Below are 144,179 nucleotides of genomic sequence, written 5' to 3'. Positions count from 1 at the left end.
TAGTTCCACACTGGAAGTTTAAGACACTCCAGATAAAGCAGAGATTCTCAAAATCTTTGGTTCAAATCTGTATTGACTGCCCGAGCTCAGGCAAATGAATCGAAGCCAAAGCCAGTTTATCTGAAATGAGATCTTTCAGATCTTCCAGGCTTGAGGATAAGGGAAACATCTGCACGGGCCTCAGCAGTCCTTGGTACAAACAAAGGGCACAAAAAGGGCTCCATATCTGTTCACCGCTGCAAAGGCTTGGATCTGAAATGTCACCCAAAAGCCAACGTGTCTGCCCTGCATGAGCTGACTTGATTCCCCGATGGTGGATCCAATCATTGAGCAGGTCCAGGATGATGAAGCCTTTGGTAGAGCCATAGATCGCATTATTGGGACATTGTAGAAAGGAGTGGGTGAGGCCTGAGAGGAGCGGGTCCTTTGGGGGGGTGTCTTTAAAGAGTGTATTTGGTCCCCTCTCCCTTCCTTCTCTGTATCTCTGCCACCTGGTTATAGTGTTGTGAATCGCTTTTCCTAACCATGCCCTTCTACCATATTGTTTCTGCCTCTCCATTTGTTTAAGAATTTGGTCACCTAACCATGGACCAGGGCCTCTAAAAGCGTGAGCCAGAGTGAAATGTTTCCTGCCTTAAATTCATTTTCTCAGGTGTCTCGTCAAAGTGAGGAGAAGGGTGATTGACACCTGTGAAGTAAAGGAGGCCGGTGCTTCTGATGACCCTTCTCAGCGCTCCGTGTGACGTCAGCAGCCTCTCTGGGAAGCAGTTCTCCCTTCTAGCGCTCCGTGTGACGTCAGCAGCCTCTCTGGGAAGCAGTTCTCCCTTCTAGCGCTCCGTGTGACGTCAGCAGCCTCTCTGGGAAGCAGTTCTCCCTTCTCAGTGCTCCGTGTGACCTCAGCAGCCTCTCTGAGAAGCAGTTCTCCCTTCTAGCGCTCCGTGTGACGTCAGCAGCCTCTCTGGGAAGCAGTTCTCCCTTCTCAGTGCTCCGTGTGACGTCAGCAGCCTCTCTGGGAAGCAGTTCTCCCTTCTAGCGCTCCGTGTGACCTCAGCAGCCTCTCTGGGAAGCAGTTCTCCCTTCTCAGTGCTCTGTGTGACCTCAGCAGCCTCTCTGGGAAGCAGTTCTCTTCTCCATAAGCAGGTTGTCGGGCAGGATAGCCTGTCAGGCTTCTGTAAGCCATGCTGGTGCAACATACCAGAGAGCACAGAAGCCAATGAGGTCCTTAACAGTTACTGTTTCTTCTCATCTCTGGTCTTGTCTCTCCACAGTAATGGACAGCCACAGATCCCTACTGCCTATGGCTCTGTTGGCTGGAATGTCTAAAAAGGGATCAAGCCGTCATTTCCTCTTCCCCATGAATCCTTATAAGAACTACAGCTGGCAGAGTAAGAAAAGACCCAAGAAAAGATCCCGGATGCCACCTTCCACATCAGTAGGTCTTTAGCACTAGGGTGCTCCAGAGAATATTGAGGAAGCTATGTGGTAACAAGTCCAATATGCAAAGCCACACGCTCGTTATTTCATATGCAGTGACAGTCATGATACACGTTTACAGTTTACAGCCTAGGTAGGATCACAGATTTGATCAATAACTTTCTTCTGTGTGGCCTTGCACAGATTTCCTAGCCTACCATGTGAAATAAGTGCAAGAGAAATTGTCCCATGGGTCTGTTATAAATATCAGCCGCAGCTTTAATGCTTCTCAAGCGCTTCTACGAAAGTCTGGCATGTGGTGAGCATGCCCGTTGTTGTGGTCCTCATCGTTTCAATTGTGAATCATTCTTTTCTAAGGCAATTACATAAAACCATGGACCCTATTTTTGTATAAATTTTAGCCTCACAAGAGAAGGTCTGTGTGGAGATTACATTGTTACTAGATATACTAGTCTGCTCCAGAATCTACCAATGCCAGATTCTGTGTTGGGCACACAAAGATAGGCACATAAGGCCTCCTAGCTATTATGGAGTCAGGGTGTCAGGGGTAGCCCCACCTAGCTGGAAGTGCCTCCATTTGACTCTAAAGCACCATCTTCTGTATGACCTTGAGTAAGGAAATAGCACTACTCTTAGACAAATGGTACCCACCTTCTGGGCTGGTGTGGGCTTTGGGTGAGAGACTATGCACAAAGTTCCAGGAAAAAAAACACACACACACAAGTTGACGTGCTGGAAGCTCCTGCTTACTTACTTACATTCAAGTATAGCAAATGATACCAGAGCAAGAAGACCCAAGATGCCGTGGGAGCACAGTGGACAGGCATATAGTACATAGAGATGGCATCCAGGATGCTTTCTGGACAAAGACATGTAGATCACTGTTGAAGGACAGCTAGCTACAACACTCAAGAACATTAGCACCTTAACAGCATGGAATGTGCTGTGGTGGAGTTTTCTAGGAAATTTCACTCCTGGGAGTACCTGCAGGATAAAACCATTCTCCAGCCCAGGTCAAGTAAACAGAAGTTGAATCACCCTGGAGTACAATGGCCGGCTCTAGAGTTAATTGCCCACAAGAGAACAGGCTAACTGTTAACACGGAGCCAAAGGCTACGGGCTTATTTATAATACTGGAACTTCAGGGTGAGGGTGGGAGATTGTCCCTTGAGCATCATTCTTTCTTCCACATGTATGTGATATACAATTTGACAGGAACTAGTCCCCTACTTGGCAGAGTGGACTTGAATGATTTGAGCTACCCCATACCACCCTATGCTGCCTCTCAAAACAGAATTAGCTCGGCTAGGACACACAACAGAAAAGTTTCTACCTAAGAAATCAGCAGAGTTTTAAATTCTGGCAGCCTCTCCCCAAGCCAGGAAGATCATAAAATCAGACCACAATGCCAAAACAGTCCCACTTCTCAGAGACCCACTGCAGTAGAGAGACTGGCTCTTCAGCAATGCTTAGAGTGTCACTAAAGACGACATGAAGTTTTCTGTAGCTAATGACCCAGGAACAAAGTCGGTCCTCAGACTCCAGCCTCAGCAGCCTTAACCTAGGATCCACATACGTCTGAAAACATTTCCTATCTCCCTGGTAGGGACAGAGGGTGTCCAGACACAAGCCTGAGCCTCTCAAGAACAAATGCAAGAAACCACTGGGAGAAAGAGGAAACGGACCAGGGTGAATGTTCTTTACTATCTCTTAGCTCTGTGGGTGCCTCTGCTTACACAAAAGCATGCTGGGAATTTTTCCATCCACATAACACATTTACAGAGAATATTATGATGTGTACAGATTTCAATCAAAGGCTTGTCTCTATCATCGCGGCACCCTGCCCATCCTTTGTAAATTTGGGGTTACTCCAAACTCTTCCCTAATACCTTTTAACGTCTTTATTGGCATATATTAATTATGTATTATGATGGGTTTCACTGTGATATTTTCATACATGTATAACATATTTTAATCGTATTTGCCTCCCCTCTACTGTCTCTGGTTCCCCACTTCCTACTAATCTATTTCCTCTTCCCAAGTTCCCAGTTTAACTTTGTGTTCTTTTTCACCAGATGAGTTGTATTTGGATTGCTTACGGGAGCATGGTGAGAAGTTGTTTACAGGAGAAAATGACTTTCTTCTCCCAGAAACCATTAAGATTAAGTGCTTCGAGGCAGTGTAAGTCTCATGAGTTCTCCCATCCCACGGGTGCTGATGGGCCCAATCTTGTGCGGGTTTGTGCAAGCGATCACAGTTGCTGTGGGTTTGAGTGCCACAACCATGTCATGGTTCTTGGTGCTATGTTTAGGTAAAGTCATCCTTCTCCTGGGATGTAGACCCACACATAATTTTTGCTTGAATATGTGTCCGTGGGAGCTCAGATATGCTGCAGTAACAAATATCCCCACACCAAAATAAGAAAACACAGCATCTTGAAACAACAAAGGTTTTTTTTGTTGTTGTTTTGATTTGTTTTTTGTTTTGTTTTGTCTCTCCCCCCAACTGCACTAGGATACAGATGAGTGTCCAGGTTGGCTACCCTTCATGCAACTCAATATTTCCCATTTGTGTCAGGATGGACTTCCAACAATGCTGAGGTGGAAGAAAGAAAATGGATGAATTTCACAAGTTTTACTTGATTTGCCTAAAAGTGGTTTCCATCACCTCCGACCGGCCAAAATCCATGGTTCCACACACACTTGCCTTCCTAGCCTCATCTCTAGATCGCCCCTCCACCCCGACTCTTTTTGACAAGGATTTCCAGACTGACTTTGGGTGGCAATGTTCCGCTTCCAGGCCTGTCTTTCCCTCTCCTGTGAATGTCTATCTTACCCCAGCTCCCCGGATTGTATACCTGTACATGCAGCGTCTCCTGGTCAGCAATGCTCTCACCATCAGTTTCCACCTTGTCTTTTCTCCTTGTTCAGAGTCACAACACCAGGCCGAACCACTTGTGCAAGGGATGGGTACTCTAGAGGACAGGGTGTCACCGAAGGTGAGAACCACCCAGCAGAAGGGCCAGAAGCAGGTCGGAGGCAGAACTGGCTCCAGCAGGAATGTGTTCCTTGGGCTAGAGGCAACGGTTCCTGTTTGGGGAACTGTGAGTGGGAAGGCAAAGCTACAGTCACACAAAGAAGACCTCAAGGGACAGGCTGACAAGGTCAGATTCCTATTCTCAAGGGAACAGGAAAGCTCCATAGACTTTTCTTTTAAAAAAAAAAATTATTTTCTTCTTTGCCACTACTGCCTAGCTTGCTTTTTCTTTTTTTTAAAATATTTATTTATTTATTATGTACAGAGTAGTTTTTCTGTGTGTATGTCTGAAGGCCAGAAGAGGACACCAGTTCCCATTATAGATGGTTGTGAGCCACCATGTGGTTGCTGGGAATTAAACTCAGGACCTTTGGAAGAGCAGGCAATGCCCTTAACCTCTGAGCCATCCTCTCCAGCCCCCATCCATAGACTTTTCAAATGGTTCTGTGTGGTGCAATGTGGCGGGCAGAGGAGTCCGAAAAGGCATCGCTGCGTTCCCACCGCCTGGCCGTTCGGCCGCCCGGCTAGTTTACACCTGAAATAATTACACAAATTGTATTCATTTAAATACTGCCTGGCCCATTAGTTCTAGCCTCTTATTGGCTAACTCTCACATATTCGCTTAACCTATTTCTAATAAACTGTTTCGCCACTTGACTGTGGGAGGTCTGGCGTGCTTAGCCTCCCAGCTGTAGCTGCACATCAGGTGAATTCTATTTCCACATATTCTGTTTTCTCAATTTCACCCTTGGCCTCTATCATTAGTTTTCCATTTTAAAGTTTCCTTTGCCGAGGACTCCTCTCTTATTAACTTCAGTTAATATGATCTTCTCACTGGGGCCTCCCTGCACTTGGTGAAAGGGGAGGAACCCCTTTTCTTGAACAAATTCTATGAAATTCACATAATTAAACTACATAATTATGCCCCACATGAGATGCTTTCTTTCTCACACAACATTTTTCTCATTTCATTCTACCTGGTTTGTGATTCTGGTCCTCTTTGGCCCGTTTCCTCCATCTTGGAAAATCCAAAATCTTGCCCCCCTCCTGCTTAGCTTTTCTAACCACAGTAGTCAGTTATTAAAGACAGGTGTTTGGGGGTCCAGGAGAGGGAGGTGAGAGGGTCTCTACAGGGTTGAAGGGAAAGGGAACCAGATGCAGACAAGCACTAGAAACCTGGAAAACAAAGGGACCAGCTCCCCAAGTGCCTCCAGAAGAGAAAATAGCACTAGGGACACCCTGTTTTCATCCCGTAGAGGCCAGTGTAAAATGCTGACCTACAGATATATAGGAGCACAGGGTTTACATTGCTTAAGCCACCATGCTGAAGACAGCCTGTTCACAGCAGCTATTGAGAGGCACTTAAAGAGCTTATCAAATGATTGGCATATAACTCAACACATGTCGGCTGATAATTAGACGCTGACCCTTTCCTAATGTCCTGTGACCACTCGTTTCTTCTGAATCTAGAAAACCACTATGATCCCTCAGGACATAATTATTATACATTTTATTTTCCAACCTAAGTAAAAGGAAATTCAAACAAGCAAACAGAAAACATAGTGCAAGGTCTTTCCTGGTTACTGAAGGTTGACCATGGAAGGTGTGCTGAAATTCTTCTGGCTAGTTTCCTAAGGCAGGCTTCTTCTTTTCCACCTCTGTGTCCTGCAAGGTACTATGCATGCCCCTCACAGCTTTCCCGGCATCCACGAGCTCGTTGGAATAGGGAAGAGGCCTGTGCACTTGCAATCTGTGTGTTAATAAGGCCCACAGATGATTCTACTGCGCATTTCAGTCTGATGTGCCGTTCTACATCTAAAAGGGAGCCTAAAAACCCTCACAGTGATTGATTGCTTTCCAGCAGTCAGTCAGCATCACTTGCCTCTGGGAACAGAATTGCTCAAGCCCAGAGCTAGGTAACAACTTAAAATCATCTTGTCTGATGGCTTTCAAAGAGATTCACCAGAAGAATGTAATTTTAAATGGTATCTCAGACGCTCAGAATATGGAAAGATGGAAGTTGGGAGGGGTAGGTCCACAGGATAACACACCTGTCGCTTCTACCTACCACCAACCCATAAGAGTCTACCTTATATCCCAGTCCAGTTACTAAGAAAAGGTGGAACTAGAAGCTCAGCAGCTTCTCTTCATGAATGTGTTACTAGCTCACCAGGTACACACAAGCACAGTGTTTCCTCTTAAGAGACAGTTTCTGCAGGTCAGACGCTCCAGCCAAAACCCTGCGAGTGCTGCAGAGTCCCCTGAGAATGCTTCTGGAGCCACTAGTGGCCAGGGTCAACTTCATAGTTCTTCAAAATGCATTATCTAGCTAGGTGTTTGCAACAACAGTGGAAGCCAGTGAACTTCACAACCTGCTGAGTCTGAATATTCACAGAAGAGCTTGAATGTGCTGTGCCGGATTGGTGGGGGGGGGGGAGACACAACAATTGAACATTCACAGAAGAGCTTGAAGGTGGCAAAGGGAGGGGGGACTTATTGTCTTCGGAAGGAATGAAAATCACTCACTGCAAAACCTGGAGAATGCGGGCATCAGAATGTAACCCTCCAATGTACTAAACATTAAGGATGACTGCTGTCTCTAGGAATGAACTGCTTTGTGATGAGTTCACTAACAAGATGCAGGTAGGCAGCCTGTACAGGACATCTCTGACAGTGGTTCTCAGCCTGTGGGTCGCAATCAATCCCTTTGGGTGTTAAATGACATTTTCATAGAGGTTGCCTAATACTACCAGAAAACACAAATATTTACATTGCTACTCATAATAGTAGCAAAATTGCAGGTATGAAGTTGAAACAAAAATAACTTTATGGTTGGGGTAAGCACAACATGAAGAACTGTGTTAAGGGGTAACAGCACTGGGAAGGTTGAGAACCACTGGTCTATGAGGTAATGAATCTCTGCTCTTAAGCTTGACCCAGTCACAGTCTATTGAGGCCCAAGAACATTTAATGTAACTTTGGGTGTATAGATACATAAAATAAGCATGCAAACCAAACATTTACTAACAGTAAATCCTAAGTAAATGTATTATAAAACAATTCTTTGGCATATAACAATTTTGCCATTTATTAATGCAAATTTATATTTGCTAATCAGATTAAATGTAGTTGTTTATTTTTACATAAGGAGGTAAAACGAGAAGGGCTCAGTCATTAAGAGCAATTGCTGCTCTTGGAGAAGACTCAAGATCAGTTCCTAGTACCCATATTGGGTAGCTCACAACTTCCTATAATTCCAGCTCCAGGATGTCTGACTCCCTCTCCTGACCTTTGTGAGCATTGCACACACACATACCCTACACAGAAAACATACACATATACATATATTAAAAATACACTTTGAAGAATTAAATCTTGCATAAATATTTGATTCTTCAGAACATAAAATATCTTCAACATTTTCATACTTAATCTGCATCTTGATTTTAAATATATAGTACAAAATGTGTTTGGGGCCATTTCAGAAATAACTGAAAATTCTGTCTTAATCCCATTCCAAAATTAATTTAGTGATGTCTATGAAGTTCAAGTCAAACGGGAATCTTTAAACCAAACAATTTAATGCAATACAATCTAAAAATACGGTAATTTGATACTTTATTCTGAGGAATGATGGTAGAAAAATATTAACTTGGTTCTAATTAAACCGATATGTTCCTATTAGAGCAGAAACTTTGTGTGTACAGTAAAAATGCTGCAGTTAATAGCATCCAATAGACTTGAGTCTCAGCGGAGGTGGTCCAGGCACTATTCGATAGCGCTGAATGAGGTAAGAGCATGCACGGCGTGAGGGGCTCAGAACCAAAGCTGCAGATCGGCCCTATCACAACACAGGCACGCGCAGGCAGCAGCAGCTCGGGTCCGTTACACATTTGATTTTGAGTTCATTTTTGATCATTGCATCTGCAGAAACGTTTTTCTGTTGCCACATTTTTCACAACCCCAGCCACTCAGTTATGCGGCTGAAGATGAGTTCCCAGTCCACAGCTTAAGACGCTCTGTGTGAGGCTGTGTTTACGAGTTTCGTGCATTGGATCTTGACAGTATCCTAATGAAGGAGAGTCCAGTTCCATTCGTGTTGAGATACAACCTCCATTCCAGAGAACAAACAGAAACCAAAGATCACACGCACAATAAATGATAACAGGATCTTCCTGGCCCCAGACCCTGAGTCCTTTCCATTAAGGCTTCTTTCTTTGATCAAATTATTAAGGACAAACAAGCCTGCCATCTCCTGGAAGCAGCCAGGCCTTAGTTCTGAAGACGGCTCGTGAGGTAAAAGAGTTTCCTGTCACATTTACCATTGTGCTAGCAATAAGCTGATTGTCCATTTGCCTTCTTAGGCCTGGGAGCGTCTCTGCACCCCCAAGGACTTAGCACGGTTACCAGCAAGCACTTGATAAAGGTCAGTTGGATACTGTGGTCTGAGTGCTAGAAGCAGGCCAAAATTCCTATGGCAAAACTTAAATTTCAATCGGTTGGTGGGGGCAGGAGGAACAGCATTGGGGAAGGAATTTAAGCATAAGGGCTCCACTTCCCAGATACACTTAGGGTTCTCATGAAAGAGATTGAAGGGAGCATGGTCTCCTTCTGCTGGGGTATGGGGTAGGGGGGAGGATTGCCTCCTTGCACCTCCAAAGGCTGAAGTAACCTGTCCATGAAGAGGAAAGGAGCCTTGCCTGTAACAAGCCGGCCCTCATGTTACACTTGCCCAAGCACTGCATCTGTGGCTGGCGCCTTGATCCTGCACTTCGCCTCTCAATCCGTGAAAAATGTCTGTCATTTCTAAGCGACCAGGTACATGTTCTGACTGCAGTCTGAATTCACTAAGAATGGGAGACAATGGTTATGATAGGTCAGGCTTATTGTAGGCTGTGCCATTTCACCTTTTCCGGGCCCCATTGATAAAATAATCAATGAATGAATGCACGCAGAAATGGTAGAGAGGCTTGTGGACAGGTGGATGGACAGATGGATGGGCAAATGCTTGCATGGGTGCTTTTGAGAGAAGGCAGGGAACATAGTGGCATGGCTGTGAGGCTTTTGACAACTTGACCTCTTGAAAGTGCGAATACAGTTAGCAGGGTGAGGGTGGGAAACACCTATGGGTGGTTTTGATCTCACTTACCATTCTTGGACCTAATGGGTTCCCCCAAGATGTGCTTTAAAAGTACATAAAGTTTTATGAAGCGGGCACCCGAATTCCAGGGGCTGGAATCTACTGTGCTGTGTACAGGTCGCTCTTCTGTGGCTTTTGAAGATGTTTTTATTGCATGCTCATTTTTCTCAAGTCAGTTCCTTAGCTATTTCCCACAGTAGGCGCTAAACGTACACATCGCCAGGACAATACTCTAGCCATCTCTTTACTCCACTCTGGACCACAGGATCAGCGTCACAGACTGGTGGGGTGAATGCGGAGGAGGAGAGTGAACTTGATTGCCACCAGAATACATGAATACTGAAGACTTCGGAATCTGCCATCTCTCAGCAGACGCTAACGAAGACCTTGATGTCCCCATGCCTTATTCTCCTCATCCTGAAGAAAGCAGGAGGTGTAAAATAGACGCAAGTTCATCTCGGCCTTTGAACTGGGAGGTCGGAAGTCTATTCACTCAGCAGAGCTAACAGCCACTGACGAGGTGTCAGTGAGCGGTGGCTGCTGTGTGAAGATCCTTGAACTGCCGTGTATGACGGTTACTCTTCTCTGTCAGTGACACTGAGTTAGAGTCACTTAGGAAACATCCTCTGGGCGTGTCTATGAGGGTGTTTTAGAGAGGCTTACCTGAAGAAGGAAACCCTGTTCTGAGTATGAGCGGCACCATGCCCTGGGCTGGGGACCAAAGAAAAAGAAGAGATCGAGCAAAGCACCAGTATCCATCACTCTCTGCTTCCTGACTGTGGATGTGACAAGGTGCCTCTTGCTCTTGCCAACATGCCTTCCTCACCATGATGGATTGTTCCCTAAGACTGTAAGCCTAAATAAACCTCCCCCTCCTTATTTGTCAAACATTTTGTCACAGCAATGATAGAAACACCAAGTTATGGATTTTAGCTATTATTATAGAGGCTGGAATTATTTACTGAGGGAATTCACAAAAACTGGTGAAGTCAGAGGTCAGCTGACAAAAATAGTAACAGCTAGAAAAAAAGAAAGAAGAGGGTGAGCAAGTTGCTATTAGATTGAAAAATAACGATACCACCTTTTTCTTTTTTCTTTTTTTTCTTTTTTTTGATACCACCTTTTTCTAGAAATGTTTAGCTATGTTTGTGTTTGTTGAATTTTGTTTGGATTTAAATCTCAAATATAAGAGCATCCATTATTACAAGAAGAGGAACATAAATGTTGACACTATGCATATGTGACTTTAAGTGGATGATCTTGCATTACACAGGTAGGAATCTGTCTGGGCCTCTGTGTCCACATCCACAAAATCAGATTCCCCGTGATACCACTTACACAGAACTACAGTGAGAACTACGTAAATATACAACGTTCAGTTCTGTGTATGATGTGGTGTTACTACAGTGACTGCCCAAAAAGATGAATGTACGTGGCGTAGAAGTCATTGATGAAGCTAGCTAGTGATTTGCCATCTCATTTGAGACAGGTGTTTTATTGGATGTTAAAGCTTGCATTCATCCAATGACCTTTCTTAAGCCTTTATTAGAGACATACACTACTGTGAGGATTGATGTCTATCCTGGTATCGGTGAAGAAGACAGAGTATATTTAAAAAATCAAGCATTGAACAAAACAGAATACGAACAAAAATGTGTGCTCTCAGGGAAATATCATTCTAATAACACTACTTAATTCTCAAAGTGTGCCTCAGTCTTTTCCCCTGTAAGATAGTGATGAGAACTATACAGGGAATCTCAGGCAATAGCTCAGGCTTATTAATAACTAGCTTTTACATCTTAAATAACCCATTTCTATTAATCTATGTTCTGCCATGTGGCATCAGCTCTCTTTCATCTTATATCTCCTGCTTCTTCTCTATGTCTTGCTGGCTACTCCTCTGACTAACTATGAAACATGTCAAAGGCTATCAGGTACAAAGCATGGAATACATAGGACTTGTTAAAAAAATAGATGTCATTACTTTATTTTATTATTATTATTACTAATGTTGTTACTATTAATGTCACTGTAGGGTATGACCAACTTTCTGTTCTTGTGAACCCAACTATGGAACACTGTGGAAAAAACATGAGTTTCTTATAAAGAGCCTTAGGAGTTCCAATGAAATCACTTTAAAATGTGTGCTTACACTATAAAGGCAGAGCAGAATTTAAACAAAATTTGTGTCCCAAACTGACACTCTAACTCTCTCCACATGTTCCCCAGGTCTCTCACCACATACTCTAGAGAAAAATTTATTTTCAGGCACTGACTAGAATCAACAGTTATATGATAGGCTTGTTCTCACAGAGTCATCTAAGTTCTTAATAAATGGGATTTCCTATATCCACAATGATGAATGGGGTGAATTAGCAGTACCTCTGGAATTTCTACTCCCAGGATGACCTCATGAGCCTTGCATAAAGCCCAGGACAACGCTGAACAAAAAAAGGAAGATCTTCAAGGGTAGGCAGTGTGCTTTGGTTACCCATCTGGGATGGGAATCCTTAGCACTGAGTTTTACTGTGTGTTTTAATACCACATTCTGATGTTCTGAATGCAACAGGCATAGTTTTGTCTTGTTTCCTTAAAATGACTTTTGAAAGTCTACAAATTTGTTTTGCATACTTCCTGCCAGTAATGAATGTTCTAAGCCATGTCCCTAAAGACTGTTTGAAATCCCTTTTAATCTACAGATTAACACCTAGTAGGAAATCACATTCTTTCCCCCCAATAAAAGGGACAAGCAAGACAAAGATCAATATTATGTGTGGCAGAATTTCACAAAGAGCTAAGTTCAAAGTGAAGACTGAAAACTTCAGGGAGAAAATATGCAAAGTATACAAGAAGATTACAGAGAGGGAAAAAATGGATTAATAAAGTCTATGCCAAGGCAGGAAATCAACCTCGACATATTTTATTTAAGCCTCTTGACTCCCTTGTTCGAGTTGAATTTCAATGGCTTTGAACTTTTTGTCTTTACAACTTCTAAAGCTGTTTCTTACAGAAGGAGGAAGTGGGGTGGGTTTGGGGTGGGACTGCAGGAGATTCATTAGTTATTTCAGTTCTTAGCCTGTGTGAAGTTTCTAGATTCTTCTCATGGGTCTTTGCTTCACTTGGGAGTGCACTTGGGAAGTTTATTAAAACTTGAGGCACCTCCCCATCTTAGGTTCCTACTGAGTTAAAAGTCTGGGTACAGGTGGAAATGAAGGAGATAGCTCAGGTTTTCAAACAGACCACAGGAACTCTTAAGATAGCTAGATGCCATAATTCTACCTTTGCTTGCTGATCAGCCACATCAGCGAAAGCCTGTGTTCTTACTTGAGTGCGAAAACTGAAACAGAGAAAAAAGGGTAGAATTCAAGCTCGAATTTTGCATTTTTATGGTGAATATGTAACATAAGATGTTACTGCTTCAACTACTCTTAGATTAAAAGGGTCAGTGTAGTTTGGTGGATCATACCATTGTGTTGCCGTTCACCACCGTCCATCACCAGAACAGTTTGTTCTACCTACCAGATTCCATGTCTAGTCAACCATAACTGCATAGCCCCCCACGCCTTCTGGAAGCCGCCAATCTACTTTCTGTCTTTATAAATGTGAATATTTAAGTAGAAAAGAAAAGAAAAGAACTCATGCGATATTCATTCTTTTGTTTCAAGTTTACTCATTTAGCTTGTCTTTAAGGTCCATGCATGCTGTAACATTGTCAGAATGGCACTGTTTTTCAGATGGAATAATATTCTGATTGTGCATGACCTCACATGTCTGCATTTCATAACAGAAAGTCTGAAAGTGTATCTGGGTTTACTCCTGCCCTAGCATCAAGTTTTATTATTTCTCCATGTTTGTCTTTCGTCTTCTTCTCATACATTTTGTACATTTTCCACCTGAAATTTTCAGTTTTAACTTTGAACTTGGCCGCTTAAAAATATACACACGTGTGCACGTGTACAGAGGAAAAAAATACTATTTCCATATAAACAGGCTGGATCCAGTGTTTTAGATGCACACATACTGAAAGACATTGACTATCTGCTGTTCCTTTTCAACTTTTACCTGGTGTCTTGGATTTCATTGGGCAGCCCTAACACCCACAGTCAACCACAAGTGAGAAGATTTCTGTTTGGAACTCTGAGTTGCAAGGGTTTCTGCCTTTGCACCGTACCTTCCTGAGGATTAACATGCGGCAGGCAAAGGACAGAAAAGCACAGAGCCCTCTAGCTCAGGAACTTTGCCTGCTGCATCACATCCTCTCCTAGCCCCACAACCACCATCTCATCTTCTAGATATGGAAATGGGGGCTCTCAAAGACCTCAAAGAGTTCCCAACTTCCCATCAGTGGACGTAGGCAGTGACTGAGCTGGTCAAAATGGAAAATTTTAAAGAGGAGTGTGTAAGAGTTGGTGGGATGTGGTCTCGGTTCACTTCTCTCTTTGGCTTTGTCTTCTCTGTCCTCTGGAACATCCTCGGGTGGGAGGGAAGGAAGAGCAGAACCTCCCTTATTTCATGCCTCACTTCATCTACTGCCTAGAATAGAGTCTTCTCTTAAGTGCATGGGTAGTAACTTGCCAAATAGCAAGAAGACAAACAAACGACGGACCCCCTGGTTGAACCATTCCAAGGGGTTCCTGATTTATCAACTACATTTGAATGAGCAAAGCAAAGAATCCCAAACTTCTGGTGAAATCTGAGTTTCAGAGACTGCTCTCTGCAATGTGTAAACAGAACTCTGTGTGTGCTCAAATGTTAGACACACAGGCTGCCTTCTCCCCGCTTCCCTCCCCACCACCCTAGGCAGGCAAGTCCAGGGAGCTTATGAACCCTGCCAAATCCCCAGCTTCTAGAGCAATGTCTGGCTTACAGTGGCCTCTTGATTAATGAAGATGGGATTTCTCCTGGCAGAGGGAGAAACGGAGTCTTCTTGCCTCTTGGATCAGCACCCCACTCCACTCATCAACATCTACACACAGTCATCCCCCTTAATCGTCATCCACGTGACTTCAGGCAAATGGAACAACATTGTTTACAGAGGAAAAAAAAACAAGTTGAGAACCCAGTCAATAACACGGTGGGGTGAGGGTGATATTATTTATTAAGAGCAAAGTCTTCCGATTCTCTCTATAGAACAAAAGCTCAGTCCACTTCAATCCTTCCATCCCATCTCGCATTGGATGGACTTTTACAACAATAGGCATCTATAGAGTATTGTGGGCTTAGTTTATGTCTTAGCTAGGGTTTCCATTGCTTTGAAGTGACACCAAGACCACAACAGTGCTTATAAAGGCAGAACATTTAATTCGGGTGGCTTACAATTTCAGATGCTTAGTCCACTATTATCATGGTGCAACATGGTGTTATGCAGGCAGAAATGGTGTTGAAAAATAGCCGAGTGTGAGACCTCAAAGCCCACCTCCACAGTGACACACTTCCTCCAATGAGACCTCACCTACTCCAGCAAGGCCACACCTCCTAACAGTGCCACTCCCTTTGGGGGCCATGGTTTTACAAACCACCACAGTTTCCTTCTTCCAGATTCTAGCTTACAGCTTCCCTTTGCACAGGGAGCATAGACCCTTGTCTTCTGACCGAGGACATCACTGCTTTGTCCTAAATTAGGATGAAAGATGACTATCCTACTTGCAGATGCTTTGTTTGCCACCAACTCTCTAGCCTGGTATTGACTCTCCACTGATGTCTATGCAGCAAGTGGGCTGAGCTATCTTATTGTCCTGTCTCCTGTCCCAAACACTAGAATCTGATCTTCTCCTAAATGTGTTGTGTACCTCACCATAAAGAGAATGCATTTTATTATAAAAATTCTCCTTCGATCTATATTAAAATGCATAATCTTCCTCTTAATATAATTGACCTAATTTCCGAAACACTGTCTCTCTTAGAATGCACTTACCAGTCTCTGTCTTCTTCCAGTCAAACCCACCCCTTCCCTGCTCTCTTCAGAAACATCTGAAGACACTTCCACTTTCCCACGGGTGTCTATCTAATCTCTACATCTCTCCACTGACTCAGAGAGGAAGATGAAAGAAGAGTTTCTGATGCCCACAGGTGCTAGCAATTACAGCAGAGCCCTAGAATGCACCTATAGCAAGGCCAGATGGCCGTGGCAAAGAAGAAGAGGCTATTCCTAAGACTAGACAAGAGGGGGTTCAGTCTAGGGGCTGTGTCTGTCTTGCCGAGCAAACTAGTACAGAGAAGTCCAGTCTCAACACTTCCATGTACTCATGTGCAAATGGAGACAGCCCTGTTTTACTCAAGCAAGTTAGACGAGATGATGGAAATGAAATTATTTTTGTTTTGCAAAACCTATACAAATGCACAGGTTGCTGCATAGGTCTGGACACTTGCACCATGAAATGATTATCCCATCTTCAACCAGAACTGCCAAGCTACCCTTGGTCTCTTCAGTTTGTAAGCTGTTGAAAAGTACACTGGAAGGCAGGTGTGGACAATGGGAAATGAAGACTTCAAAAGCAGACCGGCACCATCCCCATCATGCTGTATGGCCTTATTTCAGAAAGAGTACTTCCTTCCTGCCTGGCCCCTCCAGCAATCTCCTTCAGGTTCCAGTACAGAATGAACCCTCGTCTGGCAGCTCGTACCAAAGATAATCATCTCCTCAATCTGTAGTTATTGAAACCTGATGAAACTCTACCACCACACACTCTTCAAATGTGAGAGGCTGGAGAAATGGCTCAGCGGTTATGAGCCCTTCCTTGCAGAGGAACTGGGTTCAGTTTGCAAAGCTTCCATGGTGACTAACAGCTATCTGTAACTCAAGTTCCAAGGAATATAACACTCTCTTTTGTACTCCTCAGGTACCAGGCATATAAATGATGCTCCTATATTTATGCAGCCAAATATTCATGCATATCAAAAATTAAAAAATCTTCAGAGTGAAAAAAAGAATAAAGCACATGAGGCCTGGGTTCAGTGTTAAGGCGCTGACTGTGAGAGAATTAGGACCTGAGCTCAGGGACCCAGACCCCACAGAAGAGCTGAGCATGGAAGAGTTCACCTAGAACCCCAGCACGGTGCGGGAGGAGTCAGATATACGCTCAGAGCTTGCTGGCCAAGACGTCTAGCCAACCATTCATTCCAGGTCGAATGATAGAATAAGGTGGAGAGTGATAAAGAAGGATGTCCAGTGTCAACCTCTGCACTCCACACACATCTTCAAATATGTCCTTGCACAAGCACACACACATTCACACACCCAACAAATGTACACACATTAAAGAAACCTGTTGCCAGCAGATATGATCACACAGGGGAATGAAAAACTAGACTCCAAAAGGAGATCTTCCTGTCATGTTTCCCTTGATCCGTTTTACTGTGACACAGAGCAACACCAACTAAAACAATAATGGCTATTTATTGACACAAGATGAGCATCCCTAATCCCAATATACAAAAGCCAAGATGCTCAAAAGCTGGAAACTTTTTGAGAGAGTCATGATGTTCCGAGTGGAAAATTCCATACTTGACCTCATATGATGGGGCACACTCAAATGCAAGTAAAAAATGTGGAATAGGAGCTAGAAAGATGGCTCTGTGGGTAAGAGGGCTGGCTGTGCACGCATGAAATGTGAGTTTGGATCCCAAGAAGGGCCCTGTGCATAACTTCAACCCCTATGTTGAGAACTGGAGCAACTGGGGAGAGGAGGCTAGCTAGATGCTGCTGGGCAGCCAGGCTAGACAAAATAGAGAGCTTTGGGTTCTGTAAGGAACCCTGTTTGGAGTAAATACAGTAGGGAATAATGAAGCAGTACACATTCTATTCTTCTTCTCAGGCCTCTGCATGAAGCAGGTGTAATATAAAATTACATTCAGGATGTGCCTACATAAGGTAGATGACATGTAATGAACTTATGTCAAGATGTGGATTTAATTCCAAGTTTTCTCATTATAGATATGCAAATATCCTCAAATTCAAGATACTTCTGGTTTTAATCATTTCAGGACACTTTGCCTACACCTCCTTTTAACTCTTGTGTTCTAATCAGAGTCCTCAAAAGAAACAGAGCTAAGTAATTGGAGATGATGAGGAAGAGACAGTCAAATACTTATTTTAAGAGACTAATGCATATAAATTCAAGCAAATGAGGTTAAATCTTGTTTGTCAGGCCCGTGGCTAGAGTTAGACATCTATAGTAATACCTGAGACAGAACTCCTTCTTTACTGAGGAGATCTGTTTCTCCACTCACGGCCATCAACTAATGAGTAGAGGCTGCTCACGAGGCTTACTGGCTTAGTCACCTCATATAAGTGTTGATTCTGTCTACAAAATACCTTCCCAGCATGTAGTGGCCAAACAAATGGCACCATATCCTAGACAGACTGATGAATAAAGGTTACTGCATCCTGTGTATAAAGTTCGCACAGACCTATCAATGTGCAAGTCAAGCCCTGATGAAGGGTACTGAACTTCTTGCTTTCATCATTCTTTCCCAGTATGCTATGGAAAGACAATATCTTCTGTTAAAATAAAACTACACACACACACACACATACACACACACAAAAAAAATTCCTAGGAAAAAATGCTCTCCGGACAAGCCTGGTTGAAGAGAGTTTCCTTATTATCTAAATGGAACATTATTGGTTGGGGGAAAAAGAACTTGACATGTTAGTTGGCCTCCATCACAATAGCAAAACAGTTGAGATGACTAATTTATAAAATAAAATGTTTCTTTGGCTCATGGCCTAAGAGGTTTCATCCCAGGATGCAATGGTTCTATTCTTTTGAAATTGTGGTAAGATAGGATACCATGGAGAGAGGTCTATAGGGGCAAAACAAAACAGCTCATCTTGTGTCCCAGGAAGCAAGAGAAAAGAAGAAGGCCAGGGACCCACAGTGACTGTTGAAGATATTCCTCCAATGATATCAATGAAAGGAAGTTCAGGAGACAGTCACATTGGTAAGCTTGAAACACCTTCTTCTACCAGGCCTTCAAACAAGAACCCTACCCTGGTTTCCTTTGTGTAAGACTCTGAATATGGAATCCAGCAGTCTCCCATCCAATCTTGCCTCCGACACTGACCTGGAGAGCCGTTAGCTCATGACTTGGAACCTCTCCACCCACACACACATCCTGGATTCCACCTCTTAAAGGTTCCATCATCTCCCAAGATTCCCACCCCCTTGGATCAAGCCTTTAACACATGGCCCTTAAATCAGAGCAACTGATTTCTTTGAATTGCATGTATTTGGTCTTACTACAGAAAATGGCCTGCAATATTGGCTTTACTTGGGGTTTTATTTGGGGTCCAGAGATTTCACCTACAAATTCTAAGTTGGAGCTATCCTAGCAGGAACTTCTAATGCATTTGTTTTCTAAATCTGTGGAATAAATTATCATAGCTACGCAAACCAAACCAAGTCATAAGCTCACAGCTCTGTGGGTCAGAAATGAAGGCAGGATGAGATAGAAGGCTGCTGAATTCTACATCCAGAGTCTAACAAAAATGAAACCAGTGTGGGCTCTATGTGAAGGCCTGGTAGAAGCTCACCAATGTGGCTGTCTCCTGCGCTCCTTTTCCTCGACATTGTTGAATTGAGATTCTTCTTCAGCAGTGGTGAGAAGATTTGCTCTATGCCCCTAAGGCTGCCCACATCCCCTCTCAAGATGCTGCCCCAGTCCCAAAATCACAATGCACATTTAGCAAACTACTTTCAACCTTCATCTGCCCTCAATCTCTGTCGTGTATTGCCAGCACCTGAAGGAAGTGCTCTGTGTTTAAAGACTTACATGATGAGATCACATCATGGATCATTTGCCTTCAGAAGCTGACTGTGCTGTGTTTGTAAGACACATACTGCCTTCATAGGCACCTGTGATTCAGGATAGATACATTGGGTGTTCCCCAAGGCCATTGTATGAAATAATTTATCCATTGCCGTGACAACAGAAAGAAGGCAATTTAAGGAAGGAAGAGTTTACTTCCGTTCATGGGATGAGGGTGCTGTCCATCACGGCAGAGAAGTGGGGTGCCAGGAGCTTGAAATGGTCATCACTTTTTACATCTGAAGTCAGGAAGTACAGTGGATGGATGCTAGTACCCAGCCAGCCTTCTCCCTTTATTCAATCCACTACTCCAGTCCATAGAATGGTATGGCCTACATTTAGGGAGGATGTGACACAATGTTAAATAACCCAATCTAGAAAATCCCTCACAGATGTGCCCAAGGGTTTGCTTCAATGGTGATTCTGTGAAGTTAGCAATCAAAATTAACCATTACAACCAACTGTAAATCCTAGGTGCCACCCCAGTGGTTCCATTAAGCACATGTTACAGTGCTCAGAATTGTGGGTTTGCACACAGTCAGCTCCTGAAACACGTGACAAAGAAGTCCTTCAAGTTTAGTTAATGTAGTTTATTTATATTGCACTTCTGTGTGCCTTGTCTCATTAAATTCTCCTTATTGTTTAGTCGTAGTTGGGAATGTATTTATCTAATTTTGGAAATGTTGGGTCTCAGAGAGTCTGTGTCCTGCTCAAGAGGTTAAACAGAAAATGTACACACACACGCACGCACACGCACATACATACACAGACACACAAAATCCAGTTTGGAACCCAAACTTCTGATTAAAAGCAAACATAACTTTCTCCCTCTCTTACTGTCAAATGGTGTGTCTAAGTATTTCTGAGAGATCGGTTTTGGTAGATTATTAGAAGAGCAATTCTGTCACTAAATTCATTTTTACTGAAGTGTAGGAGGCTAACAGAATGATTCATTAATTTGTTCGGTAATTATTCAAAGGGGGACTTGCTGCTGCTGGGTGACAGCCTTGTCCTTTGGTGGCTGAGACCAGCAAAATTGTTCCCTCTGCTGGAGTGGCATGTCAGTAGTCAGATGGCAGTGGCATCTGAGCCCTCCAGGAGCTGGCAGCACAGGGTAACCGTGACTGGTTTGGGACATCTCCGCAGAAATCTTTGCAATTTGCAGCATAAATATGACCAGGTGGCATTTAAATCACTTTTAGGGAGATAGTCTTAGATAAAGGTACTTTCCTCTGAAATGTCTCAAGTCCACCCTGGGAGCAATGGGGACATTCTCAATGGCAGGAAACACAGATGGTTGACCGAGTCACCACCAACATAGGGAACATCACACACTAGCCCTTAGTTTGGCTTTAGGAAGCCTCAGTTGGAGTAAGTTGGATGGTTTTGCTCAAGAGTTTTATCCTAGAAACATCAAGAAGTTCTAAGGATGACCTCAGGAAAGGAGCCACCAGATAGATACCTGCAAACCACTGTGTAAAAACCATCTTAAACTCTCTCTCATAGCCCCAGGCTCTGCTGTCAATCACGGAGCAAAACCTGGGAAAGCAGGTGGCCTTGGAGTGGGCCACAAAGACGAGGCCTGGAGGAACTCCCTGCAGCCAACGTTTTGCCATGTCCCACCTTATGCCCAGAGGCCAGTTGGGTTTGGTAATGGTGTGTGCCCATCCAAGCCACAGGACTTAGACACGGAGCCAGGTCTGTGTCTCTGGTGAGCCACTTTCTCTCAGACATTTTAACAGCTCAAATGGAAAACTCTTAGGGACCCAGTTCTCGAGACCCTGGCGGGACAAATCATCAAGCTAAGTGATGCCACCTACATGCTTTGTTGCATCTGGAAAGCTGTTCAAGTCTTTTTTTTCCCCTTTTCTAAGGAGTTTGAGCATCTGGCCACCAGATGCCAGCCTCCACTCTCTGGATTATGTTGGCAGTTTAGCCCGGGGGTAAATTAATGACCAATCCTCACTGAAGCTGGTGCCTTGCAACTTCTAGGCTGAACTTGGACACTTATGGGGCATTTCAATGTAGGACAATGGGAGCCTGAAGGAAGAGAAGGTAAAGGTGAACCCAGAAAACTGTCCCGGGAACAAAGTAATCTCAGCCAACAGAACCGCTATAATTTTTCATGTAAAACGCTCTTCCTGGAGTAAATAAATTAAAATAACTATATAGAATAAGACCATCTTACAAGGAATAATTTAAAACAACTACCAAATTGCAGTCCATTTCAAGACGTTTAACATTTTATCAGAAACATATTTCTGTGAAATGAACTGAACTCATCCCAGTTGATGCTTCAAACTCAATCAAGTCTTGATACTCGCCAAATATTGCAGCATTCACTGTTTTGAAAAGCATACGTAAGCTGAAGGAGAGAGTCCAAATTCTCAAAATAATTGCAGAAAATATTTTTGAGAACTTTTTCATCTGAAATCAATGTCCTTTCACGTGTGACAAAAAAACAAACCTGACATATGTACAGTTCAGCTTTGCAACAGCTCTCTACCGCTGTAACCCTGACAACGAGCAAGGTAGGAAGCGGTCCAACAACTGCACACTTTCCCTGGGGGCTCCCAGCTCTCAGCCTCTCCCTGCCCCAAGTTCAACCCACCCATGAGGCCTGAGGGATCAGTCTTTCCTTTCCTAGAGTGTCATGTTGTCAAGCTATTCTAACACATTCACTTCTGGATCTGACTTCTTAGTGTTCTCTTTTATCTGTGTAACGTATGGAAATGGCCTGATTTTTGTTTGGAATAGTATTAATGGTAGAGATTTAACACCATTTGTTTATCCATTTACCCATTACTGAAAATCTGGGCTGCTGACAGTGTTCTCGCTGAATAGATATACCATACATGTACATAATATCGTAAGTTGTAGATGAATATATTTATTTCCAGATTCTTTAAATCATTATCTGGGCTGCTATAAATATCTTTAATTAACTTCTTACAGTTGTTTCCTCTCAATTGTTTAGGGTAATGATATGGTTTGTATATGCAGGACTACCTTTTGTGATGGCACTAACCCTCCATGAGAGCTCATCCTTGCAGCTTCATCTAAACCTAGTTACTGCTAAGTTCTACCCCATTGAGAGTTAAGGCTTCAGCATCAGAGTTTGAGAAAAAATAATGATTCAGTCCATATGAGCATCATAATATTGCAAGTTAGTGTATGAATAAATACTCCTCTCTGGCAAAACCCTGAAGTGTTATGGAAAACAGCTTCAACTTCCTTTCAGGAGCAACCACTATTGAGCCAAAGCTCTGAAAGACTCGTCTCTTACATTTCAACCACCTCCAACGGCCATCAGCCTGGGGACAAAGAGTCTTTTGCATAGACTCACAAATGACACACAGTCCATATCCTGCCCATACTCTGTCTGTGACTGTTACCTCCATCGTCCCACCAAGCCTTTCAGGAAGCTACACTTCTCATCAGCGTTTGAGGCTGGGTTTATGTTGACAAGTCCCAAGAAAAGAAGCTATCCAAGAAGGCTTCACCACACTCTTGCTACCATTTTGTCAGTTTGACGACTTTCAAAATTATACACCACCATAGACCTCATGGTTTTGGACTGTTAGCTTTTATTCCAAATGCAGTCTAGTGTTTTGATTTGAAGAACCACAAAATATGATGTACACTTAAAGAGTCACTGTTATCAATGAAAATATATGATGTCAAGTTTTGGCTTATTCTAAAACAAATTTGAACACTTATCCTCTCGCAGGTTTGTATAACCTTATGCCTTGGCCCTTCTTGAACTAAAAGATTCACACTTCATAATCAGGAGTAATTTTGCTCATGAAGGCAAAATAAGAGTTGAGCCAAAAATCCTGTCCATCCCTAAAACTAAATCCAAGAAAAAATGTTTTCTTGACTTTCTTCCCATTCCCCCTTTCATTCTGGCAACAGGCGGCCATCAGAATGCAATCACTTCATTTTCTCATCATCTTTCTCTTGCCTCATCAGGATTCATAACCCATTAGCTACCTGTCCATAACATCATATCTGATAGCATTTAGCAATTGCTTGAAAATGTATAAACACAGGCACACATACCTAAAATTTGCCTCCTAAATTTGACCACATGTTTTTCACCTTCCAAACAGTCTTTTTGTTTTGGTACACATAATAAATAAATTCCAGATACTGTGTGAGGCATCATGGATATCAGAAAGTTACGAGAAAGCTTAAAACATGATCCTAGTCCTTGAAAAACATATGCTTCAGTACATAAAAAAGCATACAAGGAGAGCTATGACATGAAGCAGAAATTGGTAAGTACCCTTTGAGGGAGATAAATGACCACAGCTTGAAAGAATTGAGTGTCCTTGTAAGCAACTGCTTATTCTGCCAAGAGAGCTATGCAAGCAAGAGTTAGTATCCAAGTATGAAATAAAGCCAGACTTTTATTAATAGCTGAGATGGTGCCCATTAATACTACCTTTGTGCTAGGGGTGGAGGGTGGAGCAGCTCTGAAGATAGTGTTAAAGCCCAAGACCTGTGATTTGACTTAGAAATAAGCATTGTCTGTCCCTATTGCTCATCCCAAAATGTGTAAAGACACCAAGTCTTGTTCCTTGATAAACTAGAAACACTAAAGACCTAAAACAGAATGAAAGAATGTTGGGGTCATCTTCTGGGAAGATGGCTTTCTTGTACCTATAAGAAAACAGAGATTAAAAACCCACCTCATCTGGACTGAACATGAAACAAAGTCTGTCTCATGCCCCAAAAGATACACAGTTCCTTGGTGCACCCATAGAGAAAGATAATTCATTCAGAAGAGCTATGGGTCCCCTATTTGATCCACTCACAATTGTCCTCTGCTAGAGGACCACTGGACAAGGGCAAGAGAATAATGCAAAGAGAAGAAAGTGGCGTAGCTTCCTTTCGATGGGCTGAAATTGAGTCGTGAGAGAAAGGGGCAGAACTGCCCTCCCTTTTCCTTAAATGTTCTTTCCAATGTCTTTGCATAATGAAGCACTTCTCAAAACATGCGTTCTGTCAAGGAAGTGTTCGTTGAAAAACATGGAGAGCTCTACCTATTAGTAGATTGAACACAGTCCTCCTGTATCTGTGTCCTATAGTTTCAGTTCCCGAGAGGACTATGTGCTGGGAACTTGTTCCCAGTGTGGCAATGCTGCAGGTGCTGGAGCCTTTAAGAGGTGGGGCCAAGTAGAAGACAGCTTGCTATGTAACTGAGGCTGTCTCCATCTGGGGACAGGTGGGTGGTTCCCATGGGATCCCAGTGAAATCTCTTGAGGATGAGTTCTTAGAAAGCAAGCCTATCCAATAGAACGGATCCCTTTTTCATGAACCTGCCCTCCTTTGATTTTCTACCATGCTGTAGCAAGGAAAAGATACCAAAATTGTGCTAAATGAGCCCTCTAGCCACCAGAATCATAAGCCAGATGAACCTATTTATAGAGTACTTAAACTTATTCACTATGCTATAACAACAAAAACAAAATGTGTAGACCATATCTTCAGTAGACTTTTTCACACTGACTCTGGGCATGAGATTAACCTGAATCAGTCATCAGCAACTTACATAAGCAGTCATGAAGAGACATTTGTTTATTTCTACCTTGAAATCTTTTTAGATTTCTATAATTGCCTGAGGGGGATATGTAATTATCTGATGGAGGAGACAGAAGGGCAGAGCCAGCTGCCATAACCAATGAGACTGTAAATTCAGTACCAGCCAGAAAGCTTCTGGGTGTAAGTCGGCCTCAGCAAATTCCAGAACTGCCTAATCTAGGATGGACAAGATGAGCAAATAATCCATGGCCAGCACTTTCAGTGACTAAGGTTTTTGAAGACGTTAGTGTTGGAAAGAGTTAATTGATGTGTCCTCCTTGGAGAGATATCCATATTCATGTTACCATATGTGCCTTACCATAGAACATTTCAAAGTTTGGCTTCACAGATCATATCCCAGGAAAACACTAGGATAATACAAATTATAATAATTCAAGCAACCCAAGGACACTGGCTTTAGAGATACAGCAAAGAAAAGACATGGGAGGTCTGTGGTGGAGTGTTTTGCAAAGGAGAAAATGAAGCCAGTAGTACACGTTTACAGGCCTCAGCAGCTGGGAGGATAGTGCTGATAAGGACCTATCAATGCCACTCTGGAAGAGTGGATCGAAGGGAAAATGGTTCAGCTTGAAATATTAAACCCAAAGATTGCACTATTTCCAGGATGTGGAAGTCAATAGGTGTCAGAAGAGAGCCATGCCCCACAGAGGGTCGGGTGGCACTGTCTATTCTAAACAACAAAAATTGACTCGGGGAAGAGATTCTGCGTAAGGGTGCCACAGAGTGATGAATCTGTGAGACCACATACCCGGAGGCTAGAAACGAGAGGTCGCCTTCTCAAGGCTGAGAGCAAAGTTGAACTGTAACTCAAATGTTTATTCTTTGGTCACCTTACCATACTCCTCAAAAGCCATTTAGCCGTTAATTGGATATTGACTCACTGGAGGGCAGCCAAGCAAACTGGCAGCCTAAATGAAATCATGTTTCTTGAAGAACAGATGCAAAGCCAGATTCAGTAGACTTAAGGAAAGATGTAGTTGGTGGGGAGAGAAGGCAAAGAGTTGTTTTTGACTACTTGAGAGGTGTTTGTGTGTGGGTAAGAAGGCAGGAATATTTGTTGTTGCTGGGAGAAATGTACTGACACTCCATGACATGGAGGTCCCTTTCCCTGGGGAAAGTTGAATAGAGCTAGTGCAGACACCTGCCGAGACTATGTTGCTGACCTTGAGTAGAATGCAGGGATTAGCTAGAACATCCTCGAGCTTTCTCCCAAATATGTGATCTCACAGTCTACAAATCAATGTCTTTCTATTCTTGCTCTGTAGTTTTGACTTCTACAATAACATGGCCTGTTACCCTTAGTCACCAAGGCAGTGAAAAAAACACCTTCATATTAGTTCTTCCTGACAGCCAGGTTTCTGTTACCATAACAAAATATCTGAAATATTTAATAAACTAAAATAAAATATTTAATAAGCTAATAAACTTATAAAAAAGAATAGGTTATTTTAGGTAACAGTTTTAGAAGTTTCCCTCCATGTCCGCTTGGCACAATTTGGGGGAGGCCCTTGGCAAGATAGGAGGCACATGTGGCACAGCAAAACTGCTCAGTTTAGGGTTAAGAAGTGAAGTGAGAGACGAAGGCCTGGGTTCCACAGTTCCACGGGGAGGGGGACATGATGGGGACATGCCGTCAAAGCCCTAAAGCTCTCACATGAGGTCACACCCCATAAAGCTCCCCCCACCACCCCATAGTACTCTCTTGAGGACTAACATAGCAAATGAGTCTCGTGAGGTCATTCCAGATTTAAACCACAGTTCTCCCCAAGATCAGAATCCACAAAGGGAGGGTGACAGCCTGTTCCTTCAGGTGATGTGTAATTGATAGAACTCAGCAGAGATTTATTAGGACATCCAGGAAAAGTCACTGGGTTTCAAAATAACATTTGAAACTTGGCTGGCTTGCAGCATGCAAGCCAAGGATGATGAAAGTTAACCATCAAAACAGAGCACAAAGTTTAATGCAAGGAAATGATCTGAACATTAAAATTACATTCAGAGAGGAGCAGGTGTGCGTTCCACGTGAAAACAACCTGCTGTGTTTTAGAAAAGTTTTCAGGAGAAACCAGAACTTATCACAAATATCTACCCAGCAATCAGACTAAGGAAATGGATGGCCCAGGAAAGTTCTCTTCCCTTGCCCTGGAGAAAACTTCTCAACAACACACAAGAGTTTGAACGGACTGGTTAAAGCAGACACTCTCGGTGCAAATCCCTGGTCTGTGACCATGAGCTAGTCACCTGGCCTCTCTGTGCTTCCAGTTGTGCAAGCGTAGAAGGGTTATATTAGTGTTTCCCTTGCAGGACTATTAAGAGAATAAAATGAATTAGTGAAATTAAAGATAGATAGATAGATAGATAGATAGATAGATAGATAGATAGATAGATAGATAGATAACAGAGAAATAGATAGATGATAGACATAATAAATGGATATAAATAAATAGACATAATAGATAGCTAATATATTGATATATAATAGATGATAGATTATACAAGAAAAACTTGAAAATGACTATTTATCATTATTGTTTGTTACTAGATTATGGTAATGGTTTCATAGTTATATATTTTCCTCCAACCTCATATATATATATATATGTCTAGAATTTTGACTGATTACTATGTTTAGATCAAAGGTCTTACTTCCTGCTTATCAAATTCTCTATATATATTTTGTTTGGTTCATGTCTTAATCTCGAAATCTGGACACTTAAACAAAAGTTTATAAACAAAATCGGCAAATCCTTCCCCACCTTTTTCTCTCTCTCCATCTCTGTCTCTCTGTGCCTCTGTCTCTCTGTGTCTGTCTCTGTCTCTCTGTCTGTCTCTGTCTCTCTGTCTCTCTCTCTCTCTCTCTCTCACACACACACACACACACATCATACAAAAGTTACAGCAGCAATAGTATAACCACCATAAATTCTCATTCACAATAGGGTGAAATCAGAGGCAGCAATTACTGATACCTAGTTTATCCAAGCAGCTAGTATGGGCCCTGACCATTCATGGGCCAAAGAGAGTCTTGAATCTGCCCACTGGGACATTCTTATGTTCATGGCTCTCTGCTTCCTCCTGATAGCCCCCCCATTCCAGTTTTTCTCTTGACCAGAGAGGTGTGTATTGGGGTGCGTGCCTCCATGTAAGCCTACATTTCACATCTTGCCAGTAGAAGAGGTTGTTTCCACTTTTGAAAGACATTGCTGAGTATACAGCAATATAATTTTGTAACAGACATTTTAGCCCATCAAGATAATGGTAGACTCCTTCAAACTATAAAATACAGTACCAGTACACTCTTCCCTTCCCCTTTCATTGGGGTTTATAACTTGTACACGTCTTTCCCATGGTCTCATCCTCGAAACACCTTGTCAACTGCAGCCAGCAGGGGCTGGTCACATAACATGTGTCTTCTTCCCCCATCTCTTTCTTCTAGAACCATAAAGCTATTTAGTATACATTGCCTTCCAAGTTATGGTTGCTATCAAGATCACCAAAGGCTTTGCCACTGCAAGACATGGACCGCTGCCTTTCCAGCCCCTCACACTCATCTCTTCCCATCTAATGAGACTGGGTTAAAAGTTGTGATAGAGCATCATCCATGTCTATCAGCAATTTTGGCATTGATCAGGATGGTCATGTTGGCTTCTGTGGTAAACATCATAAGAGAACTAAATTCCTCACACACAGAAAGGCAGCTGACTAATATTTATCAGATAACTGCTTTATAGTAAACATATGTGCAAATACATTGTTTTGAAACATTTGTATTTACACTTTTACATTTACACTTTTTAAAAATAAGGTAGCATATTGAGGGCTACAGGGAGTGTGGCTCCAGCATGTGTGTTAAGTTCCCCACGTAGTGCACCATGCCTGGGGACCACTCCTCAGCAGGAACCCAAGCAAAGGAGACCCCACCATCCCTCTGATTCTCAGCAGAGAAAACGTAAAGCCTGCTCATTTCCTTGTAGGCTTTGGTCATTTCTGTTTGTACTTATGATTTGTGTACTATAAAATACTTTAAATGCTACCTATTGTGTATTACTTACTTGAATGAACTCTAAAATACAAGGGAAGGGTTGATAGCCTTTGTAATAATGATGTTCTATCCCAGGACTTTTTTGCCCATATCTGTGCAGTGAACATACTTAATGGAAAGTGTCCATGTCGATGTTTCTGGTCGTTCTTGAATGATTTATTTGTCTAAGTGATGTTTTCTATTCATTGAGGGGGTTTATTGCACAGCTATTCATTGTCAATCAAAGCCATACGTTGGCCTATTTTAATTTCTACACACTCTGACCTATTGATCATTTTGAAGGGGATTGTGCGTGTTGATCAAAGTTGACTCAACTGTTGATTGATATAAACATAAGCATTACCCCATTCAGTATTTGCTGAGCACAGGTTACTTAGCAGGCACTAAGCAAGAATTATTTTGATGTATACCATAAAATATTTTTAAATCAACACTTAAACAGTGCTTTAAAAATTGGCTATGATTTTAATTCTCGTGTGTGTGTGTGTGTGTGTGTGTGTGTGTGTGTGTGTTGACAGTGGGAAGAAATAGACAATAAAATGCACAACACATTCACCGATTAAAATGCCAGAAGATTTATTCTAATCACAGGCTAAAATGTCAGAAGATTTATTCAATTGCGTAGACATAATTTGCGAGGCACGTGTCCTTCCTAGATTTATGATACACACGTGGAATAATGCTTAAACAAGACCAATGTAAATAACATCATCTTAAGCATTTCCCTGTTTCATGAAAACACTGGGTGCGACAATTAAGAGCAAGTCACAGAGAAACAATCCTGTTAGTAAAAGTGGTGCGTGGCCGCGATCCCACTGCTTCAGTCCCCTTTACTAAGTTTGCTGCGTAGACTTTCCCGAGTGCTTTTGTTGCGTCAGGGGAGTGATGCCAGGCGGTCTCTAGATACCACTGTCAAGGCTACAGCGATATGAATCCACATGGTGCAAACAGCCATGGCTGCGGGATAGAAAAATCCTCGGGATACCTGAGACCTTCGCTCTGCATCTGCCTCCGTCTGGGGTTTGCAGAAGAACCTTGCCTGCTCCTCCTCATGACTAACGAGTGTATATAGCAAACTCTTTGAAATGTGAGTATTATGGGAAGGATCGCAGTTGCTTTAAATTATAGAAGTTGGCAAGTGCCTGGGAGAAGGAGTGGGAGGCAGTTTAAACTGAGAAAGACGGTTGCAGAACTTCATCCGACAGCATGAACGCCGCGCTTCCCACACATGCTCTGCTTTTCACCAACGTAACTTCTCTGCATTGTTGTGGAGCAGCTTCAGTAGTAAACGCATTTCTGTTCTGAGTACTTGTTAATGGTTTCTAAATTCATGGGAGAACCAAAGCACAGAAGTCTCATGTCTGGGGGAGAAGTCTGAACCCAGCAATGCCCAGGAAAGGTAAGCTACGGTTTTTATTACAGATTTTCTCTTTTCCTCTTCTGTTTGAACTTTATCAAAATATTTGCAGGAAGAACCACAGACAGCTACTTGTAAAGAGATGGGGGATGTGCGGATAGAGTGTCAACAAATGGTAAATCAGAGGCTGGAGAGTCTCAGCAGCAGTGTCTCTCTGACTCTCTACCCCGCTTGGTGTGGCTGGCGTCTTTGCATGGAAATGCTGTTTCTCTAAAAACGGTGGGAGGGGTTCTCTGAAACCCCCAGATTTTGAGCATTGATTGTCCAGTGGCCGGTGGGCTAATGAGAGCCAAGATCTCAATATCTGTTTCTGCACAACTCGCTTCCAGAGCTGAGAGTCTTAGAACTCGGGAGACCTCCTAGACTGTGGTAACATTCTAAAATGTCTCTCAGCTGTGGTTACTGTGACTTACTGCTTATGGAATACGTTCTGTACAGTTAAGAAAACCATTTGACCTAGGTTTCGTGTAAGAACCCAGGAATATATTACTAATATTAACTTTATCTCCCTGGAGGAGAAAAATAAACAAAACAAAAACAGTTGAACATGCCATGACATTTTGAGCTTAAGTCATAGTCGGCTGATGGTGTCGTTATCTGCACAGAGTAGCTGACTTGCCAGTTGTGTCTTCGGATAGCTCGCTTTGCTTTTGTTTTATAATTTTGGTTTTTTTTTTTCTATGCGTTGGTCTTTTGAGAAGCATCTTGGGGTGGAGGGTTGTGAACATTCTGTACATCTTTCTGTTTCCTGGAGAAACACTCTGTTATCAGCGAGCTCCTGTTTTTCCAAGGCAGAATTCCAGGTACAATCCCTGCCGCACCCTAGATAGTCACTGAGATCAGAAGATGGATCTTGCAGGCTAAGAGTTTTAGCAGAGACCCTGAACTTGTCGTTACATACACACACACACACACACACGTGTGTGTGTGTGTGTGTGTGTGTGTGTGTGTGTGTGATCTCGGGCAGAGGTTAGAAAACTGTGGGTTTGGTTGAGCTTACGTGGTTGGAACCCAAAGAGGTTAGGTAACCTCCGTGTGCAAGATCCTCTCCCCGTGTAGAAATCAGAGCAATCAAGGCAGTTAGGTTTGGGAGAGAATGGGAGCTATTGCCGCAGTCACCGTCTCCAGCTGAGAAAGCCTCTACCTTCTTGTTATTTTTTTTTCCCTTCTATGTCAAAGTCTAGTTACATAATGAGGATTGCTCTGGTTTCCCTTGCCTTGAGGTCTTGTTGATTAAGATCGGAGTAAAAGCATTACTGTATAAAAGCAAGGAGAAGCTTCTATTAGCTCCTGGCAAGGTGGTCAAGGAGCACTATTTGTTAGCTACGTCCCTCTACCCAAAACTGCTAATGGGGCACGTAGCCTGCGACTGCCAATCCATAGGTTTTTCTATTCCATAGCTTCCCTAATTTCTTTTTCTCCCTCTGTGCTACCCACACTAGCCTACAGACCACTACCAGGGAGCAGGGAGCAGGAGATCAGATAGGCAAACCTATCCCCCTCTTTCCCAGTCCTTCAGGCCCACCCCTGGACAGTAGAGGAAGCCCCCACCCTATCTGGAGGGGGTCTCCAGTACCCCACCCATGACCTCATCGCAGGCAGCGAGAGAACTGGATGGCCAGCGCTTGCATGGCGCCTGAGTGGGCCCTGGGGATGGGTGCGGCCTAAAACTGCGCAGTATGGCATGACGTGGTTTCCCATCACAGGCTCCCACAGAGGCTGGCGGCATCTCTGGAAGGCAAACTTGCCAGGCCCCACCCCAGAGCCCAAGGAGCATGCGTGTGCGCACACACAGACACACAGACACACACACACACTACACTCCCCTTTCCCCCTATACACACACACACAGTGAAGATGAAATCAAAGGCAATAAGGGTGGCTAACAAAAATCCCCAAGCCAGCTGACTCATCAGGGTTTAGTCACGTGAACTTAGTATTGAAATATGGACTTGCCTTGGAAGCAACCAGTCAGAGCTGTCTCCAAAACGGTCTTGATGAGAGATACCCAAGGTGGCCTAACTGTGTCCTTGCTATGGAATCTAGGAGAAAGCAACAGACTCTTCCAGGAATGGGAAAAAGAGAATGTTAACTATTGAACTGCCAGGAGACCGTGGCTACCTGTCTGACCTGATTCTGTGTGAGCCAGGCTTACCCAAGTTTGTAGGATGTAGAATGGGTCTCAGGTCAGTTTTCCAGACTTGACAAGTCATGCTTAGGGGTCAAGGATCCAAGGACTAGAAGAAGAACTCCATCTTGTTCAACAAGCCTTTCCAGAGGTCACACTGTGTGCCGGGCACTTTAGCAATGTGCTTTAAAGGCACATGTCCCCGTCAGCAGCAGTGCAGACAACACGAGACCACCAAGAAATGCCTTGTACCACAGTCGGCTTCAGTCAGAGAGAGATCCCTATGGAGTAGCCTTTGAAATGGACTTCAGAGGCTGAGCCCCTTACCACAAGAAACCAAAGGATGGGTACCCCAGCACAGAGGAATAAAGAATACCTCAGCTCTCCAACAGGGAAATATTTTGGTGGTAAAACTGCTTCCCAAAGCGAGTTCCAAGTAACTGGCTTCATGGCTATTAGTCAGAGGATAGTTCACTATATTGCTTGGTTAGGTGACTTGGGGAATGTGGAACAGGGTATTTGGTTCCAGCTTTGTAGATGGCTGACATCAATCTCAGCCCTCTCCCTGCTGTGTGAACTTGGACCCTTTCAAATGTCAGGGTTTTCACTGTTAGATGAGAATAGCAAGGTTTCTGTTTTCTGGGGGCATTCCGGGGGATTGCCTTAGAGGGTCTGTGTGAGGGCCTGTGTGAGGGCCTGTTTCAGAGCGCCTGACATGACCCCTTGATAATGTCAGCCGTCAGCAGCAGCTCAGAGCTCCTTTGGCTGGAGGACCTTTCCCTGGTTAGCGAGTCCTCTGGTTCTCCAGGAGTGGCTCCTCATGGGGCCCTAATGTTTTCCAAAGTCATTAGACCAAGTAGCTTTTTTAAGAAAAAAAGGGGGGATGCCGTTGAAAAACTAGTGAGCTGAGAACAAGTGTCCTTAAGCTGCATGAGGTTTCCCAAGACTTAATAGAAACGTACCAATTCCCGCTGGCCGCTTCACACACTGCCCGCTCTGGAAACCCAGCTGAGATTCTCAGGTCCAAGAAAATTGAGTTATAAAATCCATTTTCAACTTTTTTAGATGGAAAAGGGGCAGAAAACTAAAAATGCTGTCAGTGGTTAACACTGGAACAGTCCGTTTCTACCTATTGGCCAAGGACCCAACAGAGAAGAGTGTCGGTGCTAAGTCAGCAGAAACTGCTATTTCACTTCCAGGGGCCTCTCAAGAGAGGAAGTAAAATGTGTGCTACAGATTCGAAATGCAAAATTCAATCATTGTAATAGGAAATGTAAGAGAGACTCCATTTAAATGAAACTTCTAGAAAGAAGACCCCAATAGTCAGCATAGTGAGCCCCGTTCCTTAATGCTGAAGTTCACAGAGAATCCTGCTCCATCCTTCCCATTAGGGGCTAGCCCAGTCCTAACCTCCAGCCCACAGGTGGAAGCGGGAGACTCATTCCACACACGAGAAAACCGAGGCAGAGGAACTCAGAAAATCCCCTAATCTTTCGGAGTCCTAAGTGCTGGAGGAGGGAATTTCAAGCTGAAGTACATCTGATGCCCTGGCCTGGGCCAGAAAAAAGTCCTCAAATTCGGTGACATGTAACAGGATCCTTAAAGGATGAGAGAGGACTGGTGGGCGGGGCACTCCAGGCAGAGAGGACAGACTAATTGAATACAGGGGAGAACTGAGGAGGGGCAGTGAGGGCAGCCCTGACAGAACAAAGTGCAGCCACAGGGAACACCACCTAGGAACATGTAACCCCAAAAAGCCTTGAATGCCATGGAACGACGTTTGGTGTCTTTCACGAAATAACCATTAAATGATTGCAAACAAGGAAGTAATGACGTGATGAGAGCAGAGAGAGAACCATGCTGGAAGGGTAGATGGGTTCAGGCGAGCCACGAGGCGCTGATCCGCTTGCAGAAGGTATGGGGAGGAGTTCACATGGCCCCATCTACACAGTCCAGACCTGGTCTTTGAGATAGCAACCCTCAAACCTCACCAGATCCACATCCCATGTTGGCCTCCTGCTCAATTCCAGTGTGATGGACCAGGCTAAAGAAGGAGGAGTGTGGGAAGGGCTGGCTGACCCAGGAGAGCCCTCCCAGTCCGCATTCAGGAAGATACCATTCTAAGCACTTTTATGGAAATCATTAACTATACTGTTCCCTGTTCGATCACTGGGTTCCAGACTCTTAGCTCATATCAAGCAGGCACATTTCCAAAATAACCTTTGGATCTACAAAAGTTTTATGAGTTTACAGCTAAAGCAATTACACAATAGCGGTGTTGGCATGCAATGATGGGGGGAGCAGTTCATATATCCCTTCCGGAGGAACTTAAGTCCCTCTTCCTGGCTGTCAGCCTTTTGCAAAAATAAACTCCCCTGTGTCTGAGATCTCTGACCGCAGCTTGCACCACATTCTCAGAGTTTTTTGAATGGTATTACCCACGGGGGGGGGGGGGGGGGGGGCTTTACGAGCCTCTGCGACACCCCAGGTGATGGCATTCAGAGATCAGGAGTTAATTCCCCTTGATTCCCCAATGCCTTACAAATGGAGCAGGCCAAGATCTTAATTTGGGAGCAGGGGGCTGCAAGAAGTGTCGCACTCCTGTACTTTCTTTAATTCAACTGAAATCCGCTTCCAAGAATCCACTCCCGCATGGCTTGAGCTTCAGAAATTATTGGTGCTGCTGGCCCTCCCACCTACAGCAGCAGGATCAGACAGTGGTCTCAGGAGAACCGCGGTCACACCAGTTACCCCAGCTCTTCTTCGTTTGGATTACATGTCCAAACCCTCGCTATGTACTGGGGATCGTTGAAAAGACAGCAGAGGGCAGAGCCTAGTATCTGAGCCTTACTAGGCAGCTCTGGCCTCTGAGATATAACTCATGCTGGATAGACGCATTGATTTCTCGTAGATTCTTCTACCCAAGTCTGCCAGGTCTGGGAAAATGTCTCTCGAAAGCCCTTCATTTTCCCCTTCCACACAAAAACATTGAAGCTGGGAATCTCTTTTGAATGATTTTTTTTTGTCTTTTTTTATTTTGATATTGTGATTTTAATTACATTTTCCTTTCCCTTTCCTCCCTCCAAGTCCTCCCATCTGCTCCTCACTCTCCTTCAAATTCATGACCTTTTTCATTAACTGTTGTTGTATGCATATATGTATTTGTATGTACATACATATTCCTAAATCTAACCTGCTGTGTTTATATAATGTTACTCGTATGTATGTTTTCAAGGCTGACCATTTGGCACTGAACACTAGTTGGTGTGCCCTTCCCTGGGGAGGACCACCTCTCTTGCTCCCAGGCTCCCAGCTTTACTCAGTTGTCTGAGGTGTGGGGTTGGAGATGTATGGGCTTTTCCCTTTGCAGCTTGGAATATTGCTTGGTGTTGTCCTTGTGAAACTGGAACTCTCTAAAAAGAAAGGCAGAATTTTCTCTTTTCCTGAAAGAAGGCAGTACAAAGGGTCTGCCAACACCCTTGAAAGACCGGGTGGAGACAGAGAACAACACAGAAATGAACAGCTCAGGATGCTCCATTGTCTTCCTGTGAGGTAGTGAATAATCACCCAGGAAATGTGCACCCCACTAATTAACAAAGCAAATTCTTCGAAGTTACAAGCTTCTACCAAAGGAAGTATCCACTATGTTCATATTAACAGTCTCCTTTAGTTACGCTCCTGCTACATTGCCAGCACTGTGTATATACTGTGGCCACATCATCCTTGTTTTTATGCAAGAGAAGGTGAGAAACTTGCCTAAGGACCTTTCAGTAGCACATGTGTGCACGTGCATGTATGAGTGTGCGTGTTGTTTGCGTCCATGTGCATGATCATGTGCATGTGCACATGGAAGCCAGAGGACAATGTGGAAATTGTTCCTCAGGAGACACTCACCTTTTGTTTGTCCGTGAAAGTAGGCTAAACTAACTGGTCACTAAGCCCCAAGGATCCACTTCAGCCTCTTCAGCTTTGGGATTACAAGTTCATGCCACAATGCTCACTCAGCGCCATTTCCAGATGGAAATGATGATGAAAACATGGATGGGTACTGGATGTTGAACTCGAGTCCTAGTGTTTGCATGGCAGGCACATTGCCAAATGAGCCATCTCTCCAGCCCGTGGAGTGGGTGTTTGCATGCATGTTATAACTGTCTCAAAAAATACCTAGGTAACTACCTTCAATTAAGATGGAATGTTTATTATTTTGTTTTATATCTATAAATGTTTTTCCCGGTTGTATGTATGTGCACCAAGTGCGTGCCTAGGGCCTCAGGAACCAAAAGAGGTCATTGGGTCCCTTGGTACTGGAGTTTCAGATAGTTGTAAGCTGCTATGTGGGTGCTAGGAATGGAACCCCAATACTCCAGAAAGCAGTCAGTACTCCTAACCACTGAGCCATCTCTCCAGTCCTTAAAATGCATTTTCAGTGGAGATCTTCTGTTGTCACTCAGGAGCTTTTATTTTATTTGGTAAGATGCACCCAAAGCAACTTATTACCCAGTCTCGTCGTTCACCTGTGTGGTGGCAGATGGAGGATCCTATCCTGTTGAAAAGAAAGCAGCAAGGTAAAGGATATTGTCCAATGCAGAGTTAGTAAGGAGAGCAAACTCTCATTCATTCTTCTCTCGTCTGCCTCTGACTCAGGAGAAGAAAGTGACCACCCCCAACTCACAAACAACTAACTACAGAGCTACACCAAACCCATGCAGTTCCAAGCCTCCGCATCCTACCAACAACGCAAAGCCAGAGCCGATCCTGTCGTCCTGAAACACATTGCTGCCAGATGGTCTCAGACACAACTCAAGAGCAGTCATTAAAACACTATTTGCTCGCTAATGGCCGACATCCTCCAAACAGCTTATCCTCTTAAATTAGGGCACTTTTTTAAAAAGTGTTGTGGTTTTTCTACATTAATTTATTTATACAAGGCTTTAATGAAGTAATTTCTATTTCATTCCATTCTGAACTCTAGTTTAACATTAACCTGGCCTGGCAGGAACTTGTTTACCAAGGCATTAAGTAATCAGCTTCCAGAACCACTGCTCTTTCTTTGTTCCCTCTACAATAAAGAGCGTGTTTCTGGATATGGGTTTAGGGAATGCTATGGTCACAGTGTGCTTCCCAACAGTAGGGACTGGAAACTGAAATCCCATGCAAACAGTATTGGGACACAGAGCTTAATGGGAGGAATTAGGTCATGGGGACTCCAGGTCTTGAGTGTACCGATGCCCTCAGCACAGGGCTTCCTTGTGGTGAGTTCCATGGCATGGATGCACTCATGTTATGCTGATTTCTCAAATAAGACCAATCACCATCAAGGCCCTTCCTATATAAGGGCTTTTTGGTCTGAGACTCCCCAGGCTCCAGAAGTTAGTGTTCATTGCTTGTAAACTGCCCGTCTCCAGTATCCTGGCATAGCACAAAGGGTATTGCAGCGGGAGATTTAAGCATCTCTCTCTTGAGCACTCAATTTGTCACCCCGCTGCCTTCCAGTCTCCTCTAGAAATCCCAGACTCATGAGCAGCCAGCCCTCTGTCCCAAAAGCAGCCCTTGACTAACTGAGGTCCGAAGAATTCGAGTCCACTTCCGTTAACAAATCCTATCAACCCGTTTTATTACCTACAAAGAACTGCAGCATCATATGATCCCAATGTAGTCTGGAGCTAGAATGCAAAACCCTTGTTTCTAAAAGGAATTTACCTACGAGGTCCTGGAATACACAGTGCCCCTGTGGTCAAGAGTGAAGGCTGTCCAAATGCACTTTTAAACTCCACCCAAGACACAGACTTTACTTTCAGCTTTAATATCAGCAGGAACAAATCCTGATGCCTAATAAAAATCACCCCTTCCGTGAAACTGCACAAATCATTAGAAAGGTCGTCATTATACCAGAATCTGCCATTTTACCGAGGGCTTAAGATTGTCCTTATTCTGCCTTCTTACACAGCAAGGGAAAGCCCTCTCTCCTCTGCCTGCCTTCCCCACCTCTCCAGAGTCTCCATTTATGGAAAGAACGTTTTCCTGCTCTGTGTGGCTTGCTAAGGATGTATGTGTGTTCTCCCTTGACATAGGATGCAGGCCTGACCCCAGGTTCCAAATGACCTCCACTCTCCCGTCATAGTTCCTATTTTTCCTGTTACTATGATACCAGAATCCTGACGAAAGCAATTTAAGGAGGAGGAGTTTGTTTAGTCTTACAGGCAGTCACAGCTGGGAAGCCAAGACAGCCAGAGCTTGAGGCAGCAGCTCACGTCGTATCTGCATTCGGGAAGGGGAGAGTCATGATTGCTTATGCCCAGAGAGCGTCCTCTCTTTTGCTCAGTTCAGGACCCGAGTCCAGAGAATGGGGCCTACTTTAAGAGCGTGTCTTCTGAACTCAGTTATCCTAACCAAGATCATTCCTCCCAGGAGTTCCTGTATGCTTATCCCGAGGTGATCTCAGATCCTGTCAGGTTGATAATCAGTAAACATACCAAATCACACCCTCCATCTCTAACTCCGGAAGTACACAGGCTACCTGTACCTCCCCCCACCCTGGAGGGGGGAATCTTATCCCTGATTTTGAGCTAGTAAAAAAGAGCATGACAATCAATTCGTGGATTACATGGAAAGCCAGGTGTCCCTTGGGGTGGCCCTAACCACCACTTAGGCTATTGTCTGGCACCCACAGTCCAGAGGAGCGGTTAAGCTCTGCGACTCAAAGGTCCTCCTTCTATTAAAGCTAAATTTGCACCAACAAGCCCATCAGTAAAAAATTCAACTAAAACCTTCTGTTTCTTAAAGCTTGTTTTCATCCATATTAGAATTAGTTTTTCTTTTCTTCATTAACTAACATTAATCATCAATTAAGAATATGGGAATATGATCTTCTTATACGGCAGCCTCAGCGCTGACTTCTCCCTGGTCTGTGATGGTGTGTAAGTCATTTGACCCATCTGAGCCACTGTTCTTCCTTGAAAATGGGGCCAATATCGACCTATCCCCTGGCTCATTATGTAAGGAAAAGTGTGCAGACTGGAAGGTAAACCACAAATGAGCCACTGGGGGAGCCTCATTCTTTAGGCAAGCTTGATCATTTCACCTTGACCCCTTCGCGATGGTTGATATATTCTCTCTGGACAAATGAACACCTAATTTAATAAATACAATCAAACTACAAGCAAGAGGAAAGCAAGCACGCCAGGGATGCAGAAAAGAGACTTGTGTGAGAGTGTAACGATGTCAAGGAAGATAGGTTCAGCCAAGCTGACCACACTTCCATGCTGTCGTGAGGGTAAAATGACAAGCACATTGGAGGGGGGCTAGCCTTGCCTACCTGTCATCATGTCATATCGCCTTTATCCACTTTCTACAGCTTCATTGTAGACCAGCCCCATTCAGCAGTCATCTTTGGCTTAGGAAGATTAAAAAGAAACTTCCATACATGCATAATTCTTAGGTTTTAATTTATACCATTCAGAGGTAGTAAAACCTCACAGCATCCTGCACACTCCTTCCTGGAATGCCGCTTGGTCCTTGTCCAGAGTATCCACTCTCTATATACTACCCACCCTCTAGTCATTTAACAACCTTTTCAGCGCTCAAACTGAGTGTTCTCACTTCACAGTGTATGCCTTCAAGTAACCCTAGTTTACTTAATACTGATCCCAAAGTGCAAACTTTTATTACAGTTTAATTATTCTACATTGTCAATTGCTATAAATCCTCTTAACCTCTTACTGTACCTAATGCATGAATTAAACATTATTAAAAATATGTATGTATAGTTTTAAAAACCCATAATATACACAGGTCAGTGCTATGTGAGGTTTCGGAGAGGGTTTTAGGCTGTTAATCTCCATAAAGAATGGGGCATATGTACGTCTGATTTGGGATAATTCGTGCTTGCTATTTGCATGTACAATTCAACACACCTTCCATGATGCTTCTGTTTATGAAAGAAAATATAACCATTTCTCAAAAATACACTAGTAATAACACACTGGTGTATTTCTGGACAATACATTGAGTCAGCAGTCATAGGCATAGACCTACAATAGTAAACAAACGGTAACCACACACCACAAATGCAATGTACTGGGAAGACCTGAGAGAGTGAGGACTACGTGCTCTAACTGAAGCAGGCAGGTCCCACATGCTCTGGGGATGATGTCCAAGGAAAATATGGCCTAAGAGCCAGATGTTCAGGTCTTTTATTATTTTTTTAATTTACTTATTTATTTTATATCCCAACAACGTTTTTCCCTCCTTCCATCCCTCCCTCACCTCCTCTCTGCCTCCTCCTTCAATCAGCTCCTCTGTTTCTATTCAGAAAGGGGCAGGCCTCTCATGGGTGTCAATAAAGCATGGCATATCAAGTTGCCGGAAGACTAAACACCTTCCCTGGTGTTAAGGTTTAATGAAACCTTTATGTCTACATTCCTCAATAAAATTTTCCTGGGCAGGGGAGAAGGCTCATTCAGCAAAGTGCTTGATGAGCAAGCATGAGAACCTGAATCCAATTCCACAATGCACAGGAAAAAACAGACATGGTGGCATACGCTTGTGAACCCAGCCGGAAGAAGGTAACTCAAGCAGATCCTTGGGCACGTTGGCCTGTCAAGCTAGCCTAGGAGGTGAGTGAGTTTCAGACCAGAGGAACAATCTGTTTCAGAAAGCAAGGTGGGTAGCTCCTGCGGAACAACACTCATGGCCCCACACACATGCACAGAGACACCCTGATGAACAAATGCACATACACACAAGTAATTGTAGCATGTCTGACCTACAGAAACAGAACTTTCATATGGCTCAACTGGCAACCATATAGAAATATTTTAAAACTGTCTTCCTGCTATGTGGGAAATCCCAGGAGTGTTTGCCACTCAGCAGCATGCCCTGATTTACCATATCACATATGCGGATGTTCCCAGCTACAGAAGATGGCGCAGTGTACACTCATGCAACAGGAAAGCGCCAGTAGCCTGCAAACTCCCTTTCTATTCCGCAACACCGTTATAAGGCTCACACTGCACATCTGCCCCTGTGAGACCTGAAGCCTTACATCAGTCGGAAGCAGCAACTACACAAATGAATGTATAATCTGTTGGCCGATGGAGCTGTATTTTCACACCCTTTGTCGTGAGACTCAACAGGATACATGTGAATTCTTTGCCCATTCCCGCAGAGGCAGACAGTGGAGCAAACAGTGAGGATCATCCACTCATGGCAATTTCAGTCCCCTTGCCCATTCATTCTCCTGCAGTGACTAAATCTCACCTTCATCTCCCTCTTTTCTTATATCCTGGCCAGCAGGATACGAACGGTGGTCCCTGATAAACCTAGAGGAGGAAGAAAAATGGAAAGGCACAAGAGACACAAGAAATGACCACAGGACAGTATTTCTGATCAAACCGCAGTTTATTATTTCTCAGAAGCTGTTATACAGCAACCGGGCAAGGGGGAAGGGAGAGGAGTGTCAGGTCTGCTGGAAATCAGGCCTGGAGACGTCTCTAGCTGATAGGTCAATACTGAAAGTCTGTGACTGTTGACTAACAAAGGAAATGCTAATTGTTTCTAAAAGCCTGGTGCCTGCAGGTCTCGCTAGGCTAAAGTCCTAGGTCTGGAACTTGCCCTGCAAAGGTGAATGAATATCTTACTTGTGAACTTAAGATGGCTGTAAACAAAATACAGATCTCAAAATACAGGTCTTTGCATTCGGCTTTTTCTAGCCCTTAACCAGGTCCTTGACTCAGAGGGCTGTTTCATCACGGTTTTCTTCCTGTTCTCTCTTCTCTGAACCATGCCAGCCTTTCAAACTCTGGTTTCGATTTCTCCCTCTTGCTGTCCCGCATTCTCTTGCCGTTCCCATTGCTATTCCCACTCCTTTCTCTCCAAGTCCACTCTTTTCCGTTCCCTTCAGGCAGCTTCTCCACACACCCTCTAGTCCGAAGTACGTCTCTTCGTTCTTATTTGTGTTTTTTTATCTCCTGCGATGTCTATGTCCTTAGATAACCGAGGTAGCAAAAATTCCATAAATACCAGTTGGTCCTTTTGTATGTGATTTTAGGCAACGGGGGAAGACATGTGCAGAATAAACAATTGAAATGGAAACACAGAATCAGAGCCATGACAGGGAGAAGAAATAAAATATGTGAACCGAAAGAACCAGTCTGGTTAGAATGATTGAGCGTGAAATTTCGCTTCCTGGCAGCCCAAGCATGTGTTCTCTGGTGTGTGGCGGGTGAAGGGCCAAAGGGGAGGAAATGAGTTCTCCTTTCGCCCCGACTCAGCCCTGCTTTCGGAGCACATGTTTTCCCCCCATTTCTTCGTTCTATTTTCACCAATCCATTAATCTCTTGCTGAACATCCAGATCGTCGCCGCCGTGTCGGAGGCTCCCTCAAACCCTGCTTAGACGGTCGTTCTTTATGGTAAACACAAAGCTTCTGATGGAGACAATTTATGTTGATGCTGTTGCTATGGTGTTGGGAAAGGAGACCTGCAATTCTTGGCTCATCAGCTTCTGCTGGTTAGCAGGTTCCAGCTGCAGGGGCTGGCTTCAGGAGGGAAGAATCCGATAAACGAAAGAGGGAAGGGCAGTTCTTCTGAATTCTCGTCCATCTTCCTTCGTGGCCATCCTGTGCTTCCTCGTTCTTCATCTCTTGTCTGTCGGTCTCCCTCTGAGATCCACTGAAGCTGAATTTTCCATTCCAGTAGGACTTGCAAGCTTTACTGATAGTGGCATTTAATTCAAAAGGCCATCAACCTGAAGGCTGGCTCTGGAGTTCAGTGCTTTCATTTTCTAGGTGGTATCATTGGTGAATTAATTTTTAATTTGCATCTTTTTAAAATGTGAAGATGGAGTATACACCAGACTCACATATGGCTAAAGTAGGTAAGCGCAGGGGTGACTAGCAGCCCCGCCACCACTTGGTTTGAACCACAGGCATGCATCACTCTCCCGACAGTGCCCTAGCCACCTGGGACTCCACCTGCTTAGAGCTACATTCCTCCCTTCCCCAAAGCAAACCAGCCATGCCAACCTAGAGCCCCCAACAACACTTAGCAAAACATATCTTGAAACTAAGGGCAGTGGGCCAATCCAACCTAGACTAGTTTAGGCTACTTGTGCAGAAAGGAAAACTCTATCCTCAAAATAAACATTTAGGGAGAAAAAAAAAAACCTGTTTACCATCTTAGGCCTATGCATAATCGGCATATGATTACATACGCATAATTACACAAGATTAAAATTAGATGCATCTTTGGAAAAACATGTCCAATGGCTTACATAAAGCAAATCTATCAATCAACGTGGAAATCACCCATATTCTGCTCCCAGCACTAACTCTTCCATCTGGAGCCACACAAACACACCCCTGGCAGTCATCAGAGGCTTTGAGTACATTTGTGAGCTTTAAGTTCCCTTGCTTTTTGTTCTGTCTGTACTTTCACCTCACCTCTGAGTGGAACCCCTCAATACTGCACTAATTAATTGTGTGTGCCTCTTCGATTCTTTAACAAGATGCCAAGGGCCTGCAAACACTCAGTCCAGACAGAGACCACCAGTAGCAGGGTTTCGGTGAAACAGTAAGGGGCTGTATAAATAAATCAGAGCTACTGTTAAAACCCTGTCGCCACCATTGGAAACAGACCAGAAGATAAACCCTTCGCAAGCAGCGGGTAACGATGCCATGTAACTGAAGAATGTGGCCATTCCAGACAGTCTCAAAGCTGGCTGCGCCTTAACTCTTAGAGAGGGGGTCTCAGAAACCCCTTAAGGGCAGACTATCCCCACAACCGTCAGAGCTCTGAGGGTGGAGCTGAGGTGTGTGTAATTTTGTAGAGCACCCCCACATTTGTAGAGCACCCCCACAACTTTTGCGTGCAGTCTTTGTGAAGAATCACCGTCCTACAGAAAGTGACAGCCAATGGTGTCGCTGTTGAGTTCCCAAGGCCTTGACTCGAGGACACTGACTATTCTTCAGCCCCTGCTGGACCCTATTTGTGATTCTGACTATGCTGGGCATATGTTTGCAAACTGAACTTTAATATCTGGCTTTGAATGGCCAGGGTCCTGGAAGGCACGTGTGGGGACTTCTATGTCTATAGCGTCGACCGTCTAGTTCTTCAATCAGCACGCTGGGCAGGAAGGAAGGAAGTTTGAGGAATTAGCAAAAGCAACAGAATCTAGTTTTGGAATGTAACTGACTTTTCGAATATGTCAGACCTAATCATATTGAGTCAGAATAAATCAAATCAAATCACTCAAGTTTACAAGATATTTTTTAAATAGTGAGAAGCTGTTTGCTTACATCAAATAGATGTACCAGAGTCTCTTGACCAGGAGGGTCCCCACTTCACACCTCATCATAGATTTTTCTTTAATTACTGTTTGTGAAACTGGTCAAGCTTGCCACTTCATAACCTCTCCTTTATCATCACAAACAACCCACAAAAGGCCTACCCTCCATTAACACATAAAGGAAAATTTTCAGATGAGTCAACAGGACTCATTGAGAACAAGAATTTGCCTGAAATCAGTAGAAGCCAAGCTGAGATGCAAGCCTGGGTCGCTATGACCCTCTAAAGCCCACTAGTTTTGACCCTAATACATAAAGCCCAACCTTCATTCCTGCAAAGCTATGTGTTCGTTTCATAATCTGCAAAAGATGATAACTGCACCCTAAAGAGTATGACAGACACCAGAATCTCCGAATGAAGGAGAAGATTTCGCCAAGTCTGTAGTCATCTCTTCAGGTCCAAATCATTTCAGAGAGAAGTGGAAGGGTGTGGGGTCTTTGCTCTCATTGACACAGATGCCTAGGATGGCGGTGGAGGAGCGGCCAGAATAGGAATTGCCCATAACTGCCACTAATCAGGAAATGTTGCTCCCTCAGCTCTGGGCAGTCGGGGATGGATAGAGATGAATGTGCCAAACACCATTCATCTCCGCCATCTGCTTCTTCCTACTCCCTGAACAAGGAGTCCTTGCTGACTTCTGCCTGCCAAAGCGTCATGTGTGCCAGCTCATTTGGCCATCTCCTCTTGAGGAAACCCAGTTTCCATGTCCTTTGATTGTGTTGAAAACTGATTAGTGTCCATTTGCAAGCCCCCGTCTCCTCCTAATGCCTCCAGGTGTCTGTGAGCCACAGGGCTTTGATTTCTGGTCTATTAACTCTGAAGAGAATTAAACCTAATAAAAATATAACATTAGCTCCAAATAGCTGCATAATGCGTGGCAGTGAGATGCTCTCCTTTGGTCTGCACAGTGCCGAGATTAGTAGGCGTTCTCCTTTGCAATGAGAGGGAAATGAACAAAATGCCACTTCCTCCCCATAAGAAAGGCTGATGCAATATCCCCTGGAAGGAGTAAATGGCACTTTATATTGCTTTAATAAAAAGAAAAACACTTTAATGTAACGTTGAAAGGGGGAAACTGACTTGCAGCTTCATTCCAGGATAAATTTAGGTTCCTTGAGAATAAATCTTAATAAGGCTATAACTTTGACTGTTCAGTTCAGATAGAAAAAAAAAATGCCAAAATGTCCAATAAAGCACAGATTAGCTAAGCATTTTTTTCAGCTCACATTTCTATGTTTTTTTTTTTCAAAAATTAGTCTGACGAGAATTTGAAAGAAGACATGTCACATACCCATAAATACAACCAACTCAAATAGAAAACGTGTCTCAGGCCAAATTGGTCCAGGGAATTTATGGCAATTTGGTCATGGCTGCTGTCCAGAAAACCACAGTTTCTTGCAAAAGTTGTCAGCCAATACCTACTTTTCCTCTCTCCTGCCAACTACAAGGGGCTAATTCTGGGGGAAAATACTAGTTCAGCACCCCGTTGTTTGTTATTGCCCTCTTACCTAAAGACAAGCTGTGGGAGACGGAAAAAAACGTACAACACAACCAGTATATGCTTGAGATTGAACCAGATGTCTCTAGTTGGTCAAAATGTGTTTGAATCCATGGATGAATCCATCTTGGGAGGTAACAACAACCACGGCAGAAACTGTTCGATGACTCTCTAAACCCCGACTCTGGAGGCAAAAGTCTCCCATGATTATAAAGCTCTCAGAGGATACATCACAGTACTCGCAGCCGGGGGCAGCTAGGGCAGCAGGTGTCAACAGTTGGTTGTGATGGGAGTTTTTGTGGAAGGCTGATGCATGCACTTAATCACAACAAGACCCACTTTGCAACTAGGGAAAATGAGGCACAATTGTCACAGAGAAAAAGAGTGGACCGGGTTGTAAGAGAACAAGGAAACCCACGTATCATCAGCAACAGGGAAGGAGAGGCTTGTCCATGCTATCTTCTATGAAGGCCAAGTAGCTCTGTTTAGTCAGACAGGAATGTTCTGAAAGAAAAGTAGTAAGATGAAAGAAAGAGATTTAGACAAGGATTTGGATTGGGAAAGGATGGAAATGGAGGAGAGGTGATTCTGACTTTCATCTGAAGGGAATGGGAAGTTATCAAAGGCTTTGGTGTGAGGGAAAGACATATGGAGAGCAGACTGTGGGAGACGAAGCCACTGAAGTACAGAGGGGAGGGATGGCAGTCTGCGGCCAGATGGAGGCCTTCCCTCATCAGGCCAGAGCTCTCTGGAGGTCAGAGCTGTGTGAGGCTCAGGGTCTCTGCCCTGGGTGCAGGGAAGTGCTGCCGATGAGTCAGTGGCCTGAGCTCGGCCTAAAGTGTCTCCTGCTGAAGGGTCTAAATCCCCTCGGCCTTTGATGTGGAAATGTCATCAGGACATTGAGTGGATTCCAGAAAGTCTTCCAGGGGAGAACACGCAATACAAGAGGCCCCCACGCAACACACATGTGGGCCTCAGCAAGCAGAGAGACGGTGATGAGGGAAAAACAGTGAAGGAAAAATGAGATCTCTCCTCCAACGCAGGAGGACATAAATTTAAATTATGGGTCCCCGTGCAGAAACAATATGTGAAGCCTCACTCGAGCGCTGCTGGTCCTAGAGGAACGGCTTGCTGCAGACATTCTGCCTTACCCTCTGCTGGCTCATGCCTGCACACGGGGCTCCATTGGACTCAGATTGTTACCCCAGCAATCTAGAGATTGGAAATATCCTAGCCAAGCCTCAAAGTTTGAAGTAAATGGTTCTTTCACACTGCTTAAAGGTTATACAATTTCAAAAAGGCTATGCTAGGGGACAAGAAGTGAACCTGAGTTCACTCTTAGCCGTATGACCTTGGGCAAGTATGCTCATCTCTGGACAGCAACAGAAACACAAGGGTCCAGGGACCCTGCGGCTGTAACAGCATCTTACTCAAACCAGGGAGTTGGCATAGGAGTGAGCAGGGTCAGAACTCAATATGGACAAAGCCAGGCAGGAAAAGCAAATGGATCTGAGGGGATTCCTGAGAATTCAGAGTTCACCAGCTGCCTGCCTTACTCAGTACCCTCACGTACATCCTCACGCACAAGGGAGTCACATGGAATGATTTGAAAACACCTAGACCTACTGAGAGAGACCAGTGAATAAAAAAGAAAGATTTCCTATGACTTTTCAAACAAAGGGGTCTCATGTTTTAATTCTGTACCAGGCCTATATTATGTTGTTGGCCCTAAAGGTGAGACTGAGGGAGAAGGAATCTCTGATGATATAGTGGGTAAAAATGAGTCAAAACAGATTAATGTTACCAACTTGGAGCAGTGCATGATTCTTCCTTACATAGACCTCTGTAGGGCATTGTGGGGCACATCGTATCCGAGCCCTTTCCTGCCTCCAAGCAAGCCAGTCTTAAACCCCTCTAAGAAAGTGTTCTACCACAGCCCCATGCCCATAGTAAACCCACCTACAGACAAAACTAGACTGTCAAAAACAATGTTAGCGTAAGAAACTGAATTGTGGAATTGAAAAATAAATCTCAGCATTGAAGATAATTTACAGGTTATCATTTAAACTTCTAAAAGCCCTGGCAGGGTCCCTGGCACTTGGGTGAGAACTCTTTGTGGCCAATCATCACAGGGTCTGATTTCCAGGCCCAGGGGTCTAGCCAGAACAGGCTTCCATCCCTGCCAAAGAATGACTCTTTCCCAGGAACATCCTCCAGCTGCATGATACGGCCAAGCAAGCAGTAATGCCCACTGCCAGACTCTAAAGGCAAAGGAAGAGAAAAGGTTTGTCACCGTGCACAAAGCTGGGAGGTCAGGTGGCAGCCCACCCCTGTCCAGGTAGGGGTAGACAAAGGCTGGTGGTACCTTCCCAATCCCAGGAGTCCCAGTGTCCTCTGCTCCAACAGCCCTAATGTCCTCAGCTTTGGCCTCATCTGTCAAAGATCTGGCAGGACTAACAGGAATAGCCTATCCTTGGAAAAGGCCTGCAGAGGCCCCCATTTGAGCAATCTGAGTAACCAGAACTCTGAGGCTGCAGCAGGTATTCAGGCGTTGAGAGTTCCTTTCTGTGGGCAAAAGTAGACCGTAAGTCTTTTAAACCATTGCCAACAGGTGAGCTGGCAACTGCAGAGTCTGTGAGTCATGAGGCCTGTTTACAAACGACACACTTACCCGCACTGCCGGACACAGTCCGTTCTCACGGCCTACTGTAGTGAAGGACGCACAGTCACCGGTGGTGTTGAGCTGGAGCCCTGAGAAGCCGATGAGCTCCTGCTGCCGAGAGACAGGACACTGTTCCTAAAGCCTTCATCGCAGGTTAAGCAATTGCTCATTATAAAACCTCGTCTTGGCTGTGTTTATGTTTAGATCACCTTTTCCATGCCTTGTTGAATCACTAACACTGAACTTCATGCCAAGAGCACTGTATCTTGTACATGATCACAGCTGACCTAAGACAGTTTCCTCTGTAACACACAGCCTTCCCACAGTTAAGACTACTGACAGCAAGCTGTTTGTTTCCATTTTCGTAATGGTTTTCTTTTTTTATTTTACATGTCTGAGGGTTTACATGCATGTATGTCTGTGTACCTTGTGTATACAGTGCCCTAAGAGACCAAAAGAGAGTGTTGGGTCCTTGGGATGAAAGTTATAGACAGTTGTGAGCTGTTATGTAGGTGTTGGGAGTTGAACTCAGTTCCGCTGGAAGAGCAACCAGGGCTCTTAACCATTTAGCTCTTGCTCCTGCCCCTCCATTTTAAATAGCAGAACTATCAAGTGAAAGAAATGTCATAAATTTAATACTAAATTGACTGGGTGGGGGGAAGGAAGAATAGTCATTTACAACAGGCAGGCTGAGTGCAGAAGACAAAATGTCATCATCTTTAGCCTCGGCCAAGCACACTTGCATATTAAATAACTAGCAAAGCACCATGAGCATCCTTGTGGGGATTACAGATTTGTTGACCAAGAGTGAATTTGAAGATTCGGTATCTATGACTGATGAGAAGTGGTTGTCTATGTAAAGTCATCCATTATAACCCCGCCCAGCAGGTCTGTGGTGAAGTCCCAAAGAGGCTTCTATCTAAGGCCTGGCAGGGTTAGGCTAAAGAGGACCATGTGTCAAACGGAAACACAAGACCCTTGCAAAGTTGTATTTTGCTTTGAAAAGATGACGATCTCAAATCTTTAAACCTTTCTAAGATACCACATAACCATTTGCATATTTCAGCATTAAATTAAGAAAATATTTTTCCTGATGAAGGCAGACTCTTTAACTGAATTTTAAATTTATTTTTAGCTTGGCTTTACCTAGGTTTATTTTGTTTTGAGAACTTACATCCTCGGCTGAGGATGACCTTGAACTTTGGATTCTCCTGCTTCTACCTCCTTCGTGGTGGGATTGCAGGCATGTGCCTCCACACCCTGCTGATGTGCTCAGGATGGAACCCAGGGCATCCTAATGCTTGGCAAATATGCTACCACCTGAACCACATCCCCAGCCCTGCCTTTTCTATTTTTAATTGACACATGATAATCTGACAATCATGTATACTGGCCAGGGGAAAATGAGGAATAGTGGGTGGCAATTTTAAATTTTCAAATAGGTATACAAGGCACATTGATCATAGAGTCACTAGTAGATACACTACTTCAAACACTTATTGTTGCTTTGTGTTGGGGACATTCGGAACTTTCTTTTACAGTTTTTTGAAACATGATTAACTATTAGCTACAGTTACCCCAATTGATGTGGGATTTCCCTTTGTATGCTGCGATTATCATTAATGAATAAAGAAACTGCTTTGGACCTATAGCAGGGCAGAACTAAGGTAGGCAGGGAAAACTAAACTGAATGCTGGAAGAAAGAAAGGTAGAGTCAGAAAGAAGCCCTGTAGTCCTGTTGGAGACAGACACCCGAACTTTGTCAGTAAGCCACTGCCACCTGGTGATACACAGATTAATAGAAATGGGTTAAATTACTATGTAAGAGTTAACCAATAAGAAGCTAGAGCTAATGGGCGAAGCAGTGTTTTAAGTAATATTGTTTCTGTGTGGTTAATTTGGTCACAGATGGGACAAATGAGTGGTCTCCTCCAACATACTGGCATCCATCTATAGCCTACTGGAATGTAATTCTCTAACCTGAATGTTTCACCATTTAGTCAGTACCCACTAACCCGCCCCCCCCATCTCCTCTACCATTCCCAACTTTCACTAGCCACCATTCTAATCTCTACTTCATGTCGTCAGTGTTTCATCCTCCGCATGTGAGTGAGAACATGCTGCATTTGTCTTTCTGCTTCTGGCTTATTTCATTTAGCATATTGTCCTCCAGACTATGTAAATCAGACTCTCTGGAACTGCTACAAACTGATCTTAGTTCTGTGTTTGGGAATGACACAGACTGTGGTAACCCTCCTTCCGCAGAGCACCCTGTTGGCTGTCTTACTACTCTTTCCTTTTATTTACTCTTTTGGGGGCCTGCCACCCAGCTCCCAAATAAATCACAATCAGAGTCTTATATTACTTATAAATAACCACCCTTATCTTGGTTTATTTCTAGCCAAATTTCCTTAATTTAAATTATTCCATTAAACTTTTGCCCCCAGGCTTTGTCCTTTTCTTACTTCTGTATACCTTACATTCACTCTTGCTCCACGGCGGGCTGTGTGGCTGGGTTGCAGCCCCTCGCCCCCTCCTCTTGTTGTTTTCTTGCCCCTAGGTCTTTTTTCTCCTCTATTCTCTCTGCCTGCCTGTCCTGCCTATCCTTGCCTTGCCTTGCTATTGGTTGTTCAGCTCTTTATTAGACCAATCAGGTGGTTTAGACAGGAACAGTGACACAGCTTCAGAGAAGTAAACAAATACAACACAAACGGATCTTTGCATCATTAAACACATATTCCACAGCATTAAAAAAAAGTAGCACATCTTAAATCATATTCTACAACAGCACCCTTTCAGACATTTGCACATGCTGCCGGTCCCACTTCTAAAGCTACAGCTGCCCACCTTCAACACCCTACTCTGGTTGTTCTTCACAACCTCTCCAATTTCTACATCTCAGTCGCTTTGGGGGCATGTTCTAATCTGTCAAAATGTATAGCCACCTCCTGCTCAGGCTCGAGAATAACATCAGTAACTTCAAACTCTGGGCAATTAATTCACAGAGCTTTTCTGGGCAGATTTCTCAACATGTATGAGTCGACTTTTTAGACCAAATCTTTTCTCAACATGCGCGAATCAATATTTTAGGCCAAATCTTCTCGGGTTTCCTAATTCACCCTAAAGGGCACAAGTGAGGTGATCCAGTGAGCAATGGCACCTGCTTCCAAGTCTGGCTACCTGAGCTCAGTTCTTAGGATTCACGTGATGGAAGGAGAGAACGGACTCTCACAAGTTGTCTACTGATTTTCACAAATGCACCACGGCCTGTGTGCATCTATGCAAACACACGTACACACACACACACACACACACAAATACTAAGAGTAAGTATGTGATTTAAAATATCCTGATGAAGCAATCATATACATGCACTAAAAGTAATTTCACCAAAAGGATGCTCATTATGGAGATTTTTATTACTCCAAAATATGGGTACAATTAAGACATCAAAACTTTAATTCTAAAGAAAAATGTACCACATCTGTATAACCGCTGTATACTATGCAGTCATTAAAGATGACAATGTCAGAAAGTCTTTATTGAGGTACATAGATATCTGTAGAATCATAGAGAACTGTACACAAGAATGGATACAATCTGATTACATTTTAACTAAAATAACCATCTATTCAAAATATAGAGAGAGAGATAGTCCCCAGAGGCTAGCAGTAACTCTGTGTTGTAACACCTTTTATCACTGAGACAAAGACTTCAAAGAAAATGTTCAAAGAGTGAAGATTCATTTTGGCTCCAGGTAGCAGAGGCTCCATCCAGTCCATGGTAGACTGGCTCCATTGCTGTGGGCTTGAACTGATGCAGCAGAGTGACAGGGTGTGACAGAGGAAAGTTGCTCAGAGCAGCCAGGAAACAGAGAGACAAGGGAGGGACAGGAGGCATCGTTCAGGGGCCTGGTTCAGGGACCTGCTTCCTCCAGTTAGGCTCCACCCCTTCTATTAGCCGTCTGTGGAAATAGCACTCCAGCTGGGTTGGACACCTTCAGTCCATGAGCTGGTGGGAGACTTTTCATATCCATGCCATGCGTTTTCTGTAGCTTATCTATCTAAAGTATTACCTGTGCTCCTTGTTCTCTTCAGTAAGAAACTTCGTTTATAATAAGAAAAGGTAACCCTTCGTTAGTTGACTATTTTTCTCAGAATAAAGAACCGCACCCTAGCATGGGATTAGGACTGCTGGTGACTTCAGCTTCTCCTTACATTAGCATTTTCACTTTTAGCCCTATACAACACCCCAGATCCCCAAATTCATACCCCTGCTGCCATCTGACTCCTTCTGATGACTGTCTCCTACAGAACACGGTCAAGCCAGGCAGTAGTGGCGCATGCCTTTAACCCAGCACTCAGGAGGCAGATGCAAGTGATCTCTGTGAGACTGAGACCAGCCTGGTCTACAGTGTGAGTTCCAATACAGCCATACACAGAGAAAGCCCAGCTCAAGAAAGAAAGAAAGAGAGAGAGAGAGAGAGAGAGAGAGAGAGAGAGAGAGAGAGAGAGAGAAACAAGGTCAAGATATTTTCATGGGTGCTCTAAATAAAGATTTTGTCACTAAGGTATGAGAATCAGACTCTGCTCCCCAACACCTACAGTTTGAAAGTGAGTAGGTATAGCAGCTCCCTGTAATCTCAGGGCTCTTAAGACAGAGAAAGGGTATCCCATGACAAACTGCCTAACCAGACCAGCCAATTTGGTAATCTCTAGGCTCAACAAAGGACCCTGCCCCATCCAATGAAAGCAGAGAGGAACCAAGAAACACACCCAACATCAACCTCTTGCCTCTACATGAGCATATGAATTTCTATACCCACACACATGTAAAGCAGCACACATGCTAACATGCACACCATACACACATGCAAAGAAAAAACAATGCAGTTTGAAGAAACTGTTCATGAATAATAGCAAGAAGGCAATACTAATCCAAGATTGTGAGTCTAATCTAAGGCTATGTCTCCCCAGAACCAGGACTGTACAAGAGGACGTTTCTTTCTTTGTGCTATAATTACAGCATAGGAAATCATTTACATTGTTTACAACATTATCTGGGGAGAAATACCCTGAAATATAGTCCATCCCACTGCCATGTCTACAAACAATGAAAGTAATTCCAGATATGTGCTCTTCCCCTTTGAGAGAATGATCCTGGCCATGCAACACCAGATATTAAAGTTCAATTTGCAAACATATACCCAGCATAGTCAGAATCACAAATATGGTCTACTGTGTTTCATTATAAGAATTTAATATTGAATTACAAAACCTAAATGGCATAAATAAATTCCAGATGTCTTCCCAAATCCCTAACTCTCACATTAGACTAGAAAGAGACATCGCTGTGTATGAATGGTTACATTTAGTTCCCCGCAAAGCCCAAAAGATAGATCCTCGGCAGTTCTTCAGCCTTCTCCCAAGAAAACACACGAACGCTTGAGCTCCCGAGATTCACACAGCCCAGCTGTCCGCCATGTGCTCTGCCTATTTATCCCCACTCAAGGGACAGCAACAGCATGGTCAAGTACAGGGAAAGGGAGCCAGGCTGCCTGAGTCCCGCGCAGCGGGGTGGCTTTGGAAAAGATCCTCCGTCTTCTCATTTGCCCCCTGAGAATGAACACAACGCCCACATTTGCTGGTGCTCCTACCATGGGGCTAGTCGCATAGCAAAGTCCTGTACTTGTTACTAAGAATCACGTGACATGGAGGTCCTTCAAGGCAGAGAAAGCCCACGCCCCCTTTCAGCCCAGATAAATAGACTTGTGTCTCCTTAACTTTAGATTACAGAGTCTGCTCCTGGGAATGGCCAATGAACTAACTTCTAATCATAGGCAGTTCTAAACCTGGTCAAGCCCTGACTTCCCTTATTGCTGATCCACGTACTCAAGCCGTGTCATTCTACCAACTGTCGGGGCTGCAGAAGCAAAGACACAAACGTTCTGGCCTCAGGTTTGTGGGAATGGTTTTTCCAATTAACTTAAAGATCAAATCTATGGAATTCTACCATGTTTATAATGATAACAATCAAAAGCTGATCATTTTCTTGCTTCTTAACCCGATGACCTCATTAAAAACTGGCACCTGTGTTTGTAAGAACAATCACAACTCTAAAAGGTCTTCATTACTGACCCTTAACAGAGTATTTGCAGCCAGGATATCCTCCAGTGGCGCAGCTCACACCTCTAGAGTGTGGGTGGACGCCAGATGGCAAGGGCACAAGCTTCGTGCAAGTTCATACTTGGCCTGCCTTTGGCCTCGGAATAGCCACAAAAGCGTGCCCAAATTTAGTGTTTACAGATTGCTTTCACATGCAACACCTTGCTTACTCCTCCCACCAGCTCTGTGTGAGAAGGTTTTATCGTCATCATCATCATCATCATCATCATCATCTTACCTAATGTTGCAATGTAGACTTTGAAACCAGGGAAGATGAGAACCCTTGTCTGAAATCACCAGCCAGTAAGAAATTTAGGAGAAATTGGAACATGGATTTCTTGCCTTGAAATCTGTGTGTGTGTGTGTGTGTGTGTGTGTGTGTGTGTGTGTTTACAGGACTAGCAACCAAAAAGCTTAAAGCAGTCACAGGAACTTGTGGGCTGTATCTCTTCTTCGAGTGTTCTTTGTTTATTTGCAGCTCTGGGTTTCCTGGTTTGTCTGATGTTCCCATGGCTGGCAAAAGCAAGCCCAGGCACAGGCTAGTCTAGTCCTTCAGTCAGGTGGAACTGTCTCTGCAAGCTGTGACTGTGTACTGCAGGGTGGGGGAGGGGCCGTGTTTAATTGCTGTGTTATTGGAGCAGAATTTTGCTACACTGTAGCCAAATGATGCCTCATCTACAAAGAAAAATGAACTACTCCAGAGAATTTGGTCACAAAGAAGCCAAATCCTGTGCAACAGTGAAGTAGTATACTCAGCTCTGAAATTATTGCTCAATGAGTCTAGGATGAAAATGTGAAGGAGGGACCAGTCAGTGAGGGAGTGTATCTGACTTAGGCGAAAAAAAATCAGCCTCTGTGGTCTGGTCAAAAGATTTTCTCACTTATAAAGAAGTGTGTGGAGATGTAGTCAAGAGTCGGAACAGTGGAGTTTGACTTAGTTTGACCTCCTATAGCAAGACACCATTGACTGGGTGACTTAACAAACATTTACTTATCAGATTTGGAGACTTAATAGTAAATGACCTATGGACAGGCAAATCTCATGTCCACTAATTGGCCATGTTTATCCTTCATTCTCGAAATGCTCTCTCCTGGCAGAGAGGGAGAGATTATTGCTCTCAGGTCTCTTCTTATAAAGGGCACTAATCTCTTTCACGAGGATTCCCTCCTCCTGACTTAATAACCTCACAAGTCCTATCTTCAAATGAAGATAGGGTTACAATACATGTTTTGTCAGGGAAACGCCACAGACCTCTACCTTCCTGCATGTCTATCTTGGTGGCAGCTCTCTGTTACTTCAATCTCATGACTTTATTTGGAACCAATGACAAACTAGGTATGATCAGATCTGAGCAGGCAATACAGACTTAGTCCTGCTTCTTTTCCAACAACCTCATCCATCAACTTCTGCTCATGTACCATTCTCCCTAGTGGGTGGGTCACGTGACCTCAGCTGGAGTCTGAGAAAATGTGGATGAGTTGATTATCCTGCCTCCCTAAAGAAGAGCTCTAGGGTAAGAAAGAAGGAGGAAATGGGCATTGAGCAACACATGGGAAACCGCCACTCACTGAAGGTCTGGATTGTGACAGGTACAACTCAGAACAGTTCCAAAGAGAAAGAGCACTCTCCTTGCATTAAGCATCCTGAAAGTGAATCCCGAGAAATGTAAAATGTAAAGGAAGATGTGCTTCTCTTAGGAGACTGTTCTGTGGACATTTACACAAGACAATGACTGACTGGCTCAACACAGACACTCCAAAGATGACGGCAAATGTTCCCTCCTCTTTTATCTCGTTCTCAGAGATGTCATGCTGCTTTCCACTGGGAATGGCTTCATATATTCTCCATCTAATTAATCTGTTGTGATCCAGCTATGGCTGTGATCCAGTTCTGATTGATGGTGCCCTTATCCCCTAAACCACACAAGCACAGCACTGCTAATATACTGAGCCAGTCAAATCTCTTCTGCCTCCTAGGTTGTCTCTTTTGGTTGATTCTAGAACTCTTGAGATATTTTATTCATGCTCAGTTAAGATAGCAGTAGCCTTGGTATTGGTGATTTATTAACCTATTCATTATGCTTAACACTTTCCGGGACCTAGCGATAGTCATTGAGTAAGTGAATCTCAGCTTCATCAGCATTTACCAGACGTGTAATCCTGGGCAAGCGTCACACCTCCAATAGGTGAGAATAGAAAAGTTATGAGTTTGTGAAATTTTAGATTTGTTCGTTCTGCCACAGTATGATAGTGGTAACAGCTGAAAACTGAACTACCATATAGACAAGGAACAGAGATGGGCAACAAGTTATGCCAAAGGTGCACACACACATGTACAGACACATGTGTGTTTAAACATGCGTGTGTGTGTGTGTGTGTAATACTAGGGACTTAACCCACAGCCTCACACATGCTAGGCAAGAAGTCTACTACTGCTTTACATCCCTAGATCCCTTTTGACTGTTTATTTTGAGACTGGGTCTTACTAAGTAGTCCAGGCTGGCATTGAAGTGTGATCCTCCTGTCTCATTCTTTTTGAGTGGCTGAAGTCATAGGCCTAGGACACCAAGCCTGGTTCAAGGACAATAATTCCACAGTACTATCTGCACTATAACAAGATGTGTTATCTTTCTAGTTTGAATTAAAATTAACAAACCCTCCTGAGTTGTAATAACCTCACATAAAAATACCCTGAAGAAACAATGACCCACAAACATCCCAGAATCCCTCTGACTTTTATAGCACAGGAAAACTCCACCACAGAACAGAGACACTTCTCAGGCAGAAGGTAGGCTCAAGTTTCAGGGAACAGCTGAAGGGTCTTTGTGCTGCCAGTAGATCTGGTTAAGAACCCCTCCTCTGTGGGGCTGCTCCTGATTGTCAGTGAACCCCAAAGTGAGTTTGGCAACCTGACAGCATTGCCTCAAGCTTCCTCACTGAAAGAAATGTAAATTCCCAGCAGAGCAGAGTATCACGTTCTATCTTTACACTGACGTATCTGTCTCCTTTCTACGGAGCATCCAGTGAAACAGGGATGTTGGAAGCAAACAGCAGGTGTTTGGCATCAGCTCTGCTTGCACGTGGGGTTTATGTCAAAATCTAATGCTAGCTAGGATATCTCAAGAGATTTTTTTTCAACAGTATAAACATTGGAAATTTACTTATGGGCCCAGAATTAAAAATTGGTTTGGCTCCCCAGGTCTTCCATGAAATAAATGTGTAAGATTGGACCCATTACTTACTGCCCCAGTTGTTTCATTGTGTGTAAGAGGGAAATAGTAACACTTCCATTGAGGAAAATGCAGTCTAGATTACAGGAAGTAGGAAGTTAGTGATTTCACATGGTCCATCATGCACATCTTTCACTGGATTGACTCCAGGGGAAAAGATCTCTTGTCTGTCTGTTGGTTCCAACTCTTTGGGTTGCACACGACAGGCACCTGACTCAAAGTAGCTTACAAAGAAATGGGAATGCTTTATCTCATGCAGTTGGATAATCTTAGCTTCAAGCATGGCAAGATCTCCTCCCTCCCATGTGTGGTTGTGCATGTGTGTGTTTGTGTGTTCCTATGTGTGCACCTCTGTTTGTCTGTGTGTGCCTCTGTGTGTGTTTATGTATGGGTGTGTGTGTGTCTATGTATGAGTGTGTGTGCGCATGTGTATCTCTGTGTTTCTGTGTGTGCCTGTGTGTGCATGTGTGTGTGCATCTGTATGTGTTTGTACCTCTGTATTATGTCTGGGTGTATATGCCCCCATGTGTGTGTGTGTGCATGTGTGTGTTTGTGTGTTCCTATGTGTGTACCTCTGTTTGTCTGTGTGTGCCTGTGTATGGGTGTGTGTGTATGTGTGTCTCTGTGTGTGCCTATGTGTGCATGTGTCTGTGTGTGCATCTGTATGTGTTTGTATCTGTATGTGTTTGAACCTTTGTATATCTGGGTGTATATACTTCTGTGTGTGTGTGTGTGTGTGTGTGTGTGCACACGTGCGCGCATCTCCTCCTTCGTCTATGTCTGTAGACTTCACATTGTGGAGAAGATGGCCAGTGATTGAAAGGACATTTGTTTCCATGGACTGTCTTTCTTGAGTTATGCATGCCATTGACCTTGGTTGCCGGGTGTATCACATGTGTTCTCCATGGCGCAACCTGCTTGACCTGCTCACCTTGTCGGGGAGGCTGTAGAAGCAAAGGACACTGCACAAGGCAGCCTTCTTTGAGCCACACAGAAAAGGAGGTCTCACAAAGACAGAAAAGGTAGATTCAGTGCGGTTAGGAGAGCACCACAGAGGTCCTGCCTCACTGGACATGGCCTTGCGTTACGGAGATTTGTGTGCAAAGCTCAGAGGCAACAGCATGCACATAAGATTTACTGTTTGACTCACAGATCAAATAACCAACTTTGCCTAATTTGCCTAAGAGATCCCTGGTTTTTATCAATGGAGACCACGCTCTGGAGAGCCTCTCTCAGCCCTAGGCAAATCATTCCTTGCATTTTCCTTTTGGCATCACATTTACCTTTCAAACAACATGTGATTTGAATTTTGTTTGCATTCCCCAAAGTAGCTGTTATGCGTTGTTTGTAAAAACAAGCCAGGCCTCAGTAAACACACGAATCCCGTGTAATCTGTGAAGTAAGTAGGAGCTAATTGTTGATTAAGACAAGAGCGCGTGTGCAGTGGCTGGGGATGCTGACATGATGTGGTTATAACTTGAGATGAAGATGAGGAATGAGGAAAGAAGACAGGATATCAAGAATTTGGGATGGGGAGGCTGAGAACTGGAACGGCTTGGGACCAGGTTGTTAATGGAGTCTTGGTTTTACTGTTGACAGAGAAACAAATTATCAATAAAGGAAAATGTTGAGACTCGTCATCCTCTTATTTTGAGTCATCATTTATGAAGTAAAAGAGGAAATGCTTTTTGGTCACAAACCATACCAACTATGCTTTGAAGATAAGTCTTTCTTTGAAATTTTTTTTTATCAAAATATTAACATTAGAGACAAGGCAATTTACAGTCTTTGAAAGGAGAGCTCTCAATGGAGAACACAGCTTCCCAAATTATAGTCTTAAGAATAATGTGGGGCCAATAAGATGGCTCAGTAGGTAAAGGCACTTGCCACCAAACCTGAGGACCTGGGTTCAAATCCCCTGAACACACACAACAGAAAGAGTAAACTAGCTCAATCAAGTTATCATTTAATCTGTGTTCACTTTCCATGGTACATGTATACTCACACACATACATACACACACATATACACACATACACACAAAAGGCCAATAAATAAATATTTAAAATAATAGTAATGTGAATGACATAGACTTATGCAAATTAACTCCAAATTCTAATGCCCCCTCGGGACATAGTTTTCAACAATTTTCATGTGATTTTTGTCCTTACCCAGTACCACTGCACGGTTCGTTCACTCCCCAGGGATCTGCACATGTTTAATTACACAGACTGAGCTGAGTCAGCCAAGGCAGCTCATTGGGGCATCGTCCTATCCGAGTCCAGATGGTCTGGGCTAATTTTTAAAGCCTAAGCTTTCTGAACTCTAATGAGAAAGAAATATGATGTAACCCACAAGCAAACCTGGGGTCTTAGGTGGCATTGAGAAATGGCTTTAACCATACCACCTGGTTTCCTTCTTGTTTCTGCCCTTTGGTAAACTTCAGATTTTGTAGAAGTCACCTAAATTTTATCCTAGTGCAACAGTGAAGATTAGTTAAAATGTTTCCAGAAGAATTCGTGAACTGTGCTAGCACATTCCAGTGTTGGCCATGATTCTCCTCTTTAGCCCACTGGTTGAAATAGAGAAGGTTTACATAGTTCTTCAGGGAGGAGTCCATTTATTTATCCTTGAGAAGCCAACCACATCATAAATGTGCAGCCAAGATCACCTTCTGAAACACATGATTTCAAGTTCTTATACTGCACTGGGGAAAGTAAAGTGAACTAATAAATAAATAAATAAATAAATAAATAAATATGATAGGTTCATGGTTTCCCTTCTACAAACAGGAGACTTTGGCAGAAAATGTGTACCAATTCGAAAGGGTCAAAGAATCACATGTGACCAGAGACTCAGAGGGAAAAACGAGAAGGGAAAACAAAGTCTTTGCAAAGACTTCGCAGGTCTCTGCAAACAAGGTGAGCTGATTAGGTTCAGTAGGAAAAATAGGATCAAAGTAAAACAGAAATCAGACAAGAAAATGTTAATATCCCTCTCTAGAGAACCCAGAAGTATTTTGGATTTTAGATGCTACTTGTTAGTGTTTAACAGTCTCCATCATTTTGTGATGTGTATCAGTTTTGTATACTTAGTTTCTGTTAATAGGGTTATACACAATAACCATGAGATCACCTTTATCTCTTTCCAAACATGTACTGTTTCTAATGACTCTTATTAAATTTGCTTAGATTTGACTGTGATAGTGTGCTTATGTAAAGCTTTGAATTTGATCCCCCAAATAGTTCTTTCATTAAACATAAACTTTATAACCTTGGTGATAATTTTGCCTTCTCTAACTCAGTAACCAGCTCTGTTGCTTTTGCTTCCGTCCTTGTCAGCTATTAGTATTTAGGAACAATGGCAATAGAATCGCGTTTTTGGTCTCCTCTGGTTAGGAGATTGTCTTTCTTCATTTTCTATTTCTATAGCAAAATAGCTAAAGGCAAGTCACTTATAAGAAAAATAAGTTCCTTTTGATTCAAAATTCTATAGGAAAGTACCAATGGCCACATCTTGTTGAAGAATCACCCTGCCCTTTATGTAGCAGAAGTCACAAGGATGAGTAGGCTGGTATAGGGGGATCCAGATTAAAGGAGGTACCTAAAATAGTCCGACAAGAAGCGTGTTGGCCCTTCCTTATGCCATAACCACCTCTTACAGGCTCTCCCTTCCCAACCTTGCTGGAAGAGCTATAGATGTTCATCGTGGGCTTTGGAGAAGACAAGTGTCTTCAAATCTTCATATGTGACTTAGGTATGGAGAAACTAAAACCCAACAAAGTCTGAACTCTGCTGGACTCTTCATGTCCATTTGCATATAATACGATGATGCCCAGACAAAGAATATTAAGGGCTAAAGATGAAAGATATCAATGAGTAATATTTTATTTGAGAAAATGAACAAACACAATTGGATATAAGTAACAAAATGAGTGAAAGGCTTGAACTCTGAGATATGCCCAGAAACCGTTAATCCTGTCAATTAGCATCCAATCGGAGAAATAAGGATCACTCTAGGAAGGGATTTAAAACAAGAGATCAAAGACCTAAAACATATTTAAAAAACAGAGAATTTATGCATGCATTAAATTCTATTGAACAGCACAGCACACAAGTGAATTACTACAGTCCCATTAATCGTTATGCACAAATCTGTTTCAAGTTTTGCTATTGCCAGAAGACATCATCAGTAGGGAAGTTAGGTTAGTTTCTTTGCTGGTGTTTAATGTTTTTGTTTCTATTGCTTCCCAGGAGTGTGTAACTGGTTTTAAATAAGACATTTTATTGAAGGGATTGAGGAACAGCGGCCGCAGAGAAATGATGTTGCTTTGCTGTAAACCGGGAGGCACACAGGAACTGGGCTCCCACACTAAGATGTTCCAAAAAAGGATCCTACACTGAAGCTCCCCAAATGTCAGAGAAGCTGACAGAATTTTCTGGGTTGGCAACTGCCATGAAAAATATAGTCCTCTATATTTCTTCTGTCCTCACATCCTTATGAACCTCTCACTGGCTGGGTACTGGGGATTCTGCTTTGATACTCTATTCCTGGAGAAAGGGGAAATAAATGGGGAAAAAGAGGGAGAGAAGGAAGAAGAAAGAGGAAGAAAGAGAGTAGGAAAAGAGGAAGGGTAGAGGAGCAGGAGGCAAAAATAAGAAATGGAGGTAGGGTGGGAATCAACCAGGAGTAACAGCATCCAACTGGAAACCTATTCCGATTCATTGATTCTTAAGATTCCAAGAGTACGTGATTTATGCTTTGAAGAGAGATCAGAAGAAAATTAATCAGCCTTTTCAGATTACAAATTAAAGAATTACATAAGTAATTCAGTTTCTAAGAATAACTTTTCAGTCTAATAATCTGGTTATCTTCATCCAAAAGAATTTATAATAAAAATATTTTAAAGAATTTTTCAGTTTATAAAACAATTCAACATGAGCTTTCTCATTGGTTATCTAGACACTAAATATTGGATATTAAAACACTTTATATGTGTGACACTTTCACTGCTATAATCCTTTTCCCCCCCGAAGTCCACCAAATAAAACTATGCTCCTTAGTACCCGCGCCAGCACGGTCTGGAACCACGAGTCTCGGCGGAGGGTGTCCAGGTTGAATGAAATCCACAGAGCACGAGGTTGAGGTGAAACAGCAGCTTGTTTATTGTTCTGCTGGGGCTAGCTTTTATACCATGGCACCAAATGGGGAGGGGGCTGCGAAGGGACTGTCACCTGACCCAAGGAGGAACTCTTACCTGACCCCAGTAGGGGTCAAGGACTGATCACATGCACTCCACCTTCACCTGTCTCCAGTAGGGACTGTCACCTGACCCCAGCAGGGATCAAGGAATAATCACGCGCACTCAAACTTCCTCATCCAACTCCAGGAGCAGAGGGAAGTTAAGATTCTTTGCAGATAAGCACCTCAAATGGGGGCAGGGAAATATAACTCGGGGTAGCAATTCCCACACCTTAGTTCTCTTAGCCCAGCATTCTGCAAACCATCTTCTTTGACCGGAATGCCAGGAGAGGAGGTTAAAGACCTGGTTCTCAGTCATCTCTCGTCACACTAAGGAATATATCCTTGGGTAGGCAAGCTAGCAAGCCTATGCACAGTAGGATGGGAAGAATCCGTTAAGGGGTACACAGAGAACTTAATAAAAGGATCCATTATTGCTCTGACAGATATGTCTGTGAACCCTGTAGTACCTTTCTACTGCTTATTTTCTTGGTTAGGTGGCCCCTATTCAACCCTCCTTTTCCCTTACAGACCCTCGGGTGTCAGTATAATGGACAGAGACACCTTTCACAGGAGTTCATCTCTGCCTTCAGGGAACTTGCAACCAGTAGGGCAGACAGACATTGTGCAATTTTTCTTGGAAGTATATACGTGCTTCCCCAATTACAATCATGGTGAAGCATGTTTATGAAGTTTTAGAAAAGGAGAAAACTTCATGAAAGAGAAATACTGGATGCTATAAGATAAAGTGAAAAGTAATAGTGGAGGTAATCAAAGAAAAAACCAAGAAGAAGGAGCATGGGATCAGGGTTTGAGCTAATTGTGACAAAGGAAGTAGGGAGACCTGGGCAGTGTCCAGAGCTGTCACCCTCAGCTCTGTTGGAGCCTGTAGGAGCCCCAGGGCTGCCCTCCGAGGTCCCTTTCTTCTGCTGGTACTATGAGCAACTGTCTCCTCTCAGATCGACTGAACTAGGGACTAGTGAGCACAAGAGAGTCGGAACTGAGGATTACAAGTGCAGAAAGATGAGGGAGGGAAGGGTTCACATTGGAAGAGCAGGGCTCTGGCCATTGCGGGCAACAGCTGACTTTGTCACTTACTATCTCTGTGACTTCTACCAACTTCTCAAAGCTGTTTCAAGGATTCAGTGAGAAGGGCACAAGTTGGCGTCTTCAATATTAGCTCTGTTCTCACGCTATCTCCAGCCTCACTCAGACTGGGTTAGATACTCCCAAGATTCACGTGTCAGGTTGAGTTCCCGAAGACAAGGTTTAATTAGAAAACTGTTCTTGCCAAAGGGAAGACACAGGTCTTCACCGAAATGACATTTAGAAAATGAGTTTATGGAAGGGCGATGAAAGTCACTGGTGTAATTAAATATGGGTTAGACCTGGGCTGTGCGCGTTTTCAATGGGAGAGCCGATCTCCCTTTGTCTGGGTTAGACCTGGGCTGTGCACGTTTTCAATAGCAGAGCCAACATCCCTTTGTCTGGCATCTGTGGCTGCTTTAAGGATGAAGAGAAATGGAAAGACAGTTTGGAATCTATCAAAGGAAACCAAAAGTGGTGACCATGCAGAGGCAATAAGGTGGATGACAGAGAAAGAAGAAAATTCACACCTTAGAGGAAGAGAAGTCCGGACAGAATGCAGGCGTCCTGGCACCAGGAGTGTGGACCAATGTCACGGATGAATGGAGTGGGAAGTGGAAGTGCTCCTGGCCCATTAACCATATTTTCTCCATATTCGATGCTGGAAAAGATTGTTGTTTTAATTCAGTAGTCGAGCTATAAGAAAATGCCACAGACCAGGTAATTTTTAAGCCATTTATTCCTCACAGACCTGGAAACTGGTAAGCCCAAGATCAAAGTGAAAGGCAGTTCAGCATCTGCTAAGGACCCAGCCTTTGCTGACAAGCTCTCGCCTACATCTTCCAGAGAAGTCCAATGTTGTGTAGTCATTCAGAAGAAGAGTAAAAAATGTCCTTCCAGGTCTTTCCATAAGGTCACTAATCTCACTAGAGTGGACTCCATCCCTGTGACTTATTCACACCCTCAAGGTCTTCACCACAGTAAAACGAGGGATCGTATCCCCAGTGGGGAAACAGGGTTGGAATAGTTAAGTGGCCCCATGAGCTTCCCTTTGCTGATAAGTATTCTAGGTCATGGCTTAGTCTTGAATTTTCTCTTTCCATATCCAATATTCTCTCTGAGCGAATGTCTGGACAGGCTATGCCTATTCCTCTGGCATAACAAGCTTTCTCGACGCCTTGTTCCGTTCCCTGATCAAAACTCAACCTTTCCACCTAACAGTGGCTCAGAGCCTTCTTCAAAAAAGGTGATGAGAAAGAGAAGAACACAGAGGCCTGAGAGTGGGGCTGTTGTGTTGAAATCCCATTCCACCCCACAATCGCTTACATCCTTGTTGGAGCATTTCCTCCACACACCCAAGCAAAGGCCGCTAGTGTAACCATCCCATCTTACAGCCAGAAGCAGATCTCGGGGACAGAAAGACCCTTATCCAGTGATACATTTCCTAAAGGCCAAAATACATGTATCAAAACCCTGCATCTGCTTTTGGTACCAAAGGCTAATTGGGGCTGGTGGGGGGGGGGGGGGAGCTTAACTCCAGTTCTTCTACCTCCTGTGTGATCCTTGTGGAGTTTTGCAAACCTCAGCCTTCACATCTTTTCACGGTCAACTGAAGGCGATGACATCGATGGCTGCCACACTCTTTCTAGCAGCAATTAAGAAACAACAGCAGTCAGCCTTAGAAGATCTGTCAGAGAGCCTTGATGTCCCACATGTGAAACTGAGACGTTCAACTTGAACTTTAGATCTTATCAAGACTCAGCGTTTTTTTTTTTCCCCCAAACATGATTTGGGAAACAAGTCAGTAGATTAAAAAAGGATATTTTGTTCATGTGTTTGTTTGTTTGTGAACCTCCTTCTAACAACGAGGCATCCTGCAGAGATCCTGCACCATTGGATGCCCTGACCTTGCTGGCTCCCCCTCTCCACCACTCTTTGAAGCCTGGGAGTACACTTTTGAAAGCAAATCAGGAACACAAGTACCAATCTGAAGCCACACACACACATACACACACACACAAATATGTGAGTGCTTTATGCTTCCAAAAGGAAAGGGGCTTTGAGCTAAAATCCACATTTGTGCAGAGTTCCAGGCATCCAGCTGTTGGAAGTTCTCGCAAGCACTGTAAGTAAACAGCCCTCTCCCCTTTCCCCATCCACGCAGACATCTCCAGGCTATTTTCATCCTGGAGAAGACGCTTGGCTTCTGTTGTCTTGCACTCTCGCTGTGCTTCTCTGATGCTTGGGGGTGTTTAGTGACTTGGGTCTTCATCAATAAAGCATTTCTGGGGGACTTGTGTGCCAAACTAAAGAGGGAAAGTGAAAGTCAGCCTCAGCTTTGTCTGGGTTAGTTTTGAAAAGTCCCAGACTTATATTCCTCCTAGCTAAGGATCAGCACTCACTGCAGTCACCGGGAGAATAGCACAGATACAATGGGAGCAAGCCAAAGCAGCCCTCTGACATCCCTGTGAATGACAGGATTGTATGTGAGTCGGCTCCTGCTGAGCCCAGTGTGAAGATGCTTCCTTCCATTTGCTGTAAGATTCTAGTGGAGGAGAAAGGAAACCTCCAGGCCAACCCTGTTCCTTACAGAGTTCTTTGTAGTGGAGAGATCCTGTGCTCGACTTCTTTTTTGTAAAGAGTGCTGATTTATTTACGGTCTGTTTTATGATTAAACAAATGTTCCACTCTGTAGGACTGTGGGCATAATGCAGGACAAGAACATAATCATAGGGTAAAGGATGGAGTCTTGTTAGTAGCAATTTCAAGAATAGACTGCATGTTTTCATAAGTGATGGGCTGTGGCGATATGCATTTCTTTTACCACTGTTTTAAATTGGATTGTGGTTTGTGACTTTGGAATTATGGAGAGAGCATAACAAACTTCAAGGAGATCTTGTTTTAGCAAATTTTCTACCATGAGATTATACTAGACCTTCAAGAATCTAATATCTTTTTTGGTGGGTCTTCATTGTGGTTTGATGGCTATATGGGACTTGCGTCCCAAGATCTCACTGCCTACCCCGTCATCAGATTGTATTTCCCAAAGGTTTCCACACCCTTGCCTAAAGTGTGCGCTCCAGACTCTCTGGAATGTTCCCAAATTAACAAGAATAAGCACTCTTAATGCTGGCTGATAAAATCTGTCTTCTTGGGTTCCCATGACAGCATTCCTTGATGAGGATGATAATGATGATGATGATGATGATAAGAATGGTCTCATTCTTAGTAAATCAGCAATCATCAGCATACTCTTAAAAGATATAAATGTCAATGAGATTCTACAAGTTATCAAGAATTCCCAACCGTCCAGTCCACGTGCATACCTCTAGTGCATAAACCATATTGACTCTGAACTTGGGGTGATTGCTAACCTTTCACCTTCACCTAAATAGATGCCCTCGGCCTTCTTCACTGACAGAAAAGCGCAGCAACGACCAATCCTGCTAGGGCAAGTGTGTTTGTGGTCACAGCACAGCACAAGCTAGCTCTCATTATACAGACTAAAGGTGCTGGGTGCTTGCTGTGTGAGGTGTGTGCTGTACTGTGTCATAAGACAGAGCAAGATGAATTCATTGTGTGCAAGGGGATGATTTCGGGGGAAATATTACTGGGCAGGTAGGGTGTTTTGCTCCATTACCTGGCCACATTTCACCTGCTCTGTGAAGAAGGTTAGACAGCTGCCAAGGAATACAGGATCTGGAGCTGAAGGGCAGGGGATAAAACAAACAGGCTTCTGGGTGAGTGTGTGTTTACATAATAACCCTGTGCCTCAGTCTCCTCTGTATAATACATCAGCAGCGTTCGAGTAAGGATGAGAGTTCATATCACAGGTACTTATTGTTCTGGTGTATGTACGAGAAGACTAAACCTTGTGAGGTGGCTAGCCGGGGTCACGTGAGCAGCTGGCCCAACACCCCACAGCTCCCTGTGAACAGGGATAGGATCCAAACAGGTTTTCTAATTCTACATCCTGTGTGCTTTCATTGACTCCACATTCTTTCCTGCCCTTGCCAAACTATTCAGGTTGTCAGTGCTGTGTCAATCCCAAAAGTAAAGACAGAGCCTGCCAGGGCTGATCAGTCGCTGTCAACAAGGTTAGAGCCATGCCTGAGGCAGTGCTTCATTTGCAAACGCAGGTGCCTGCAACTCCCTGTTAGCAAACCCTCCAGATAACTCGGTTGTACCTCAGAGGTCATCAGTCACCATGCTCAGCCAGCTCTGCAGTCGGTGGCGGGAAGGAGGTGGGCTAAGGTCGTGTATCCACATGTATCCAGCTTTACCTGAACAAAGTAGAGTTCTCTTCAGGACAAGAGATCGACCATTTTCTACCCACACAATCTGTGTCACGTCCTGTCATCAGAGTCAATGGTAAATCAAGGTTACTTGCTGTCTCACTTATGTCCAGTGAGGTCCGTCTCTTCCAGTGTGCATCACTTTCTAAGCCCTGTGGTCACCTGAGCTTTGCTGACCAGTCACATTTGTTGGCTCAGGTTTCAGCAAGCAGCTGAGCAGGAGATTGCTTCTCTTGAGCTTTTTGTTTATTTCAGATCAGTGCAATTTTAAACACTCAGTTAAGGTACTGGAGAGAGGGCTCCGTGGTGAAGAGCACTGGCTGCTCTTCTATAGGACCCTGATTGATTCCCAGCACCCACATGGCCACACACAACTGTCTCTAACCCCAGTTCTAGGGGACCTGATGCCTTCTTCTAGATTCTGCAGGCTCTGCATGCACACGCTGCACAGACATACATGCAGGAAAAATACCCATGCACGTAAAATAAAATAAATAATTTTTAAAAAAAAATCAATAGGGTTCTCAACAAATGGGAAGACATACATGGTATCTATATTGTGAGAGATTTGCTTTAATGTGCTGAGTAAAATGTATTTGAGTTGCTGCCTTTGCTGGCTACATAAGCACAAGCCTGTGAACACCAAAAGGGAGCAAGGCCAAACACATGCTCGAAAGCTGGGAACTTCATGTCTGAGAAAGGGGTCATAGAGGCAGAAGAGAACAGGAACCACGGAACCATGTCAGGGATCAAAAGGAAATAATTGTCTCCTCATCACCTGTCAACTTCAGACTCCAAGCACATCACTTATCTCTTAATGTTTGTGTAACAGACATAAACATCTCATTCCAGCACTTTGCACGGTATGAGCATAGCTAGACGCCTTGCTGCTTCAGTCCTGGCTCAACTTGACCCATAGCATCTACTGAACACGTAATATGTGCCAGTCATTGCTTGAGACGTAACAGGGAGCAAGAACCAAGGTGCCTGCTCTCATGGACTCTGGGCTTTAGAGGAAGTGGCAAACAAATGAACCACAAACCGAATCTCCCTTCACAGACTATGCGATGAACAGAATAAGTTAATGGACAGAAGGAAGAGCAGTTGCCAGGGAAGGGACACATTTAGGCTAAGGTGCTCGGGGACTCATTACTGATGAAGAGGCATTTTGCACAGATCTGGGTCATAAAGAAACACATAGAACCAAATCCAGGGTTGTAACATGAGGGCTGGCTTGTTGGGGTTTCTGTCCCTCCCAGTACCCCAACAGCCGGCAAGCAACAAAGAAAATCACTCACAAGATTCCTTAAGGTTATAAACTGATTGGCTCATTAGGTCAGGCTTCTTGTTAACTCTTATAACTTATATTAACCCATTATTCTCATCTATGTTAGCCATAATGGCTCCGTACCTTTCTCTGCTGGGCAAGTTACATGCTGCCTCTTCGGTGGTCTGTACAGGAATGGCTGAGAGAGAGCTTCTGCTTCCAGAATACTCCCAGTCTCTTTGCTCCACCCTACTTCCTGTCTGGCTTTCCCGCCTATACTGCCTGCCTGGCCAATCAGCGTTTTATTAAAATATGATTGACAGAATACAGATAATTCTCCCACACCATTTCCCTCTTTTTTTTTTTTTAAACAAAGGAAAATACCCATAGTCCATTTGTTGGGAATGTGGGCGTAGTATTTTAGTCTACTTCCTGCTGGTTGGGGGCGCTGATAATCTTATGGGGACCTAAAGAAAATTTAGAGTTATAATCAAGTCCTGACTGAAGTATCCTGTGAGTCTTGATCATCTCAGGCAGCAGTCTTGAACCTGTTTTGGATGAAGAACTTAGACATCTGGGCCATCTATTCCTGTTGGAGATTTTTCAGGTGGCCTCCCTTGGTCAAAGGTGATTATTCTTAACTCTGAATAAATCCAGAGTCTCTCGTTTTCTGTGGAAACAAAAGCAAAATCTCTTCTTCAAAGTAACATACCTTTTGACTTCAGTTTTGAAGCCAAGGTATTTTTAAAATTCCTATCTTGGGTTAGTTTAGCAGCATTTATAAACAAAAGTCTTTTAGCAGTTGTTGCTCCTTCCTCAGCAATCAAACAATTTAAAGAGAACATAAAAGCATACAGTATGAAGATTCTTTGTGCATTTTCCATCCTTATGTGGCTTTATTTTAACCTCTATTTCTTTTATTTTTACTTTTACTTTTTGAGACAGGATCTTTGTATATCTTTGTCCTGGAATAACATTGTAGACCAGGCTGTCTTTGAACTCACAGAGATCCTCCTGTCTCTGCCTCCCCAGTGCTGGGATTAAAGGTGTATGCTACCACACCTTGAACTCACAGAGATCTGTCTCTGCCTCCCAGGCATTGGGATTAAAGGCGTGTACTACCACACCTTGAGGTCATAGAGGTCAATCTACCTCTTCCCCTTGAAGTCACAGAGGTCAATATGCCTCTGCCTCCCAGGCATTGGGATTAAAGGTGTGTACCACCACACCCAACTATTCTCTTTCTTTCCTTTTAACTTTAAGAACTTTAACTTTTAGCCTGCATATACACATTGTAAACCATTTAGAGGTTTTCTTCCTCTTTGAATCTCTCTTTACTGTATATTTTTCTTTTTCTGACCATATGAGTCTTTAATTTACTAAGCAATATGGAGAGCTGTGGCTTTGACGGCTAGATCCAGCTCATTCCTTAGCTTTTCAGCCTCAAGGCTGAGGTACCAGCCAGAGCTGTGTTCACTGCCACAACTCTATGGCGTTTCAAGGTCCTTGCCAGCAAGCAAGCTGCAGCATTCTGTTCACAGACCACACTCAGTCGGACTGCCTGCCTGAAAGAGTCAGAGTTTGCTCTGGCAGGACAGCCCAGAAAGACGGCATTTTAAAACAGCGCAGCTTTTTTCCTGCTACGGCTGAAAACCGAAAAGCATGTATTCAGCTTTTCATCAACACCGTTTAAGTGTTTCGTGGCAGGACCTCTTAATGAGCTGCAAGGTTTTGCAGCTGAAGCTGAGTCAGGAAGCCTCTCTTAGATGAGAGCATTTGCTTGCCTTTAGCAAGCAGAGCAGAACCGAGAAATTGCTGCTACCAAGAAACCATGATTTACTCTATTCTTTCCCAAGCTTTCTCAAGCTTTCTGTGGATTTAGTTATCCACGTCTGGGCGCCATATGTAACATGAGGGCTGGCTTGTTGGGGTTTTTGTCCCTCCTGGTACCCCAACAGCCGGCAAGCAACAAAGAAAATCACACACAAGACTCCATAAGATTATAAACTGATTGGCTCATTAGGTCAGGCTACTTATTAGCTCTTATAACTTTTGTTACCCCATTATCCTTATCTATGTTAGCACATGGCTCCATACCTTTCTCAGCTGGGCAAGTTACATGCTGCCTCTTCAGTGGTCTGCACAGGAATGGCTAGGGAGGTTCTGCTTCCAGAATACTCCCAGTCTCTTTGCTCCACCCCTACTTCCTGTCTGGCTTTCCTGCCTATACTGCCTGCCTGGCCAATCAGCGTTTTATTAAAATATGATTGACAGAATACAGATAATTCTCCCACACCACAGGGTTGAGCAGCAGACTAAGCACGTGACAGCAAAGTCACTGAAACCCTTTAAAAAGTATCGATTATCATGTACATATTTATGTGTGTACAGGTACACATGTGCACTTGCCTGAAGGGCAAAAGACCATCTCAGGTGGTCCATGGGCCCTGTCCACCTTTTTTATTATTATTATTATTATTATTATTATTATTATTATTATTAAGACGGGGTGTCTCTTTAGCCTGGCACTTGCCAAGCATGCTAGGCTGGCTAGCTAGAAGTATGCCTGTCCCGCCTCTCCAGCACTGACCTTGAAGTTAGGTAATTTTACATGGGTTCTCCATCTTTCCAGGCAGATACTTTGCTACCTAAACTGTCTCTCCAGTTCCAGCAAAGCACTTCTTAGGCCTGATCTATGCATCACCTGTGAGCTGCAGAGCTATGATAAATCTACAGGGTTTTCTTTTAGCCTTGGAGCCCTGTTTTGGAGTTTACTTTTTCTTTCTTAGAATCATGTTAGGAGTACATATATATAAAGAAGGATAAAAGCCCCTGAGCCAGTCTCCAATTGTTGTTTGCTTCCTTGTTCTATTTTCTGGGTTTTTAAATAATGTTCTTCCTCATCTGAGCTACATTAGGAGGTCCTAATGAAGATTAAATGATCATTTCTCTTTCAAAAGCTTTCATCATCACCATTTCTAGGGATTAATTCGTTAGAGAAGACAGAGCCAGGACGTGGCAAACTTTGGAATGGGATGAATTGTGTGGCTTCATGGTGACTTCCTATGTGGCTTCAAGTCTGAAATGGTGCATACGTTAATGGCGCTAACATGAAGCATTGAGGGCAATCAGCCAATCCATCCTTACTGACCAAGTGTCGTGTGGACAGCTCTTCCAAATTGACCTGGGATATTTCCTCAATGGTCTGAGACAGCACCTACCCAAAGAGTAGATGCCCACGCAGAGAACACACCCCAGATGAGTCTTTGTCTCTTAATTATCCAAACAATTGCAACCAGAGTATTTTTAGCTGTACGGATGCAGACTATTGTCTCACCGCTGCCTTTCGCGTTTGTTTCCAGAGTATAATTTTGACTTATGGATCCACAGCCCAGATGAGAACAGATGCACGGGCTGATTTTATGCAGAGGCTCATTTTGTTTTCTAGTTTGGCTTACTTTCTAACAACTGCCTTCTTCCCAAATTGCAAAACATATTTCAAATGTTTGTTTTAGAAACAAGTTTCAAAGCTAAGACTCAAGGGCAGCAAGAAACGAGGGAAGAGGATGGGATTAGGGGGTTTGGAGGCCATTGGCCCACGGGGCAGGAAACTGCGTAAGTGAGACACTTCGGCAGCTTGGGGGTGAAACGAATGGCGAGCTGCTGTGGGGTGGGCAAGAGGACTTGGTACTATTACGAAGCATGATTTTTATAAAATACCCCAGCAGCATATCCTGGAATTAGCTCTTTCCTGTGACCTTGGGGGGATGGGAGGGAGCTATTGTTCTCTGAAGCTTATTTGAGTGGCGCCAGGAGGAAGTTTACCAGCTAGCGTGAACTAGTGAGTAACAGAACTCCAGCTTAACCTAGGCCTTCCGCGACTAGCCCACTAACTTCTCACTTAGCCCTAGACAAAGAGGGTGCTTTTTTTCCCCATATGAATTACTTGTCTGTTTAAGTAAAACAAGAATGTACTGCAAGGTTTTCAGTGTTGATATAGTCTCTTGAGGGGAGAGACTGCGGAAGTGTCTTCTTTGGAGGTCTATTAAAACCACATTGGTTATCATATATGCCTGCTATGGCTTCAGTGTGGTCCTTCCCCAAGGTAAAAAACATAAACAAAATGAGCCCCCCCCCCCCGGTTCCTTTCTCACTCTCGAAAGGTCACATCTGTATCCGTGCAATGCAAAATGGAGGGTCACATGGAGACCAGTATCTACTCGCTCCCACTCCCTCTATCCCAGATTGTCTGGAAGGACGATAGTCTCTTGGACCATGACTCTGAGGATTGTCTTCCTACAACCAAGATGGGGACCCCACTCTGCTCTAGTCTGTGCCCAGCAAAACAAGCACCATCCTGAGGACTGTCTTGTCAAACTTACAATATTTTAGAAACAAAAATTGAGACAAAAACTGGCATGAGCGTAGCACTGTGTTAGAAAACTAGAATTCTCTTAAACTTTTAACACAGGCATTCGTTAGAATTGTATCTGCCTGTGAGTATCATAAACCCAGGTCCTTTAGCAACAAGGGACTTTATGTCCTTATATAACAACAGACTCAAATGCAGGTGGTCCAGGGTGCCGCTGCTCAAGATGCCATCAGGACATCAAGGCCCTTGAAAGTTCTTGCCCCATAAATGTCATCACGTGACTTTCATTTTCACAGTGGCAATATAGTTGCTGCACCTCCAGTGTTGATTTCATATTCAATTCAGGAAAGAAAAAGTCAGTTCCTTATCTAACTTTGTCTTATACTTTGGGATAAGAAACTCTTTTTCAGGGGCTGGAGAGATGGCTCAGTGGTTAAGAGCACTGGCTGCTCTTGTGGAAGTCCTGAGTTCACTTCCCAGCAACCACATGGTGGCTCACAACCATCTATAATGAGATCTGGTGTCCTCTTCTGCATAAAGGCAGAACACTGTATACATAATAAATAAACAAATCTTTAAAAAAGAAAAGAACACCCTCTTTCAGAACATGAATGTGCAAATTGTCTGCTGAATAATATATGGAATACGGCTACCCCCAGCTACAAAATAATTTGGAAGTCTGTATGTTTCACACTACAGTCTTTGATATAGAAAAAAAGCAAGTGAAATATGCTTCAAAATGGGTTTTGAATGAGTATTTATTAAAATATGTTATAAATTTCTATGTCTCAAAATAGTAATTTTGGAATTTGGCATAAAAATGAGATGTTATGTCAATATTTACTTTCTGTGTTTGTTTGAACATTTAACAATTCTTCCAAGCACAAAGAATGGTTCTAGGATAAATAATAATGACAGATAGTGTCATAATTTTAGCTGCAGTAGATGACATTGGAAGGTCTAGGGTGTCCGGTCAAGGTCTTAATCCCAGATCACTAGGTATGGGCACTTCTGGACCTCAATTTCTTTACATCTAAAATGAAAGGTCTGGAGCTCATCAGGTAGAGTGCTTGCCCAGGATGAAGAGCGCCTGGATTCCATTCTCCAAGACACCCGAACGAGGAGTGGCAGTCTACACTGTAATTTCAGTGGTCAGGCTGAGAGACAGGAATCTCCTAAGGTCAGGGTCATCCTTAGCTACAAGGGAATGGAGGCCAGCCTAGACTATACGAGACCCTGTCTAAAAACAATAAAATAAAGGAAAAAGTTTAAAGAAAGGACGACCTTTACAAAGAATTAAACAAGTCGTATAATTCTCATAAAACACGTGAAGGGCATAGCAGGCGTGCAGGAAATGGGAACTCTCTGCCCGTTGCTAGCCTTGAGTTTTTTTATTCTGCAAGTCTGTGAGCCTTTGGGAAACCTACCTCAGAGCTAACAGTCAGAGCCTCCTCTTTACAAGAAAAGGGAGCAAACCCACTTCGTGGTACCCAGGCTTTTGCTGAGTGCACGCCAAGCTCCTTTCATTTAGGGCATCATCACTCTATCTTAGCAAACCAGACAAAAATGCCAAAGCAATTTTGTTTTTCCAAGATGCATCATCCTGGCTTCAAAGTGCCATCTGCCTCTGCCTTGTTACAAAACAGAGTCAACAGAGCCATTTGGTGACATTTTTAAAAGTGACTTCAATGTTTGTTACCAAGGGATCTAATTCCTCGCATTTGGGCAATGTGTTCTGTGTTTTGGGATGTGAAATAAAGCCCTCAGGAAGGCACTGGACTATTGCAATGCGTTGTCCTCGTCCTAACCCACAAAGTCGGCTTTCCAATTGGCTTTTCCTCCATTTTAATTATCTCCCTTGTCACTCGAGTAACTCCTGCCAAAGATGGATGCTGGCAGCTTATCACTTCACGTCACGGCTGCAGAATTTAAAAGAGAAACAGATAAACAAAGCCCAGATTCTACCTATCAGCCGAGCTCTGCAAGATGGCAAGGTGAAAACATTTGAGAGTCCCGCTCAAAGTCATGAGGAGTTCTCATGAACTCTGCCTCTGGTGAGGGACCATCTGACCTTATTGACTCTGCTTCTATCTCTAATAAAGAATGAACATCATGTGTCTCACACATCTCTCCTGGTTGATATGAGAATTACTGATATAATATGCCTGTATATAATTATTGATATAAATGTGCACATACAAAACAAGACATGGTTCATCCAAACTTACGTTGGTGCTTCCCACCTTGCTAGAGTACGGTGTGCACCAAGCTGTCCCTCATGATTAATTCCGTACCCCTCTCACATTCTCCTTTGGTTTCTCATCTTCTGTTTACGGACACGCTTCCTTACAGGAGGTCTTTTTTCGTCCTTCTCTGTTCTCTTCTCATCCATGATCTCGCTTTGCCGTAGTCTTCCTGGGTTTTAGTTGAGTCCTTGTCCAGATTAAGCAGCCCACTGTCTGCAAACTGACAAAAAATAAAATAAAATAAAATAAAATAAAATAAAATAAAATAAGCAGACTGTTAGTACCTCCCAAGTGAACCAAAGAAACAAAATCCCTGGCAGAAGTACGTCACTCCTCGGGCCCCACAAAATACCCCAATAACCTAATGGCATGCTCTCCCTCACAACCTCTTGATGTCGGTGCTGAGCCCACCTGGGAACACAAACCAAGGTAACAATAACTACTATGCAGAAGCAAACCATGGTCCTCAGGGTCTCTCTTGACATCCAGCATCCACATAAATGACTCAAGTCCTTGCGCCCCCAAATCTGGTCATCTTCATCAGCTAGGTGAACTCTGGGGCAAAGCTGTAGAGAGATGGCTTCCAGGCAGAGTCGCCTGGCTCCTAGTTTGCCGAGGCACTAGCCATTGCTGAATGGTTTTCCTGCAAATGCTGCTCGCACTGCCCGACTGAACTTTGTCCTTCAGTCCTCAGAGACAGACCATCGCTAGAGGACAACAGAAATGACTTAGATCCTCACTCGGGGATTGCGCACCCTGCATCCCTCACATCTAGCTCCAGTTTCTAGTTTGCCTTAGCTAGAATATTCTAGAAACCAAGGAAATTTGGAAGTTATTTTAAAGCTGTTTGCCTTCAAATTGATAGTGTTTGGAAATAGTCATTATCAATATCCCATTAGAAGGTGGAAGTGGAAATCATTTCCAAACCATGCTACTTTGAAGGTAGAAGTTGTAGAGTATGTGCTTCTGGACATTTTCTTGTGGTGAGCTCTGCGGCATCCTTAAATAGAGTTGGATTGTTTTCTTTACCCTCTTCCTATACTGGGGACTGCTTTCACCATGTCAGGCCCATGTTTTTTTGGAAAGACAGGTGTATGCAGTGGCTAGAGATGATCAAGGGAACCAAGTCAGTATTGCTTCAGGATGGAAGATACTAGAACGCCAGTATAAACTGGAAACAATCACCAGTAGTAGAATCTGGAGAGATCAGAGAAAGAGGGGCAATGAGTGTTCCAGGGGATCTGGGTATGTGGGTGACTGGGAAGATGGCGCCCGGAATAAAATGTTTCTTGTGCAAGCCTCAGGCCCCTAAGTCTGGATGCTTAGCATGCCTAAAGAGTCACAGATGGTGGTGTGCATGTGTTACTCCAGGGCTGGGGGTGCAGAGACAGGAGAATTGCTGTGATTAGCTGGGCAGCTAGCCTAGCCTAAATGCTATACTCTGGGGTTCAGGGAGAGACCCTGCTCAAATCCCCATGCCCCAGAAGTAGAGAGCAATACAGAATAGAAAAAAAAAATACTACGTGTGATTTCTGGCCTCTGTATGCATACCTGTGAGTGTACATACGCATACACACATTCACACATAGAAACAAACATCGAGAGAGAGAGAGAGAGAGAGAGAGAGAGAGAGAGAGAGAGAGAGAGCGCATTTGGTATTGAGCACTCAGGTTCCTACTGATCCCTATGTCTCCTGAGCCTGAGAGATGCAGCTAAGGAGGAGAAAGTATCACCGCAGGGGGAGGGGGTTATAATGACCATACAGTGTGTTTTCCTTGGGAGGCTGGAATTCCAATCGCTGCTTAAGATTAGGGAAGTGAGCTGCCTCTGTGTGCACTAGGAGAACCGGCTGGGGTGTGCCGCAAATTCTGCTCTAGAAGAGAAAATTGCAACCCCACCTCCCTTGAAAGGCTGAGATTGATACCAAATGTTTATCTACAAAATGCTTCCCATAAAAATAGCCCGGGCCGCCACCCACATGTTTTGTCTTCGAAGGGAAACGCATGCGCTTTCCTAAACTTTTAGTTACAACTTCTCTCAACTCAGCTTCCTTTTGAAAACAACTTGGCTCAAATGCAGAGGGGATCAAGGAAGCCTTCTGACCACGCGTATCCTTTTGTGACCTACAGGCTTGGAGAGTCCTGGAGCCAGGGCAGCAAGAGGTGCGAGCAGAAAGAAAAAACAAAAAACAACAACTGAGATCTTTAGCTTTGGTACCCAATGCTATAAAAGCGGCTCCAGACATGCCATGTGGGAAGGAGATAATCTAAAACAGGGGCTATTTTCATGTTCGGCCTTTGAAGATTTTAATAAGCGTGCGCTCAATCAGGTTGTTGGCTTCAAATGTTTCAGATTTACACTGTCTTCCTTTGATAAGTTGAAGTCATAGGGTTGTTTAGGGAAGTTCCCAGGCAGCGGACAGCACTCAGCAGGTAGTGACCTCCAACAGAGTCTCCTTCACTTCATTCCTTCATTCTGTAACCCTTCAGCCAACCGGGAAGGCAAAAAAGCAAGAATGTGGCTAGACTGTTCAGTTCAGTCCAGTTCAGCCAGTTTTTCAAGGACCCCGGGAGGAGGATGTTCTTGTGTGAACAACAGTCAGGAGCTTGAGGTTTCTTGAACTAATTTGTGCCCCCCCCCTCCACCTCCACCCTGCCTTTTTTTCTTCTTCCTTATAAGAAAGGATGGGCTTCTTTGGCTTGCCTTTAAGAAATCCTCGTGACCCACATGACTAGTACATACACAGAGACCCAGGATTAAGTACTTGGGACATGCCTGGACAAGCACTCTTGTGGTCATCAAGGACAGATCTGGGATAACAGCCAACAACAAAATCTTTTTCTCCTGGCCCTTACAGTCCAGCTGAGAAGTAGATAAAAACAAACAAACCAACAAAAAATGTGCCAAACTGAAGCGCCCTTGAAGTAGGGTCCTGTTCGACGGGCTCAGAATGGCTAGAGTCACAGAGGGTACCGTTGGCATGTCACGGGGCACTCTAGGGCAGCTTCTGCTGTGGTGCTCTAGGTCCAGGAGTCGCGTAGGAGAGAAGACACCACGGGCCTTGGTTGTGCTTAACTCAAGGACAGGAAGGGCACCAGAGAGTCTGGTTACCTGAGGCAGGCAGAGACTTGAGGTCAAAAGGAAGTGGTAGAAGGTCACCTGTCCTCTTGAAGAGCTTTGACCTTCACCTGTGAGGAGCTGGGAAGCTGTTGTAGGGTTTGGGGCAGGAGAATGATGGGATGGACTCCAACTAGAATCTAAAAGTCTAATCTGCCTGCTGTTTGGAGAACAAGACTATGAGGAAGCTGAGCGTGGTGGCTCCGTCATCCTCCATCCTCGTAATCAGCAGCCTGGCTAGGCAATTTCAACAGCGTGCTTATAGATGAGATTTCACAGACCCAAATTGAAGTGTCATACATTTAAGAAGGGAAGTCATGGGACATACAGCTCATGGGTTCGCCTGAGTACTGTCTGAGGACTGGCGTACGGTGTCAGAGCGTGCTAGTAAAAGGAAATTCATGTGACCAAGGACCTTGCGATTTGTGCATCTCATTTCACCATCAGGAAAACTCAAATATCAGAAAGTCGTTTTCAGAGCCAGAGCTGGCAAGCAGAGTATGGAGCCATTTGTTCTCCTTCCCCTTGGACATGCCTTCCCCTCGACGAGAAAGCTTTTTCACAGACTACAGGAAGGGAGTCCCATCCCGGGCTGACTCAGTACTCAGAGGTTCTACTTGGAGGTCTGTGGCCAGAGTAGAGCCCTGAGGTTGGAAGGAAGAAGAAGGGGATGATCTGTGGTCTTGACAGATGGAGAACTCTATCTGTGTCTGGGAAGACCTCTTCAGCAGGGTTCAGAAAAGTGATGTCCCCCCTAGCTGCAACTAACTCTTGTGCGTGTGGTTTCCTAAGATCATGTGTGTGGCCTGATATGAAACTATCTAGTAGAAAATTTAGTGCTGAGGTCAAGGGTAGTGCCGCAGTCAGATGCTGAAGAATATCATGTGCAGTCCTTCATTCTTTGTTCTATTCAGGAAACGCATGGCTCTGATACACATTCGACTCAGCAACAGAAAGAACAAAAATATCAGAGTTTGAAGAGCTTCCTATTTAAGAAAAAATAAAATGATGCCAAAAAAAAAATGAGTCAAATACGAAATACACTAGATAATGATGCCTGTGGTGAGGGAGGAGGAAATAGGGGGTGAAGAGTGACTGGATTTGGAATCAGATGAGGAACAGTTAGAAAAGCTTCACAGGGAACATGAAATTTTAATGTGTACATGAAAGAAGCGACAGCAGGTAGTGGCTGATGTCCATGTAGCTATATGGCATCGAATGAAATAGATAGGCACATCAGACAGAACTGTGCAGGGAGAGGAGAGTGCGGCTATCCTGCAGTAGGAAGCTACAGAGCAGGCTTGAGGAGCAGTGCAGACGGCCTGCTCAGAGCTGAAGGACCGGAGAAGAGAGACGTGGAACGAGAGAACTCAAGGGGAAGAGAAGCTGGCCTCGGAGAGACCTCATTCTAAGCTTGCAGCATTAGCTGAGGGATGTCACTGGAGATCCCAGAGGATTGCTGCCTGTCCAGTGGCTTCTCCAAGGACACAAGCAGGGAGACTACACAAGCGGGAAACAACATCGAAAAAGACAGAGGAGGCAACAGTAGAGATGGTGGGAAATGGAGAGCTACTTGAGGTAATATTTAAGGAGACTGGAAAGGATGGTTACTGACAGATCTTCAAAACAGGGGAATCAAAGGGTTTGTGAAGTGCTTAGCCTAAGCATCTAAAAAGTTAGGCAAGGCCTGGAGAGATGGCTCAGTGGTTATGAGCACTGACTGCTCTTTCAGAGGACCTGAGTTCAATTCCCAGCAACCACATGGTGGCTCACAACCATCTATAATGAGATCTGGTGCCCTCTTTCGGATTGCAGGCATACACAGAGGCAGAATGTTGTACACATAATAAATAAATCTTTAAAAAAAAGTACTTATTAAAAAAAGTTAGGCAATATGGGCCCCAGGTGGAAGAAGACCAAGGGTCATATACTGTATGCGTGAGTTGTGTGCCTGCTGGAGAAACACATGGAGACAGTTAGTGGATGAGTGGATGTGAATATGGCATTTGGAATGGAGGGCTGGGCTCGAAGTGAATCGTCCCTGCTGACTGACTGGGGTTACCGGAACAAGTGGGGTGCAGCCAGTGAAGTGAAGAGACCTAAGTGAGGAGAAGAGAAAGAAAAAGTGGGAAAGGGGCGAAGGAGGATTAGCTGCAAGAGGGGAGCTGAGTACAGCAAGGAAAGGAAGGGCAGCAGTCAAGTCCCAGGGCCTGGGAACTGACCACAGAGTCAGACATGGGCATTCACTGGTGATCTTGTCAACAGCAGTGCCAGTGGGACAGTGGGGCAGAAACCAGATGGGGTCAAGTTAAGAGAAAATGGGGAGGCTGAAGCGAAATGGTGAGTAGAAGTCATTTACTCAAGGAATTCTCTGTATGCCCTGGGCCAGCCAAATTAAATAATAAAGAAGAAATGATAATATGGGCATGTATAAAGGGGAAAAACATGCAATGTGCTTCTACATGTATCATTTATACACTAAAAGTACTATGTATATAAATACATATACATTATGGTATAGTATATTGCTATCCACACCACTATGTCTACACACATATCTAAGTGATCCTCTCAAGAAGAGGAAGTTTGTGGAAGACAGAGAAGAAAGTCTTGAACTTTAATACATAAAGAGAGCAGTTGGTAAGGAAAAGTTCAAAGGCATGATCACGTGACTATAAGCCTACAACTGAATGAAACATAGGATCATTAGAAGAAAGTCTTGGAACTTTGAGACCAGGACATACAGACAAGTCTTCCATCTAGACACTGAAACCATGAACAACAGTAATATTAGAGAGAATGGCAAATGACAAAGGGCTGAATTCTACAAGTAATGAGGGGAGACAGGGATCAGCGGACGACTTCTCTCAGGATGAGCGGTGAATTGTACATATGACTTACATGAGATTCAACACTGGAGGATGAACGGTCTGAAGATGGCAAGAAAGAGAAAAGAGGTTACTTGCTTTGTTCAGTGAACAGTGACATGGATTAAAATGTCACCCCACGAGTGGGCTGCAGAAGACGAGGATGCTCCTAAGGGCACAGTCAGGAGGCAGAGGATATTCAGAGTGAAGAGGAGAACACAGGGGCTGATCCTGGTGATTGCTCGCATGTCCTCAAGGAAGTGGTCATAAGCCAGGCAGTGGTGGTGCACACCTTTAATCCTATGGCTCAGGGGGCAGAGGTAGGCCGAGCTCTGTAAGTGGGAGGCCAGCCAGGGCTACAGAGCAAATTCTAAGACAGCCAGGACTATACAAATAAAGAAAACTCTGTCTCAGGAAGAAAAAGAAGGAAGGACGGAAAGAAGGAAGGAAAGAAGGAAGGAAGGAAGGAAATAAGGAAGGAAGGAAGGAAGGAAGGAAGGAAGGAAGGAAAGAAGGAAGGAAGGAAGGAAGAAGTAAAGAAATGGCCATAAGTTATGAAAGTCCACTAGCCCAGCAATGGCTTGGATAGATATGAAGGACACAAAATACGTTCAAGCTGTGATTAAACTCCCCATTGTCTCATGGTTAGGCCTGCCAGTGAGACTGTACATGAGAGGAAGGAGTGAGGCCAAGCCCACAAGAACTATGGCAGATCCAGCTTCTCTTCACTTTTATCAATGGAGGGTTAGAAGCAGGGTGATGCTGTGTCTTGTGTGGAGCATCCATAAATGTCCAGAGTACTCTCAACTGTCATAGTACATTGACAGGCACATTGGTAATCCTTCATCCTAATATTTAAGGCTGCTGAGGAGGGGTAAGTGAGGCAGGGACATGTTATGGAGAGAACCATGTGTCACCTAGCACACGGGTTTACTGGTGTGCCATAATTCCTCTGGGATTATAAAGATTACAGACTTTCTTCTGCTGCCACATAACCCTGGGTGTCTGTTCTGCCAGCAATTCCTATGTTGTACACAGGATCACTCAAGCAGAAGCCTGAAGCCAGCAGGAGGCAGATGTTGGGAGACTCACTGTAAAGACTGGTTCTGTGAATGTGGGCCCTGGCTAGAAGTCTCCCATTGAGAGAGGGGACCTCCAGGAAGGAGAACTGGCTAGAAGCATCAGGCAGAGTCTAGCGTGGCAGATATAGAGCAGAATTTCTCCTTTATCAGGGAGTCCAGGCCACAGCTCTATTCTTAATTCCTTTCAAATGATTGAATGTTGAAACTTGATGCAAAGTCAACAGATCATAGAATGTGATCAAATGAATGAGATGTCTTCCCAGTAAAACCCAGATGAGTGTCTGATGAATGGCTGGGGACTAAAGCTTCGCAAAATGAGTCTATAAAACAAACCATGACGTCAGTGACATCCCTAAGCCCCGTATATCCTCGGCTGGGGACTATTTTCACAAGCAGGGAGGAATCTGACACATTAGAGAAGGGAGAGAAATTCCACCTTCCAGTGGGAAGAGATTACATCTGCACACTTACATGGTGAGCATTCTTAGAAAAGAACAGGGAAAAAAAAACAGTACTAAAAACCACAACTTTGTCCATCTCAGATCTACGTGAACTAGAGATGGTCTCAGTGGGAAGCAAAGCAAGCTAAGCAGAACCCCAGACAAAAGCCATTCTAAACTTCCTTGGGCATCTCAAGAAAATAATTATTTCTCTAATACGTCAGGATATTTAAGTAATGGATCAAAACCGCCCGGCAAATCTTCCACTGAAATTATGATTGAGGAGTTGGCAAGTATTTATGACCACAGAATCAATGCCCAGCACTCTCTGGAAAATAGGGAGAAAAAAATTAGTTTACCCATGACCCCTTTCTTAGGGTTATACCAGGAAAATCCTTCAGTTAATGGCTTTCTATTGAAAGAGATAGAACACCCAACTCAAAACTCCTCAGAGCGAGACAGCAGTAGGAGTTTTTAGTGCTAGGGCTGTAAGGTGGGTGGACCTGACCGCAGGCGCTGGTGAGCCCAAGCCCTCAGTACACATACTCAGGGTACCATCTTTCCAGAATTCTTGGTTCTGTTGTCTCTGGGATGGCATCATCATCCCCCAGACCATTCTTGGTGGTCAGAGGAGAGAATCACCCACAGTTCCAGGTCTATGTCCTTACAGTTCAGCCACCTCAATAGAGAAAACTACTAGCTCCTAAGCTTCAGTAGAACCCCAGAGCTGAACCTCAGTGGGTTGTCACTCATGAACTCCCAAGAATAGAGTAGCCTGGAGCTGCTGGAGACAAGACCCAGATGAGCTTATATTCTAAGCAAAAGTAAAGGTAAAGTCACTAGGGGAAATCGGGCAGGCTCTCCCAGAAGAGCATGCAAGGTAATTGACACAAGGCAACACCTTTCACCCAGAAGCGACAATTTGAGTCACAGAGACCAATGCATAGCAGAAGACAGTTTCATGGACATCCCCACCCCATTCCTGTCAGTCTGTTCTCTGTCTCTGAGGGGGTATGAGAACTTTTATCATGTCTCATAGTTCCAAGTGCTATTTAAGACCAAATGAGATAACATACATAAATATGCCTATTGAACAATAGTAGCGACATATATGCCAGTAAGGGCTTTTGAATGAAGTGGAATGTTAGTTTGGGTTGAATGTGGGATTTAGGGAAAAACAAAAAGCAAAGGAGTAGGTGCCCATAAGAAGGCAGTTGACGGCACCCAGAAAAAGGAGTTTGTTCTGTTCTGCTAATGTAGCCAATGCCAGTGGCCTACGCATCTCTGGCCCCACAGGATCCTCTGGGAATTCTGAGGATCAGTGGTCTTGAGACTACCACTCCAGGTAACTTCCTTGCTGTGTGATCTGAAGAAAGGCCACTGTCTGCTCTGGGTCTATTTCTTCACATTTAAAACGTGGCAAACGCACTCATGGTAAGCTGCGATGAGTTGAGGACCTGAAAGCATTGCCACCAAGACAGGTAATGCACTCAGGCAGTGCATGCTTACTGAGAGCCTACTATGTGCTGAGACTTTCCTAGACATGGACACAGCACTGAGTAAGACAGTAACTTGGTCACACATACCTTACCCTCTGCTGAGGTGAGAGAGTCCATGGGTAGCCATTGCCTACACTCGAGAAGAACTACACCAGCCAAAATGTGTGGAGTGGAATAAACGGACAAGTGGGGCCAAGACTGGAGGGTTCATTTCCTCTGAGGGCCAGGGAAGGGCTTGGGGATGCTCATATCCACAGGGCTCTGAAGGAGGTGAGAAACCTATCCTGAGAGGCTATAAGCCTCACAAGGCAGAGGGAAAGCCTCTCAAAAGGGCCCTGAGGCAGGGATGTTTGAGAAAAGCAAGTAAATTCAGAGATTTCCTTGAGCTGATGCGGCTGAGTCAGAAAAGAACCCAAGGTCACAGAATGCAGCTTCAAAAATTAAGAAGCTGACACATTACAGACAACCAAACGAGGCACTATGCCTTATACCCATATTGCCCCACACTCTGCAGGCTAAAGCAGGAGGCTTGGGAATTCAAGAGTAGCTTGGGCAACACAGCAATTCCCTGCTCAAGACGAGTTAGTGATTTTCTTAATTAAAGACAACCTAACTATTCATTGGGGGTGAAAATGTCTGGATAAACTCTTCCAGTTGAGCTAGATAATCAGATCAGAGACAGACAGGCAGCATGTGTTTCTGAGCACGCAAGAAAGTTACAGAAAGGAGGCATGAGAGGACACCATCTGAAAAATAACATAAATAAATAAATAAATAAGATAAATAAATCTATCTCACTGGGAGTACACATTTGTGCAGAGCGAAAGGGTGTGCTCATGAGGCAGCTGGAGGGGGAAGTCTGAAAAGCAGGGTTCAAAGAACAACTTCTGCACAGAGGGACATTAGACTTCCATGAGAAATACATTCTATTGCTTTCATAAGTATAAACTACATACTGGGCCCAAGTTAAACGAGACAATGCACTCTTCACACTTGGGGATCGTACTAGAGACAATGAAGTCCCAGACTATCTTGAACCATAAATCCTGGCTCTGACACCTGCTTACCAGAAACATCAGCCCGAGGTGCCTTAGGTAAGCCATCCATGTACCAGAAAATTCTAATGACTGATAGCAAGTTGAACGCCTCATCGGTTTTACAGAAGGACTGGGGCAGAGCTGTCTCCGGATGCCCTCAGATGAGTTTAGTATGTAGGATGACCGCCCCCACCGCTTAGTGAAGATGTAACAATGTAGGTACTCTCATTCCCTGGAATAGGGGACACATGGCATCACACTGAAGCACACATTGTTGAGGAGATAGGACCCGGAGGGCAGAAGGGTGAAGCAGAGCTTTTCGGGTGGAACTTAGAGCGAAGGCAGGAAAATGGTTGGGAAGCTAGAATAATTGCAGTAGGCTCAGGAGCACAGAACTGCTCTGAGCTGACTGACTGGCTAGCCTTGGGATGATTGAAAACAAGAGTATTGGCTTACCGTGCCCAAGTTCAGCAGAAGACATGCCCGTGGGTGACCTACGGAATGGGCTCTGGGTTGGTTGGTTTGTACAGAGAGGAAATGGCCCTGGGTAAGCCTTTTGTTATTTCTTATGCATGTCTATCTCTGAGTACGTGCCTTCTCTAGTCAGATCGGCAATATTGAAAATGTGAAAAGGCAAATGACTCAGGTGACCCGACAGTACTTATTCCAAATCTGTAACCCCGTGCCTTGGGTCAGTTCCATCCTGAACTTGGGGCTTGGCTTCCCCTTGCCTAGAATGGGGATAATAATAGAATATGTGTTCAGTTCACATCCAAGGATACCCATGCAAAGACTTGCGTCAATCACAGCACCAGCTACATCTCAGAAGCAACTCTTCCAACCTTTCCTTCCATAGTTCAGTTGGACTGTCCTCCTCAAGACCAGGTACCACCCCAGAACTCTTGCCAGCTCATCCGTCCATGTCATTAGCCCCACAGGATTGAGACTGTGATTGCACTTTCATATCTTTATGGGTGCTGAAGCTCACACAATTTTCTAAGGCCATGCCTCTACTGAGTGACAGGACAGTTTCAGACCACCTGGTGTGGTTCTGAACGGAACATCGCTTGGCTCTAACATGCAAGCTATATTTGAAGAATGTGAGACCAACGCTAAGATAGTTCCCATTGTTACTAGGCCCAACGGTCTCTCAAAAACACAGAATGTCTTGGATTGCATTCACATTTCTTTTATTGTAAAGAGATTTTTTTAAAAAAAAAAACTTGACTGAGAAGAGGAGAAACATTTATAGACTATAAATCGCAACAGAAGGGGACGGCAGCAGTTCCGACGACTCTTGGGGAGCTATAGATGATCATTGTAATCTATCATAAAGCAGCCACATTTGCTCAGGGTGGTAAATAACACTGTCAACAGCATTCGGTCGGTGCTCAGGAAGATATATTTGCAGTCAAGGAAGCAGAGAGAAGCAGAAAGGTATTGGCTTCTGTTCTGGTGAAGACAAGAGCTCTGAAGCTCTCTGCAACCTGAGACCCTAACTTTGGATCTTCTCCACTTCCCTCCAGTACTGGACAATATCTTTGGAGCAGGTCCATCCTAGATGCATAATGAATGCTCTCCTCTGAGTCATGCTTAGCTATCTCTCACGGCTACCTCATTCTCTGGCTTCCTTGTGTTTGCTATAGAAACCATTGGCTTTTCTTGCTTTGCTTAAAGGTAGAAAGCAAATTTAAAAATTTTAAAATTCAGTGGCTTCCAACAGACAAGGTTTGTGATTGTTACATTCTCACGGTGAAGCAGCTGGACTCTGTATTATCACTGGCAATCAGGGACTGGCTGTCTTTACATCCTCCAATGTTGCCAGTATGGCCCAAGGCTTCAAGAGTTCACTGATGAAGGAGCCGAGGGATGAGTCAGGCTTCTTCTGGTCACATCACTTTACCTAAGCAGCTCCTCGAGCCAGGCCAGACATGGGTCTCATGCATGAGGGAGGGTGACCCTTCTGTGTGCCTCAGAGAGGAGAGAAGTGGCAATGAAACTACACAGCACAGCAGCAGAATATTTCAAGAAAAATGCATTTCGAAATTGCAGACCAGTGATGGGGAAGGGACTGGCTGATAACGGAGAGGGAACTGAGAAAGTATGTGGTCCTATGTTGTTTATGAAGTATCTCTGCTCGGATACTTGGGATAGAAAGTGATGAAGAGAGTGGACAGTCAGGACCCTCCCATGGCAACACAAGCTGTATTTCTAAGGGACTCCTTGTGAGCTGCTCTGATGTACTGAACGAACCTGAGTGGGACATTTTACCCAGGAATGTTGGGTAGAAAGGGCAAAGAAAGATCACAAACCTCACTGGACACTGGTTAGCCGTGCCTCTAACACACACACACACACACACACACACACACACACACACACACACACACACTACTGCTGCTGGTAAAACAACTAGATTCATCTGTTCTTGTATGAGCAATGCCAAAGAACCTGGCAAGGACATTATAAGAAATAAATATCGAAGGCAAATGACAAGCAAAACAAAACAAAGCAAAAACAAAAACCCCTCATTCTATCTCAAGTGACTGGCCACTGTGCAGAACAGTGGTTAGCTTTCATCAGTTTTAAGGAACAGAAATGGCCAAAAGAAAATAAAATGAAGACAAACTGCAAAGGGCTCTCTTGAATGTGTGTGATAATGAAACCCCAGCACAACAAAACCTGATCCAAAATTAAACACTCAGCAACTGAGAAGCCGCCATAAACAAAGCAAGAGTGAGTGTTGCCTTCTGCCAAACACAGAGTCACGACTAAACAATGATAGGAACTCGTTCACAAAACAGAGGAGAATTATCTGATTCTAGGAAATGTAAAATTAATAATGCAATTAGAGAAAAATGGGAAGCTGGTATAAGGAAGATAAGAGATGCATAGTCTCCTTTCATCGAGGAAAGCAAATATTAGTTAAAGATGAAATATATAATGTTTAAAAGTGAAATTTGGGGGCTGGAGAGATGGCTTGACAGTAAAGAGCGCTGGTCACCCCTCTAAAAGACACAGGTTCTGTTTCCCAGAACCCACAGGGTTGTTCGTCACTATCTCTAACTCTAGTTCCAGGGGATCTAATGCCTCTTCTGATCAGTTCTGGCATATACATGATACACAGAAATACATGTAGGCAAACACATAAAACAAAATAAATCTTTAAAATATTAATGAAATTCTGCCTTAAACCGAGAACAGTCTTTGAGAAATCAGTATCTCTTGTTATACATAAATGCTTACCTGAAGGTTAGTAATTTCTTATGTTTGATTCTTACATTTTTATTCTTCTGGTAGGTTCAAGTAGACTTAGTGGCAATCATTTTTATAAATGATAGTGTGTGCACAGCATGAACCTCTTCATAACGTCATTTCCACCAAGGCTTCTGACTAAATACGTGCCGAAAGAGGATCTATATGTTGGCAAAGGATTTCTCAGTTTGTTTTGTTTCTTTTTTCACCCTCTTCTACATTTGTTTCTAAAATTATAAAATTTTTATAAGCAGTTACATTTTCTACAAATATAATCAGCACAGTCCCACTGATGTAAATACATTGCTACATGTAAAATTCATCCCTGAAATCCACCACTATCTGGGCTCCATGCTTAATAAAACCCTAGGCAGAACCAGCAGCTTCTTTTTCCAGAAGAAATGTGTCTAGCCTCCCCTGTCCTTTCTCACTGTGATGAACCAAACATTTAGTTCAATGCTTCTCATTCCAAGTACCAAATGACTTTCTCACTTAACCTGATCCTCCTACGTGTTCAGGAATGCTTTATGGTACCCTGTTGCTGCTGTAACAATGTTCACAATAATGTTCTAGAAGCCAGAAGTCCTAACTCCCAGTGCGAGGGATGTTGATTTCCTCTTAGACTCTTAGACTTGGACTGTTAGATTTTAGAGTGCAGAATAAAGAGGAGGAAAGAGTCCAGGGTCTGACCTCAACAGATCATGATCATTAGTTTATTATTATCAATGCTTGTTAGTGCACACAGCAAGGAGAAGATACTCTCCTGCAGGAATGGAAGGATCGTCAGGGCAGAAGGGAAGTACTTAGAGTTTATACAGAAGCTTGGGTGTAACATGAGGGGCCGACTTGTTTGTGTTTTCTGTCCTGCCCGGCCCCCCAGCTGTTTAGTCACAAATAAAATCACACAGAGATCTCTGTAAGTTAGAAGCCCATTATGCTCTAGCCTCTTATTAGCTCTTATGACTTATATTAACCCATTGTTCTGATCTATGTTGGCCATGTGGCTCAGTACCTTTTTCAGTGGGGCAGATCACATCCTGCTGCTTCGATGATCTGGGCAGGAATAGGAGGAATCAGTTTCCTCCTTTCCAGAATTCTCCTGCTCTCCTTGTATCATTTCCACTTCCTGTCTGATTTTCCTGCCTATACTTCCTGCCTGGCCAATCAGCGTTTATTTAAAACATGATTGACAGATGGCAGACAATTCTCCCGCACCACTTGGGAATGACTAAGTTGATTCTTTTAGTTTCTGGTGACTGTCAACACTCATGGGGTCTTAGATTGTGGATATATCCCCCATTTTGCCCTCTTTTCCATCTGTCTTTCCTCTTGTTCTGACGACATATTTGGATCTAGAGTGTGTCCTGATACACAACTAATCTCAATTTCTGCAAAAGTTAGGCTTCTAAACACAGTCAAGTTCACCAGTTGGTTGGTGGGGGGTGGTCAATGTATCTTTTCAAAGTCCCTATAAAGGAGCTTCCAGTGATATAAACACAAACTGTCAGCTGCTTCCTTGAAGAAGTTGGAAGCAGAAAGCCATCTACTAGATAAAGGTTTCATACAAAGTCTGGTTCCCAAAGATCTCATGAGAGCAGAAATCGATATGGAACCAGACCTCACCATGATGTGGATTAGATCTGAAATGTCTTCCACAGGCCCATGTGTTTGAATGCTTAGCCTCCAGTGCATATTCCTATTTTGGAAGGCTCTGGAAACTTCTGCTCATGTGGCATAACTGGCAGACACTGAGTTGCATGAACTTAGCTTGAGGGTTATGGGTCAGATCCAAATCCAGCCTAAGCTGCCTGCTTCCTGCTCACCAAAATGTGGATAATTGCATTATCCCACTGCCTTGAACACCACCTTGCCTTTTCAATATTATGGGACTGTATCTTTTCAAACTATGAACCGAAATAAATATTCTATCCCTTTCATTGCTTCTATCAGGGATATGATCACAGTGATTTAAAAAGAAGTAACTAATCCACTAGGTACTAACTCTTAACTGGATATATTGGGGAAGTCACTTAACTGTTTTGCGTCTTGATTTTCATCAGGAAAATAAATTCTAGTGATTAAATCATGGTAAAGATTAAATGCAGGGTGTAGATAATGCCCACAAAGGATTTCATAGAGTGTCTACAATGCCGCAGGCTTTGATCATGCTAGTTTATAGACTATATAGTTCAGAGAGGGTGTGGCAGGAAGAGTAGGAACAGGAAGCTCTCTGTGGAAAAGCCGACAAGCAAATCCAAAGATGCTTTCATGAGTCCATGATCAGGATCACTTACATTGTATATTCTTTGATTTTTGATGTATGTTTGGAACTTTAAAGTGGCAAGGTTGGAGCAGGTGGTGTCATTTGATTCTTAATGGGAACCAAGATCATGGTAAACCAAACTGAGAGAAAAAAGAAATCCCAATTATCAGCCCCAGAGTCTTCAGCATGGCGCATCTCTGGCAGAGGGTGTCTGTGGAAACCATTCTTACATCGGCTGCCATTTTAACGACATATCCCCAATGCATCTGAGGTCAAGAGCCCCAATTCCACAACACACAGTGCTTTAAATTGGGGCCATCAATCATGTCAATTTTAATACATATTGAGGTGTTCGGAACTCCAGTGATATTCCATGGAATGACCCAAGGAAATAGTCATGCGTGCCAACTACGAATGCTAGCCCGAGTAGCAGACACTGACACTAATTGGCATTGACGTTATTTCATGAAATAGGGTGAGTGGTCACCACATGGGTTCAGATGCTCATTAAAGCATCCAGAGAGCTGGGCTGCCTCTCTCTTCCCATTGTGTGCCTTCAAATGCCGTGTCTCGTGTTCTTGCTTATCATCAGGTGATAGCAGCGTGCCTATGCCCTTCAGAAAGCATTTCTGTGTCAGAGGCAGGCAGAGGAGGAGAGGGGGGTCTGCCACGCAGATCTGTGTCTTTTCATCAGATAAACCAAGGTCCCCCAGAACTCCCCATGAGCTGCCTGATCCTACCCTTATAGGCCAGACTTTGGTCTGGTAGATATCATCCAGTCTCCTAGAAAGAATTTTGAAAATGAAGGATATAGACAGTCATATATCATTGTTCAACAAACTCGGGATTCAGGCAACAAAGAGAGAGGAAGAAGTGAGCGCCATATCAGGATGCATCACAAAAAGAGACCTGGACCAGCTGGATGTGTTGATACATACTTTCAATCCCAGCATTGAGACAGGGGCAGACAAATGTCTATGAGTTCAAAATCATCCTGGTCTACAAATCTTCTAGCAGGTGTCTTAGCAGGTAGAGCAACTCCCCAGTTGAATGTTAAAGATAAAATTGAGCAGAGTGGACTCTTAAAAATAAAATCCGGGATGAGGTCCTCTCTTGCTTCATTCAAGATGATCCCATCAAATTTCTAATAAAAATCAAACTTCTCCCAGCTCCTTGAAGACATGTGCAACCAGGTCCCCACCCAGCCCCTGCGTTTTCTGACATGCTCGCCCTGGTTCTCTCCTCTGCTTCTCTCTCTTCTTCCTGCCTTGATCATTCCTGACCTGTGACCTTTAGGGTCAAGTTTCTTCAGAGACCTCACACCCCAATGTCCATGAGTGGCACCTTTGGCTGACTCAGATATCACCTCTTTGATTTCCATCAAAAGAAGCCTGTTCCCCACCCCACTCCACTCCACCATATATACACTAGCTCCTCCTCTTCCCATTCGGTGCTACCAATGCAGCTGTCTAGACTTTGCAGAATTTCTAAGGTTTAAAAGCGTCAGTCTTCTGCTCCCCTTCTGTCTGTTATCACTCTCTAAGGGCAAAGCTTCCACGTGTTGCTTTTTCCACAGCTTTCCCTCCACCCGGATCTCTGCTTTCAGATACCAGATGACCAGCTCAGTGGCTGAGGGAAAGAGCAGAGCTAAGAACCCAGACGGAAAATACCCAAGCAGAACCAGCAACAGGCATACAAATGAGGGATAACAGAGTAGAAACACACAGCTGGGTCTCCACAGGCCTGGGCACTCCAGACGAGGAAAAGGAAAGAAGCTGTGGGCGCTCACTGCCCTCAAAGAAGCTGGCCGTCCATCTAGGAAGACAAATTAAGGAGCAAGGGAAGTTAGAGGGAAAAGGGTGGGGTTGAGCATGAGAGCTGCCAGCTTCCAGCTTCCTAATCGGAAAATGGAACATTTCTCTAGAGGGATGCTCATTGCAGCGTTATTGGTAAAAAGTCCAAAATTAAAGACAACTGAACATCCCAAAACAGGAAGTAGTGAAAACGATTCCACCGTGCTCATTTGATATAATTTTAAAGTATGCTGCAATTATGTTTTATGAAGATCAATGAGATTAGTAAAGAAGGACAGAACACAGAAAAGTGATACATGCTAGCGAGAACTGAGGTCCTTCCAACTGCAGCTCCCCAAACGAAAACCAGGTTATTTAGGGGTGAACTGGCGACAGCTGGCTTCTGTCATCTTCCTCTTCTTATCTATATAGTTTTCTTTGGTTAATGCTTTAATTGAGCAAGATTTCCCCCAAATTTAAACAAATGAATTTGGGTCCACATACTGAAGTCTGTTTCTCTAGTATAATCCTAGCTATCAGAGTCTTTCCCTGTAGCATCAGGGCTGCTTCTAAGTATTGGTCTAGGAATACACAAACGGTGGAGAGTCTCAGCCAGGCATGGGTTAAGGCTGTGACGGTATCGCTAACAGTACAACCACCATGAGACCTGAACAGCCTCTACTGTGAACAACAAGAGCATAGTGCAGACCTGGGAAATAAGGACCACAGTCAGAACGCCCCTTGGAGTTTATACCCAGTGTCAAAGTCTCTTACCCTCAAAAGTTACTGTGAATTAGATATAATTTTTCTCTTTTAGAGGTATAACCCTAAGTTCCAAGAGGCTGAGCACCTCTCTAATGTCCTGCAGAGAGTAGAGAGCCTGCTCTGCTTGATCCCCAAGTCTTGCTTGTGTCCCTGCTATAGTTAATTCTCCTTCACAGTGTCAGCCCTTGTATCTGTGCTTGCGGAAGACCCTAATTCCTAATCAGGCAACTAATTCCTGGGCCAGGCATTTCCTCAGGTCGCAGTTCTTGACCCATTGCTTTGACTCCAAGTCTGAATCAGAGATGAAATCAAATGAGACACGAGGTGGATTCGATCCTGTGGAAGAAAAAGAGCAATGGCAGAGAAACGTGAAATCTGAAGTATCTGGAGATGAATTGCTAGCAAAATAGGAAGGAAACACAAACAGGTACAGATTTTTTTCAAAGTTGATCTTGTAGAATGGGGAGGAGAGCTACTGAGTTAGAAGCCCATCTGTTCGGTCACCAGCTTTCCTTCACCTCAACACCAAAGAGGACTTTAGGCTCCCCTTGGAGGCATTTTGGTCCCACTGAGCTGGACCTACCAATTACTTCATAGCTACCAAGGGAACAACGTTATGGATCAAATGTTTGTGTTTTCCTCGGGCTTTATGATAAATTACCAACCTTCCCGAAGATGGGGAGATGTTAGGATTAGATGGGATCCTGGGGGTGGGGTCCTAGTGATAGAATTAGTGAATCCATAAGACAAGCTAGAGTATTTAATTTCCTCATTGCTTGCACTTCTTCTCTCCCTCCCTCTCCTTTCCTCTCACCCCCACAAAAGACCCACCTATCTAAAACACAAACAGTGATCCCTTACTGTAACATGAGGGGGCCGGCTTGTTGGGGTTCTGTTCCCGCCCAGTACCCCACAACCGGCAAGTCCCAGAGGAAAATCAATCACACAGAACTCCATAAGATTATAAAACTGATTGGCCCATTAGGTCAGGCTTCTTGTTAACTCTTAAAACTTATGTTACCCCATTATCCTTATCTACATTAGCCACATGGCTCTGTACCTTTCTCAGCTGGGCAAATTACATGCTGCCTCTTCGGTGATCTGCGCAGGAGTGACAGAGGAACCTTCTGCTTCCAGAATACTCCCAGTCTCTTTGCTCCACCCCTACTTCCTGTCTGGCTTTCCCGCCTATACTGCCTGTCTGGTCAATCAGCGTTTTATTAAAATATGATTGACAGAATACAGATAATTCTCCCACACCACCTTACCAGGAAACAAAACTTTCCCACACCTTGATCTTGAACTTTTAGTTTCATGAGACACCTGTCTGCTTTTTACACCCGGTCTCCAACAACTGATTCCAATAGCTCAAGTCCACCAAGATGTCCAGTCCCTCTCTTGTGTTCCTCCTGGGCAGACTTTCCAGACCAGCCTTCAGTGTTGCTCTGGTTAAAATGTACAACTCTAAAGCTGTTAAATCTGACAAAATTAAAAAAATTTCTCTCCTTTAACCAAATGTCTCTATCCCTAAATGTCTGTATACACCGAAAATAGTGTTCAAGGGAATGGAAAGGCGTTAATTCTTGTCTGTTTATTTTAGCCCCTGGGATATCACTGGCACAGAGTTTTCAGTACCAGGCTCTGGGTCTAAATTCCCCGGGAAACTTGTTTAAAAAAATAAGGCAACCAAAAAACCCCTCCTTGCTGGGAAAACTTAGGAAAGTCCAAGTCTCTAAATCCTGAGTAGGTTCCTGGTATCTATCTGTATCTCTTTACTGCTCCCGTTCATAGTGGCATTCTTTGAGCAGAAACGTGGAAAACAAGAGATGAGGTGAGGAAAGAGGCATACTGACCAGGTATGCTTTTATGGCATGGATTTTTCAAAAGAATTCCGGTGTATGTGCACAGCCATGATGGGGAGCTATGAATCTGCAGAGACCTGCAGGCCCTCTCAGTAACAGAGCATTGCACGAAACCCACACTGGAGTAAAGAGTGGGGTCTGCTCAGTCAGAGTTCCTTCACGAGACAGTGAGTTGCCAAACCTGTCACCGTTCCTCAGCCAGGCAGGCCACGAGCTCTTGGATGCTTTCTTCACTTTCCCAGGCATCCCATCTATGAAATCTGTGCAATAATATGCCCTTCTCTCATCCCTGTGATAAAATAGCTGGCAGAATCAACTTACAGAAGCAGAGGTTTATTCTGTCTCAGATTTAAGTAATATGGTCTATCAACCACAGTGAGGATGGAGGAGTGACTCCATCCATGGCAACAGAATAGTGAGGTTACTGCAGGCCACCTCGTGGCAGCCAATCAGGAAAGACAAAGCAAAGCAGGAAACATCCAAGAATACTGCTAGAGTCCTGTTATTACTGAAGCCCTGTAAGTACAGCCTACCCATCGCTCTATGGGCATCCCAAGCTCTCATGTAAAGGGCCCATTCAGCTCTTCTTACAGCACGCTAGTGCTTTCCTAGACAACACATCAAAAATGTAGTTTTTCCCATCTTCCCCAGCTTTGGAAGCAGCTCCAAAGGCTTAAATTCCACTTGGTCATCTTTACCACAGCAAGAATTTGCTTCTGGAATACAATTTCTATATTAGTTCCTCTTCTCATCACAGAGGCCGGTCACATCACAGCAGCCAGTGTAGACGGAGAAGCAGAAAGCAGCCAGGGCTGACATTCCTCCAAGGACGGTGACCAGTGGCATAGACTCTCTTACAAGGTCCTGCCCACTAAAGTTTCCGCAATCTTCAAAAATGGCACCGCCATGTGGGGAATAAGCAATCAAAATGTTAGCGTGTCAAGATCATTCCAGAATGAAACCGTAACACCCAGAAACAGGGTATAAAGTCCAATTAGGATGATGTGCATGTACCTGAGCATGGCACACACAGCATGATACACACTACATGGCTCACACTGCATGGTTGACACACACTGCATGATGCACACTGCATGGCACACACTGCATGGCTCACACTGCATGGCACACACAGCATGGCTCACACCGCATGGCTCACACCGCATGGCACAAACCGCATGGCTCTCACTGCCTGACACACACTGCATGGCACACAGCAAATACTTGGTAAGTCATAGATAGGACATCCTCCCCTCCTTATACTAGAAAAGAGGTTGTTAAAATGATCAGAACAGAACTCTTTGGGGATGCTAAACTGTTTCATGCCTCATGAAATCAGATCGGTCTGCTGAAAGGTGAACAGCTGACGCACCAGAACGGTTTCCACACGCCATGCTAAGTGCTTATGGTAGGATTCCTTCCCTGGCTTTCCTGTCATCACAACCTATCAAGGAAATTAGAGAGCCCTGGGCATTTTCATTTAGAGTTCTAAATGAAACATTCATAATTTTCCTGGATACCTTCCACACGATTTTGAAGTTTTGACTTACTGCTTTGTGTGTTTTCATTTAGTTAATTTTTCCTTAGAATTGTAAAAAACTAGATTGCTAAATATGTGGAAAATAAAGAAACGGGAAAACAATAATTTTTAATTCTGCCGCTTTAACAGGGTGAATATTAGTACTTCGCTATATTTTCTATTTATATGTGAGTTAAAATCATCAAAATCACCATGCAAGCAACCTTGCTTGATGCCTTTCCCCATAACATTATATTGCAAAGCTTTTTCTTATTGTGTCAAAGTCATGTTAACCAACCCTTTTGACTAGTTGCATAATACTCCAGTGAGCAACAACCACCCATTATCTAACATTTATTTATTCCAATGTTTCTCTGCTATTTTCCAATAATGCTGCAATAAACATTTGTGTATATAGGTAATTAAGAATTAACCCTTAAGTCTAATTAAAAGGGTAAGTCTTTTGGAGACTAAAAGATTACACTAAGGAACAGTATTGTTAGCAAATATTTCATGTGAATGTGCTTCCTTCTGATCTGCAGAACTACCAGGCCAGTAGGTTTCACAAAGCAACTACAAGGCAGCTTGAAATCTGCCAAAGACACACAGAGGTTCAAAGGTCAGCACTTTATCTGACTGCTAAGACTTATCAGTGGTTAATTTATCATCAACACACAAAGCAGAGTTTGGGAAGCCAAGGGGTGCAGCTCAGTGGAATAATGTTTACCTAAAACTCTTAAGGACCTGAGTTGGATCTCTAGGACTACACATACACACACATGTACAAAGCAAAATTCTTAAAGAGCCCTGGAGAGTATATTCCTACTGCTCCCTATAGCTCAGGCAAGGTCTCCTGGTCTCTGGTTTCATCTGGCATATCGGTTTTGGATCTCTGCTATCACAAGTTAAACCAGGTGCAGTGTCTCACTCCTGTAATCTCAATACTTGAGAGACTGGGGCAAGAAGATTATAGCAAGTTCAGTGCCAACCTGGGCTCCATTATGAGTTCTAGTCCAGCCTTAACCCTAACTATCTTCAAAAAGAATTTACAAATTTAGTGGCTTAAAGCAGTATAGTCATTGTGAAATGCTTAATAGGATCACAGGACTGTGGTCTTGTTGGAAGCTCTAGAGAAGAAGAAGGCAATGTCTTATCTGCTCTGTCCTCTGGGGGCTGCTGCACTCCTTGGTACATGGGTCTTCCCTCATCTTCAGAGACGACAACGCAGCATTGCTCTTCTCTTCCCTTCCCTATACCTCACATCACACTCTTACCTACTTACCCCCTCTTAGCGGGAACCCCATGTTTACGTCACTTAGCCCGTTCAGTCAATCCAAGATGACCACCCTTCCTATGATCCTTACATAGCTGCATTTGTGAAGACCCCTTTGCCATAAGACTACATATTCACCAGGGCTGTGTGTTGGAATGAAGACATCTTTTGGCACACAGCTTTTGAGGGATTGTTATTCAGCTTATCAGAGCTTGGGAACAAATACAGCTAAAAGAACGACCTGAAAAGACTGGGTGTCCCTGTAGAACCACTTTCCTGGAGAGACTGTGGGTGAGGAAAACAGCAACAGTTAGGATCCTAACCCTTCCACCAGAGCCAGAAGCAGAGGACAGACAGCGCATTTAATGGGCATCAGTTAACCCTCTCAGCATTCAAGCCCTCGATAGTTCCACGTGTGTCATTTACCTTGACTTGCTATTATATTGTCGTGACAACCTAAGCAAGTTGAAGCATCCTTGTCCCCAAAACAGGGACATTAAACCCTGAACTCTGATTCATTTAGTGACTCTTCTGGGGTTGGGTCAGGCCTGTGACTAGGATTCACACAGCTTTAACTCCAAAGCCCAGGCATTGTCCACCCTGCCAGGAAAACAGACACCAAATTTGATCAAAACTAACACTTTTCAAACACATTAAGGAACTGGATAGGGTGGTAGAAGCCTGTAGTCCTGGTCCTACTCAGAAGGTGGAGAAAGAAGATTCATAAGAAATATACAAAGCCAAGGAGACAGAAGATCTACTGCAAATGTCAGCTTGCCAATCATCTCCGGACGACCTCTCTTGTCTTTTGTTGCCTCCCCACAAAGGAAAGGATCTCCTCTGTTGCTAAGTCAGCTATGAGTGTAGGAGAGGCACAGAGGAGGCACTAAGTAAACGTTTATGTAAGAAATCAGAAACACTCCTTTGTCCTAGAAATAACCGATGCAAACAAGCACAACCATTGCATCATGGGGAGGATGGATGCTAAAAATGAACAAATGCTCAGGGGGAAGGAAAAAAACACAACACTGCGACAGCCAAAACAAGCATCAACACAGCCAAGTGCATGCATAATTTCTTTGGAAAATCCCACCAGACCTAATCCAGAGTCTGCATTCACTTTTTAAAAGCTGGTTTCTAACCTACGTGCTGAGTTTTTAGCTGCTAGCCTCGAATGGAAATGCTTCAAAGGCAAAGAGAAGAGATTATTTATTTAAGATGGTGAAACCGTCTAACATTGAGCCATCTTAACAGAATTGAAAAGACGCACCTGGTTGCATATCCTGTGGGTAGAGATAGAGAGGCAGAGAACACTGGCTGCTCTTCCCAGTGTGACAAGCTGCAAAGCCACAAACCTAATGCTATGCCCTTCCTGCAAAGGGCACATCTCAGCTTTCTTTCCTGTGGCTGTTATAAAACGCCCCAACAAAAGCATGGTGCCACCCTGGGAAGACCCTCCCTCTTCAATTTACACACTAAAAATAATCCTGAACATCCGCTTCTGGAGACCCAACTTCCAGGTAATTTCAGATCTTAACAACTTGACAGCTGAGATTAATCACAATGAATGTTTCTCTATCTTTTGATCCCATTCCCTCAAACATACCTGTAACTAACAAAAATGACATAGAGTCAGAAAAACAGTATGTTCATGTGCAGGTAATGCTGTATGGGCATTTACTTGGTGTTTAGTTCTGCCTCTTGGCCTGCAAGGACAGTTAACACTGTCTTTGCTTGGCGGACACGGGCCTCAGATGTAGCTCCTCACAGCATCAATTCACTGCTGCCCTGTCCAGCTCTGTCCTAGAGTGCTATGCGATTTTTAAGGCAGATAAGTGGTCTAACCATTTTTTTTCAGTCTCTAAATTTAGCTATTGGCACCTGTGTTGAATGAGTGGATGAATCCTTTTTAAAAAAAAAAACAAAAAAACCCCACAATCAAAAATAATCTCAGCAAACAGAGAAGAGAGCCACAGCAAACTTCCAGAACCATAACAAAACACAAGTACTATTGTATTATGTCTTTCTGCCCTGTTTCGTCTTCTATAAGCATAACTATTTTGTTTTTATTTTTCCTCTTATAAAATTGCATGCACGTGTTCTTGGTGTGTGTGTGTGTGCGTGTTCGTGTGCGTGAATGTGTGTGTGTTTAGTTTTGTGCTGAATATTTTAATATAAGCTTTGGATCATGACATCTCATGGTACCAAAGCTTGATTAAAGCCAAGGAATGTCCTACCGTGCCTTTGTTGAGTGTAGTATTAACTTGAACTCTGGAGCGATCGGGAGAGAATTCTGCCCACATCCCAGCTGTTATAAATCAGCCTGAAGTTCCCCTGATCATCTAGAAAATCCTTTCGTTTTGCCTCCTTTAGATTTTGTAGCCTGTACCCTAAATTTAAAACCTATCTCTCCCCAGTGTGATGAGCAATGATGGTCTTACCACCACAGCTAAATCGTTCTACCAAGACTTCTTTAGGAAAACAAGGCACCCATCAGTTTGCCTAGTGTTCTATTTTTTTTTCTACTAACATAAATACTTTCATGAACTCACAAGGCATTTTAGCCATAGCGATCAAGCAGTCCCAACTGATAATTAAAAAACAAACTGGGCTTGGGATCAAATTCAACATGCCTTCCATGCTCCAGATTCATTCCTCATTGACAGAGAGCAGAGGCCAATGCCCTGAAACCAAACATATTTTTTATGAAACCAAACATCGTAAAACATGAGCAAAGGAAGCCTTACATCACTCGGGCCAGGAAGATGAATTGACATGCTGAAAGCATTGTTTCACACTTGCTCAAACTGAACAAATACAGCTCTTCACAAAACAAGTCCGGACTGTTGGCTGGTCTAAAAGGCCTGTGATCCAAGACGCCATGCTTTCAAATTCCTCAATGAGAAAGGATGGGAGGAGGGAATTTGGGCTGGAACCAGAAAAGGCAATAAAACTGGACATTTCAGAATCAAAGCGAGGGGTTGTTAGGGGCAAATAAAGAAGAGGAAAAGCACTAGACAAATACCCTGAAGTCTTTAGTTGTGCTCATGTTATTTTTTTAATTTTTCTAGGGTGTTGTCAACTGTGTAGGTACAGTTGATCCCCATTTTATGTTTCACCTACTGATGTGCTACTAAGGCTAAAAGGGGTGTGTTTATTGTCCCTTGCAGTAAACTTGAAAAGCGTAGTTGAAGTGAAAGTACAAGATAGACCTCAGCTAGCATATGGCAATAGAGGCACATTAACGTCCTGTCATTGGCCTGTCTTAGCCTTATGTCTCCTACACATGTTATTTTTAGACCAGGACGAATGCTCCAAACTCCTTGGTAACCAATGTTTTTCTTTAAATGGCTTATTATCATTATTTGTTTTTGTCATTAAATGTCCTGAGAATATAATTTTGATACTTGCAAAATAGCTCTTTTGTTAATGTTCCTTTAACTTAGCCTCTTTTTGCAGCTGAAATACTTTACAACAGTGAAAAACTAAACATGGTTTCACTGTGGTCAACGCACCTGTGCTTACAGCTTTCTCCACGCCGCTTCTGTTGTGTCCTTCAGATGAAATTCTAAGAGTATAAATATCCATTTTCAGACTCTTGGTCTTTACCAAAGTAGATTGCTAAAACTACTTCATTTTGAGCCAGGAATGGTGGTACCTATCTATAATTATAGTATTCAGGAAGCCAAAGTGTAAGTTCAAGGCTGCCCTGGATTCCAGAGCAACAACTTGCCTCAGGGAAGAAAATAAAACAGGAACAGAAAAAATAGGGGGACAGGAAGTGGGGAGAGAATAGGAAGGGAGAGGATGGGGGAGGAAAGAGGAAAAAAGATGAAAGAGAAGAGGGGGAGCGGGAGGGAGGGGAAGAGAGGGCAGGAGAAGAGAAGAGAGGAAAGGAGCAGACAAGGAGACCTGGAGGTTACAGGCTTAACTGAAAATGCTCCACCTTGTACCTGTTCCCTGACCCTTAGGAAATCTTTAGCCTGAAGCTGGAGTGTTTCGTTCCTATGTATTCTTAATCATTTATCATCTTGCTTAGTAGGTCACATATTAGGAAAGACATTTTATGGAGCATTTTATGTATTAGCAAAGTGGTACAGCAGTATCTCCATTAACACATGGTCACCCTCGCAGTACAAGACCCTAACCTACAAAGCAGGAAGTAGCCCTATGCTCCACTCCATCCAAATCTCAATCAGCTTTCTCGCACTCTGGACTTTCCTTTTCTGGATAAATCACATAAGTGTGGACTCACACAGCATGGGTTCCACTGTAACTTTCACTGAGCAACATGTTTTCAAGACTTATCCATGTTACAGCATATGCCAATAGGTCATTCCACTCTGTGATGCAATCATAGTCTATTAAACAAACGTACTAACTCGAGGTTCACATACACCTACCTGCTGCCTATTGTCTTATGACCTGGTTTCAGTTTCGTAACACTATGAACAAGGCCCTGGCTCCCATAGTATTTAAGCCTGGAGGGAGGTAAAGATGCTCACACACAGGGTCGTCACTGGCACACTTGAATCTGAGTCAAAGCTCTACCATTACACAGTCACATGAATGCAGCTGCCCTTGTTAGGCTATATTACGCTATGCTATGCTATGCTATGCTAGGCTATGCTAGGCTAGGCTAGGCTATGCCATGCTATGCTGTGCTGTGCTGTGCTAGGCTATGCTAGGCTATACTATGCTATGCTATGCTATGCTATATTAGGCTAGGCTATGCTGTGCTATGCTGTGCTGTGCTGTGCTATGCTATGCTAGGTTAGGCTAGGCTGTGCTATGCTGTGCTGTGCTGTGCTATGCTATGCTATGTTTATTCATCTATACAAGGGAGATTTATATGGGGTGGAAATGATGGCCCATGAATGTGGAGTGCAGTACAGTTGATGATATCTACATGGATAAACAAAACGCAGCCCTGCACAGCGACTTCACAGTACACGGTAATATTGGTTTCTTTGCTGCTGCTGCGATAAAACCCTCTGTAAAAGCAACATAAAGGGGAAAGGGTTGATTTTTGCCTCCAGTTCCAGAGGGGATGAAGTCTGTCATTGTGGGAAGGACATGACATCAGACTCTTGAGGCAACCCAGCAGTCACGTGACTTCTTGCCCACAAGGAAGGGTGCGGGGTTGTGGCTTTGAGAGGTGGCTCAGCAGTGAAGAGCACTCACTGCTCTTCCAGGGCAGTGGAGTTCAGCTCCTGGCATCCATAGCAGGCCCCTCATCACCTGCTGTAGTTTCAGTTCCACCAGAATCCAGCGCCTCCGGTCTCCATGGGCAGCTGCACTCGCTCAGTCTCACACACATACACATGATTTAAATAAATAACTAAACTTGGGCTTTTTAAATACATTTTTATTAAAAACAAAAGCATATAAAAACTCACGGGCTGAAGTGTTCTGGTGCCCTTGAGACATGGCCTCACCAGAGGGTGACTACTACGTTCCAGCACAAGGCTAAATGGGATCCTGCCAGTGATGCCAATCTGTGGAAAGAATGGGATGGTGACGTCCCTTAGGGGGTCGCCTAAAATCATCGGAAAATATTTCCATTATGATTCATAACAGCAAAATGACAGTTATGAAGTAGCAGCGAAAATAGTTTTGTGGTTGGGGGATCACCACAACATGAAGAACTGTATTGAAGGGTCCCAGCATTCGGGAGGTTGAGAATCACTACCCCGGGCAGAAGGTGTTATCCTCACCCATGTCCAATTCTTCCTACACACCTGCTATGAGCCAGGTATGGCGACAGCTGTATGAGGTTGCAAACAAACAGGGTCTGGCCTCTGCTGAGGTTGTGTGGCATTTGGGGCATTCAAGACAGATGACTTATGAGATGCTAATCCAGACATGGCACAATTGCCAGAGTACTGTGGAGCAAGCTTGGATGTCCCCCACAGTGGGGCTTAGTGTCACTGTGGCAGTAGTTTCCAAACTATGCTTCAGCGTTGTCAGTGCTTCGGGGACAAGAATGCCTAATGTGGAGGGGCTTACAGTTCCGAGGTTTTGCTTTTATGCAGGAATGGGGCAGTGTAAATTCACACAGCCATTTGCAACGCCATTTGGCAGCATGTACCAAGATAGACATAAAAACATGCAAACCTTTTGACCCACTAATTCCACTTCTGGGAAGCCATCCCAAAGAAATAACCCTAAATATGGATGAAGGCTTGTGCACAAAAACATTCACTGCAATCTCATTCAGGATAGGAAAAATGGAAACAGCTTCATTGCGCAATCATAGAAAAGAATATTAAATAAATTATAAAATGACGACTTTATGGATATTGTTTGGCTCCAAAAACTAATAGGAAAGAATCCTTGTGATGTACTGTTAGGCTAAAGAGAAGGCAAACACAGTGCGCCAGTGATAGCAAAAGTTTAATGAACACACACACGGCAAAAATAGAAAAAAGAAATACAAAATGACAATGGTGGTATTCTGAAAAATAGAGCTGTAAATAATTTTATATTTTTATATTTTGTGCCTTGTCCTTTTCATAAATTTTCTTTAAGGGGAATGTATTTAAAATAAATGTGATCAATTTCTTATGGCAATTATGCTGAATCTGTAAAGCACAGAAGGTAAGTGTTGAGGTAAAAGGCAATATATATGTATGTGTATTTTTATCAAAAACTTTGTAAAATATTAGTGGGAATTAATAGGAGTAAAGTGCACACACACACACATACACACACACACAATCACACGTCAAATGAGCCAAGTCTACAAGTGGCCTGAAATGATCGTGTCACTTTAGAAGCGTAGCTGGTAGTTGCGTAATTTTGTTGGCAATCTTTGCCCAAGAGCACTAACTACCAAGAGCTCTGTTCACCCATCCCTGCTTCTTTCACTTCCTACACCAGATAGCAGCCTAAGAAATGATCATAATGTGCTATGTGGTCTCCTTTCTTTCAGGTATACTCTTTGCTGATGTCTCATTGTCCCTAAGATCAAGCCTAAGACCCCCTAGAGCCTTTGGATACATAAAGATTCAGTTCCAGCCATGGTGGCCATGCACCACAGTATCTCAATACCTGTATCCAATCCCTTCTGCTCTCTCCAGTTTCCCCTCATTCTTCCCAAACTTCCTAGTTGAATACCTTGATTTAGCATCAGGGCTCTTATTCAAGTTCTACCTGGAGCGACCATTCTACCCCAACCAAACCCCATCTTCCTGGACACGTCACAATGATCCTTCAGGTCTCAAGAAATTAAGAAGTTTCTCTTGAGAAGTCTTACTGACCACAGAGATTAAAGCACCTAGGTCCCAGGTGAAGTACTCAAAGCCATGCATGCCTTACCCCTAGTAGAGGCATAGAGGAATGCCTCTGGCTTAAAATCAGTGGTAGAGTCCTTGCCTTCGTGAGACCCTGGGTTGGATCCCTAGGGTGAATTAAAAATTTTCAAGTAGTGATTAAAGAGATTGCTCAGTGGTTAGGAACAGATATTGCTCTTCCAGAGGACTGAAGTTGAGTTCCCAGCACCCACATCTGGTGGCTTACAGGCCACCAGCAACTCTTTTTTCCCTCCATCCACATTAGTCCCCTCTATCCTCGGAGATAGTTTCACTTCTGCTTACATGCCACAGATGCATGCATGATTTTATGCATCTATATAAGATCTAGGATCACAAAAGAGAGAAAACACGTATTTGTCTCTCAGACCCTAGCTCAATTCAGCTAATAGGATTGTCCCCAGCTGCGTTAGTTTCCCTACAAACCATGTAACTTTAGTCCTCTATACGATAAACATCACACACACACATGCACACGCACACACACATATACACACGCACACACACATACACACACATGTACACACACAAACACGTATGTGCATGCACATACACAACGATTTGGGCATTTTAAAAATTTAACTTAATAAACAAGAATACTGTTTCCAGAAGATAGAACCATAACCTGAATTCTTCACCTAAGGTCCAAGGCTGACGACAATGACTTTGGCCGAAAGCCAAGGGTCTCACCCCACCTACGGCCACAATGAAATGGCCATGAGCAGAGAGAGAAGGCCTGGAGAGTCTGCTAACTCAGACTCCAGGAGAGCACATTACTGCTCTTGTCTCTGTCAGTCTGTGGTGTCCAGTCCTCCCTGTGAGTCACTGCACACGGCGAATGCTTGCTGGGTTTCCCAGATCTCCCCACAATGACATAGTCTGTGAGGACATTGTTTTGGCTAAAGGGTAGTTCATGCAAGAGATACCACACTCTTCTAAGAGTGCCTTTGCTGGATCTATGGCAGCCTTGACACTGCCCTTGGCTGCCACTCATAGGCCCCTGTGCCAAGAGGCCTCACGAGTTTTTAGCAGGAAGCCAAGCAGAGAACATGTGTCTCCCACTACTAGAAGAGACATTTAAAAATGCCAGAACATTTTAATAGACCTGAAATGTATGGAAAGAAATGAGTTCAGTAGACTATTACTATTATTATTAAATAGTAAGCATAAAGCATCACCTATGTTGTTTTGTCCTTATACATACTGTCATAGAATTCTCACTGTTAGGCAGGATCACTGAGCGACTCTCCTGGAGCTGAAGAAGGGCCTCTGAATGATTTTCAGAAGAGAGGGGGGTGGACAGAAGACACACAAACAGATAATAGCACTTATCCAAGGCCAGCAGTCAAAACTGCAGTACAATGCTCTCCCGTTTAAAGTTTCCCCAGCACCCACTATGTGCCGTACACAGCATGAGCCACTTCTCGTGAAGTGTCTCCAGTCATCACTGCTCCCATTTTAAGCTAAAGGGCGGGATCTGAAAAGCCTGGTTTTCCAGGCCATGTTTATCTCTACTCGGCTGCAAGGCTTTGGACTCTTTCTCTCATTTGAAGCCTGTTTCTACGCTGGTAGTAAGATGATAATACAACCTACTTTGTACTTCTCTAGTGGTCAAGACTGACGGTGGTAGGGATAAAGACCGTGCTGCATAAGCAGGTGTTACTAGATGTCTTCAAACTGGGACCCCAGTCAATACGCAGCATCCCTTTGAAAACTTCCAGGTTGTGGCTGAAGTCCTTCAGACAGGCCCTATGGTGGCCCACAAACGTATTTCCCTGGACACCACCTATGGGCAAAGCAGCGACTGTTCCTGCCCACAAGCAGAGGAGCTGTCCCTCTCTCACTGGAGGTGTAAGCAGACTTCTGGCTGCCCGTGCATTCTGCGGGGCCAAGAGCAAGGTGGGTCGCACACTGCACCCAATGCCACCTACATGGTGGAAAGCAACCCCTCTTCCATTTGTACTTCTAGTTCTTTCCCTTTACCTTGGCCAGGTTTGCATAACGAGAAGCTCTGGAACCAATTCCTTTTCATTCTTAATGAGCTGAAGGTTTTTGTTAGCTGGCTGCCAGGAGCTGCCGGTTTCCACGCACAGCTGGAGGTGAGATCCCAGGTCCCTCATTTCTTCTGGCATCTTGAATTTCCTTCCTTTGGGACATTGGCCACAGGTGGCATTCTAAATGAAGCCAGACTTGCCTTGCTGGCCTGGGAGGAACTCCTCCTCTTTACCTCACCTAGAATCTAACCACGGAGCCATGGCCAGAATGAAAATCCCAGAAGCATTTCTTGGCTGCTTGCGTCCCACCCACCATCTAGCTGGACATTTAAGAGCGGCAATTACGATGGAAACTTGGGGCCATAAGATGTTTCCCTTGAACCTCAGCTCTTCACCTTGGCTCCAACACTTACTCCCCTGAAGCTACAGCTTACGTGGATGGGCAATGGGGATTATAATATTCACTTGTGGGTTACTCTTGGGCAGCTTCCTGTCCTCTTTCCTTGTCCTCATGAAGGTTGAAATGAGGTACACTGACTACACTGACAAATCCAGCTTTTAGGAAAATAAGACAAAGGTCATGTCCTGGGTCCAGGGCCTGGCACCTAGCAAGCCCTCAATACAAGAAAACCATCACCTTCATTGTCATACACGGCTATGGTCAGCCTCACTGTGAATGGTTTTTCCCCCAAGAATGTAACTGAAGTTTCAGTCAAAATGTTTTCAAGTCAAGTCCCTGGTTTCAACCAGAACGTCAGCACTGCCATTGCCTACTGAGTTCTAAACCCATTTATAACGTAGACAGATGCCTACCAAATGCTATATACTTAATACCTTTGTTCACTGCGTATTCTTTGCCATCATTGATTTGTATTTTCTTTGAGTCAAAAGGGATGGAGTGCATTTAATCACTAGAATAGTTTTTAAATAGGCAAGTGATGCTGTTAACTTATCAAAAGTCTATTGTTCAGCTTCACTTTAACCACAGACATGAAGGAAAATGTTGATGGAGGTTTCTGTCCTATCCAATTCCACAGCTTTTCAGTTCCAAAGAAACATACAGAGGCCTACATTAATAATAAACTGATTGGCCTATTATCTCAGGCTTCTTAGTAACTAATTCTTACATCATAAATTAGCCCATAATTTTTGTCTGTGTTAGTCACGTGGCTTGGTATCTTTTATCAGAGAGGCATTCTCGTATTGCTTCCTTTTGGTCTGGGTGATGACTACAGACTGAACCTTTCCTCTTCCCACCTGTTCTGATCACCTCGCCTATTCTTCCTGCTTGGCTACTGGCCAATCGTCATTTTATTAAAGCAATACAAGTGAAAAATCTTTCCAGGGTACAAGACCATTGTCCTACAGTAAGAAAACTCTTGCCAAGATGGAGAAGTGCAAAAGCATCAGGTGAGAGATAACAAACAGTTTCTATAGCAAGAAAAAAAAATATTTCCTGATTCTTGATCCATGCTCATCAGTGGTTGCCCAGAAACCAACCAGTCTTTCTGTTGTATTATTACATTTCATTAGAATTGGTTGTTAACTCAGCCAACGTGTATTGAGAATTTCTGAACTCTAGTCCTTGGCTGTAAATGGGTGCTGCAAGAATGAGTGAATCAGGATTATTATTCAAAGGTGCTTTTTGAGGAACTGGAAAGATGACTCAGTGATCAAGAGTACTTGGTGCTCTTGCAGAAAACCAGAGTTTAATTCCTAATACCTGTGTCTGGCTGGCTCCTAATCACCTGTAATTCCAGCCCAAGAGGATCCACCACCCTATTCTGGTCTCTTTGTGTACCTGCACACACATGCTCTCCCTCCCTCCCTCCCCCCCCCTACAGAGAGAGAGAGAGAGAGAGAGAGAGAGAGAGAGAGAGAGAGAGAGAGAGGAACATTTTTCAAAACTCCCTTTTGTGAGGTGTACATGTTACACCTGGATCTATAGCTGGTAAAACTTAGGCACAAAAATCTGGCTTCCCATACTTGCCCGCAAATCTTTTCAAGGTAGAAGCTGGCTTTCTCACTTTTGCTGAGGCTCCCAATAAATAGTTTTCTCCATTCCTGCAAGAGTTTTACACACAAACATTGGTAACACTTTCAAAAATTAAGTACAGTTTTTTATATAAAAAATGTTTGGTTACTCCCACAATGTTGTGCCAATAATTCCATTTAATTTAACTGAACATGTATCCTGCATCCCTTCAGTCTCTCCGCATAAAAAAGACGCAATCACCACATCAAGACTTGACTTGTGTGGATATAGACCTCAAGGAAAACCTTCAAGTAAATAATTTCTCAGTGTTTCACATTGAGATGCAAAGATTTCTTAAGACAGGCTTATGAGCACATAGAAGGTAAGAAACCCCTTTGTCTTCCATCTTCAAGTGGAAGACTCTGGAAAGCTAGTGAACTCAAATTCCTTAGCTCTGGTGAGTTGATAGTGAAAATTCCAGACAAAGTTCCAAGGTTTGAAAGCCAGGAGTAGCCAGGTCAGAAGCAAATCGAAGTCCCAGACAAAGCACAAATATCCTCCTCCTGTGCCTCCCTGTCCTCTTCCAGGCCACAGTGACTTGGTGGCGGATTGACACCACCTCAGTGTGAGGACTTCAGAAACTGCCTTCCTTCACATGACATTGCTCTAGAGCACTGTCGGAGTGTGCGGTCTGTCACTCTAAGCTGAGCGGCATTCCATTGTACTGTTGCATCACTTGGCTTTCCCATCCTCAGGTTTACTGGCCACCCAGCCTACATTACTTGTGAACTCAAGGTCAATGAGAGTCCTGACTGCCCAAACAAGCTTGATGATGCCTGTTGAACAAGAGCTAAGGCTGTCCTCCGTCTCGACACACATGCATACACATATGCACCTGTATGCACATACACTTGCACATATACAAGCTTACATGCACTAAAAGACACACTCCAAAACTGATATGCTCAAGTCTGTAAGACCCTCAGAGTGATGCTGTTTGCCATGTTACCTGTTACATTCCAAGATTCTAGGATGACCTGTTCTCCAGCAATTTCCAAATTCTCTTGAAACACTAGGGCGGATTTTGTTTGGAAAGTATTAGCTTTGACTCTTGCTGGATGCCTAACCATTCCTCAATGTGTCAGAGAACTGAACTGTGCATAAGCTTGGAACCACATTCCCTCCCAGAATTCATGGTCCACAGTTAGACCTGCAGTGAACCCAAGTTTTCCTGAAATTTCTGTAAGAAGTAATCAAAGAACTCTTTCTTAAATTTCTAGCACACAGAAATTTTTGTGGAAAAAAAAATCTTGGTGGTCACATAAACATTACACTTCTGAATTTTTAGTGCACAAAAGCAGTGGCTCATAAAAAAGTGCTTTTAAGATATTTTGAACCTTACTAGGATATGCCCAATTGTGTTTAAATGGTCTCAGGAGCCAAGAGAACTATGTGGTGTCAACCATACTATTAATACGCAAGATGATGAACATTTCTGGGCTTCATGTGACCAATTATAGACAAAATAATATGATATCAGACATTATTTTCATTTGAAAATAATGAAAATGCAAGAAGGAGAAAGGCAATTAAGAGCATGAGGGTGTCAAACCAACAGTATCAGCCTCAGTCACCAATAAGTATGGGTGGTGGGAACACGAACTCACTACTAGACCCTTTCTCCTTCTTCTGAGTATGTTTGAATTATCCTGTAACTGTTTTTACAAAATCCTTACATTTTGGATATGAAAAATGGCATTTTAAACAAAGATAAGCATTATAACCTTAGACACTATATTTACAATAATAAATATTTGTGTATATCAAAAACACCAGTGTCTAGTACGTGGCAAGTTAAGAGTAGGGACTTGGTGAGGTTGTACTTAGTGGAAAGAAGCTTGGCCACCATGAAGAGACCCACGTTCTAGTTCCAGCTTAGAACTAATAAAAACATGCCAAAAGTGGGTAAAAATCCCTTCTTCATTAAACTGTTTCTTAAGTATGAATTGAGAAAATCAGGCAGCTGTCTTCTAAGGCCCTTCCCTGGGAAATAAGGTAAAACCCCACTGGATTCAAGCTTGGTCTTCTCTTTCCTCTCAAGGCTCGGGGCCTGGGACAATGCATAGTACACAGCAGGGGCCAATTATACTTGTTCCTTCGTTGAACCAGAATGTTGCCTTTTCAAAAACCCCTTTACACCTCTGAACCTACTTCTTCTCTACAGTGAGAGGTCCTTTCATTGTTTTCGGTCACTTTATAAAGTCAGAGAGTGGCACAGCCACGGGCTCTGCCTTCTTCATCAGCAGCATGGAGGGAAAGCCAGCGATCCTCCCCTAGTCCTGATCACGGCCCTTCAGGAACTTCTACCTAACCCAAGATGAGAAGCAGAACCTTCCATGATGAGCAGAGCCTATGTGGTCCAGGATCACCACCATGCTCACTGCATGCTCATTGGCTCTTCCCATTCATCCAGGCACTCGGATGAAGTGTTTTCTCAGTCTGGCAGTGTTCTGCTTCTCTGCTTGACAATGCTTACTCCTGTTTCATATTTAGGTCATCTCATTTTCTTAGACAGAGACCCTCTGGACCAAACACTCAACTGTGTTACCTGTGAAACACCCGGCGATCCCTTCTCTGTGCTTTCAGAACGCTCTCCAAAGTTTATGAATCGATTAAAGTTCTGTTCTTCACATAAAATAAATAAGAAACAAGCTCATTTTTCTCCCATTCATTGTTTGAACCTTCCCTGCATTTTCATGACCTAACAAACAAATTCTTCAGCTTTCTGGACACATGAACACTTTCGTCAGTCTGTATGATTCCTCTTCAAATACTAAGAAGAAAATTGTAAAAACATCTATTTCAATCCAATACAAAACCTGGTCTTTCTCCACAGCTTCAGGTCAATGTGGAATGCTCTTCCACCACCTGGTTCCTGTCATCACAAGTCCCTCCCACTGTTGGCGCCCCTACAGTCAGCTCAGAAGGCAAGAGAGTTAGAAGAAAATGTTCAAACTACGTAAGTGGCACTTATACAGACTCCTGCCACCTGCCCCAAGAATTTAAATGGTGACTCTGTTAAGTGAAGTGCATTAGCAGGTCACCAAAGATATGCTTGGAACCCCATTCTTCACAGCATCCCAATATGGACAATTTACTTTCAAACTGATGTCCAGTGAGGCCACCAGACCAGTGTCTATGTCTGAGGAAACTCCCCATTGTAGCCAATGGCCTGGTATAAATAGTCCAGCTCCATCTAGCCTCTTGGTGCTTCCAAGCCCTGCAATACTTGCCTTTCATAGCTCGACATGCTCTGCTATCTCTTCGCAAGCAATCTTCATCTTCTAAATGTTTAGTGTCTGGAATCAAGGAAGACTCCCTGGCTGGGAGTTGAACTTCCTGCCGTCTCTGAGCAGACACCTGCCAGCTTCTCAGCTCCTGCTCAGGTACCACCCAATATGAAGAAGGAACCACAAGCAGCAATCTTCCTGCTGGCTCCCCCTAGTCTTTCCAGTGATTTTCTTTGGCTTCTTGTCAACCGTACATTGAAAATAGATGAGAGTGGATGTCAGACTCTTCTGCTTTGCAATCAGCTTTCAGAGGTATTTAGACAATTAATGATTCATTTTTCTCTATCTTTGGTCCTCAACTGGAATTCCAGGATGATGGGAATCCTTACCATCCTGTCAAGCACAGTTCTGGGAATCTTGGATGGAGTCTCCATTCAATTTTTACACTGTAAGCATTCTCTATATTTGCTAAAAGCCAAGAGTTCAGCCCCTGACTACCAGGCAGTACGAGAACAAGACGAAGCTGTGAATAAAAGGATACGTTGAATGATAGCCGAAAGTTCCCAAAGCCAGGCTACCCATCAGAATCACCCAGAGACCTTTGAAGAAAATATCTTATCCTTATCCATTGGTGTGCTAATTTAGTAGATCCGGTTTAGAACCACAGAAGTCGGATCCATAGAAACGTCTGAATAACATGTTAGGAGACTTCAAGAGAGAGTCTCATAAATGCTTGAACGTATCATGGAGCGATTCTGGTGGAAACGGTGATGAGGAAGATGAAGATAAACAGATGGAGAAAGGGGCTGGAGAGGATTTGGTTCATTCTGACCTGAAGCCACAAGGTATATCATAAGCAAAATTCTAAGGCTAGAATAACAAGATTTGATTTCAAGCTCAGTGTACTTGTGGAAAGGAGGAGAAGAACAAATTTGTGAGGTCCACAGCTCTGTAAACTGTTGGGTGCAGAAACTTGGTCTTATATAGTTAGTCGCATCCTAGGAAGAAAATAGGTATTGTGTTGGAACATATTAACTACAGATCAGGCTCCCTGTGGTACTTAAAGGAGAACAAGAGGATATAGTGAGGATTGAGGGACCTAATGCTTGTCATCTGCTCAATAACTATCATCTGGAATCATCTTTTGAAAGCAGTTCTGTTACTAGCAAAGTAACGTGTGTGTGTGTGTGTGTGTGTGTGTCCATGTACGTGTGCGTGTGTGTGTGCCCAGTGGTATAATGGACCACCTCAGATCCACCATTGAAGGCCACTTCTGCACGCAGCTTACCAATTTTGTATTTTGTGAATGTCATGCTGTAGCTTCAGATTGGCGACTGGAGGAAATTGTAGCAACTACAGTTATGGACTTCATTTTTCCCCTTTTTGAGAGCTTGGGTTACCAGAATGCTTTTGAGTGTTCTCTGAACATTGGATGGATTTGAATGACTTGAAATGAATTCAGTTGAAAAGTAAATCAAAGCTTTAAGAAAGTAATAGTATGAGCTGAGAGATAAAATTATATGCTTAGGAAAAAAAAAAAACACAGTAAGACCTTGGTCTTGAGGCAAGTAGCCAATAAAAATGGAATCTGAGGTGTTAATCTAAGCCAAGGCTTCCTTCAACCTGTTTTCTTCCCATAATTTTTTACCAGTGCTTCTGAAATAAGTGTGAAAATAATGGCATGAAATAGAGCTAAAAGTATTGTCTACATCTGAGCTCCGAGCATGCTAAGAGGGCATTCCAAAGGCTCATTTTCTCTGCAGAGAAAAGTTCAAGGAAGACATAGATTGTGTTAAATTATCTGAAATGAAAAGTAATTTTAGAAAGGGCAAAAATCAAATATTAAATGGCATAAAATACTATGATCCTTTAAATATATGAGAAATATTTGCACATAAAATATGGTAAACACTAGACAGGGTATATTGGTGCATGCCTTTAATCCCAGCACTTGGAAGACAGACAGGCCAATATTTGTGAGTTCAAAGATAGGCTAATCTACAGAGTGAGTTTCAGGACAACCAGGGCTACATGACAGTAAATACAGTATAGAGTAGCAGTTAATACAGGCTGAGGTCTGTAGTATCAGGACGATGGAAAAGTAACAACTGGTTTTGATCAGAGAATGATGTAGACATGTGTGGAAATACCACAAGAACATCACTTAATGCATACAATTACTGTGTGTTAACCTCAGAGATTGTTCTATTCCAGACAGTGAGAGGAAAAAAATCAAAGAAGTCGTCATAAAAAAAAAACACAATAATTAATTAATTAATTATGAAGCTGCACCACCTAAAATTAAGCTTTCCATGGCTGAAACTTGATGCACTTTATTAGTGCATGTCAAGAATTGTAAGAAAACCTAAAAATAATTAAGCACAAGCGTTTTATTTGAGGCTGAGAAGTAAACATAGGGACTCTTTGTAGGAGTCAACACTGATTTAGAAAATAAATTACCTAACTGATGTTTAAGACTTTGTTTGTACATGCCATGATGGTGTTCAGGTTCTGAAAGTCAACAAATTTAAAGGATCTACCCTCCAGAGTGGAGGATGGGTACTTAGAAGTAATGTAAATCTCATCAGAAGAAGATTCACTCATAGTTTTGGTAAAATCTGCGATCAGTGTTCAATTCCAAGACTCTAGGGAAACAAAAGAGGAAACAAAAACGAAATCTCTTTCAATTAGAATTCTTTCTGTTGAGAAGAATTCGGAGGATAAGACGAGTTGTTTTTTTTTATCACCTGATTTCCATAAGTGACATCACGTATTACAGATTGCTGTTGCCAAGGAGATATAAGAAAGACATGTCAGACGGCAACAAGGGTGTTGATTGCTGAAACAGTAAATTGTTTGGGCTTCAGAGATACACCATACCTTTGGACTTGTTAGGAAATGTTGTCAAGCAACAGTGGAGCCTACATATCCATCTCCCAACACAAGCAATCATTTGTCTATTCAGCTAAGAACAAAGAAAGCATCAATACAGTTCTCGTAGCCTCTCATTTGCAGTACAGAGAATGAAAGGCCTGCTTCCTGCCATATTTGCCAAGAGTAGGGATGATGCTTCTTGGTCCTCACTTAAAAAGCGCCACACAGTAAATGATTCTTTTCTCTAAGCTAATAACTAATTTCCAGTCAGTGAGCAATTTTTTTCACAGAACCGTCCTATTGGAAAATCAGTGAAAAGAGGGAAAAAAAATTAAAAGAGCAAATCTTTAAAAGCAAGAGAGATGGTACGCTTCCAAACGTACCAGTCAAGAAAAGCCGGCACTTACAGCTGGTCCCAAACAAAACCATAATTTTAACTGATCCCTGAGCTGAGCCTCGCTGGATGAATGACTTCCAGAGCCTCTGGCTCTTTGGGACTAAGCGAGAAGATTATTTTTAGCGCAACTATTTGGAAATCTTTGAGAACTTGGACCTGCTCTTCTGTCTGGTACCAAAGCAAGTTTCTCACTGAGCTCTTAGGAAAGATCCTGACTTTTGTACATTGGGGATCCTGCAGCAACCCACCCTCCCAGAGCACGGTATGGTGTTTATTCTCTTTTTCAGAACTTTGGCAAATGTAGAGATCATGGCCCATCTCCGTCATGATGGAGTCTTTAGCTCAGTAGGCAGGTAGCTCTTTAGGAAGCATCCAGGAAGTAAAGACCTAGCTCTGAATCTAACTGGCACTGGCTTCTTGGCCTTGGACAATGGTCTCTGCCCTTGGCTGCCTTGTAACCCATCACAAAGAGGTCCTTGAGTGGGTGGTATGGACTAGGGGTTAGTCTATAGACTAAAATAATTTTGCAAATATCCGAGTTTCTTATTTCACTGTTCTCCCATCATAACGCTTTACACAAAGCAGCCAAGAGTATAAATCATGAGCTGTTGTAAAAATCCTAATAAACATGTATTTTCTCATTCAAATTGTTGAGCTTCTGCTGTAGCTCAGCCTGTCATATATGTCAGCAATAGGAAGCTTATGTTTTGATATGAAAATGAGCAAGCAAATACTATAAAACCAGTTGTGTGGTCTTGAAGGGACCTGCAGAGGTCCAGGAGAAGGGACCTCATTTAAATCAGAAAATCAGTTTCACACAGGAAAATGGGAGCTGCATGGAGCTACGGGGCTCATCAAAGAAGGAACTGGGATTCGGAAATCCAGGTCTTCATCCTGTCCCTACCTCATAGTCTCTCCTAGTGAAGCTAGAAGAACAGATTCTGATATTGAGCAATGTCTACCTCAGAAGCCAAGGAGAGGTCTCATTTTGGCCCTCCTCAATAATCTCTCCTCATCCTAATGATTTCCAGGCAAAGCGTATTTTGAACTTGAATTAATCAAATCCAGTCTTCTGTCATGAGGTAATAGACAAACACTCAGTGCTTACGACAAGATGCCAGTTCAAATCCCAGCTGTGCCATTTTGTGAATTAAAGAAGTTTTGTCTCTGTGTGACTGTGACTTGTCTAGGCAAGTTGAATGAACGGAGTATTATAGGATCTGCTGTTTTTCTGACTTGAGAGTTTTGTGAGCATAATGCCTTGAAAGCCCATCCGTGTTGTGGCATTCATCAAAATGTCTTGTAACTTTTAAAGCTGTTGCTATGCCTGTCACAGTTTCTTTATCTGCTAGTGAACACTCACGTTGCTCCTTTTAGCAGCTGTGAGTGCTGTTGTCGTGAACACGAGGATGCAAATATCAGTTTGAGTCCCTGTGTTTAATCCTTTGTGGTGTACTCCAGAAGTGGGCCTGCTTCACCGTATTTGAGTCTTTGAAGTGTTCTCCAGCTTTTGTGTTCTCATGAATAGCATCTTCTAGCCGTACAACAAAAATCATGTGATTTACTAAGAAATCTCAAGCTACATGTATATTTTCTAGAGGCCCAGTCTTTACTTTGACTTAATCAATGCCTCCCCAAGTGTTTCTTATGGCTAGTTTGGCAAGAAAGGATTCTATGACACAAAAAAAATGCTACATTTTCCCTTAAAGACTCAGAATAGATATTTACATGAAAAGTCTGGAATATACATATGCTTTTAAATGTATGTTTTAAGATCTAAAGAAAAAACCTGTCACTTCGCTATCTCTAAAGAAAAAGTTAGGGTAGAAAGCCATTTACATTTAGCATTCAGGGCCTGTCTGAGATTAGCATTATATCCAGAGCTTTGATTTTCTAAGTCCAAAGAAGCATAAAAGTGGAAATAAAATACATGCCAGTACATATTCTACATAAATTTACATAATTCAAGCCAATGCTTGAAAGCATATTGCAAGAGAGGGGACTGCTAATGGAGACGTTTTCTCCCGAGGGTTTTAAACATATCCTAAGGTTGGCATATAGTGTGTGCTGAGCCATACACTTTGATTAGTTTTATACTGTGCAAATTATGTCTTTCCAAGCTGTCCAAAATTATTATAATGTAAAGTTTTGATTCATGTGGTTTATTCTCAGTCAAAACAACCAAATTCCGTGTGATGCATTAAACTTTGGGCAGTGAGTGAAAATGGGTTGTTCAGGAAACGATGCTGGAAATATGCAGTTGTGTTGCTGCCTCGACATCTTTAATCAGGAAAAGTCTGGTGGAGCAATTCTTTATATGTGATAAAATAAAATGTGAGAATTGAAATAAATATAAAATTATATTTAGTATCTTCAAGTGTGGAAAATCTTCTAAGCATAATAAATTAGACTTTAGAAAAGGTTTTGTTAATACAAATTTTTAAATGTATGTAAAAACTGGAGCTGGAGAGATGGCTCGGTGCTTAAGAGTACTTGCTGCTCTTTTGGAGGATCTGGGTTTTATGTTTAGCACCCATGTCAAACTTCCAAGCACATTCCAAACTACCTGCTCCCTTTGTCTGCCACTAACCAGATCCCAGTTCATTCCTTTCCCATAATATCCCCATGAAAACTTTCACACCACCACTGGTGCCCGGGCTTCCCAAAGCTCTTTTTCTCCCAATATTCTCAAGTTTTTCTCAAAAATAACTCTTAACCTCAGTCTTCAGTCAGTCTTCTGTATGTATGTTTAAACCCTCCTCCTGAGCCTCCTCCTCTTGAGTATCCTCCTCCTGAGCATCCTCCTCCTGAGCCTCCTCCTCCTCCTGAGCATCCTCCTCCTCCTGAGCATCCTCCTCTTGAGCCTCCTCCTCCTGAGAATCCTCCTCCTGAGCCTCCTCCTCTTGAGTATCCTCCTCCTGAGCATCCTCCCCCTGAGCCTCCTCCTTGTGTTCTACAAAGAGGAACTGATACTTTAGCCAATGCATTCAGTTTTAACGATAGCAAAGGTTGTGCATAGGATGCCCCTTCTATTAGTTTTTATCTGTGTTTTCATCAAAATAGTTCCTGTCTTGTTCTTCTAAAAGAAAATTTTTGCACAAGTTCAATACATTTTGATCATAGCCATTTCAAATCCTGTCATGATCCCCCACCTCTCATTTTCCAAATCATGTCCTCTCTCTCTCTTCTTTCTCTCTCTCTTCTCTCTCTCTTCTCTCTCTCTCTCTCTCTCTCTCTCTCTCTCCTGAGCATCCTCTTTCCTCTCTCTCCAATATAGAGATAATTGTATTATATAGAGACAGAAAAATTATATGTATCTTCAGAAACTGATTTTGTCCCTCAGCAATCATAGCTTCTCCATGGAGGGGGGCAGGGGATACTGTGAGCCTTATCCCACCCACACTGGGATGTTGGTTGGTGTGTTGTTGTGGAGGTCTTGGCAGAAGCTATGGATGTTGGGAGTTTATGGAAGCAGCATCCGTGCCACATCCAGCTGAAACTCCTTTGCAGCAGCCCTCCAGGTCGTCTGGCTCTCAGCATCTTTCCGGTCCCTCTTCATGAAGTCCTCACAAGGACTCATATTGCTATCAGAACCCCAGGGAATGTCAGGAAGTAACCTAATCCCGTTTGAACACTAGCATCAGTGTTTTGAGGTTGGTACTTGCCCTGTTTGGGGTGTGATTTAACACAATGGTTCCCGTGTCCGAGGCTTGATCCCATTGTGGTGGTTTTGAGAGGCATTGGGAGCTCTAAGGGGTGGAGCCCAGAGCAAAGTCACGAAATAGGTACTCTCCATTGTTCTGGCTTCCTGTCCCCCTATCCCTCCTACCTTGATACCACATGCCACGGTAAGATGTAGTCACATTGACCTTTGAGAGAGCCTATGCCAGTTGGCATTTTCGGTCTTTGGAGTCTCAGCCTCCAGACTGCTAACTAAATAAACCTCTTTCCCTTGTGAAGCTCTTGCCTCAGGTATTTCATTATGTAACAGAACACAGACTGATATAATAGTACATGGCAGGTCCAGTCCATAGAACACGGCAAACAGGTTTTCATCCTTTGATAGGAGAGTCCAGTAACACTGAAAACATTGCTTAAACGTTTTTCATGATAAGATCTCTAAGACTTGAGATTATTCCAAAATCTCATGCATATTTCTTAGGTTGTTAATCCAGCGGTGGGGCAAAATTTTTGGGTATAGTTCCAAGAGGTTACATTCTCCCCATGGGCACCATACAAGTAGTTTGCCTTTTAAATTTCCTGGGGTGGCAGTCAAAAATAACATCAGATCACTTTTCCCATATTTTATTATTATCCTCCTCCAGAGAGAATTATCCAGATCAAGCACTATGAAGATTCTGTATGAAAACACAGGCGCAGCTATTCAAAGACTATTCATGGTCACAGCCCACAGAAACACCTGTGTGCATTCTCTCATTGAAGGAACTACTCATCCGTAAGATGGCACAGTCTGAAAATCAGGTCTGCCCAGCTTATGTCACCCCCCCACACACACACATCGTGTTTAGCCTGCACATCAGAATGTCATACTAATAAATCCTTCGTTACTCTTTGCATCCAGGCTCTGTGGAGCAAGACGCCAAGTCCTATTGGGTTAGACTCAAAGAGACCTGGATCTGCTTTACACAGTGCACGAGGCACTGTGCATGGTTTAAGTTCACACAGCTCTTTAATTAGCCCCTAGTGCTAACCGCTTATAGGATACAGAGGCATTATATCCTGTGAATTTTAAATTAACGAGTCAGACTCCCCCAGGACCTGCACAGTACTGTAATTACTACTAATTGGCATTACACATGATTAACAAGTGAAAACATGGTTTGTCCGAAAATGTTTCTTTTCTCCCATGAATCCTAAGAACCTGGCGGATGCATGCAAAGATGAGGAGGGTTTTACCCAGCAGTGTACGATGGCCCAGCTTTGCACACCACGTCTCTACATGCAAGAGAGGAGAGAGAAAGAAAACAATTAATGCTACAGATAATTGGTCCTCTAAGAGCTTACATCAATGTTAAGTGAAAAACAAAGTCCTAAATCACAGGATTGGCACAATGTCACTTTTCTCCACAGCGCGGACGCACACAGGAAGACTGGAGATACGTATATACTAAAGAATAGAGGACAATTAGTTATCTCCGCGTAGTGCCAGCTGTGTTGGCATTTATCCGAGTCATTTTCCTTTCATAGCACAATAAAGCAAAGGTCTTTGTCTTTGTGCTAAATTCATGCATTCTTGCAGAATAAAAGCAGCAAAGAGGCGCCTTTAGAATGTTCGCATCCTTCATCTCTCTCAGTCCCTGTATTCGGCTCTGAGGATTCCGTGTCGATAACAATTGACAGATCTTTAAATCTGGAGAGGAAAAGCAGGATTCTAGACGTGAGGAAAATCAGATTTGGAGGAGGCTGGTGCACACGCCCAGCCTCAGTTCACACCAACTCCGTTGTGCCAAGGCCCCGCCCTGGAGAGTGCACTGATGTCTGTCCTTCTCTCCTAGAGCCCAAGATGATTGTCCTGCTCTACGTGACAAGTCTTGCTATCTGTGCAAGTGGACAACCTCGGGGCAATCAGGCCAAGGGAGAGAGCTACTCTCCAAGGTACATCTGCAGCATTCCCGGCTTACCGGGTCCCCCAGGCCCTCCTGGAGCAAATGGCTCCCCTGGGCCCCATGGTCGCATCGGCCTTCCTGGAAGGGATGGTAGAGATGGCAGAAAAGGAGAGAAAGGAGAAAAGGGCACGGCAGGTAAGGGTTCTGCAAACACCCCCTCCACCCCTCCTTAGTCTCCTCCCTTGGTTGCTTCTTCTCGGTGGGAACTGCCCCTTCAATCGGTCAGTTCTCCGCTTCACCTTCAGTGATCCTAACAATGTCCTTTCCCCTGACAATGCTTCAAATGCGGCTTTGGCTCTTTCCAGCCTTAGCTGGCTGCAGTGACAACTCCCTTGGTGGACGCTGTAACATTGGGAAGGTAAGAAACCGGAGCCTGGTTAAAGGCACTGCAGGAGAGGGACACAGATGGGCATGCACCGTGCAGAACGGCTGGAGCTGGGCTCCCACCAACTGATGCCGGATGACCCAACAACAGCTGGAAGCGTGGAGGTCTGCATTGACAAACAGATGGGCCAGAGCAGGGAAAGAATTGGGATTCCGAAACTCAGTTTCCCACCCTGCTCAGAGCCGATGTTCTAAACAAGTCTTCCTCAAGCTCTTCTCTGTTCTTGCATGCGTACAGCTAGAAGGACAGTGGTGTCACATAGCCGGCCTTTCCTCACGCCGCACGCTCCCACCTGTCCTGTTGCATAGCTCTCCACGATAGTACGCTTGTCCTCTCGTCCTCCATCATTTCCAGGCTTCCCGTCTTACAGATAAGTCAGCCTGGGAAGCTTGCCAGACCCCACCGTCCTTCAGAAGAAACCAAATTGAAATTCCCCAGAGGCTGTGTTAACTCCACAGGAGGAAAGAATGTGAAATCCATCTCTGAAAAATGCGCTTCTTAGTGGACAAGTGAGACAAAAGACAAGAAAAGAAAAAATACATAGATCTAAAACGCACGCTTCTACCCGATCACCACACCTGATTTACCGGGGTTCTGAGAGATAGTGCCACAGTATATATCCAGATTATTGGCTAAGTGTCATTTCCGAATGCTCCATGCAGAACACATGGAGCAAACCCAAAGCTGTCAGATGTGTGAGCATTGTTCAATAATAAAGAACATTATGTAAAGATTCAATGTCAGATAAACTTTGAATTTGGAGTTTAAACGTAGTTATTCAAAGGTGACTGTCTATAAGGTAGCTCATGTGAATATAGATTACTACTGAGCCATGATCACAAATATCTTTAAAATTCAATGGCACAGAGATTATTGTTTTCTATGACCGACCCTCTCAGCTTGCTGTGTCTAAAAGGAAGCACGTAGTGGTTTATCACACAAGCGTTGACACCTGAAAAACAGACTCAAATCTTGGCTCTTTCAGTTACTTTACTTAGCATCCTTGGGCAAATAGCATCTTTGAGCCTCGTTTGAAAGTTGGCAATAGTAAGGGCCATTGTGAAGTTTAAGGGTAGTCATGTATACAGAATATCCTATAGAATAAGTGCTTGGGCTAAGTACTTGTAAATGTCACATATTGTTAATTATTAAATTGTGATCCACAGGACAAAGATAAGTCTGTGGCCACTCAAAGCCACAGAGTAAACAAAAATGATTAATATAACCATAAAGTAGTTCCACTGCTATTTCAGATAGGATTTCATGTCTTTAAATGCTACAGTTTTAGCTCTATGAGGTTAGGGGTAGTCCTGTATACATCAATCTATTCATCCCTCTATGTATCTGTGCACTGCTTGCTCAGAAACATTTTTGTTTGATAGCTCTAGCTATCAGCTTCATTTCTGGAGACTAGTTGTCAGCCTCCACACTAATACCATGTAGTGCTGCATAGTTGTTATGGTAGGGTGAAGTGTTAGGTATGGTGTTTGACAGCGTGTCCCTCGATATCAGTGGCACACCTTTCCCAGCTTCAGCAACCACAAATGGCTCTAGACCATTGGTTCTCATCCTGTGCATTGCAACTGCTTTGGGAATCAAACGACCCTTTTACAGGGGTCTAATATCAGATATCATGCATATCAGATATTTGCATTATGACTCATAACAGTGGCAAAATTTTCAATTACGGAGTAGTAACAAAAATAATTTTATGGTTGACGGTCACCACAATGTGAGGAACTGTATTAAAAAGCATTGCAGCATTAGGAAGGTTGTGAACCATAGCACCAATTCTAATTGTCCTTAATAATAAAAACTCAGAGTAAGGTATAGGGATTAATGCTGGAGATCAGAGAAGCAGAGCAGCCAGCCGCTAGAGAGTTCTTACCTCTACCAATGCTCAGACCAAAGGTGCAATCCTGTCCTCAGACTGTATCCTCTGTCTGCATCCTCAGACTACATCTCCAGACTGCTACCTCAGCTGCATCCTCAGACTGCATTTCCACCGAAACCTCAGACTGCACCAAGCTCCTGTCTCCTCCCGCCTTACATTCCTTTCTCTTTCTTCACAGTCGTATCATTCCTGTGTCCAACTCCCTAGTGCTGAGATTAAAGGTGTGGGATCCCAAGTGCTGGGATCACCTTTGTGTGAGCTGTTTCTCTTGAAGACAGATTCAATCTCATGTAGCCCAGGATGGGTTTGAACTAACAAGAGATTCCTCTGCCTCTCTCTCCCGAGTCCTGGGGTTAAAGGTGTGTGTCACCACTCCTTGGCCTCTAGTGGCTTAGTTCTGCCCTCTAATCTTCAGGCGAGCTTTACTTGTTAGATCACAAACAAAATCTCACTACAGAGAACCACGGCTCTAGACATTGCAAGCTGGCCCCAGGGACACTGAGAACCTGTTCTAGTCACTGGGAACACCCGCATTTGTCAGGGAGTGAAGGGAAAGGATCATCTAAGTACAGCTTTGCAGTAGCTCCAGATACTGACCATATGTTGGGAACTTGTTTATGTTAACATTCACCATTCTAATCTGCAGTAACCGTAACATACAATAAAATAACACTACAAATGAAACTACTGGGACTCAAAAACAAAGAGACTTTTCCAACTGAAGATTATGTAAATCCAGCAGACACACCTAAGTCTAAACATGGCTCAGAGAGGAAAGATAGACTTGACTGTCATTGTGAAAGGAAGCAGACATTACTCGGAAAGCACATTTGACAAGTGGCTGACAAATGAGTCAAAGCCTTGGAAGTGCTGCCCAGTGCTTCCTCTCCAGTGACAGCACCAGGTCTTTTCATTCCTGTACCCTTCTTGGATACCATATTGCGTTCACCTCACCAAGTCCCAGCAAAACTAATTGTATTCTTCTTCCAACTCTGTTACACCCTAACTAGAAATGAAAAGATTACACCAAATTATAAATTCTCTGCTAAAACATATCTCACTGCTCTGTAGCAATCATCATAATATATCAATCATATTCAATTAAATCTAAATGCATTCTCATTCAAATATTTCTAGAACTATCCCACAAAGCGTTGTTATATTTTTTGGTTGTGAGTCTAATCTTTAACAGTGGAGCCATCTGTCAAACCCTCAAGAAGCTCTTTTAATTCCAGTTTATTATAAAAATTTTAGTATGCATAAGCCAATCACATTGAGTCACTATCACATACAGAAGGAAGGAAGGAGGGACAGAAGGACAGATGGATGACTAGACAGAAGATACATGGATAAAAGGAAGGAGGAAGAACTAAAAAGAAACTATATGGTCAAGCTTCAATACGTACACAGAGTTTAATCCTTAATGCATAATGATTTATTCTCCTGAGAATATAGTCTCCTAGTAGATGGGAAAATTCTCCATATGAAAAGGAAGAGGTCCTATATATTACTATTATTATTACTATATATACTTCATGACTAGGTATATCTGGCAATTTGGAATATTAAATATATATTACAATAGAAAATTTAAGCACTGAGGTTATAAAGAATTCCTCATATTTATAATTCGCATTTCAGTGAATGCAAATGGGAAGCCTAAGCCAGGAGGATCTCACTCCTTCTTCAGATTCACAGCCCAGTCCACAGCTAAAGTAGGTTCTTGTAGTAGGAAGGCCGCTTGTTTATTTCCTGGCCACCCAGACTCCTTAAATAAACACACAGAAACTATATTAATTAAATAACAGATTGGCCTATTAGTTTTAGCTTCTTATTGGCTAGCTCTTATATATTAATTTAACCCATTTCTATTAATCTGTGCATCACCACATGGTAGTGACTTACCGACAAAGTTTCAGCATGTCTGTCTCTGGTGGCAGCTCCATGGCTTCTGCTAACTCTGCCTTCTTCTTCCCAGCATTCAGTTTAGTTTTCCCTTCCTATCTCTACTCCTTTGCCCTATCAAAGGCCAAGATAGTTTCTTTCTTAACCATTGGTGTTCTCAGCATACAAAGGAGAATCCCACAACAGGCTCTAAGCCAGGAGGACCTTACCCCTTCATCAGATTCACTACCCAGTCCACAGCTGAAGCAGGTTCTATCTCAGCCATACTGAGTCGCTGTTGACTGTGTTGCTCACTAAGTTGGGGTAGACTTATATCTAATGTCTCTGTATTACAAATGGAGCCCTCGAAACCAGAAAGGGAGGAACTAACCCAAAATCTTATAAGCAGCATGATTTGAGCTTATAACGAAATCCTATGGTTAAAATTTTTACTGACACACAAATGATTTTATTATTGTATTGAAGATCAGTGATGAAGAATAGGTTAAGCTACTGTTGAAACCCAAATACAAATTTCAGACTTTGTAGTCTTTGACTCAAGAACAACAAAAGAAAGTTTATGTTCCATTTCTACCCGCGAAGAATCAAGCAGTGTAGGAGCTCAGAAACTCCTGTCAGGTGAGTTCTGCTCAGTCCAGTAGAGTTTTAACTCAACAGGACCATCTGCATTAAGGGGCCACAACTGTAGTGGATAAGAATATAGATTTTTTGTCTCACCAACAGTGGTGGCATTTGTTGACAACAACCTCCATGCATCATGAATTGTTAAACAGCTATTTCATAAGGATTAAAGCACTGTGCTTGACATTTTAAGGGTAAAGTTTTAATTCTCCTAAACTTTACACTACCAAGATATGTATTTGTTGATTTTGCCAATTAACAGGAAAAAAGAATCAAGTTATCACATTTAACCTGAAGCATGTACAGCACTTCAATAATTGACATCAAAACACCAGCAAGATAATGGTGTAGCTGAATAAGAGTCCCTGAGAAGAAAACCATGGTTACAAGTGAAAGCATGCATTAACAACACATTTTTCTGAATGACAAAAGAATTATACAACTGGAGAGCAACAGTTTGGATACTTTGGGTAGAAATACTATTATCTAAGTACTATTTATGACATGGAATTGATCTCAGAATTAAAACCTTTTATTATATTAATTATTACTGCTTTATAAAAGAAAAAGGACAACTTTGCCGATGGCTTTTAATCAAGATCATTTTTCCCCTGTTAGCCTCCAGTTAGCCTGCAGATATAAAGCTTTGGACATGCAGGAAATAATCCTATACAGTGGCTTAGACTTGGTTGGAGTTCATATTAGAAAACAAAGGATGTGAGACATCAAGTGACAAAGCCAGCCGAAAGCTAAGAGGCGTTTAGACAGAGGGGAGAAAGACACCATGAGGCTGGGAAAGCTTCGGGTCCTCCTAATCCTGATACATCATCAAGTCCCTTGGCCTCCTCGGGACTCAGTTTCCTCCTGAAAAAGCAGGACTGTAGAGTGGTGAAAGCAGTTGCCATTTTTTAGCTAGAGTAGCACATGATGCCCCAACGTTCCAGGTTCACTTACAGTTTACAGGATCAACCCAACACGTTTCCCTAGAGGATGGGTGCACAGGCTCCAGAGCGGGACCGACAGCTGTTCAGATCACAGCTCCATCACTCAGTAACTCTGTTCTCCTGATTCAGTTTCCTCGTCTGCAGTGAAGCTAATAATTCTTGGTTTTTAAAGTTGTTGTGAGATTTAAATAAGTTAATGCATGAAAATGAAACATTTGACTTTGGCCCTAGTATATAGTAAATAAATGATAAATAGCAAATTTGATTTTGGTTATTTTATTATTAACACTAACAGGGATAGAATAAGACAAAGACTAAGCTATCTCCAAAGCATCTTCTGCTCTGGTTCTGTCTTCTCTGAGTACTCGCTCTGGGGAAAATACCAGCAAGCTTCCTGAAGTCTTTCCATAGTGACAAGTGCCTGGGTATGACTAATAAGCACCAGGTGATTTGTCTTCAAAATAATAATTTATTAGTTTAATTAATCGGGGTCTAGTTGACATCTCAAATACTGGAGAAAAATCTATGTGACATTTTTCTATTTTCATTTTTAGTATATCAGTGATTTCCAAAGGCCTTTTAATTAGCAGGAAGCTGAAAAGATATGATTAAGGTGTGTAGGCATGTTGTTTGTGACTCTCTACAAGAACTATTGATTTATCTCTTAACTGTTTTTGAAGGTCTAAAAGGTAAAACTGGACCCCTGGGCCTTGCTGGTGAAAAAGGAGACCAAGGAGAGACTGGGAAGAAAGGACCCATGGGACCAGAGGGTGAGAAAGGAGAAGTTGGCCCAGCAGGGCCTCCTGGGCCAAAGGGAGACCGAGGAGATCAAGGGGACCCAGGGCTACCTGGAGTGTGCAGATGTGGAAGCATTGTGCTTAAGTCGGCCTTTTCAGTTGGCATCACAACCAGCTACCCAGAAGAAAGGCTCCCCATCATATTTAACAAGGTCCTCTTCAACGAGGGGGAACACTACAACCCTGCCACCGGGAAGTTTATCTGCGCTTTCCCAGGGATCTATTACTTTTCTTACGATATCACCTTGGCCAATAAGCATCTAGCCATTGGGCTGGTACACAACGGGCAGTACAGAATAAGGACCTTTGATGCCAACACAGGCAACCATGACGTGGCTTCAGGGTCCACAGTCATCTACCTGCAGCCAGAAGATGAGGTCTGGCTGGAGATCTTCTTCAACGACCAGAATGGCCTCTTCTCAGACCCAGGCTGGGCAGACAGCTTATTCTCTGGATTTCTCCTCTACGTCGACACCGATTACCTAGATTCTTTATCAGAGGACGATGAGCTGTGACCCAGACCGCAGACCTGATTGTCTGCAACAGGAATACCACAGTGGCTTACATTTGGAGTTCATCTGGGGGTGCTGGAAGGTGGAGCAAGGGACAAAAGGATTCCAAAAACCCTTGGACAGACAGCTCTGGCAGAATTTATCAAACTAAGACAAACCACCAACCAGCTGAAATCACAACAAAATGAACGTTATAAGTAACCCTGGACATGAACCCCTTGAAAGTAATGATGACAAATATTTAAGCAAATTAAAGATAATAGTAACAAATTGAAATGCCCTGGGCGATCCAACCAGCTGGTAGTGACACTGCCTCATTAAACATTCATAAAACTCATAAAATTTTGTTCGTTATTCAGGAAAACCATAATATTATAGATGAATTCTTTGACAATTCTTAAGAGTCTAAGAGTCAAAGACAAGTAAGAGATGCTAAGAATTTTCTAACAAATTAAAATGGAGTGATGAATCTCTTTATTCCTTTATGATTTTATATGCACACTCACCAACTCTGTGTGTGCGTGCATGCGTGTGTGTGCATGTGCATGTGAGGGCGTGTATATGTGTGTATGTGTGTGTATGCATTCGTGTGTGTGTGTGTGTGTGTGTGTGTGTGTGTAAGCCATAAGACAACATCAGCTGTCATTCCTCAGTCACCTTCTACTTTTTCTTTGAGCCAGAGAGTTCACTGAACCTGGAGCTTACTTAATCTGTATTGCCTGACTGGTTAGTGAGCCCCAAAGACTCTCTGTTCTCATCTCTCCAGCTCAAGGATTACAAGCACAAGCCCATCACACCTGGCTTCTTTTTACGTGGGTTCTGAGGTATCAAACTCAGGCATTCAGGCTTACAAAGCATGCACTTCACCGCTATGCTATCAAGGCAGCCCTCGGCAGCTCTTTATTGAGACTGTGCGGAGTGGACCCTAAGTTCAGAATAGATAGAGTGCTGATCAGACCCAAGGGAAGGGGGAGAGTTACTGCTTTATTTCCGGCAGCTAGTGTGTGATGAGCACTACTCCATGGTTGTATGTTATGAGCGCCATAGCAAACATACTGATTCAATGCTAGGGATGCACAGGACCCAATGACTTCTGAGGTTGAAAGCCAAAGACATCACACACAGGAAGACACTAAATAGGCCAAAGTATGGTATGTTTCTATGGGTACAACTAATGCAGAGGAAAGAAAGGATCAGCCTCTGCACTCTGCTTGTCACACCTGACATGCCATTGTTATTTCAGTTGAGAATGAGTGAAAGACAGAAGTAGGGGAAGCCTGAGAAGGGAAAGAGAAGGACTGATCAGAGAGAAATAGGCATTAACCCAATGTTTAACAAAACGGGTTTCTTCAGACTACCCAGGTTTAGAATGCAGCAAAAACACACATCCCCAGACTTATGAATGAGCTAGAGTGGAGAATGAACAGGGAGGAGGGAGGCTGAGTGTCAGAACAAACTAGTAGTTTTCCAAGCCTCTCACTTCCTTGTTGGCATTTGCTGTCCACTGAGGTTCCGGGCTCAGTCTCAGCCATGGTTCTGTCTTGTGTACCACTCCTTAGGTCTACAGTAATGATATACTCTTTGCTTCCCCTCCCTATATTTCCCATGCATCCTTCTCCCTGCTCAGTAGGTATTTTAATGCCTGCTATGCATGAAACACCATACTGGAGTCTGTGACAATGAGAGAACCCCAAGATGAACGTAGCCTCATCTCAAGCACCAGATTCCTAAGAAGAAAAGACATGGCATGCACGTCCACACACCCATGCACAAGTCCCTGTGCTCTGGACAAGGGCATGCTAATATATATGAAGTGTTCCATGTTCATTTCCAAGTTTTGAGGTGATAGTAGAGGTCCAAAGAAATTTCTACCCAGCAGATCTTAAATGGCAAAAGGATTTGGAGTGGCCCATGTGGGAAATGAGCACACAGACATGTAGCAATGTGGATGGATGAAAATGAGAACTGAGATGAGGAAGAGAAATCAGTGGATCAGTCTCCCAGGAGGGGTACTGTATTTATGGGAGTGGGTACCAAAGTGGGGCACTACCTTCATCAAAGGTGACATGATAATCACATGACCTGTGTATATGAAGTATGTATATTCAACTCCTTCCTTGAATCCACTGTATTCTGCCTGCTGAAATCTGTCTACTTCTTGTTCTCCTGAGTTAATTCATAGGCCCGGGGGGCTAACAGCATCAAGAATAGACAAAAAAAAAAAACGAGGAAAAGGTTAGTTTGAGATAGTCACTGGTCTGTACATAACAGCCACTGCTAGAAACCCAGGAAATATAGTGTACAAACCAGCCAACAGAAAGAGGCAGTAAGGTTGCTCCAATTGTATAATCAGCACATGGTACCTATACAGACAGAAGTAGGCACTAAAACATAGCCTACTTGATAGCAGATGAACTTGCTGGAGAAATTGAAATGGAGGAACTACGCAGACTGTCTTGACCCACAAGGTTGTTATATAGTTAAAACTTTACTCTGACTGTGGCCTACTGATGCCATTCTGAACAAAGTTTTGCTAAACAGCTGAAGATAAAGTTGAACACTAGAGTGACTACTTCCCAAGTGTTGCAATTACAGCATGCAGCACCCTGCCCAGCACATGTGGCGCTGGGGATCATACCCAGGGCTTTATGTATGCCCGGCAAGCATTCTACCCGCTGAGCATAGTCCCACCCTAACAAAGCATTTTTTCAACCTTGTCTTTTATATGGCTCTTCATTACAAAATCCATTTTAAGTAGATTTTTAAAGTTTTCCTTCATTGGTCTTCTGCCCAAGATGAATTTATTTTTAAATTATTAGCAGGGTGATGATGGAGGGTTAGACATCCGCTGGGGGAAATGAAAAGCAGGTTTCATATTAAAATGATAAAATAAAAAAACCTTTCAGGAAATACTTGTGTCTTTTAGTCCTTAAAAAAATTCTCGGGCATCATTTTTCTACATCTGTGGATATTTTTGTAAAGAAGGAGAAGACTGACTTGTTTCTAAAAACAATCCACGGCTCATTCCTATCATTCTTGGTAAGGATACCTTGCAATGAGAATGTAGCAAGCCACATTGCTACTTTGTAAACTTCCTCATTCTGGAATGTAATGAGCCCTCAGAAGACACTGGATCTGTCAGCAACTGACCTTGGACATCCCGGGCTTCAGATGTATAAGAAATAAATCTGGTTGTTTATAGGTATTTAGCTTGGGGTCTTTGTTATGGAAGCCCAGTTGAACTAAGACAGTCCTGACAGCAACTATGTCCTCGTTGTACAAATGGAGAAACGAGGGAACAGAGAAGATCAGAAATGTATGAATCAAATCATATGTGCAGAGTAAGCCCAGGTAGTGGTGTGGCCTTTGATGGCACCACAGGCATGGATATCAACATGGTCCCTGGCTGGGGTAGGAGCAGGGACCTGCACATGGTCCTTAGCACAGGCACAGATGTCACCATAGATGCTCAGGATCTAGAGCATATCCTGTGACCATGGAGGTGTCTGAGGGCCATGCTGCTGCCGAGGTCATGCCGATCTGGACGGCCTGCACTGCCACACGAGGCCATGGTGTCATCTGGGCCCCTACAGCTGCCTAGGACCATGTCTGGGCTCCTGGCCCAGCAGTAAGCAGGGTCTGAGCTGTCGTCCATGGCTCCCATGACCATCAAGGGCTGTGGGATGCCTAGAGTCTGAGCAGTCACCTGAGACCATGTTGGTGTCTCGGGGCTTTGCTGCCACCAGGACCATACTGATCTGAGTGGCCTACACTGCCACCATGGCCATGTTAATGTCCAAGTCAGAGCAGAATGTGGGCCACGGGTCATGTCTGGATCTGTGTTCCTGCTACAACTCAGGTCTGTGATGACGTCTATGGCTCATGTTGCCACAGGGAGTCATAAAAACCATGTGTGTTGAAATCTGAGGGCCATGCAGAACCAGCCCACCCCTCACTGGCTCTGGAGGTGACCCTACTTCTCACTGGACTGCAGCAGGAGAGATGGCCCTGCCCCCAAGGGAGAGCTGCTCCCCAGCACTTAAGGAGAGGTGGCCCCAGCCCTTACCACAGGTATGGAAGAGCTGGAAAGGGCCTAAGATAGCTGCCTCTGCCCTTCGCCTGAGGTGGGTGGTCCCAGCGGCCCAGACTGACCAGGTCAGCTACCACCCAGACCCATATCCTAGGCCTTGGGTTAGCTCATTCTAACATCTAACCCACCTGTGGCCTGCTGAAGAATGTGAAGAGAATGGTCCTATGGAATTATAGCTGCAGGTTCCCCATGACTCGGGGCTATCCAAGAGGAGTTTTGGTGAGGATCCAGTGATGATGGTGTGCCTGAGGCCTTGAACCAAACTCATGGCAATGAACGTTTTTGTGGGTGGAGCTGATTGGACAGAGGGTATGCCATGTGTCACACTGCAGTACCCAATGTCACTAAGATAAATTCAGAGGTGTTGAAAACAACAGAGGAGCAAGGTAGGCGTTTGTTTGTTTGTTGTTTGTTTGTTTTGTTTTGTTTTCAATTGATTTGGGGGTTCTTTGGGGGAAGATGATGAAGGGATGAGGGGAGAATATGGAGGGACTGGGAAGCTATTCCCAAAGAATCAATAGAGTATTTTTTTTTAAAATCTCTTTATAGAATCAGAAGGGCCAGTAAATCCAGTTTGTTCCTTGGAGAACATAACACCAGCACTGAAGAACCAGCCTAGGTCAGGAACTACCGTGCTGGCTGGCCAGAGAGAGAAACAACTGCCTACAGATACCAACTGTAACCACTTACTGGATGTACCCTTTGTAGATGGTGTCATGCTGGGTGTTTGTAATATGTACTTCATTTGGTGCGGGGGGGGGGATATGTTAGTGGCATATGTTCTAACTTCTAGAGAAAATTGAGTACCACACCCACATCCACCATTAAAAGAGGGAAGACGGCAAGGACATATTAGGCAGCTGGTACTTTAGAATGCATGAGGTCAATGTCTCTTGAGGCCACATACCAACATCTCTGACTCCTGAACATGTTACTTGGATACCAAGCAGGAAGCTGCAGTGTTCAGCCTAAAGTATTTCTCTATGGAGTCTTGAATGAAAGAATTGCATTCAGAGGTGCAGACATAGTGAAAAGAATCAGGTAACAACCTTGAGGTTTCAGCCTAAGCAATACCAGGCACCTCAGAAGTCTGGAGGGGACTGATAGGCAAAAGTATCATGAACTGAGCATGCAAAACATTGAATATTTGGAAGAGGGACCATGCCACAGGTTGTGGCTTGTCAGCAAGTTTCTGCGTCTGTCTCTGGCAGCTCCATGGCATCTCTCTGACTCTGCCTTCTTCCTCCCAGCATTCAGTTCCATCTTCCCCGCCTATCTAAGTTCTGCCCTATCAACAGGCCAAGGCAGTTTCTTTATTCATTAGCCAATAAAAGCAACACGTAGACATAAGGACCTCCCACACCAAATGGTTTGAGGTCACCCCAGCTTGAGGAACTGTATGGAGGGGTAGCAGCATTAAGAAGATTGAGAACCACTGAAGTAGAGGGAGAATTGTAGCTTTTCAGTGCACATATATGACCTTCCTCATCCATCAGAGACAGGAAAGCCGAGGCTCAACAATGTGTCCTCTGCCACACGTTAGTGATTGAGGTTCTCGCTCCTGACCATTGACCTGCATGCGCCGGTGCTGTCACCAGCTCGCACACTTGCCGCCTCCACCCTCCCTCCCCCCGCCCCGGGGCTCTACTTTACTGCAGTTTCACAGGTATGTCATGATTCTTGGGGGAACCACTCATCCTCACTCCTGTTTTTTGACCATAGTAAGCTAGAATATCCTCGGCCGGAAGGCAGATCTGTTATCTTTGGGACTGGCTCCTTCATGACTAAAACCCTCAGTGTGGCCAGACCACACTGCTCTGAAAACTCTGAGGGGAATCAACCTACCACCTCTTTTTCTCCTGTGCAAAGAACCAAGACTGGGCCATAATCCCCGTGTAGACCCTTAGAGTTGTCACCTAGCTCTGCCAAGGAGCATCTAGAAAACCCGTTTGGTGATGTTTTATTATTATAGCTGTAAAAACACACGTAGTTCGAATTCTCTCACAAGACAGCCCCATCTAGAGCAAGCATACACTTGTATGCTCTTCTCAGATTTGATCCTGACAGAAGAAAGGAGCAGAGAAAAACGCTCTTTCTACAGAGTGCACCCCGATGGCATTTGATGATCAGATCCAAGACACATCAAAAGTATTATATAAGTGAAGCATCATTTGGGAAGAAAAATCTTAGGAAATTTTCACTGCCATGCTGCAGACACGTTCATACTTTTCTTTTCCCTGTGTTGGAGTTTCTCAGCCTTGGCGCTGATGGCTCTGCGACAGATCATTGCCGTTGTGAGGGGATATTCTGCCCATCATAGGACGCCTAGCAACAGCCCCCAGCCTCCTCCCATAATGACGGCAGAGCATCTCCTTAGCCATAACAATCAGCAGTGTCTCCACACATTGCCCCCAGTTAAGATCAGTTCTCCACAATGTTGGCATAATGGTGGTGATGATGAAGACCTCTCGGTACCCACGGTCTTCCTGTCAGCCTGTAGCCCGCTCCTAAGTGGCACTGTTATAGGCATATTCACACAGTTGGGCATTAGTTCTCCAGTAGAAGAGTAACCACCCTGAAATTGTCTAAGCAGCCGTAAGAAAACTCTGCCTTCACCCCAATTCCCTCTCACTACGGACAGATTATTTTCGTCTAAAATACACCAACTGCAAAGCCTCCTGTTTCTAAGAACTTACCCCCAAAAATGTCATTAATATTTGCAAAGGTTTAATTGCAGGGTCTTACAACAGCAAAACCTGTCAAATGAAAATGAAAATGAAACAGCCTGTGTGTCTGATAATAGAACACGTATTAAATGGGCTGAGTCTCCAGTGGAGGACAGGCATTAAAAAGGAGGATGGAAAAGCGTTGGCACCACGGGTGATCATGAAACGTTAACAGAACAATGGCTACTGGATGATATACTTCGTAATCATCCCATGCTAAAATAAGCTTACGCACATAGAGAAAGCCTGTATGAAAGTAAGTAATCCAAAAGCTCTATTTCTGCCTTCTGACCTTTATTTTCGATGTATTATAATAAAACCGCTCCATTCCTCTTATGTAACACTTTTGCATAAATTGCTGGAGCTAAAGGTAATTGCAAGCTCTTTTACTTCCAAAGAGCTGCAGAGGAAATGCTCTGAGGATGAGAAGAAAACAAACTCCTTAAAGTGTGAAATGACGTCACCTGAAAACTTCCTGGTGACATATCTGGATTTCTACCCCCAGGGGATTCTTCAAAGAAAAAAGAAGGCGACAAAATTTGCGTTGGTAAGTATCTTTTTAAAATTATCCCACTCTAACTTGAACGGAAAAGAAAATTAGCCTTGAGTTGGCATCATTTTATTCTTTTTTTTTTTCTTTTTATTGGTCCGGAACCATAAACCCAGCGGGTTAGCCATAGCATGAAGTCACTCAGAACCAATGCGTTTGTCAGATGGCAAAGGGTTTACGAGCCACAGCAGGAAGAAAGAGTCTGTGGCTACGCTCCACTGCCATCGTGGGGATGGTACAATTTCTTAAAATAAAAGCCTGCCCAGTCTCATCAGAATCCCAGGAAAAGATCTGAGAGCCATAGGCGCAGAAAAACCATAAACTCTATAGGGGGAGGGAAGTTGTAGCTGAATGAACGTTACCAAAGTCTTTCTCAAGACTCTTTGTGGGTGCTCTGTGGTCTGAACCAGACAAGGAAAGGCTGTCTGACCTAGCCCCACCCAGCCCCACAGCACCTCAGCTGTTAGTAAGGAAATCACGCTGGGACGATCATAGGGAACAGCAAAGGCTTTCTAAAAAACATCCAGGTTTTTTTACTGTGTTCAGACCCAGAGGTGTAGCTACTGGGCACTCTTGGGGGTCAGACTAGCCAAATAATAAGTAGATGGCTGGAGTGTGAGATGCTCAGGACCCACAGAATATGCAATTGTACGTCAAGAAGGTACAGGTACAGGAAGTCACTGCCCACCCAGCTCCCCTTGGGATTTCCAGATAAAACTCAGGAAACTCGTCGTGAATTTCAGAGTCCGTAACAATAATCATTTAGCTTACGTTACCTCCGATTATTTTCCTGGGTGTCCAGTATTATTCTTTGCCTAATCTAATCACTATAGTCTCCTAGCTCTCACCTGCAAAGATAGAATGGGAATGCAGGTACCCTGCGGGAGCTCAGTACATATACTATCTAATAAGAAGGCATAACTTTACATAAAGAAACTATGTGTGATGAATGTTGGTTCCATAGTGCAGGTAAACCTGTCCATGCCGGTGTGGGGGTCGAGTCTGTGGGTTAACACGAGGTTTCTTCCTCAATTTCTCACTACCTTACCTTTTGAGATAGAGTTTCTCACTGAGCCTAGACCTCTCTTTTTCGGCTAGGTTGGCTGGCCAGCGAATCTCTGGGACCCACTTGTCCCCGGTGCTCCCTTCCCAAGCTCTGGGGACACAGGCAGGCAGTGTCACACCTTGTGTTTACAGTTCTAGGAATTCAACTCTCATTCTTGTGAATGTGCTCCAGACTTGAGCTCCCACTGAGCTGTGTCCCCAGCCCCAAGAGAGTTTTCAAGCTGCCAAAGTTAGCTGGATCAGAAGGACGTAGGAGAAACTGCGTAGAAACATAGATGAAATTTCAGCCATCATGGTGTGACTTTTGGACAAGGAACTCACATTCTTGAACTAAGGGTAAACAGGATGTGACTGTCTTTTCGTATGTGAACTCACTGGGCAGACATCACAGTGGTAGGCTCAAAATTTCAGTTACTCCTTCCAAGGACCAAATGTGTTGATGTGTGTTAAAGTGAACACTTTCACTAATTTCTCCTACACCCAGAGCCTGAGGCAGGGATCAGCGTGTAAGTAGTTTATTTAGAAGGTTCAGGAAATACCACTTGTGTTAGGAGAGCCAATGGTGACTGATGCTTATGCCAAAGAGCAGCCAGTGGGGACTGGGCTAACACACATACACACAAAACACAGCACACACATACAGTACAGCACACACACAAACACAACACAGCACACACACAAACACAGCACACACACACAAACACAGCACACACAGTATAACATACATACACATAAACACAGCACACACACACAAACACAGCACATACATACACACAACACAATACATACATGCAAACACAGCACAGCACACACACACACAACACAGCACACACAGTACAACATACATACACGTAAACATAGCACACACATAGTACAACACACACATACCACATACACAGTATAGTATACACATACATAAACACAGTATACACACACATAAACACAGCACACACACAACACAATACACACACAAACACAGAAAATACACAGCACAATACACACACAACACACACACAAACAGAGCACACATACACACCAATAATAATAATAAAGAAATCCACTCCAGGTTCTGACTTTAAGTTACCAGTGACTCTAGCTTTCAATGGCTCCTTCCAGTGGAGAGAGTCAGAGTCCTCTCTGCCATTGACAAGGGGTCAAGAGTCCAGCATCACTTGGTTTCAGGTCACTGTTCAGAATGAGCTATGTGTAAAGAGTCACCTGCAAGGGCGGTGTGTCCTGTGTGCTATGAGCTTGACCTGAGGGGAAGGAGACCTTTGTCCTCTCTGAAGCTAGATGAGGGCAAATGGGACCTAGACCTGGAGGCAACTGCTAAAAGTTTCTTCTAAAAAAAAAAATCACTTAATCTTTCACACCAACTTCATATATGTGTGTATGTATGTTGTATAATGTATGTATCTATGTATGTATGTACGTATATGTAGTGCCCCAGAGTTACACAGAATATCTCAGCTAGGATTTCTTAACTACTGCAGCCTGCACTGTTTGGGAGAGTTAATGTTGTGTGTGTGCATTATGTGTTTGTGTGCTATGTGTATGTGTGTGCTGTGTGTGTGTGCTGTGTGTGTATTCATGTATGTGTTGTTGTACTGTGTATATGTGTGTGCTGTGTGTGCTGTGTGTGTGTTCTTGTATGTGTTGTTGTACTGTGTGTATGTGTGTGTGGTGTGTGTGTGCTGTGCTGTGTGTATGTTCATGTATGTGTTGTTGTACTGTGTGTATTTGTGTGTTGTGTGTGCGTTGTTTGTGTGTGTGCTGTGTGTGTGTGTGAATTCCATGTGTGTGAAGTTGCCCACAGAGGTTGTTGCTGGAGTTACTCCCTTGGATCTGGAGTGACAAACAGTTGTAAGTATCCCATTATGGATGCTTTGAACCAAATTCTGGTCCTCTGGAAGAACACCAGGCACTCTCAACAACTGAGCCATCTCGCAAGCCCCCTAGATCCTTGGTTTTTTTTTTTTTAAGTGGTAGCTTCCCAGGTTTAGGGGTGGGAGGAATGATGGGGTTTGCATTGCATCTAATGAGAAAAGAGCTCTTCTGAATACCAGTTACCCTTTGACTCTCAGTGATGGGCTAAAGAAGTTAGAAATTGGCTCTACAGGAGTCATTTTCCATCCCTTTCCACTCTGTCACTCAGATGTAAATGCATCTTTAAATACAGCCTAAGTTCCCCAGTGGCAAGGACTATACCTTGTGTTTGGCTTTCACGTGGAGACTGGAGTCAACCACAATGAGCACTCTACAAGAGCACTTGGCCAGCAAAAGGAGTAGAAGGAAGTCAAATCTAAGGCTCCACCATGTCAAAGATAACCCTGTTCAGGCTGAAGAGATGGCTCAGTGGTTAAGAGCACAGATGCACTTCCAGAGGTCCTGAGTTCAATCCTCAGCAACCACATGGTAGCTCACAACCATCTGTAATAGCATCTGATGTTCTATTCTGGCATTTAGGTGTACAGGACACACATACACATGATATATTCAAAAAGATATCGCTGTTTCTTTGGGAATGTTTCTTTCCAACCTAAAAGGGATTTAAAAAAAAAAAAACGGTTATTTTGCTTTCACTTCAAGGTTTACTTTGAGGGGAATAGAATGGAATGTGGCTGGTTTACTTTTTAACGTGCTGACCTCTAGTGGCCGATAAAGATAACTACATGACTGCAGAACTCGGTTTCTTAGATTCCACAAACTCCAGGCGAGGGATGACTCAGACTTCAGAACTCCGGAGCTCATCTTTCTCTGCCTACACCAGACCGTGGGCAGGATGTTAAGTGGGAGGGATGCTAACCGACTGTCTCTCACACGGGACTGGAGTCAAGGTCTTCTGACTTACGTTTGGTTCTTCTCTCCCACTGCCTGGCACACGTCTAAAAGGCACTTTTCCTGAAATTACTACAATTAAGAAATAATTAAAAGTGACAGCATCACAATTTCAGAGTGACTTACCACAAAACATGATCAGATAAAGGTGGAGAAAGCCCCCAGCATTTGCTCGATGGTAAACCAGGTTTTATCTGAGTCCCCTTTAAATAAACGTCAGATGGGAGGATTGACATGTGCACAGAAAAACTTTAATTCAAAAATTTTAAAAACCTCTTTGTTTTTTCATTCAATTAGCAAGTGGAAGATCTTAGTCTTGAAGCTAGATCAGTGGTATCTCAAACGCTACCATCTGTTAAAGACCCCACACTTGTCCCAGGGACCCCCTCCTTCATATCTTTCCAGATCAACATACCTAAGTGCATATTATTTTTCAGACTCTCAGTCATGGGATTATATTCGCAAATAAGGACCTGTTGAGAATTTATTTTTTTATCATGAACTGATTTGTTTCTTCACCATCCAGTACTTTCATAGCGTGTTCAACGCTACCCAGGAAATTCTCTGAGTCATGAGAGCCCAGGGGGAAGACAATTAACATGGCAACTGTAGTGTACTTGGTACAGACAAGAGGGGTAGAGAAGGAAGCCTGGTTTATGATGTAACCCCTTCCCAGTGTTAGAGCAAATTTGAGTTAGGAGAGCACTCAGATGGTGTGGCTATATCAGTATCTTGCAGAATGGATGAGTGATCTCGCGATGCCATGCTAAGATAACCCAGGTTATCGATGGAGAGATAGAGACTCTATAAACAAGGGCGAAATCTCATGCCACCGCCACCACACATATATTATTTAAGAACCAACTTGCCTGTGAGGATTTCAGCCATCTTCATACATGCACGCACTCCGATGCGGAAATTGTTCTTCCTTGACTGTGGTTCAAACGTTTTCTGTAATTCTCCCACCTCACAGATGAGATGATGCTGGGAAGATTTTGTTGAAGTCTCAGAAAGGAAAGAGAGGAATTATAGCACGGAGAGTTACTAGCTTACAGCTAGATATTATGAATCTAGAAGTACACTAGCTAGCTCAATCTACCCACATGAAGCTGGCAGAAGCCCCCTAGGGCTCCATGCCTGTCTACTCCTGGATGGGTAACATATAACAGTGCCTATATTTTCCTCCTCCTCAGGGGAACCCTCTCAAGGATACTTCCTTTGGAATCCAAGCCCAAGGGAGCATACTGGTACACAGAGATAGTTCGGTAATTTTTTGTCTTCTGCCCAGACGTCTAGAAAACAAACAGATACCAATTGACAAATGCCTTTTAGCCAAGCTCTCTGCCTGCTGGCTAGTTCCTCAAAATCTGCCATGATTTTTAACAGTATCATCAGGAACTGAGTCAGAGGCATGTGTGTAGCTCACATGGATCTCACATGTATTCCCACCTAAGGGGGTTCAAATCAACTTCCCAGCTTAGTAGAAATCAGAAAGTATGTATTCTTCTGTGTATTTACACTATATCCTGAGTCGGGTTAGGACCCAAAGTATGGAAGTCTACAAGCACTTTGCCTCACAAGGAGCTGTGGTTGTAACAGCAAAGTTCTAGAAATGGTAAGAGACCCTTCTTCAACCAATTCTAGTAAATTGCCTGATTCTTGAACATCTTAGGACTTGGTACTCTGGGGAAAAGTACAATACAGTTGGTAGCATCACAGGACATGAGAAAACAATAAATGGATCAGAATGCTCAGAAACGTGGGACACATTTTTTAAATCAAGAGGGTTTCTCAGCGATTCCTCTGCCTACTAATCCCAGCAAGTGTCATTGGATATGATCTTGTTTTAATAAAGATTCCTTCAAGCAACTATCTTGACTATGTTGTATGCCCAGATCCTTGAGGAAATTGAGACATCACAGAATTGTCTGTGACATAATTATTACTACCCAAATTTCCAAGTCTCACTTGTAGTCCTTGACACATGCTGAGTAAGTATGCAAAGGATGTCAGGAACCTGCTGAGGAGACAGATGAACCCAGAGACTGGCCTCTGTGCTGATGGGCATCATCAGGACCTCAGTGACTACCTTGGATGGCCCAGGTTGAGCCAGATCAACCAAACAGACGCTTGATACCATAGAAAGCATTCTAACATGAGAAAAAAGGGACATTGTGGCCCAGGGATTTGGGAGACCTGAGGTGATGTAGGCACTGCAGCCTGGGGCTGAGGTCTAACCACTCTCAATACTAGAAGCAGAAGTGGTCATGCTATGGTAAGCCACGCTGAAGAAAGAGTTCTCAGCCAGCACTACTGACGTGTGGGGTCAGATAATTGCTCTCAGTACTGGAGCTGCAAGCGAGGGAGTGTCCTATGCACTGTCGGCTGTTCAGCACCAACCCCTGTTTCTATTAAGAGTGTCATTAGCATGCCTGCCTCCAAACTCTCCAGCCAGATGCTGCTCTTCTTCATTGACCTTTAACAAAGGGTGACCCTTTTGAACCAAACAAGCCCCTCCAGATAAACAAACAATTCAAGGTGCAAAGAGCCTTCAAGAAGACGCTGGGTGTCCCGCAGAAAGGGCAAGCGTGT

The 144,179-nt window shown here is 43.6% G+C and overlaps 1 protein-coding gene across 6 annotated transcripts; it reads left to right on the top strand.

Moving 5' to 3' along the window:
* Positions 1 to 29,844: 29,844 nt before the first annotated feature.
* On the top strand, positions 29,845 to 130,795 carry C1qtnf7 (C1q and TNF related 7). Of its 6 annotated transcripts, none has more exons than XM_085691933.2 (4): positions 29,845 to 30,156; positions 113,969 to 114,091; positions 123,150 to 123,395; positions 129,690 to 130,795. In XM_085691933.2, exons 2-4 carry the CDS (start codon positions 114,079 to 114,081, stop codon positions 130,319 to 130,321), a joined length of 891 nt encoding a protein of 296 aa, XP_085548059.1. In that variant the 5' UTR covers positions 29,845 to 30,156; positions 113,969 to 114,078; the 3' UTR covers positions 130,322 to 130,795. The 6 variants fall into 6 exon arrangements, with proteins under 6 accessions (XP_085548059.1, XP_085548058.1, XP_048271203.1 ...); XM_085691932.2 differs by having other exon boundaries at positions 29,845 to 30,468; XM_048415246.3 differs by lacking the exon at positions 113,969 to 114,091 and having other exon boundaries at positions 29,846 to 30,156.
* Positions 130,796 to 144,179: the final 13,384 nt, after the last annotated feature.

This window comes from Myodes glareolus, chromosome 8 (genome assembly GCF_982192425.1).
Source record: "Myodes glareolus chromosome 8, mMyoGla1.1, whole genome shotgun sequence".
NCBI classification, from domain to species: domain Eukaryota; kingdom Metazoa; phylum Chordata; class Mammalia; order Rodentia; family Cricetidae; genus Myodes; species Myodes glareolus.
This window is presented reverse-complemented; position numbering and strand designations above follow the sequence as displayed.

What these genes read in the sequence shown, in the direction of transcription:
- C1qtnf7 (XM_085691933.2), top strand. An exon ending in AGGAGAAAAGGGCACGGCAG is followed by an intron (nt 123,396 to 129,689) that starts GTAAGGGTTCTG and finishes CTGTTTTTGAAG; the next exon opens with GTCTAAAAGGTAAAACTGGA.